Below are 115,559 nucleotides of genomic sequence, written 5' to 3' on the forward strand. Positions count from 1 at the left end.
TCTGGCAAAACCGAGCCATTGACAGAACCACGTTAAACCTATTTTAAAGATATCTTTACATTGTAACAGGGAAAAAAAATACTTAAGATGGTAATTTTAAAATCTCCTTGGACAAGTCTTGTAGCTGGTTTGTAAATGGCTTTACTAAGAGCTGTCCATCCCCCTTTCTGCCAGTTCTTACTCACCAACATCAGGAGGGCATGATGCAGTACCTAGCAGCTAATGTCCCCATTAATTCTCATCATGACAAAGGATAACGGGTTTCATAGGATTTAAGGTTTATCTTTGCAATATAATCCTGTACAAAACCAAACCTCACCCATTTCAGGATTCTGAGTTCAGAAGTTTTAATAAACTGTTCTCTACTTGTGAACAGTGAGGGTGTGAGTTATCACTGAACATTTACACCAATTCAACGGTGTGCTGATTTCCTACCTCCTATTATGTGCTTAAAATCTCTTGAGGAAAAAGTAATGATGAGTTATTTAGCTTACCCGTTAAGCCCTATTCAGGCATGTGCCACAACTGGAGACGCGTTCAAAGTCAAACAAAGCAAACAAGGCAGTAACACCAGGATAGTTTTTATTTGCTCCCTGAATTAAATATTGGCAGATACAGAAAATTCAGATACCAACCATCTCCCCAACATTTACAAGACTGAGTTTGCAATGTCAGAAAACAAGCACATTTATGCACAATCCTGGCAACTGGTAGTGTGAGTGCACAAGATCGCCCTGCCTGAACTTCAGTTTTTAAGAGGCAGTATCCCTGGTCTCCAGCATCCAATGCTGTCCCCTCACTGACAATTGTGGCACCACGGAACGGCCAAGTAAATATCCTGAGTGGGCAGCTCCAGTGCATTTCCCCCCCCGCAAAGGATCTATTCCACGCTCCTCCTGAAGGGGCAGAGGCAAGGTCAGCACATCCAACAAATAACCCACCTATGAACACGAGCCGATTCTGGCTGTGCCTTTTTTGCTCTGTTCTTTGAAAGCAGGGAAGAACACAGCACCATGACACTTCCAAGAAAGCTGTTCTTAAAGGCCTTATTGGCCTTATTGCTGCCACACGCAGTCTGTGCTGGCAACAAAGTGCCAGAGGCACACTTGTTCCCTGCTGCATGCAGAGTTGCTCTGCGGCTGCCGAATTTTACAGTGGGTTCACAGCAGTTTCCCTGCTGTCTGAGGGAAGTTTTCAAATAAATAAAAGGACATGAAGTAAGCAAGCTTGTATAACTGAAATCATGTGGAAACACAAAAGACATGCTGTTGAAGGAAATACCATTTGCTCCTTTTCACACTGGAACTTGCATCCTCCTTAAAGCAGCTGGTGTGGTCAGTGCTCCCAGAGCAAAAACACAAGTGTAGTCGGTGCAGCAGGAGGAGCCAGGCACCTCTGCTCCCTTTTTATAATGAAATAAAGAAACAGACACTTTTTTAAAACATGTCTGCTAAACTGGGGACACACAGAAGACAGATCACATCTAAGATTTCACAGCATTTCACTGGCCAGTGCATTCACCATTAGCCAACCCCCGCAGGGGGAACTGAGCATGAATTATCCCCCGTACTACAGAAGGGGGCAACACATGGTTTTACCAACTCTACTGTGCAACCTTGTGTTAGATCCTAGCACGGCAGATGGCAAGAGATTTTCCCTTTTCGAAAGATCACAGAAGTGCCTTCTAGGCTGCAAAATGCCTTGGGCATCCTCAGACAACTGCATCTTCTCCAGGCACAGGAACTCCTGATTCCCAGTCCTGCGCTCCACGTCCTAATCTACATGCTCCTACTCACCAACCTTGCCAGTGTCTCTTCAGCGGGAGTTCTCTTAGCTCCAAAAGCACCAGTGACTCCAAATAACTTCGCTGTATGACCATTCTTCCACAGCCCTGATGGTTAGATTTATAAGGGCGTTGTATGCATCTGCATCTATTTGCTCCCTTTCTATTAGTAACAATGGCCTATCCCAAAAGATAGCTTATAGTTATCACCACCTCCTTTTCCCTTACAGTTTTTACACTGGGCTGCAACTATCCAACATAAGGCTCCATTGGGCAAGTGAGGGAGGGAGGGAAGTGGCAAAGTTGGGAACACACAACTCAATTAATGATGGGATTGTCAGTCACTTTGATGTCAGGCCCCACATCTACACACCATGCACCGGCATTGATCTTGCTCTGCCCACTCGGCCCAGAAAGGCAGTGAGAGTGCCTCTACTCATGCCGAGCCACCATGTCAGTCTTGGTCGCCATCAGACGACTCTTCCTCTGCCTCCTCCAGCCACTGGATAAATTTCTGGAGCTGCAGAGAGAATGAAACGTAATTGGGTAATAAGTGACACCAAACAGATGCTGGGAACGCTCAACAACTACACCGTGTTGGTGAGCACCACTATCATCCACAAGAAAGAGAAAGAGTGTTTCTTAGGTGACATGGAAACAAAGGCAGACTGAGGGAAAGAGAGACAAAAGTTTAGATGAAAAACAACTGGGATGCCATGGACAAACTCAGACTGACTACATTCCTGAGGGAGATTCCTCCAGTCAGACAATCCCTGCAATGCTCAACAAAAAGATGAGTTTGAGAGTTTTTCAGAGCTTGAGGGAGAAGAGACGACAGCTGCACCTTAGCTAAGACATGTTAAGAAAACTCTGCTGGGAAAACACTACTCCCTGAGAAATTGCTATAAAGAAGGCAGGTCATTTTACCTTTTAACTGGGCTCAAATAAGCAGCTGAAAGCACTGCTGACCTATACTAAGAGCTGACTTTGCAAAGGTTTTAAACAAAGTTGGAGTTCTTCAGAGATGGCTTTTTTTTCCCCTGCTCCTCTTGCAGATCCAGGGAGGAGGACTGGAACAGGGCTCAGGCAAACTGCAGCACAAAGTTCTGCCTGATGGAGAGGGGAAGTTTATATGCTCCTTGCAACACAAGCCAAATGAAACCACTCGGTACAGCAAATACTTAGAAATATATGCAAAGGGACTGGTGAGCCAGGAATGAAAGCTTCAAAGGAATTGCATGGGGCCAGCACACAGGGCATTGGCCTAAAGCCCATTTCAAATGGGTGTTGGCTTAGAGAAGCCGTGCTGCTACTCCAGAAAGCACTGGCCCCATGCTACACAGAGCCCACTAAAAACAATCTCCCTCTCCTACTACCTCCATTCCTCATCCTAACAGGATGATTATGGCAGACCGCGCAGAAATGCCTATTCTGGAGAACAAAGTTGTGCTGCTTAGTGTTCAATGCACTGGTGCATTACTGGCCTACCATGTAATGGCAGCTGCTCCACAGAAGGCAACAGTGGCACCAAACTCCACTCACAAGTTTCTTTTAGCAGCTGTTGTCTCTTTCTCTCTCTCCTCCCCCACCCGCTTTAAACACCTCTGGGACTTACCCGCTGGTTTTTACGAAGCTGCTTTCCCTTGTCAGACGTGTCCCGCAAAGAGAACCAATTGAGAATTACATCTTCTTCCAGAATTTCCAGCTGGTAAAATGTCATCAACACCTGCATCGATTAGAAAAGAGCAACAGGGCTCTCTATAGATCTTTTGGGGCTAGCTCACATCCAAGCACGAAGTTTGCACATAATCTGTGTCTCCCAGCTCCATCTTCAACAGAATGCACTCAGTCTGCTTCATTTTGCTTTTATTGTTAAAAATAACTGCGCTTCTCCTACCAAGCCTTATGTTCCTGACAGTTAGATCCTATGACACATAATGAGTCAAAGTTCAAGCCCCATCAGCTTCAGCTCTGTGGATGTAGGGTATGACTGAGAGCTGTGGGCAACAAAGGAAGTCAGTTCAAGACATTACTTAAGTTCTCTTTTTAAAGCATCCCAAAACCCCATCCCCAAAGCAGATCTAACAAGCAACTCTTATGCAGCCCCACATATGCACAACGGTGACATGTGCAGAGAAGAGCATGAATCTACCCAGCTCTGCCACAGGCTCCCTCCTCCTGCCAGTTCTCTCTTAAAAGTGCCTTATGGCAGGTGTCAAAGCAATTGGTCATTCATCAGCTCAAACTCCTGCCCAGTGCAGCGAGGGCAAGATGCAATCGTGTTTTCTCAGGGTGCCTTTGTGCTCAGGCAGAGCAGGCACTTTGCAGTTGGTCTCCTTGCGGCACAGGACTGACAAAGCTGGCTGCCAACTCCAAATATAAAGTGTCACTTCAATTCCCAGCCTCCAGGGAAACCCAGGCCCCTAGAACAATGGACACATGCCAAACAATTGCTGTAATTCAAGGACATTTTGGCTCACCAAACTGAAGGCTTTTGGCTCCAGTCCTAAGTGTTTTGCCATTAGCCAGAAGCACTGGTAGCAAAAGTTAGAATTACTCTTTCTTGAGGAACCAAGAGTTAAGCAGGCTCTAGGAGAGCTCTTCCAAAACAGACAGGGGCTTCCTGAGACACTGCTAAAGGAAAGACTAGCTATCCGAGTCAAATGCTCTCAATGTGACAGGGCAGAATGAATGCAGGGGAAAAATATTTGTGAAGGAGGGTGAGGAGGAATATACTGAAAACTCTCAGAAGCGGGGAGGTAGGTAATAAGCCACACGTCAGCTCCCCTTTATTCCCAGTTTCATAACTAGCTCTGCCTGAACAAAAAATCCCACCCTTATTACCAGCATTGCTTGTTTTGCACTCTAAAGTAGGATAAACCATTTGGCAGTTAGATCCCAGGGACCATGGAGAGACAAATGAAATAAAGCTCTTCCTAAAGCAAGTCTCTTGTCCTCGCCTCTTCCAGCATCACACAACAAGGGCATCTAGGTTAGAAGCTGCAAAATAACAGCTCCCTTCAGGCTGCATGCTGGTAATTAATACTCAGCCTCAGCTGTGCTCCCTCAAAGGCACGGGCAGACATAGATTTTTTTTTTTTAAACAATAGTTATAGATGGATTTTCTATACATACTCTCCACTGAGACCCCCAAAATTTTCTCCTCTAAAGCAGACAAGCCAACGATGCAGACAGGATGCTTTTTACCATGGATCTAGCACAAACAGGTCCTCAGAGTTGGGAGTGGATACTCACTTTAGCTATTGATGTGCAGAGACTGTCATGTTCCAGGAAGAATTCCTCAATGGCAAATAAGGCATTCAAGTGATCTGACGCCCGTTTTATGTAGTTCTTAAACAACGGGGTCCAGTTCTTCAACAGCTGCAGGGGAAAAACACAGAAGAGTTCCTGAGCTATGAGATGGATGTGTGCACTCGGCCCTCTTTCTCAGCTGTGTTGCACTAAGAAACCAACCCAGGGAAGCATTTTAAGAAACCACTCAGCTGACCACTTAATATATTTGCCCCACTCTGCCCATGAAATAGATGCTATTAAGCCTCACGTGCAGATAGGACCTGATCTTACTAAGCAGCTTTGAGGATATCCATTAGCTTTCTTGCTTTTGCCTCTCTGGATGGAACACTAGATTATCACAATAAATGCGTTTAATGGAGCCTGGTACTCAAAGAAAATCACTTCACAGCAGACCAATAAGGAGAGGTACATACATGTTGCTCAAGCCTTCCCCCACAGAGCAGCTGACATTTCAGTGGAACTTCCCTTCAAAGCAGAAGAGCAAATAAGAAAAAAGAGAAAAAAGACAGTGCCAGGATAATTACCAGCTCAGTAGAAGTGGACGGCGCAAAATAGCCACCCCTAAAGCAAGAACGCAGTGGAGCAGCCCCTAAGTGCACGTCACATGTTAGCTGTGTGCCTAACAGTCTTCTTTGGATCCTGCTGCAGCAAGTGGGTGGGAAGGATGAAGCGCAAGAAGTTGTTACACTATTAACTGAGCTCAGTTCTCTCCGCCAAGGCTTATTTTTTTTCCCCAAGTCTTTAGTTTAATGATTTTGGTGCTGCCTCTTCAAACAGCATTTCTATCCGAGTCCCCAACAGCTCTTTCACTTGTTGTACATATCTGGAAAGCGAGCAGCAGGGAAAGCTCTGCAAAGCAGCACAGAGTGACCTGAATGTGGGACAGGAGGTAATAAAGATACTTGGACCTCTGTCCATAACAATTTTAAAAGGTATCAGAACTAGGATAAGATACAAAAATTCCTCATTGGCCACATCATGGCCAGACCATCCTACAAAAACGTTAGAGGTAATTAAATCAGAGTTCCACAAATGAATTAATCCAACAGCAGGCATTCCTGCAACTACATCCCTGGCATGCCTGTACAGATACACTGTTTTGCTGTGCCTTCAACAGTGTCTCCTACAGAACACATCTGGCCTGTTTTGAAGGGAAACAGGTAACTCACAGGGGCTTGGGGTGTGATGAAGAAGCTCTGAGTCCCCTACATTCAGGGTTAATCAGAATTATTCTGACCAGGACAATTGTTAATAGACAGTAGCCCGGCCAGAGGGAGAGCTCCAAGACGCATAGCAGAGCTAGAACCCAGGCTAGCATCGACTACCAAAGGTAGCCTGTACTAGGAAACAGTGCTCAACTACTCCATAGTACTACACTCCATCACCTCTTCAGACACATTTGCTATGCAACCATGCTGGAATTTGCATGCCTCAAGCAGAAACAAAGAAGGGGATTAGTACAAACAAACTGATCTGTATAGTATAACATCAACTGGCTCAAGGAACAACAGTAGCAGCACAGAATGATCCTAATCATCATGCTATCACAACAAAAAACCCTGAGGGTTGCACGGTGTATTTCCAGGAAGTATTTTAGCCTTTAGCAAAATGCTTAATCCTAAACACTCTTTCCTCCTCTACGACCACATCCTGCATTTTTATTATCCTTTGGAATTCTTCACCTCAAATGTAGTAAAGCTACTAGCAAGTTCCTTCTAGGCTAAGAAATATTTTGTAATACCTTTCTGTTAATGCCTTTAAATCATAAGCAGGCACAATTCTAACCAGAAGCTATTGAATTTCTGAAAGCAAGTTATTTATAAAGAAAGCAGAGCTATAAACACTCACAACCCCAGGACTCAATCCAGTGTGCCTATTGCTGGAAAAGGGAAAGAAGAAAAAAAATATACCATCTCAGGTCAAGAACATGCACTTCACTGTAACTGGTGCTAACAGGGAAACTAGGGCTCAGCCCCACAGAGCCCCTAGCAAAACCACACCTATGAGCCTATATGACCAGAGAGGCTGCTTTGGACGTTTCATGACAATCTGACCTGGGGAATTAAAAGCTTGCAATTATTTTAGATTGAATTGAAGACCGAAAAACATGAAGAGATACCTGACAGAGATCCCTACTGACAATATTATAACTCTCCAGGCTTTGACTCTACCTGGGTAACTCCCCAAAACAACCTACAGCCTAGAGAAAGTAATCAAATTCTTCTGACAGGTTGATTCATTTTTCATCAGATCTGGTCAGTGATGCTATATCAACTTTGAAGAGGTTTGCGATCCACTTTTCTTTTGTCAGAAGGACAGTCTTGACACCAGACCTATTTTATCCCTACCTCCAGCACACAGCACAAAGTACATGCAAAGCACAAGGGACAAAGCTATAATTCCAACCTGTTACACCATAACAGCATCTGTGCTGATCAGCATAAATTGCTTCAGTGAAAGCAGAGATCCATTTGGTCCCCGAATAAGCAATTCCATGTTGTGTTCATTTGCATGACATTACAAGAGTAAGGCTCTCTAACAGAAACCTGAAGAAATGCACCACACACGCTAGCTGATGGGCAGCAGTGCAGATGCTGGCCTGCTCAGCAAACTGAACTGCTATATTGCCTCCCCCAGCTCCCTTTTGGCATCCTCACCTACATAACCTTCGTTTCATGCTGCTTCAGTAACAACAGAAGCACAGCCTCCTGTTTATCAGCTGCTTCACCCACGTTTGTTTAAATCATGTCTACAGTTCTAGGAAAGGTCTGGTTTTCTGTACCATCTTTGCTTTACAACTTCTACATGAGCCAAACAAGATGCCTGACATGCATTGAACTGGATAAATTTCTCAAGCCTCCATGTTTCATCTGAAAAATACCCAAGGGCATATCCTTTACCGGATGCTTGTTTCCTAAAATTGCTGCAACACTTAAGAGCTTCATGCTCAGGGACCAGCACTTCAGAGCACATACTGTGGTTTCAAGTCAAACCAGACATCATAACTATGGCATTTCCACAATTTCCCCTCCTGAGCTGTCTGGGACCACTCTTACACAAGCAACTCATCTTCCTTCAGCATCCAGGAGTACCGTGTCCAGCTCTGGAGTCTTCAGCAAAGAAAAGACATGGACCTGTGGGAGCAAGTCCAGACAAGAGCCACAAAAACGATCAGAGGGATGGAACACCTCTCTGATAAAGACAGGCTGAGAGAGTTGTGGTTGTTCAGCCTGGAGACGAGAAGGCTCCACACAGACCTTATAGTGACCTTTCAGTACTTAAAGGGAGCTTATAAGAAAGATGGGGACAAACTTTTTATCAGGACCTGTTGTGGTAGGACAAGGGGTAATGATTTTAAAACCGAAAGGGTAGATTTAAACTAGATACAAGGAAGACATTCTCTACAATGATCGTGGTGAAACACTGGCACAGGCCGCCCAGAGAGGTGGTCGATGCCTCATCCCTGGAAACATTCAACGGGTTGGACAGTGCTCTGAGCGACCTGATCTAGTTGAAAATGTCCCTCCTCATTGCAGCGGGGTTGGACTAGATGGCCTTTAAAAGTCCCTTCCAACCCAAACTATTCAACGATTTTATGATCTCTTAGAGTTGAGCTACAAACAGAGTGAGAAACATAACACAGTTCTGTAAAGCAGGCTTCTGATATTCACTACTCTCAGAATGCAAGTATCCCCATTTCATACAAAATAACTTTTTCCCATATGCAAACCATCATAAGCCTAATACCGCTATAGACTGAGGCAGGTTTAGGTTTAGCTTCATAGCTACACTTCAGCTACGTGCTTTCATTATGTTCTAACCTATACCAAACTAGTGCTTGGGATTCTCAGGTTGTAAGTATTAGCAAATTAATGAAGTGTACTTTTTACTAACTAGGGAATCATTTAGTTGCGGAAAAGCCACTGTTTCAGATGCTGTACAAACATGTATGTTCTGCCCAAAGAACTGTCCTCTTCTCTTCAGAGCACTGTTGGTAAATACACAAAGCTGCTGCCCAGGAAGACCATCGATGTCTGTTTAATAAGCCTTTGAAGGCTGATTCTCTACCTCCATTAGAGCCACATCTCAACCCAAATATATTGGGTCATTGTAACGGTGACTAATGTCACATGTGCAACTGAACGTTAACAGTATACCTCTCCAGGATACTGCCTTCCTGCTGATTTCAGCACAGAAAGCCAGCACAACAGTTCTGCACACAGTAAAGACTCCGAGGCACAAAACTGTCCCAGAGAAGGATTTTCTTAAGAAACTTCTTGGCTCTTTACAAAGGAGCATCTGAAGAAACTGGCTGCTGTGATGGTCAATTGGTTTGACATCTAGTTCTCTTTGATAAATCCAAGAATAATTTGTGTTTCGTAAATGCACATGCCGTGCAGTTCCCTGCCTAGAGAAATTCCTCTTGTCCATGACATGTGGCATGGTCATCCTGAACATTACATTTAGAATATTATCATTTCTCACAAAAGGTGAGTTGATTTGCTGTCTCTGCTATTAAAACAGAGCATCAGCTTTCCTATGATGAAATATACATGGACAAAGCTACCCAGAGGTACAACCTTCATGTACTTCCATTGTCTTTAGCTTCTAAGGGGTTTTGGGCAATTACACAAAACATTATGCATTTATATAGCATCCTTTATCCCAGACTAGAACCTCTTCTGACTGGGTCCTGCAGTGAAGTTCTCCTGTCCTACTCATGCTAGACTAGGAGTCCAATCTGGGAGACAGAAAGAGATGCCGTGTCGTAACTGGAAAAAAGCCCCACATCCTACACAGCTACCAACTCCACACAGCCTGTTGTCCAGATGTACTGCTTTCCACCTAGAGTCTAACATCTGCTCTAATGTTCTCTTCAGTCCTCCTCCTTCAACTCTCTTTTTCCAGGACAAGACCTGCTATTCAAGAAACAGTCTGGAGAAATGAACAAAAGCGAGCAGAATGTAAACACAGTGAACAGCAAAATGTCACTAAGCCATCTGATGATCAGTTCACATGGATGTTTCCTACAGAAGGCATCTCCACACATCCAGGAGATAAATTAAGTGCCATGCTTACACCTACAGAAAGAAGAATTAGTTTTTCATCCTTCCCCATCAAGAAAGCACATACTTCTTCAGAGAAAGGATTATGAAGGACGTCTAGTGTTCCTCTTTAGCTCCATCTCCTAAAAATATTGAACTACTCCTTCCCAAACACATTCTGAAAGAGTACCTTCGTAACCTGTAGAATTTGCAAACTCAAGTACATAAATGGGCTATAGCAGAGAGACAAAAGTACTACAATGCCTTCAGCTTGGATCAACAAAACCGCTAAGATAAGAATGCTTGCTTTTTAAAGCAGATCCTATCTATTTTGTCTCCCTGAAGTCAGGAAACAAAAATCACTTTCACCCAATTATACAACCTGTCTCTTTAGAGACACAACAGAACTCTGTATCTTCACCCAAAGATAACAATATTGTGCCTTTGCATTTGGCTAGGAAAAAAATGGCACCAATTACAGCACACAGACAAGTAAGACCTTGGAAAGGATCCCACTGGGAGAGGAGCACTCCCTCCTGCCCCATGGACAGGGCTTATGATGGATTGGAACCAGGTTCCTGGAATGCAAGTCTGTAAAGACACCTCTAACAGTGCCTCTCTTTTCTCTTCTACAATGGATGCACTTCTACTACCACATACAGGAAACAGAAACAACCATAGGTGCTGAAGTAGAGCTCCTCACACTGACAGTCTCAGCTGAGATCTGTCAAGCAGGTACGATAGTTTCAGTTCACTTTTACTTCTATAGAAGACAAAGAGGCTCATGAACTCAAGGAGTTCAAGTAGCTTCAGGCTTAACCAAAAAGACTTCTTAGCCAGGAACTACCTGGGGCATCCAGACAGACTCTGACACGCTAGGAGACAAGCCCAAAGAAGAGTCAAATGGAGCAGGACTCACGGGAAGCAACGCTGAGAAATAGTTCTGGGAGTCCAGGTTTGCATCCAGCTGCTGCAGTGGGAACTCCAAGATCACTTTACTGAGCACCTGCATCATCTCCTTCAGGCCAATGTTATATGCATACCTGTGAGGAAAAAAGCAAAAAAAAACCCAACATTTCACACTATCTGATCTCTGCAGACTGTGGCTCTTCACAGAGATACAGCAGAAAAATTTATTTTCATCTTCCAGGATGGTTTTTTATCTGTTTGTTTGTTTGTCTTCCAAATATTCAGGCAATAAAACCACCTTGCATTGAATCAGGTCCTGCATGAGGTCACAAGTCCTGAAAATCTGCTATCACAGCAGAACAAGCTGCTGCAGGGACAGCACCCTCACATTTACTAGAGTGCCACAGGAATACTGTTGCGCAAAAGAAGGGAAACAGGTTTGTATTTGAGAAATACTAGGTAAAAGGTGCTCTGATTATGTGTTCTAGACTTGCTGCTGTAAAAACAGAGTGGACGAGCCACACCACAGTGCAGCCCCAGCTGCAAACAGCTGGTTGAATGTTGCAATGCACAGAGCAGCAGCCCCTGCGTGAACTTACAGGCAGTCTGTGCCAAGAACTGGCTTGCTCTCTTCAGTCCACAGTTAATTAACAGCAATTCAATCTCTTGTTACAGAATCGGGGCAGGAAAAGCCTAACCACTGAGGATGCTACAGATGCAGCTGGTGCTCTCCATCAACTCCTGTCGTCATTCAGTCATGATCTCTAATCTGCATTTCTCATGCTCTATACTGATAAAATTGTTTAATGATCAAACGTGGGTATTCACATGATTTCTCCTCTTCTTTCTAGATCTGCTGTCAAACCCAACTGTTCAGCATAAGGGACAGCATCCCTACGGGAACACTCACTTGAGGGAGTTGATTTCCAGGACCAGGTTGTCACAGGAAATGTTTTCTTCTTCGCCCCTCTGTAACGTGCCCAGAACCTCATTCTGGAAAACTAATGAAAGAAAGGATAGGTAGTTAGACACAAGAGGGAAAAGCACAGATTCTTCAAACTGTTCGTTACTGAAGAAACTATGCCCTTAACAAAGGAAGCATTCTGACACAAATGTCTATTTGTTCTCTGTAAGCTGGCACAAACCCACATCAATTATACTTATAAATAGTGGAACATAATTCAAATAAAGGAGAAGACCTACTAGGAATCATTGATCTAGCCACACAAACCAGTACAAAGGTATTTACCGCTGCAACCTTTTAGAGCAGAGTTTCTTCCACAATCTAGCCTTTCCTATTCAGACAAACGTCATCTGCCCCTAACTAAAGATGTGAATACAAACAAAAATTTATTGGTTTAATTTCCTTTGGGGAGATATTTTAATGGGAAAAAGACTTTTTTTTTTTCTCCAATTTGACTTGAACCACTTCCAAATCCAGGGAAGCTTAACACAACAAAACAGAAAACCAAAAACATATCTGCCAAAGGAGGCAGCTCCTACATGGACAATTAATTCTCCAGCATGATTAAAGCAGTAAGCTGTCCACACAGGCAAACTCTGCTGGACCTTCGCACAATCTCCGAGTTTAGACAACGACACTGCCATTTAAACAGACAATTCAGGGAGGTCACTTTCATGAAGACCCAGTCATCAGGAGTGAGAAAGATGGAGGATATCTGTCTAGCTTCTCATCCTTGGCTGCCTTGGGTTAACACAACAACAAAACAAGGAATATCAAAGAACTCTGTAGAAAATGCAGGAAGTAAGGTCCGGAAACAAACATATTATAGACATCCACAAATTTTTCCAACATACCTAGAGAAAGCAGCACAAATCTCACACTCACTGCATTATCTTCAGACTCACCATACTTCTCAACAGCCCATCTCTCACCTTTGATGTCATCTAGCTGAGGGGACGCTGCCCGACTGTCTGGCTCCTCAGAGCCCATGCTCAGGTCACTGTCTGACTCGCTCTCTTCCTCTGAATACATAGCTGGGCCTGAGGAAGAAGAGAAGACACAGCATTCAACACTCGAAAGTTGCAGCTATCATATGCATGAGGAACCAGCTGTCCCAGGGACTTCCCAACCAAGTCAGCAACTATCTGTCCTTGCAAGGAAGCTTGTACTTATGGGTCCAGATGATCAGATTTGCTGCAGAGGGAATGATACAGCTGGCACTAGGATAACGGGACTTTTTTTAAGAGTCTGCAGGCAGACAACAAAGGACCGGGATAGAAGCAAATGCATTTTGTGCAGACTGCTGACTCATGGTGGAGCAATGTCAGCAGATGCTGTCACTAGCAGGAAGAAAGCCAGCAGTACCCAGAACAGCCAAAGCATATTTCCTCTAGGGAATAAGGTATCCCATAGTGCGCCATTCACAGCACAGATAGCTCTGTGTGTTAGCACAAGTCAAAGTTATAATAAACATCTTCCACAGAGCACAGGAAGAGGGAGAATCTGGTCCATCACCTGCTTTCACCTCTCACCTTGCCTCCACACACATATGTTACCTGGAGCCACTCTGCTTCATAAAGCCCAAGTCTTACTCTAGACACAGTTACCAGCGTCCCAGTTTCCCCGACGCAGATCTGTCTGTCCATCCCCAGGTGATTACACTAAACTTTTCCTCACCCCATAGGCTTTGTCTCTGCTCTTCTTCATCCTCTTCATTCTTGTCATCTGCTTTCCAGAGATAGCCTCTGCCTTCTGAGCCTACATCCTTTTTATTGTAACCTGAAAAAGAAACAGCAAGAGGCAGATGTACTGGATAAGGCTTACAGGCAAACCTGAAATATTCTACCAATAAAGTGGTATAACCTGCATATTATTGCCCCTAAATATCCCTTATCAATAGGGAGCTGGGATTTCTGCAGATGCATATGGATTTCAGCTTCTATCTTCTCACTTGCCTTGACAAGTGACCGACTTACTCCTCCCTACAGCAGCAACATTCAGCTGACCATGTTTAGAACCCTCAACAATCCCAGACTGGTAAAAACAGTATTTCATAAAGACAAAGTCCTTGGACACAGTCCAGGTACGAGGACATAGATCTTGCAACCCGCCTTGAAGTGAACATCTCTTCCAACTTCAGCTTATTGTCTCCTACAAGACTCCTACTCTAAGAAAAATGGAAAACAGCTGAGTCTTCAAAGATTTTCATACCGGGGTACTGAGGTACACGTCACTGTCCAACTTAAGCCAAATATCCTTGCTTGCCCTACTGAAAACACAGCTGAGCATAGCACTAAGCTCCAGCCTGGCACTTCAGAGTCTAGAATGGGGGAGGCAAAGACCCCAAAAGATCATGGAAGGCAAATCCCTCTGTATAGCCTGAATGCATGGAGCCAGAGACTCTCATACCTTTCAGTTTCACTTTGCTTTCTTCCTTGTTCACGCCAGAATCGTCACTGAACTGGTCATCATCCTCTTCCTCCTCATCTGGTGGGTGCAGAGAGATCACTGTGCCCTCAGAAAGAGTGATGCCAGGACCTACTACTACCTGCAAACGTGTGCGACATGTCTTAATGAAGAAACACCCTGATTGCCCCCTTGTAGCTCCACCAGCAAGGACAACAGCTGCTCCAGACAAGCCATAAGCTAACAAGTATAACCAAAGACATCAGCACTGCTAGACCACATACCATACCACCCTAGCCAAACAAAAGGAAGAAAAAGGTGGGAGCAGTAACATATTCCCCACCTCTGCAAAAAGGCTTGGAGCAGCCCTGCGTTCTGGTATGATTTGGTATAAGTCAAGTAACTTGCCAAGAAAGGCAGAAAGCAGAACAGACATAAATACAGCTCACCTGAGAAGAAAGGACGCAGTGGGGCTTTAGCTTTACTTTCTCCTTCACTTCAGCTTCATCGCAGATAACAGAATGGCAGATCTCCACGTTATCTGCTATGCGTACTTTGTCCCAGAGAAAAGCTCCGTCCAAAATGACTTTATCACCTGTTATACATCACCAAGCACAAATATGTTGAGCAAGGCAGTTTGCTGCTCTCCTATACTGCTGAGTCCCTAAGAAAGCATGTTACTGAATCCCAATGCTCTTGATACATGACAGATGTTAGATGAAAGGTAAAATTTGCCTTAGAGGCATACGGTCACTTCTTACACAAAGCTAAAAGACAACTTTGCTCTCTACTCAGACTTAACAAGTTGACAGTAACAACTGGCACCTTGGTTTTACACAAATACAGAGAAATCAAAAAAACATTCCAGCCAAGACTAGGAAGAAGGAGTACCAGGCAGCTCACAAAACCAGGGACAGACGTCTCTCATTTGCAGGATGTTGGTGGGTGATAACCCTAGATCAGTTAGGCATTCTCTACTGCTGAAACAACATATTTGCATGAAGTACCTTCCACCTTTCAGCATCAGTATGGTACCCTGAAAACTTTAATCTATTTCCTCTGTTGGATGACCAAACTTCTTCCCAATAGAAGTCAATCAGTACCCACTTATCATCCTCTCTCAGATCCAAATGCACTTTAAAAACTAAATCCCAACAATCTGTGACCTTGCATGGCATGGCCTGCATGTCCCCCATTCTTGTACTCACCTATCCTACACTTCTGCCCAATAACGCTGTTTCTTATGGAGCAGTTGCTGCCGATGACCGTTCCCTGCCCAATGAGTACATTCTCTTCCAGCACGCTGCCGTGGCCAAGGCTAACATCCACACCTCGGTAAATGTTGTGTTTAGAATGGGTGTAACTCTGATTCTTGTCATCGGTGAAGTTCATCTCTGGAGTCAAAGGATAAACCCAGCGCCGGATGATGTCAGAGCACACAGCTTCATACATTAGCAGGTTGCATATATGGGCACCGTACTCTTCTGTTGTTACATGCATATGGATCTGGTTCCCCAGTACCTGGGAGACAGGCAGGAGCATGTCAGAAGATTCTCTAATGCAAGGTAATAGGATCTCCCTTGTAAAAACCCACTCTGTACCTCTTCATTCACCAAAAGACCACGCACAAAGTCATCTCGTGTCTGGTAGTCAAAATTGTCTGTGAACAACTCAGCCACCTGTCAGGAATAAAATATAAGGAAATCATATAGTTAGCAGAAAATGTTGCCAAGAAGCCAGATAATTAATGGCTGTTCAGTGGTTCTCAGAGAGCCGAGTTATTCAGTATAGGAAAGTGATGCTCTTGCCTTGAATAAAGCTTTGATTCCTTCCGCTAGGAGTGTTGACCTTCCCATCTCCTCCTCCTAACGGAGACTATGAACAGATTCTGGTTTTCAGAAGGGGCAAAACATTGCTTTAGCGTTTCCAAGCAATCCGCCCAGCCTCACTTTGTAGCTTCACTCCCAAAGGAAGGCTGTAGACCAGCTTTTTCAGATGTGGAAGAGATGTTAGTGAGCCTAGGCCGGAATAACCCTGAATGTTACTCTAATATGGTATCAGCTTGCAAGTACTGACAATTTTCCATAGCATAGCCATCACCTCCAATACACAGATGTTACTATACTCAAAGTGAAATCGCTTATTTTCCGGAATAGTTTCATCCTGTGCCAAATCAGCCAGTCTACTGATGCATTGTCTATTTCTGCCTGGGCTCGAGTAGTTGATATCAGATATAGACTGAGCACCCATACAGTCTGCAGAGCAGCATCACATGATCACTCAGGCTCTCAGCTGTCACCGAGCACAACTGTGAGTTCCAGTTTCCAAACCTAGTACACTCAGGCCACATGCACCCCCTGCACACCAGCAGGACAAAGGGATCAATGCAGTTGAATTTTGGACCCTCAGAAGGGCAGAGCTCACCTGCGGAGAGCAGATGCTGATATGACAATCCAGCAAGTCATGGCGCACCTCAATGTTCTCAATAGAGTTCTGAAACAGACTCTGAAAGAGGAAAATATTCAAATGATCTGAGTGCCTCACGCAGTACCAAACCCCAAAAGCCTTCTATAAGCAAGGGCAGTATTGACTGAATTATTAAACTATCTGAAGTTCTGAAGATCAGAGAAATCTACAATCTACAATGAGACACAAGCTTAGCAGGCACAGCCTGGTCACACACAGAGCTGCATGTCAGTCAGCAGACGCTGCCCTCGTCCTTACAACTGCAGCTCTCCAAGAAACAGCTTGTACTTCAAAGAATCACTTTTCCTCCAGGAGGCTCCTTACCTTAGTTGCTAGGAGCTACAAATGTACAAAGAACATTAATAAATCAAAATGCAATACCCATAGCTTCCACACCCCCTGTGGATTTTTGCAGCTGTGGGTTGGGGGGTTTTGTTTGCTTTGTTTTTTCCTTTTTGGTTTTGTACAGTGATTTGTGCTTTCATTTGAAGGTAAAAAATAATCTACTGATTAATGATTTGGGGATGAAAATGCCATATAATCACAGTCTTAGTTCCGAGTTGAAAAAAGAAAAAGGTCCACCTGTCTCACTGGAGAAAGTGCCTCCACAGACATTTACAGAGCATTTGCTACATGATTAGGTGAACAGTATAGGCAGAGGTAATCAGAGGTACTACACCTTGCACCTGCTGTTATTCCACCTCCCGTGCCAGGCTCAGCGTTGCTTCTCAATGGTTTGTGTACAATAGTGGTATATGCATCCCAATTTGGGAACCCCTGCAACAGCACATATCATCCACCTCCCTTGTTTCACATGGAGAAAAGGAATCAAATAAATGCAAAAACTGAATTGTGAGGAATACGTCTGCCCCATTTCAAACTCTAAAATGAGTGCCAAGCATTTTTGTCCCAGCACAATTTCACCAAGCCTCAAATAAAGGTTAAAGGAAAAAAAAGCCACTTTACCAAGAGCTACTTTCTATCATCTGCTCCTCCAAAAGAAGCAGCAAGCACAGTTCCCCAGCCCTCACTCAAGGAGAACTTCCTCCTTGAGGAGGAGGCTTCACTACTGCAACCCTTTTCCACCTGTCAGGTTCCAGACGCACCATAGGAAAGCGGAAGCGTTTCAGCCCCTGGGTTCTCTGGTAATGAAGGACACGGTTTGTGGCACTGTCCATGGCAATAACAATGTCATCCTCTTTGCATCTGGCATGGTGACCAGGTGAGGACTCCTTGAATATCATCGTCATCACAGAAACATTCTTTTCGATCTTACGACGCAACCTGAAAAAGACGCAACCTTTAAAATCACTCTTCGGAGAGTTAGAGCCCAGAGTCTAAGCACGCCACGCAAGTGTCCACTCCTTCAACACCTACTTGTGCTCTTCTAGGGCTTTGGATATATTGAAATTGGACACCACATCTCCAGTGACAAGAATGAAGTCAGAACGAACAAGGGACTTGGCATCAACGTCTCGTAGCACATCACCGAGGGAGCGGTACAGGTCAGAAGTCACAAAGCGCACTGTGTTGGGAGAGGTGTGGCGGCACCACTTGGATTTTCTGGAAGGAGAAAAATGCAGCAGGAAAGCATAAAGAGGATATTCCTATAGAGAACGCACTAGGATCCAGTGCATGCCACATATGTAAGTGGATGGAATGAGAAACCTATTATAATGAGCCAACTATCGGTAGGCTTAACTATGCTCATTTGCACACAGCAGATGAACTGAAGAGGGTTAGACTTTGAGACTGTAGCTTATGGAAACTCAGGAAACCCAACTCCACTGCCAAGTTTTGGCAACGGAAAAGGAAAAGTTACACACAACCCAAACTTTTTTTTCTTGTTAAGCAGTACCTCAGGCACAGAAAAGACTGCATGCATCTTTTTAGCTTGCCAACATGCAGCACGCAGAGGCAAAGGTGCACAACATACCAAGACAGGGCATAATGCAGAGGGTGGTACTCTAATTTACACAGCTACCCAGAAACCCCTGATTTTAGACAAGAAAAAAGTTAAATGCCAATACAAATGCAGTCCCAAAAGATTCAACCCTTTTAATACACTGCACAACCACACTCCTTCACAGGAGGAATGGTCTTTTTTGTGATGTGTTAGGAGACTTCTCTTGAAAGGGAATCTCTAGCACATCGTTTTCATCAGAAGGATCAGTGAGACCTTTGAGGCTTGCTGGAGGATAGAAGAATGCTTTCCATGATAAAGATAAAAGGAAGAGATTCTTACTGTAAATGCTCTTTTATCTCAGCTGACTTCCAACAGCAGAAAACAAAGGTTTCTTCCACTCCAGTTGCTGTTAGGAACTCCAAGGTATAGTCAATCATAGCCACGTTTGCCATAGGTAAAAGAGCCTAAAAATAAAAAAAGACACACAGATAGCTGAACAAACACTCTGTACCTCAACATCAGCAACAGCACCTTCCAACTTGAGGACATATCATCAGTGATGCTAGAAAAATAACACAAATAACTGCTCTATCTCCTTTTATCAAAACTTTTCAAAGTTGATCTAAACAGTAAGAGCTGGTTTCTGATTTTCTATCAGGGCAGATCATAACTTCAGAGAAGAAAGTGTAAAACAAGTGAAGTTATCACACATTAAACTCTTCAAGATAACTAAATTAGCGAGAGAGACTGAAAAAAAAAATAATCCCAGAGCACTGATTCCCTGACTCGGGCTTTAAATGCTACTGGAAAAACCTGACAGACGTGAATGATGAAGCCACAGGAATATGAGTGTCCAGAATTAAAGAAGGGGAAAAAAACCCCAACAATCTAAAGTGAGGTGATTATTCTCTTGAGATTCAAGCCACGCTTTTAAACCAAGTTACTGATTCACAACTGAGTGATCTCATACTATTCTTAAATTAATTTTTGGTGATGCTTTTTTCTCAGGCCTGAGCTCGCGTGTATAATTATGACCATCACAAACATTTAATCAGCAAATGAAGTAAGGCAATTCTCCAGATCTAAAGCCTCCAGAAGTGCTCCCTCCTTTAGCATACAGCCTTCTGAACTGGATAATTAAAGTGCTTTCCCCATCCATTTTTTTTGGCCATATTCTTTTAGCCATTACTGCTGGCAAGGACAAAGATTTTGCTTCTTTCCTCTATCAGAAACAAGCCTGCCCAAACCCGCTGCCGCTCCTGCATCAGCGACAGACGAAAAGCAAACAGCACAGTCTGCCCTGCCATATGGAAAAGCAAACAGCACCGACGCAGCAATTACATCCTCGCTGCCTCTCCAGCGGGGGATATAAACTCTTACAAACGAGGAAAACTGGTCGGAGGTTTCCACAGCGTGGAGAAAGGCGGGAAAAGCCGCGGCGGCGGGGGCTGCCCGAGCCCCGGGTGGAGCCTGGGGCCCGGGAGCACCCCAGAACCTGCCGGCAGCGGCCGAGGGGGCCTCGCCTTCTCCCGGCCCGGCCCGAGGCTCTCACGGCGGGGCACGCCGCGACGGCGGGCCCGACCATCGCTACCGGCGAGCACTCCGCCTTTCGTCAGAGGCCTACCCGCTCCGGCCCCGCCAGGGACGGGGGAGACCGGGACGGGCGGCCCCGGAGGAACCGGCCCGGGGGAGGCGGCAGCAGGCAATGGGGGATTTCTCACCCGCGGCCGGTCCTTGGAGATAGGGAAGAAGCGGCGGTTGAAGCTGTCGGCGACCAGCACGGCCTGGAGCGGCGGCGGCGGCTCCTCCTGCGGGTCGGGCCCGCGGGCCGCCCCCGCACCAGTCCCCCGCCTCGCCGTGCCGCGGGCCGCCATCTCCTCACGCTGCTTCAGCTCCCTCCTTCCGCTTCCGGGTCCGCGCCGGAAGCGGCGACGGGAGCTCGGCAGGGACAGGAGAGCGCGGGGCGCGTTCGCGGGCTGGCAGTGGCCCCGGTGCCGGGTTCGCCGGTTCAGCGGAGCCTAGCCCCGGAGAGCGGGGTAGGCCCTGCCGGCGCCCCGCTCCCTCTGCATGAGCCTAGCAGAACGCAGCGCCCTTCCGCACTCACACCTCCCATCCAGGAGTGACCCCCAAACCCCACAGGCCCTGAGGGACCTCTGGGAGACCACCCAGAGACGCTTCCAGAGGGGAGGGGAAGAAAAAAGACGTGGTTTCTTGGGGGGGTGGGCATTTGTCTTCCCCCCAGCTTGGCGAAGCAGCCCCAGTTTGGGTGCTGCAGGTGATGGTGTCCACCTGTGCCCTCTGCTGTGTCATCTTCGGGCATCCCCGTTTTCCCAGGTAGGTCTGGTGGTCTCTCTAACGTGCTTCAACATCGGCCTGGCCCTCAGAAGGGGATCGGCCGCCTACAAGTCCTCAGCACAGGATGTGTGCCCTCGGCTGGATCCCTCCTCTGCTGCCAGTGGCAGTGCTGCAGTCCCTCTTGCCTGGCGCAGCTCACGCAGTCTGAAACGAGAGAAAACTGCGTGCTAAGCCCTGCATTCACAACCAGGAGAACAGGCGGAGGTGTTCCCCCAGGGAGCTCCGGGCGGGCTGGCAGCAGGAGGGCTGCGGAGAGCCCCGAGCCTGGTGGCAGGTGGGCCCTTACCAGCGCTGGGTGCTGCAGGACATGGTGCTGACTGCCCTGCCCGGTTGTTACGCTTCTGCCCCTCTCCACGGGGAACAGGCATTCACTGCCCCAACTCTGTCTCCTCGCCAGCCTCTCTTGGACAAACTGCCCTGCTGTGACACCTTGCTCTGCTCCTTGCTGCTCTCATCTGCTAGCAGCTCTGCACCTACCCACTGACTGACCAGCCAGAGGCTCAAGGAGCTGATCCACAGTTCAGCTGCGAACCGAGAAAGAAACTCAGGGCACTCTCACACCCACCTCCGAGGTGGGCCCTTCCCCAGGGTGGAAGGTTGCACGCACTTATCAGCCCAAGGCACACAGTATGGCCTTTCCATCCTGGTGATGGGGAAAATTAAGGGAGGCACAACTCCATCGTAGACCTACAGTACTGTCCCAGTGTTGCAGGCAGCCTGTACAGCCCCCGTGGCAGTGCTGAAGGGTCTTTGCTAGGTTGTGAGTGGGAGAAGAGTGCAATATGCAACATGCAGCATCTCTTTTCATTGGCCGAATTGCAGGTTCAGGACTGACTTGGTAGAAAACAACTCTCTTCTGTCTCCTGAAAGACTCTGCAGCACTGGGTATTCCCTGAAATTTCCCTTACCAGTTAAAATGTTCAGGCATCGCTTATGTGGTGCCATCTGCAGCCAGTAACTTGTGACTGAGCCCTTGCTGTGCTGCACCTTGTGGCTGAGTTGCTTGACCTTAGCTAGTGGTTTGGAAAACAGCAGCAAGTATGGACATAGTGACAAAATAGAAATGAGCTGCCCTAGGGAAATAAATCATCCCCATCCTTTTCAAAAATAGGCATCCGCATACCCTTGGGAATCCTGTTGCCTAGGCAAAGAAGCTAACCCCGGAACAAAAGCTCCCAGATGGTTTCAGCCCAGGGGTTACAGCTTGAGGAATGATCCAAGAAGTAGATTTGTCATTGCCTGAGGGCAGGACAGCATTTTCCTTCCTGCCTATGTAGCACTAAGTGCATAAACAGCACCAGATATCAGGTCTGATCCAGCCTGCACAGCCACTGCCCGTGTTGAGACTGGGCACACAGAGCTTGACAGGAGAATCAGCAGATTATCTGGCTAATTACATCCTGTTCTCTCCAAATGAGGTGAGTTTCCAAGACGGTGCCCTGGTAAATTGGCAGGAGCAGGGGAAGACAAATCAAGGTAATTGCTAATGAACTGAACTCAAAATCAGCCTGATAAATATTCCTCAGGCTTTGCAGACACATTTCCCTTCGGTTTCACTGGGGACTTGCAGGCCAGTAGCACCCAGGCCAAACATTTTCTGGAAGCAATATAATTCCAGGGGAGCTTTTAAAATTGAAATTAGCTCACTGAACTTGAAATGAGGCTGGACTGGGTTAGACTAGAGGTCCACCAAGCCCAATATCTGACAGGGGTCGGAAGACCCATAGACTGTGCGTCTTTTTTCCCCCTCATCTTTGGATACCTCTGGACACAGCATCATGCGGCAGCATCCACCAGCTCTGGGAATGATGAGTGTGGTGGGGATGCTCTGCTTTCTGAGGCATCTTCCCAGTCCCTGTTCCTACATTTTTAACCCTTCTCTCTTTTCTGTTTGTTGTCCTCCCTGAGCATTTGGTTGCTCCCTGGCTTTTTCTGCTACAATGGCCCATAAAGCATCTCTGAGCCTTGGCAGACAGCTCCAGATGTGGTGCTATTTTAGATGGCTTTGGGGCTCCACTTTCATCAGGGCTGAGTGGGACCTGTGTCAGGGGGTCCCTAAGGTGATAAGACTAGCAAAGAGGAGGATCACAGGAGGTCTGCATGGAGGATCCATGTACCTAGCATGAGGCTGAATTCCCCTCACATGTCCTGCCTGGTGACCAGCAGCTCTGATGTCCTTGAAGCATCCTTGGGTGCCTCAGCAGAGCTATGGGGTGTGTGTCATCTCAGCTCTAGGTCAGGGATGCAAATAGTGCCTAAACTCAGCTCTTCCTGGCCCATGCCATGGTGGCAGGGAGCCTGGTTTATTTTGGACTATCCCCACACAGTGTCAGAGGTGACAGAGGCTGGCCATGAACCCTGGTAGAGGGGTGTCTGGGATCAGGGGGCTGTCTTGAGCCTACCCAGGATGGCTGATGCTCACTTGCCAGGTGTAGAGAGGGGTCTGTCTGCTACAAGCACCCTTGGAGGAGCTCTTGCCCCTGGGAGAAGGGATAGGCAACAGCCAGGACATGCTCAGGTTGTCCAGCCCTCCGGCATGCCTGAATGGCTCTGTGCCTGACACAAGATTTACCTGAGCACCAAACCAAGGCCTGCAGGTGAAAAGAAAACTGCAGACCACAAGTAAGTCACCAAACAAGAAAGCCAGACGGACTCTGCATCCCGACCCTTTTGCCTCACACCTCCCTCCCTCGCCGTGGGCTCTGGCGAAGCTGACAGCAGGGACACTGACTCACAGGCTATTCCTCCGCTCTTTGCTCATTTGGGCCTCTTCTGTGCTTCTCAGCAGAGGGTTTCTGCCAGATGAACTGCTGGGCTTCCTCTGTTCTCGGAACCCTCCTGCTCCTGGGTTGGCAGCCTGGAGAAGGGGAGGCAAAGACACAAGGCCGCCTTGTCTGCAATCTTCTCGGTTTCCACCTGCCCTGGGGTGCCACTCACAGAACTCCCTGGTGGCCCCTTTCCACCAGCAAGATGTTGAGCACAGCATCATTCACCCTCTAACAGGGAGAATGCGTTACTGCTGCCTGAGATCTGGGCTGTTGCAGCTCTCCATAGCTCAGCTGCCCATGTTCCGTGTTGCCCCCGTACCAGATGGGATGTGCAATGAGACAGGCGGCTGCTGCACCAGCACCTCCCCAGCTGCCAGAATATGGAGATGGGTCTGGGGGAGGTCACATTGCAAGGAGCAGAGCATTCACGGTGAGCAGAGTGCAGCAGGGGGGCGATGCTGGTGGATGCTCAAGCCATGCCGCTGGGTACCATGCAGCTATGCCAAGCTGAGCAGGTTCCCCATGGGTGGCACAGGTCTCCTTGAGGGAACAGGAGACAGCAGAAGTGCCCCACTGCTTAGAGAAGGGACATCCATGTGGACAGTCTGTCTGCCGCTGACCTGTCCTGCCTGGAGCTCAGGAACATGAAATGAGAGGAGAGGCAGCAAAAGCACAGCTAAATCCCAGAGTAAAGTTCTCTCTAATTTACTTCTTCCCCGGAGCTTTTCCTGGTCCCAGGCTCTCCCCTCACAGGCACAGTCTGGGCTGTAGGCTGTATTGCCCTGGATATTTTAGTTCAGTTTCCAGCCCTTTACAAGCTTTGCTCCAGTTTCTCCCCCATGCAATGGTTTTGCTCTCTCCCCATGGCTTCAGCAAACAACAGCTACTTCCAGACTCCTTAGATAGCTCTTGAGTGAAGTCTGTGTGATGGGATGCATCTTTGAGGACACTGCTTCCATCATCCCTCACCAGCTGCTCTTCTGAGGAGAAACACCAGCCCCAGAGCAACGGTGCTCATGTCCAGCTAACAGACATGGTCTCGCCCAGGTAACCATGGTGTAGATGTGGGGGCATGGGTGTGCTATCATGCTTCTGCTATCACTGCTCACGCTCTGGCTCCATCCTTTGCTGATTCATCTCTGGCCACAGAGACTGATGAGGCTTTAAGCATGGCAGGCGCAGGCTCCTCAGCGAGGACACCCTGCCCGGGGGTGGGAAATGAGTCAGCGGCCATCTGGGCTTGGCATGTGCTCCGGCCCAGGGGACAGGCAGCCCCTGGAGGCAGCCACCCCGCATGACCCCAGAAGCCACTCAAGTCTGAAGAGCGAAACACATTTCCCATCGGGGACAGTGCTGGACCAGTCACCGGAACCAGCACTCCCAGTCACATGGGGGAGTGCCTGAGCATAAACACCCAGGAGATCACTTTCTCCCTGAGCAAGGCTCGTCAGTCTGCAGACTAATACTTCCCCTGCCCTTTCTATGTTCCTTATTCACATACAACTTTGCACCACTGCTACACTGGTAACACCTCCCTCCCTGGGGTCCCTGGCCTTCAGAGCCTGTGTTAGTCCAGGGTTTACCCTCACCTTTGCGCTCCTGTTTGGCTCTGCACTGAGCCACGTGAAATGAGACGGCAGCCCGCAAGCAGATCAGATCCTTTTTCCCAGTTCAGCGGTGCACAAGGCAGGGAGGTGCCAGGGCTGCTTCCTTTTTTCCCAGCTAACCCTTTTCCAGCTCTGATCCATGTGGATTCCTGTAGCAGGAGAAGCTGGTAACAGTCCATCCCAAGCAGGTATGTGAGGCTCATGCTGCAGTAATAAACAGGGTCTGCTAGGAAGGGATCCGTGGGCTGAGCCAGACAGAAAAAGACGTCTCCTTTGGAAAGACAAAGGGCTGAGCAAGATGTGGTCTGGGTAACCGCAACCTTGGGACTGGGGAAATGTGGGCAGGGGAATGCCATGTGGCAGAGGGTTACAGGGACAGGACCTGGTGTCCCCTGCATCACGAGAAGGGAACCCACTGGTGCCAAGTCAGGGCTGCCAGCATCGAGGAGGGAATTCCCTGGCTCTAAACAGCCAGGGAAAATACCTGGGAGAAGGATGGCTGGCCACTCTCTGACCCAGGGCTTCATTTCGAGAGCTCCCTAGCTGGCTCCAGCCCATCCATCCGCTCCGTCCCACCCGGGGGCCTTATGCCAAGGACACAGAGCAGCCGTCAGCAGGAATGGTTCTGTTCCCGCTCCCTTGGCCCGAGATGGGGCTGCTCCCCTCTTCTGTGCAAAGGCAGGGTTATTCCTCATCCCTCATCTTGTCCAGGGGAGGAGAAGGGCTCTTGCAGCATCCCCTCCCGGAGCAGTCCCAGCCCTGCCTGGAGGAGATTCTGAAGGAGGAGTTGTCCATCCCTCTGCCTTCTCCCTGCTGCCGACACCAGATGCATCATTTCAGGAAGGAGGCAGCCCTGCTTCCCACCGCCTGATCTGCCAGAAGCAGAGGGGGAGCTTTGATCAAGGTACAGCTATCACTGCTCTGATCATTGCCTTTCCTGCAAGGGCCCTGTTCAGAGGAGAGGGCACATTTCCTTTAACCCTTTCTTCCCTGTGAGCCTGGAGTGCCGCAGGAAAGGCACTTTATCAGAGCTCTTAGCCCAAAGGGCTTCACGTTTCCATGGCTGGGAACTGAGTGATATTCAGTAGCTCTGCCATTTCAAGGATCCATTCAGTTCCTCATGCTGGGTGCATGAGTTTTGTTTTAGAAAAGTTTTGTGTTGGGGCTGCCTTAAAATGTAATTAATAAAGAGAAAGAAGGGGAACTTTCTAAGGGGAACTCAGCAGCCCCCTTCCATCACATCAAAGCTGGTGAGAGATCACGTTATCTTGACAGATGTTTTGCACTACGGATCTGGTTACTGAACTTATGTTTCCCATGGACTCTTTCCAACACTTCTTTTAATTTGTCAGGGATATATTTCAAACTGGAATATGCACATGGTTGCAGAAAAGTAGAAGGAAGTAGCTGATTAATGACCTTTTTCCTGGTAGCGTAGATCTGCTGGTTCCAGCTGCAGTAGATACCAAAGAAAAGGTAGTATACTGGAAACCAGAAAAAAAATGAATCTTGGATTAGAGGTTCCTTCTTCTGTTTCTTCCAAGTCAAACCAATTAATAATGTTATAATGCAAAGTACTAAGCCATGTGATTAGAGTCTATACCTAAGATATGCTGAGGAATTAATCACAGTGCTCCCACCACTTTTCTGTCACATCAGTGGGTGCATTAGGCACAAGCAGTTGAGATGCCTTGTCTCTGGGAGCAGCTTCCCAGTCTCTACTTGTCTGCAGCACTCTTCTTCGAGTGCTGGCTTGGGTGCCCGAAACAGATGTATTATTTCCACTTCTTTTCATCCTTTTGCAGTCAACCACAGTCTGAAGCACTGGTGACACCACCAATCACAAGGTTTGATACCTGCCACCTTGTAGTTATCAAACTTGTTTCTTGCTTGATACAGTCACCTGAGATGAAATGAAATTATTAGCTCCGCGGGGCAGGAATATGCCCCCTCCTCAGAACTCAGACAGCTCCTGATCCAGCCAGGCTTGATGCACGCTGTCAGAGCTGGGCTGGAGTGCCACTGGGGCTGTCTGTCCCCATCACAGGGGCACTACTTCCCAAGGGGGGCTCCAGGCATGGCTGCAGTGCTAATACTATATATGGGAATAAACACTCTTAGCAGGATCGTAATACTCAGCTTTGATCCTTGGCCCTTAGAGATAACCTGACAGCTCTGATTCCCACAGTGCAGCTACGCAAACAGCCTCTTGGGTGTAAAGACCTGGCTTGGACTTTGCAGGGGTGTCCACAATGACGTGAAGTGCAAAACAGGGCAAAGGTAAGCCCAAAGACACTGTGGCTGTAGTAACTCGGCTCTGATGCAAGAAGAGAGTCCAGAGCATGCAGCACTAAATGCACAGGCAGGGATCAACTCTCCCCGACACAGCTGGATGGCTGAGGGAACATCCCTGAACAGAGACATCACCAAGACATATTCTTACCTATAGCTGACGCAGGTGTTCAGCTAGAAACTTGATGTAAATTGTATCTCTGCCTGCAATCACAGGACATCAGGGTGTGATCTGATAAACGCCTGCAGTAAAATGTGTTTTAAACTATCTCTGTGCATTCCTTTGTGCAAACCATGGCAAACACACTGAGGAAACAGAAAAGTGACAAACCAACATTGAAAGTTGGACTTAATTCGTATCAGACTGTAGCTGTAGTAAGTGCACTGCAGAAAGCAGGCCCTGGCATTTTTAAAGACAGAGGAGGCAGCAATAGGATTCACAAAGGCTGTGCAATGCTTGAGCTCATTTTTCCCACCCACATGAAGAGCTGCTGTGTTTTCAAAGCAGGAGCAGCTGGTGATTGATGCTTACATGTGCCTTGCTTTGACAAGGAGCTGGGTCTGAACAGGGTATTTTCCATTAGTTCAAACTGGTTCAATCTTCTGTCTTTAAGAGGAAGCCAGATGCTGCTCACAGATGGGGAGGATCTTTTGCACAGCAGTGGTTTGAGACCTTGCTCTGCTTTTCATACAGCGACTCTCCTTTGCCTCTGTCACACAGTTTCCAGCAGTCATGCATTTTTTAGGAGGAGGAACTGAGCCACGAGTGGGAGATGTGACACAGTTGTGGTCACAGAACAAGCTGGTGACCACCCCAGGAAATGAGCACGGTCACCCTGCTCCTATCCTGTAACCACATGCTGGAGGTCCTGATGCTTCTGGACCCACATCTCCCACGTGCTGCATGCCCAGTCCTGGGGAGAGGGCATGGGGGGTCTGGAGGTTGGGCCATTCTTTGTTATCAGTATTAGGCTGGGTTTGTTATTCTAAGCGCTGTGGGGCTGTGATTTGTGTTAACCAGGCTTCAGATCCTAGAGCTGCTTCCCACTCCTCGAGCACTGGCCTCATCTCTGCAGCCATGGCTGGGAAGATTCCTGTCATTCCCCATTGCGATGAAGAGCAGCATGCAGCAGCCAGAGAGCTTTGTTTCCAGTTGACCAGACTAAGTCACAATTACACACCAGGCTTTTCCTGTTAGTGGCTCAGGAACAGCTGGAGGACTTCCCCCAGTCTGCAGAGCATGGGACAGGCACGTGACATGGCAAAGCAAACCCGCTCCAGATATATGCTTTCCTGTTCGGGGATTTCTGTAGCCTTAACAAACAGCCTCAAGGTTTCAGACTGATCAGTATTTCGTTTTGGGGCACATCTTCACTGCTGGTTAGCCTTAGCTAACCAGGCTGTTCCCTAGGCTTTGTCCCAAACTTTTTGGTGTCCCACAATGGCGGTCTCTGTGATCCCACCGGTTGATGCAATGAGAGGAGATATGAACGACTGCCACAGCCACCCAGACCGAGACCCATCCTCCTTGCACTGTGGCTCTAGTCCATCACCTGGGGGCCATGAGTCCCCCAGGACACATGTGCTTACCCGCCATTAACTGTGCCAGTCCCACAGAGAGCCCAGGGAGGTTGGGGGGTGTTAGCAATGCATGGAGGGGAGTGCAGGGCTCCCGAGGACACGGGCACCTGGGTGTTGTGGTGGTGTTGCAGCATAGCTGCTGGTGCTCAGGCAGAGCTTCCCCAGGAAGCAAAAGCAATTAGCTCAGCAAAACAAGATGCACAAGATGCTGTCTCAGAAGCCCCCAGGAAACCAGTCCTGCTCTTCCCTGGGGGAGAAAACAGGAGACAACGGTCTCTGCTGCTTTGTCCCCTAGCAACAGAGCAGAGCAAGTCTCCCCAAGCCCTCCTAATTACTCACTGCTGCCTTGAGTTCCCATCCCCTTGCTGTCTGGACACACAGCTGATGCCTTCCCCTGTGACCCCAAGGAGGAGTCTCCAAAAAACAGCTCCTGGCCCCCATCACCCCTGTGTGCAGCAGGACCGACCCCTGGGACTGGCCACCCCGGGACCCAGGACAGCCCCAGCCCCAGCTGCAGTGACAAGGACAGAGCTGTGTTTGACTTGCAGCTTCCCCTTTTTCCCAGTTTTCAGCTGCACAGTGACAATCCCAGAGGCCCAACACTCTCTGACCTTGGCTGTCCTCATTTGCTTCTAAAACTGGCTGATCACACTGGCGAGCTCCAAAACTGGCATCCCAGACAGCCTTTTCTCCGCCACATGGGATTCCAGGCACCGCCAGGGGCTCCCAGCATTTTTAATTATTTTTCTCCTTTTTTTGAAGCCCTTTTTGTTCATGCTGCTTGTGGTGTTTCTAATGGGACAGAAAGCTCCTCTCCCCACAGGCTGCTTGCTGTGTGCTCACTGGGGCTGGGTCATCCTCCCCATGTACCTCAGAGGGATGCTCAGGAGCACCAGGGTAAATGGAGGCTGGCGGTTCCCCGGTAGCATGTGCTAGGTTGGAGGGCAGAGGATGCATTGTGGAAAAGCCCAAGGGCTTGAGAACACGTGGGGAAATAGAGACCTTGACTCCAGTGATAGTGGCAGTCTCTGAAGCGTTGCCTTTCTGATGGACCCACTGCCAGGCACCGGGGAAACATCCCATCTTCCCAGGAGCGTGGCTGGCACAGATGTGAAGTACGTAATGACCAGTGAGCTATTGTCAACAGGCATCTCCAGAGAGGATGAGAGCAGGTGGTGAGAGAGCTAATGGCACCCATGAACCTTGTCCCAGGGGAGGAGAGAGCAGCAGAAGAAGGTGTCGGATGTCACTGCTACGCAGCATCACCAAGACCTTTTGTGGATGATGGCAGGGTCACTTCACAACGGATGTAGGAAATGGGGAGGATTTGAGGGAACGGGAGGGAAGACATGGCTAATGGCAAGTCCATCATCTGATGGAAGATCGAAGTGGTGCTTGCCCGTGCCTGATATGCACCTTGTGCACCAGGAGCTGCTTGGGAGAGCGGCAGCATTGTGGGTGCTGGCAGGGAGAGCAGCAGGAGGGAGCTCTTTGCACGGTTAACACAGGGTTGTCACGGCTGCATCCACACGTCGTTTTTCCACGGCACTTCCTGATGGTCCCCATCAAGTGGGCCCTGCACAGCCACTGTAAGAAAGCAGTTGGCTGTAAGAAAACCACATCCCAACAGAGGCCAGCCGAGAAACCTCACTGCTGCATCCGTCTCTGCTGTTTCCACACAGCTGGCAGCAGTGACACCCTCATCTCAGCGAGTCCACAGCTTTCGCAGAGGCAGGAGAGAAGGGGACAGAGCGTGCCTTGCCCTGGCAGCGGGCTGTGACCGTGTCCCTGGGAGCCGATGGGAAGGTCATGCTGCGTCATGCCCTGGCCAGCGCCTCCGGGTTTTGTGAGGTTTAAACCAGTTCCCTCGCCGCAGCCTGCGTCCAGTGCAGCTCCGGCCACGGCTGCTTGGCCAGCCCTGACCAGCTCCTGAAAAACAGCCTGAGCTGAACACACCACTCTGAGGTGGCCGTTGTCCTCTCCAAGCTCCCTTCCCCAAGCTCTGGCTCAGGGACAATCCTGGACTGCTCTCAGGGAGGTGGTAGAGGAGTTTCTCCCCACATTTTTAGTGCTGCAGACTAACCAAAGCCACTACTCCACATCTGCTGACTATGGGGAATAGCTACAAGGAGGTAACTCCCAAAGGCAGAGTGGTATAGCTGGGATGCATCCCAGCTCATTAACACTCATCCAGACACACCTCCAGCTTTTTTATTGAAGCACTGTTTGGCCTTTCCACTAACTTCATGAAATAACCGCCCTTACAACACAGCCAAGCCTGGGGTCTGCTGTGCCAATGAGAGCAGGCAGCCTCCAGCTCGACCCCTGCTGCAGATTGGTACTGATCACTCATTAACCATGGGTGTGGTGCAAGCTGTGCACAGGTCTGCACCCGCGCCTGGTCTCTGGGCAGTGCTTTGCCCTTGAATTGATCTTGTCGTCTGAATCATCGGGTTTATAGAACAAAGATCAAACCATCATTCTAGAGATGTACTGCGTTGAACTTGTTTTCTGCGCTGGATTGCACTTTAAATGCTGCAACACCTTTGAGAGCTTCTGGCTTTTCCCAGTAAGAAAAAAACAGTTTTGACTTAGTTGCTGATAATTGTGTTGGAGGGTGTTACTTGTATCCCACTCTCCCAAAGCCCAAAGAAAGCAGCATACGGACAAGATGGTGCGCTTTTTCCATGCTCACTCCTCCCAACCTGAATGATGAATTACAAACCAAATTTAATTTGTGTGGTACAGCGCAGTATTGCACCTTTTACTTCTGCGCGCTGACAAGCATAAATGCTGCAGAAATAGGGCAGGATGATCAAAACCTAAAAAAAGTATAAAATAGCACTGAAAGGCATGTGTTACAAAAGCATGGCTATTTGTGGAAGCTTTTGAGAATGAGAGTAAAATGCCGTTAGCTTGGCTAGGAAGGTTCACCCTCCCACATGAACTGAAGGGATGGTGATGGTGGTACTGCTGTATTCTGGAGCAGTACCTCTGCCTGGATCAGACTAGGAGCCTTATCCTCTGAAACACGATCACCGTGAACGCCCACACTGCTAACTGTTTTGCACAAACATCAAGCAAGCGCAGTCCGTTTCCAGGAAAGCCGAATGCACAGGTGTATTAAGATATTAATGAACTCCTGCCTAAAACAGGCCAGGAGGAAAGGGAAAGAGTCATCTTTTCTCTAGGTCCACCACATCCTTTTTCTGTATTTTCCCAGGGGAAGGGTGAGGAAATCACCGCTCCCCGCTGCGTTGTGTGAGCCGGCCTCCACTCCCCCCAGTTTCTGATCTGCCACACAGATTGTTCAGCGCTGAAGCAACATAAAGCGCATGGACTTGAATGTCTGAATGAGTCATTTGCAGAGCTGCAAGCACAATGAGACTGCAGCAATGAAAAGGTCGGAGCTCGGAGAGGGTCCATGGTACAAAGCGAGGGGTCCCTGGGGTGTTGCTTAGGTCTTGAGCATCCCACAAGGTCCCGTGCTCCATGTGCCTTGAAAATCAGAGTAGCCACATGGAAAGTGCTGAGTTCCATGAGATGGTTGGCTCATGGCACCAAGTCTTTCACATTCTGACCCTGCTAATCACTTTCTGTGCAGCTGTGACTGGGATGGAGAGAAGGTTTTGGTACCCAGTTCACATGGGGAGGTTTTTAGCCCCATGCTGCGGGTTTGGATGGACCCAGGTAGGCACAAAGCTCGTATGGTGGTGTGTGCATAGTCTTGTGGACAAGCACCTGTGGTCCAGCAGGCAGAGAGACGCTTGGTGCGGCATGGACAGGCACGTCTAACCTGGTGTTGCTGCAGGCAGTTCGGAGGGCTGCTGTCACAAGCCTCCCCAGACCCCACACATAGCAGCAGGATTTTTAGGAAGACTCGGGCATTAGCAGCACTAAATATGTCCAGGGAATATTTGTGATTCTTCTTATTCTTCACTACAAGCCATGACCAAATCTATTAGATACCATAACTTCTCGTAAACTAAAAGCAACCATACCCATTTCTTGCTATAACAAGTAATGAGCTATTATGCAACAACGTTATTGCTGATCATTAACATCTTCGTTTGGAGGAAACTGGACTGTGGTTTTCACGTGACAAATCCAGCCCACCGATGCCCCGAAATAGTTTGTATGCTAGTGAGATTTAAGAGGGGAATGGCTGAGGAAGGCACAGCAGTCCCTGACAGCCCTGCTACAAGTAGCACATTGGCTCCTGCCCTCCTCCCCATCTCCTCAATGGGATGTTAACTCTGGAGCTTAAGGATGATGGACTAAGAATGACTGTCCTCAGTGATCTTCTTGTTGATGCTTTTGCCACAAATATTTTCCTCTTCCTCTTAAACTGTGAAGGTGGATATAAGATACAAAGGAAAATAAGTAGTGATATCTCTCCGTTCTCCATTTTAGACAACCTGTACCTACCTGAGGCTTGTTTCAGTCTGCCAAGCTGCCCACATGTGTTGGCGGTTTGTAGGAAAGACAAATATGACCCAGCTGAGGCTAAATTATTGCTTTCCAGAAAAGTGATTTGCAGTAGCTGTACTGCAATAGGAAATCTTTCGGTCTGCTCTGAGATCTCAAAGTCCTGAACTAATAGGCTGTGTGTGGGAGGGAGACCTGGAAATGATGGACAATAAAAGATCGTTCACTGCACAGGGATAGAGAATCAGGAACAAGCTGATGAATGCAGTCTCTCCAGACCTCCCTATTTCTGGACTTGTTACGGTTTGCAGTGCTGCAGGCTAAATTTGAGGTCATGGGACTTTTACTTGAGCTGTCCAATTAATTTCTGAGTTCTGCACTTCATGGCTGAGAGCTCTGATCAACGAGAGAGTAAAAAAGCACCAGCATGCATAACAACTGTCAGCATGCTCATCAGGAGGGACCGAACCCAGGAAGATCGTGCCGAAAATGCAAGCCTCAGCAGCCAGGACCAAGCATCCCAGCGGGGAAGGGTAAGAAGGGTAAGATGTCCTCTGCGTAGGAGGTACGTAGGAAAGGAGATTTGGGGAGAGAGGGAAGAACAGCTCTCCACAGGGGTGTCTGGATACGTGTCAAAGGAAGATGCCTCCTCAAGCACCATCCACTGACTGAAGCACGTTGTGTTCCACAGGCAGTCTTGCAGAGCCCACAAATCTGGAAGGAGGTGCTGGGTGGTGGCAAGCCTGAAGTCACAGCTCTCCACTCCTGTTGGCCCAAGGCACCTCCTGGTATTCCACATGTCTCCACGGACATCAGACCAATCACATCTTGCTGCTTCTTTGGGGGATATCTTTTCCTTCAGGGCAAAGAGAAAAGCTGTTTCGTTCTAGTGCCTCATTGCAATTATTTGCCAGCAGTAAAATGGTGACTGCACCACCCCATTGCTCCCCCACCCCACCTGTGCAGCCAGCATCTTCTGGGCTTGCCAGGCATTTGGATCCCATCGGCACACAAGTAACTTTGCTTCGCAGTCATATGTGTAACAGGGTTTTGTGTGGCTGAGATTCTGGTCTTAATCACAGTGCTGTGAACCCAAACTAGCGCTGCAATGCTCCTGAAGCTCAGAAGATCTCCTGAAAGGACATCTCTTTGTTTCTGTCCAAGATTCAGATCAGTTAAGTCACCTGGGCATCATGTGCTCCATATTCCCCAGGAGGCAGAAGCAGGTCCTCAGATCCTACGGGGAAAGCCATGGTAGGAGAGTTGGATAAATAAAGACTATCACTCCCACAAACTGAGCCTTGGTTTTCCTGGCCATGATCCACCACCAGATTCAATGGCTCAAGTCAGTTTGCTTCAAGCATTGCTTGAAATTTGTTGCTGATGTTTGTTTTGGGGTCTGTGGGAGCAGATGCTGTACACCTCTAAGAAAACTAATTGTCAGGTGTTGCTTCCTCACCCACATGGCTGCAGGCCTGGGCTTTGAAGCTGCCGCTGGCTCTTTGGTCTGGCCGTGCTTTTCTTGCTGCAGTCAGGGCTGATTACGGCAAATCCCAGATCTTGAATCAGGGCAAGTTTTAACACTGCACAGGCCTTCTTTATGTAAGAGCTGTCATCCCGTAGGGATGAATCCAGGACTTGCAGCACTAAAAGCATTAGCTGCTGCCATTGGAGCTAAAGACAGAACTCCTCTGGTTGGTAGCACCCGTACATTTATATCCTTTAGAACAAATGCTGGAGGAGACTTGTGACACACTTAAAAGTGGGTTATGCCTACATAAGCATTTTCCTCCCACCATCATCCTGAGGGAGTACATACACACACAGGACCACAGGTGTGAAAACACTGCTTCTGCTGCTGCCGGCCCATTGCCCAGAGCTAGGCTGAGTGTACACATCATTATTTACCAGCATAGTTTTCTACTAGCACTCATGCTGTCCCTTTTACTCTCAGATCTTCTCCAGCACTGGAGAAATAGAGGACAGAACAAGTGTGGGCAGAGTCCTGGCTCCCTTCGCTTAAACAACACTCTCTGCTCATCTTCCCTAAAATTTTTCAACCACTTTGGCATAATGGAGGTTCATGTTCTCCTTCCCCTCTAGGCACATGATGCAGAGGTTTTGGGCTTCAGCATGTCTTCAGCCCCAAACCAGCCAGCTCCCTCTGAAAAGCAGCTCTGGTTGCCTTCACAGCCCAGGGGCCAAAGACACGCTCACAGTCAGAACAATTTCAGGTCTACACCCTGAAATACCATAAAAGTGATTCACCTTGAAGCTTTAACACAGTTTAATACTCTCCATCATTTACACTTTGTCCTTTCTGGTTATACTGTTTGAATGCCTTGCTCAGTAACTGCACATCTATTTACCCCTACACTCCAGTGTTTGGTGCAGACAAAGGTCTGCTTAATACGTGCTCAGAAACTTACTCTGAATTGCTTCCTGGCTTCTGTCTTCAAATACACTTTTTGCTGGGAAACAGCATTTATAAAGCACGAAGTGCACCGTGCAGCTCCTTTCCCAACACAATCTCAGCCAAACCAATCTGAAATTGCCTGATTGTGAATCCTGGGGAACTGCCTGCAGAAAAACCCAGCAGCCACGCGTGCTCTCAGCTGCCGTACTGTGGGAAGGGCTCTGCTTCTGCGCGTCAGTCTGTCAGCTCTCCTGTCCCCAAATGTCACAGCACCTGCAATGGAGCCGATTCTTATTTTTGCCAGAAATGGAGCTGGAGTGCCGCAGGATGTGTCAGGGAGCTCTGAAAGGATTCTCTGGCACCTTAAGTGTGTCCTTGAACTGTTGCTTGCATGGTGACATGTTTTACCTGTACTGCTGGCCTGTGGGCTTTGAAGGAATATTCTGGGTCCAGTTTTACTTCCAGATTCCCATCTCCCATATTTACCTGAGTTTATTTCAGCTTTCCTATCAAATTGACTCTCACAAACATTCCTGACAGGAGAGCAGGGACTGTGGTGCAAACAGGCACTTCTTATATAAACCACTTAAATGATACATCAGCCAAATTTGGCTGGTGGAAAGATGTCACACGAGGACAGGGTATTTAAACACAGCGGGGAGAAGATACAGCTCAGGGTTTCTCAAGGATATTTATAGCCCTTTGTGAGAGGAAACGCAGCTGTGTCCGTCTCCTCCTTCACTCACTTCCCCGCGGCTGGATCTCCTGTGTCGGGCTGCACCGGGGGGAGCGGGGCCATCGCTGCCCCTCCACCACCGCCGCACAGGGACACGCAGCCGCCGCTTCCCTCCCGCCTGCTCCGTCCCTTTCGCTAGGCACAGCTTGACCGGCAAAGCCCTTGGGCCAAGTTCACAGTCCCTTTGGCCGCTCCGAATCCCTTCAGAGGGGGACAGCAGGGGCTTCCCTCGCCCCCCCGTGTCCCACTCCGGGGCCGGCTTATGGCAAAGAGCACGGCGGGCCTGTGGCCGAGGGGTGACACAGCCGCCTTGGACTAACCCCAGCTGCGGTGAAGGTTAAGCCCCAGATAAGGGCACAGCCGCACTTTCCCCGGCCGAGAGGCTGTAAATAACCGGCGGCAAGTGACCGCCCGGTGCGCGTCCCCGCCGGCTGGGCGGGCGGGTGCGACCGAGGACCCGCCGCTCCTCCTGCTCCGGCCGCCAGCCCCGACCGCCGCAGTGAACCGGCAGCGTCCCGTGGCACCTCCCGCTGCCGGGACCCGCCACAGGGCGGGACGGGACCGGACACACCGAGACGCCGCTCGTCCCCGCCCCCCGCCTCCCCCAGCCCGGCTGTGCGTGCTGCCGTCCGAGCAGGGAGCGGTGTCCTCCTCCTCGCCCCCTCCTCCCCGCGCTGCACCGCCTCCCGTTGCGATACGTTGCGACACACGTTGCAGCCGCACTGCATTGGCATTGCGCGCGCTGCCCGGTACGGCACGGCACGGCACAGCACGGCACGGCACGGCACGGCACTGCTGCCCCGCGGCGCGCGCCGAACGGCGGCGAACGTTCCAGACCCCCCACGCTGCGGCAGGAGCGGCGGGAAGGGACTGGGCGGAGCACGGCGGGGAGAGGGAGGGGTGGCCAAACGGCCGTGCCCCGCGCGGGGCCTCCTGGGAAACGTAGTTCCTGTGCCCGCAGCCAGTGGGAGGCCCGCTCGGAGGTTTGGACTACATTTCCCGTGGGGCACCGAGAGGGAACGGCCGCTGCAGTCCCCGCCCTCCTCCGCCCCGCGCAGGCGCAGTGGGGAGGCCGGAGCCGCTATAAGGGATGTTGTTTGGCTTCGCGGCCGCTGAGTGGAGAAGCTGCAGCGGGGCTAGTCGCCGGGTGGAGGTGAGCGGGGGCGGGGGCGGGGGCGGGGGGCGGGGGGCGTCCCGCCCGTTTACCGGGGGCGGGTGCTGAGGTAGGGGAGTGGGAAGCGACGCGACCCTTTGTGGGAGTGAGGGGGCCGCTGTGCGGCTGAGGAGGCGGCTTTGCCGCCCCCGCATCCCCTTCCCCCCCCCCCCCCCCCCCCCCCCCCCGCCCTTTTCTGTGAGGAGGCCGGTCGAGCAGCCCCCACCCCCGAAGAGGGCTGCGCTGTGTCCCCTCCCGCCGACAGCTCAGGGCCGTGGCTGTCTGTCCCACTCCGCCTGGAGCCGGGGGATCTGTCCCTGGGTGGGGAGGGTTTCTCTTGTTTACTCTGGTGCGGCGGAGCCACGGGAAGGCGGAGGGAAATAGGGGCAGTGGGGAGACCCCGTCGCCCCCCGCCCCCCGGGGTTGCTAGTGGGGTGGCAGGTCGGGGGGGGCTGGCTGGCATCCCTGTTGCAGGAGGGGCGCAGAGCCAGCAGGGTGCAGCAGCCCCGGGGCATGCTGCTGGTCTGCAGCATCCCCGCCCGGCGCTGACACATGCGGCCCCGGGGGGGGCGGCCGGTGAGCTGGGGCTGGAGGGGGCTTGTGCCCGCCGGTGGGGGAGGGAGGCCGGTGCTGCAGGCGGCAGAGAGGCGGCAGCCCAGTGCACCAAGCCAGAGCTGCTGATGCAGATCCTAAGTAATGTAACTTAATCAGGTTTCTGCCGTCGTGTTAGTTTAAGGCAAATGATGGAATGCGAGAAAGTGGAGTTATAAAACAAAGTCTTGCAGTGGGAGGTGATTTTCTTTTCGGGACTCTGGTTCTCCTTCTGACCTTACAGTGCAGTTTGGTAGGTTGAGGGAAAACCTGCAGTGTTGAAGGTATGATTCCTTCCTCTGTGTGTTCATACTTAATGATAACTCAAGCCTATGGAGTAAGTGAACAATGGTATAGAGAATGAATGTATTTTTCTGTAGAGCGTGTGTGGAATGACTAATTTTGTCATGTGATACCTCTAGAGAGATCAGTTCTGCAAAACTTTGTACTGGTGAGTTGTTGGGTATGTGCAGCTTTAAACACTAACAAAAGATTTCAGGGTTTTGATCTACCAAGTCAAGTTTCTCAAGGTTTCAACTAAACACCATAGGTATTACTTTAATCTGTCAAATTGTATCTCGGGGTTTTGAGGAAAGAAATATGACACTACTCTGGTGCATTGAGAATCATTGGAACCTCAGGGTATGTTTAAACTAGTTCAGAAGAAGTTAGTCTTGCATGGGTTTCCAAAGTCACATTATTAAAGTCCTGTCGCAATAAAACTTCTGCAATTGCTTTCTGATTTTTTAATTCAAAAATAAACTTAAAAAAATAGTTGACTGGAAGTAACTGGTGTGTTGGGCATAGCATATAATGAAGTGAAATTTAATTATTTTTCAGATATCCGAGGTGAAAATACACGTGTAAGCCCTGGCGTTTACAGAAGATGAAAGACATCGACATAGGAAAAGAGTACATTATACCCAGTCCTGGGTATAGAAGTGTGAGGGAGAGAGCCAATTCTGTGCAACATGAAGAGCAGGAAGGGTCCAAATTTCAGCATGCTAAACATAAGGTCAGTTTATTTTTTCATTGCTTGTGTTGCAGTATGTACTTAAGTCACGCTCCGCAGCAGCCCTTTTGCTGTGCCAGCTCTATATAGATTCGCTGCATTGAAGGTCAATAATGAATATTCCCTTCTGTTTGAAGAGGTCATTCCAAGGGGTACTATAGTTATCTTAGTAACAAGTCTGAGCACTTAGTAAGTATTTTTTGCTTTTAAATGTGACTTTAGTAACATTTGAATGAAATAGACTTTTTTCTAGTATTCAGATATCAGTGTGAATCCAGGAAATATTTTAAGCTTTTGTACTTAAGAGAATCATTACAACCAAATAAGAACAGTGAAGAGCTCAGCACAAATCATGCACCATTCAGTGTAGGCAGCTGAAAAAACTCTTAATCATGCCATGTTTTTCTCAAGGATTAATTTTCTAAAGCAGATGTCTAGCTTGTTCTAGTATCAAGACTTTTACTTTTTTCCCTCAGAAGTAATTTGTATTGAATACTGTTTCTTGTGCATCTGTGTATTTAACATGGTGAGGTACAATCATAATTGCCTCTAGTTTAATTTGAGAGCTGTGTCTTGAAGTAACCACTGGCTTAGAGATTGCATGTCATTGTTCTGAGCTTCCGTTTTTTTTAGAGCTTGTTTTCACTGAAAAGAGTGCATATACCAAGTGCTATAGGGCAAAAGTGTTCAGATAAATGGAAACACCCACACTGGTGAGAGATATGGTCTGAAACTAATAACCTGTGCCAGTTGAAGATTAAAAATACTAGCTGCTCTGAATACTAACACTGAAATATTTTTTTTACCTGTCCTTAACCTTTCCTAAAACGCTAATGTAGAACGTTCTGAAGCCAAACAAATGAGGTTAATATTGCCTATGTCTGAGTTTTTTTTTGTTTTTTTTTAATGACAAGGTGTTTGCAAATGTGGTGCTGGGTGTGCTATGTAGATTACCTGTGCCAGGCCTGGTGCAAGAAGGTTGGAAATGGGGGAACTCGCTGTATTTGTATGGAAGAATTGTGAAGACTGCTTTTTAAAAGGCTTAAGTTTTGCTGTATTATACTGGACACTGAGATACTGTGTACTTCAGATAAGGCTTACCTTGTTTCACTGGGCCTTAAAGGGTTTTCCCAGGTGTTTTTATGTGGGCTAACAGTGCTGCACTGCTGTTTTTTGAGATTGGAGTGATGTGCTGTGCCGCAGGCTGAGTGCGGCTTGCACTTGCGGGCCCTGCAGCTCCCATTGTCCCTACAGGCTCTATGACTCAGCAGACTATTGCTGACGGTGCTCAGAGGAAGGTAAAGTGTCTGATTGCATTAGAGCAGGCACTGATGCAGAACTAAGAGCCCTCTGGAGTCGCCGTGTAGCTTCTTAACGGTATTTATTATGTTGATGTCATGGGCTTGCCATCCGGTGTACACCATCCAGTAGCAAATCTGCTCTGTCAGATTACTAGTGATGACAGTGATGCCATTGGTGGACAGCTTTGTTTCCTGACCACTGGCAGTGGAGTTAAGCAGTAATCATAGCATGTTATCTCTGCCTGTTGGTCTGCATCGTCTCATCATGTTGATGCCTGGTTTAACTGTGAGGACAAAATCCTTATTTTACCTCTAAACCTTTTAAATGAATGAAATCAATCAAACCAGCATTTTGTTTCAACAAAATCAAACAAAAAACCTATTTGTTTTTCCTGAAGGCTGAAAGTAAGCTAAGTCCTGCATGTCTGTACAGTGTGGCATTAAAATCTTTCATTTTGAGGCAGCTTCAGGTCAGCTTAACTCTGTTGCTATAGTCTTGTTTACTCTTCTGCCTCTACCGTTTGATTTGCTGCCTATGACTACAGGGTAGTAGACCCAGATAACTGATTGCAAAACAGGGATTCTGTAGAATTTGTGACTACTGATGCAAGAAAGTGGTGTGCCATGGTTCTTACCTAGAACTTTATCTGGTTTGGTTGCTTTGAGTAGAGGAATGAACCTAATTTATCTTGCTAATGGAGTTGGCTAGTTCTGACAGGTTACCTGTTTTACTTGTTAGTTACCTTATTCAGTATGCCAGGAGTGAGTTGATTTCTATCTCAAACATTGGTACCCTTTTAGTTTTGCTGGCCTTATAGCTTGGATGTATACAATCCATAAACACAAACAACTCTGAACTTACTGCTGCATGTCAGTGAGATTGAATCCTGCTTACTTGCAAAATACTGAGGTTAGGTAAAAGGAGCTGTATTCATAATACCTTATCTAAGTTACACGTTCATGTACCAAGCTTATTCCTTTTTAGTTGAAACAAGCTCTGGTTTCAGCAGCATTCTTGGCCTTATCGCTTGTTGGGATGCTTTATACTTTTGGTAGTAGGGATAAGCAAAGACTTCCCTTTCATAAGGCTGAGCTTTGCCTTTTTGGTCAAGCACTTCCCCTCTACCTACAACAAAAAGGTAGAAGCTGTAGCTCAGCTGTTAAGAAAACAGTGTTTTAATGGGAGAGAAGGGACTGTGTCCTTCACTACTTTATCCTTTTAGGAAACCTGGGATTGGGTCAGATGCCTAAGCAGGTTTATTGGGCACATGTTGGCACAGCTGGTGACAGAACACAATGGAGGGCTGATGTGAGGAAGAAGCGTAGGACCACAACAGTTCAAATAGAGGGGTTAAGCTGTAGTGGAACTCTGGCATTTGGACAATAGTGTCCAGTGTGCCATCAATAGAGGTTGTGGGACTCTCAAATTTTGTGTTGAAAACCTAGCTCAAGATTTGAACTAGCTTGACCAGAAAATGACAAAGCTGTAAGCACGATCTGTATTGCAATTAACAAGCTGCAAGCAGATTAAGGCTATTATTTCACCACTAACTTCAGGTCTTTGTGGAATGCGGGTTTGGGACACTTGCAGCAGACTTATACTGCATAAGGTAGACTTCTTGCTAACATGTTGCATAGGTACCTCATACCTTCTACAGTGAAGTAGAACTGTGTAATTCCCTCTGAGGAAGCTACAGGAACACGCTGCCTCTGGTAGTCAAGGACCACCGGTTAATGGCCAGTGGTGGTGACCACTTCTGGCAGGGCTAGAGGTACACTTGGCTGATCAATAACATGACTCATTGGATTCTGTTGCCTGTATTGCTGCATTTTTATACATCCTTCTTAACTTGAAGTGGACAAGTCTTGTGGTTTAGGACAACAAGACTAGTTGATTGCCTCATCAAGATCTTAATAGGCGAAAAACCTATTTTACTACTTAGCTAAGGTCCCTGAGCCTTTTTGTATGTCTCTTCTTTGCCTTGCATAAAGGTTGTATTGAACTTTGCTCTTTCTGTCATGAAACCTCCATACTGGTGTTCGGGTTTCCTGCTGAAAGGATGTTGTAATGGGTGTTCATGACAATGAAAAAGAACTTGCAATTCTTTCCTTAGAAGCTTAAATGCTGTTTCGTCACAGCCTGAAAGATCACTTCTATGAAAGACAGGAGCTTTTCAAATAGGCTTCCTGGAATCATAATTGAAGTCATGCTGCAATATAAGTAGGTCTAATCCACCACTTCCTGGTGCTTAATGGGAGTGTTGCTATAGAAATTTGGACCTCTGAAATAGGCACTCTGGGACTGAAATTCAAGAAACAATTTTTATTCAGCTTGTGAATGCATATATTCACCTTATGAATAAGTTTCTGCAGTGTGTTCTTATAACAATTGATTTTTAAGTCTTTGGAGATCTTAATGTAGCTTACAAAATAGGGTGTTAACTACATGTTCCCAATGCATAATACCATACTAATTGGGCTTATTGTATGTGGGAGCATGGCTCTTCAGAATGAAGATGACTTCTAAGTGCACTTGCTGCCTAGCAATATCGTCAGTTTTCATCTGTGAGAAGCTGTTACATTAACAGTGAATAAAAACTAAAGGATGTTTTGAAATACTGATTTATACTTACACCTTTAGAACTCTTTGTTCTTGGAATGTTTGTGTGCCCTTCAAGTGGTATCTGAAGTAATTGTATTTAGTTTTCCTTATGGAAGCAGTGTGTCCTGAGGAGGAGGGTGGATCCCACTGTGTCCATGAAATATACTATAAAATGACAGATGAGAAAGAGAAATAATTTGTTCTCAAACTGGTTTTGGAATAGGCTCTTCTCAAATGTAGACTTCATGTTTATTTGATGGAACAGCAGGTGAGTGAGTATTTTGCTTCACTACCCCATTATGTTCCCAACAACAGCAGAGGATGTAGAAGCAGCTTGTTCTCATGATACACAATGCTTGTGAGAACTCAATGGTCGCAATTTGAGTCCCTAAGTTAACAGTGCTAGGGCACAAACTTACAAATTGTACTCCAAGCTGTAATTGGTTCTGACTGGAAGTAGTGTTTGGGATCAGGTCAGTGCTGCTGAAGCATAATGACTGCATCTACAGCATCTGTGATAAAAGCAGCAATATGCACTTGAGGCTTCAAGGCACTGGGCAGTGTGGAAATGTAGTGATTGCTTTAAACATGCAGGAGAAATGTGTTGCCAACTTTAGCTATCAGAGACTCTACTAATACTCTTGTGCTCACCCTGCTCTCTTATTTTTCAGGTTTGTCTCTGACAGCTTTTGCCAAAGAGCAGAGAATGTGGTCAGAACTTGTTGGAGTTGATGTAAATCCTTCAAGCACTGATAGATTTGAAGTGATTTATTGCTGTCTGTTCAATAATCAGATCAACTCTGCCACTCAAACTCTTTGGAGCATCTGAAGTGTCTGAACCAACTGTGCTGAACAACATGTTCAAAAATAGGAATGTGAATGTAGCCTGGGTACCAGTGCCTTGGCACTCCATGCTCAGAGCAGGTCTTCTACACAGCTGAAGTATAACTACAAGCTTTTAGTTGTAGCTGAAGCTGCTGGATGTATCTGCACTTTTTCCAGAAGATTCCATATTTTCATAACCCCTTAAACACAAACTTTAGTAATCACAGCCCAAGTAGGCTCTTAAGGGCTATAGGTGTTCTGAATTGGTATCTACACAGAAACATACTGCTATATGGCTGGCTCAGATCACAGCTAGAAGCTGCAGTAGTTTGAGCTGATGCCAGTGCTCACTGCATGAGAAGGTGAAACTGCCGTTGACTACTCAATCAAGATAACAGGCAAAGTGCTAGATTCATTTTAATTGCCACCCAGCTGAGCATCTTACTGGTGTTTGGCTGTGCTAGGAGATAGGTGCAAGAGTAGGGGAAATCTGGATGTGTATATGTATATTTCTGAAACTTCTAACTACTGCCATTGTGCTCTATATGGCTACACTTAGCAGCTTGAGGATTTCTTGTTTGTTAATAACAGACTGTGCAACTTCAGTCTTAGATACCTTATTCTCAAATCATATCTGCATAGAATGTGAGAGAGTACTTAGTTTAGGTGGTGTTGCCATAAAACATATAAAACTGACACAGGTGCATGTATATAACAAGAAATGTGAATTCTTACAGTAATTTCAACCTAGAACTAGAATTTCAGATTTTGCAGTGTAATGAGTTTGTGTATTCTGCTGTGGAGTCTGATGGCAAGGAGATATTTATTTTCTGGGGCTCTTAGATCAAATTGGAAGCTAATGCTATTAACTCTTTGCATTGTCACTTGACTCTTCTATGAAGCAGGAAAGAAAACAGTGTTTGTCCAGTGATCTTTGGAAGCCTTGTATAAAAGGCTGTGCTTGGTGAGGCATGCTCTATGGATCCTGCTTTGGTGTGTTCTTCCCCTGCTGTGAACAAACTGCTGCAGTGTAAGGGCGTTGCTGCAGGGAGTAGGTATGATATGTTCCAAAGTGAACCAATTCCTACTGACTAACAGGCAGTTGGTCAGATCTGTTATACCATCTGTAATGTCAGCTGAAAATCTAATGCTGTAGTTGAGCAGCTGAAGTAGCAGGGAATTTAGGTGGCTTGATGACTAGACCAATTCTGCAGACAGTGCCCATAAGAGGTTCTGCATAACCTTATTCTCTTAGTTGGTAAAGTTTTAACTCAACAGTGTATGGTATATGCTGTCATAGGACCAAAGCATAATGTAGAGTCTACAACTCTTACACAACTTGTGTGGTGTCTGAACACGTGCAGTGTGGTGGATAGAAATCTATTGTGCTAATAAACCTCTAAAATTGGCTGGGGAATTTCTGCTTCAGAGCAATGGTTTTCCTATAGCTAATTATTCTAGAGCATTTCTAATGAGTGAGCATTGGCAAGCTGAAGTGCCTGTAGGCTGGAACCCTTAGACAAAGAGAAGCCACTGCTGGAACAGGCAGGAGACTTCTGGGGGAAAAAGCAGCCCCATAATGTGTTGTGCTGAGAGGAGGGAGATGTCAGGAAGGAGAGGGTAAATGGAGCCAAGGTCTTAAATATAAAGGAAGATTAGAAATTGGGAACACATAAGCCACCATGTTGAAGAAGGCTAAGGTGAGCAATGCATGAAACTGGGGGATAGCATCCTTCAAACCTGGTTTCAGTGACTTAACTGCCCTGACAGTGCCTGGAATATCTGTGAATATACCCTTGTTAAAAGCTGCAGAGAATTTTCCTGATGTAAACTTGATGGTACTTGACCTTTCTAACCATTGCATAGGAAGGAAGATGGAAACTCTTTTGCCTTCCTTTGGTGCTTCTACTTTGGTTTACTATTGTGTCATGTACAGATGTTTAAGGGATGAATAGGCAGTGCAGCTCTGTCAGGAGCATGTAAAATGCTCTCAAATTAAATTTTGAGTTATTGTTCTGCTGATTCTTTCAGAAACATGTTTGAATATCCTCAATGTGATGAACAGAGCTGAAACTTCAGGAGAAGTTTATGTAATGAACTTAAGAAGGCAAATCTAGACAAGTGAAGTGCCTATACACTGAAGGCATATTTTTCTCTAAATGTTAACTATTTTTACTTCAAGTCTAATGAAAGGAAAACTTTGAAATGTTTTGTTAGTAGTTCTGTTATCTTGGAAAACTTTGAACACAATTGGACTGTGCAGAAGCAAACATTCATGTTATTTTCTAAAGGGGCGTTAATTCCATGATATCCACAAAGAACTGAATGTATTACCTTGGTTCAAATAATGTTCTGTCAAGTTGTTCTCCTGTTGAACTTCTGCTACTAAAGTACTCACTAACTTGATACAAGAGCCTTGACTTGGTTGTTGGTGAATGTTTTGTGATGGTTCTCAAACCACCCTGAAGAATCTGCCTTGTCTTCCATGGATATATGTACATATTACCAGCTGAGAAAGGAGCATATCCATCAGCCAGTTATATATCTATCAAAAGCTTACCTTAAACCTGGAGGGAGCTTAACTGTATCTGAGGAGTCTTACGCTTAGTAGTAGGAGGAAAAAAAAAAAAAGGCAAAATCCTTCACTGGGCAGAGACACTCTCTAGAGGAACACTGGTGTTCTGGCTAATTCATGGCTTCCATTGAAACTCAGCTGTCTTAGTGCACTAACCATCTTTTGTCTAAGTCTTAGCCATATGATAAAACCTCACATCTGGACACTTGCCAGTATTGTCTTTGACCACTGTTGGTTGCTGTTCCTTTGTTCAAAGCAGACTTGTAAATCAGCCTGCTTGTTAATCCGCTCCTTACACACTTAGGGTAACCATTAGTGAAGGAAAGCTTGCAGTAACTTTTCCATTGCAGTGTTCCATATTACTGCTGGAGACATTCTGCCCTATGGCTGTCTCAAAACCTCAGTGTACAGTTGTAAGAGTTGCCAGAAGGATTTAATGGATCTTTCCCAAACTACTGGAGAACTTAACTTGAAATGAGTCAAAACTCACTTATATGCAGGGAGTTCTGATACCCTGAGAAACAGATAGTTACTAGTTTTTGAATGTTCATATCCTAGTGGTAAGGAGTAGTCAGTTGTAGTCTGAACTGCATACTGTGAACAGGCTGTTCCACAAACAACCTGTATTTTAGTCCTTTTTGAGGACTAAGGTTAAAGAATTTCAAAATCAACATGTTTGGAGCCCTGAGCTGTTTACTTTGAGTTTACTGGTTCATTTGCCACTTGAGTAGGGTGCATGGAGTTTTGGAAGTATGCGTTGGTACAGGAAGGTGAATTGACTAAAAGGCTGTTGTATTAGGCTTGGTAAATACTGTGGTGCCAAGGCTTCTGCTGTCATTTGTGGGTGGTTCCACTCTGTGGAAGCTTGAGTTTAAAGACTCTATGTGTACTCCTGAGGTACTAAACTGACCTGTGTAGCTTCTGTTGTGACCTAGTTTAGGCATGAGCTGAGTAAAGGATACTGCTGGAAGAACACCTCCAGCACATGGCAGGCTGTCTGCATGTGGTTCAGGATAGCAGAGCTTACCTGAGCAAGCCAGGAGCCAAATCCTAAGCCTGTGCTGTGCAACTTTGATCTGCTTAGTAAGGGGTTAGTTTCCCAGCTTTGTGGTCAGAGCACATGTGGGGTGCTAATTCCATAGGGCAACTTATATTTAAGGCTGATCGTTATTTCTGCTGTTACTGTGCTGTCAGCATCCATGAACTATGTGTCTCCAGTGCGGGATGATCAACCTCAGCTCTGAATGAATCCTGTATCCTTTGATTACAAGATCATGAATACTAGTTTTAATGTAAAACAAAAGACATGGATTCATGTATACCAGAAGCCTAAGCAGGTGCACAGCTGCTAATCAGATGCATATATAGCAGCTACTGCTGCAAAATTGTAAAATGAACACTACATGCTCAACTCTGCATTTCTTGGATTGCAGAAATAAGTGGACTTGCCAGGGAAGGGTTTAGAACACTTCACCTCAATGCTATTGCTTGCTAGAATTCAAGAGCAAGGTCAAATCAGCAATGTTCCTAGAAGAAACTGATACACCTGTCCTCAGCAAGGGCTCTATGTGCATCAAATAAAAATGCTTAATATACGTGACTAAAATATTCAGGCTTATCATAAATGTACATACCCTGATCTTGTTCAGCTACAGAGCCCTGATATCGGTGCCAAGCACTACTAGGGGACTTCTGTTCTAATCTGAGGATGCATAAACTCCAGCTAGCTTTGAAACCATGACTCAAATGCTAATTCAACTTCTGCTAATCCTAGCCTGGGAAAGCAACTGCAGATGTCTTGTGTAACAAAGTCACATGTAACACTGCATTAGAGTCAATGACTGGACTTCAAGCTGTTGAATCTCCGAATTCATGTGGCAAGTCAGAACGTGCTCCTGAACAGCTAATTCTGTTTTCACTTAAGAGAAATATGGCACAGCTGCACTTAGGCCTGCATTTTGATATATGGTTGGTGCTGTTAAGAGCTGTTCTTCCCTGTAGCAGAAGCTGGGAAGTCAGTGAAGACTTGAGCTTTCATTTATACCTCACTATTTGGAGGTAGAAGAAAATGGAGGCCCTGGCTGCTTGATGTGGTTCATTGCAGCAGTCCTGGAAGCTGTAACCATAATTCCTAGGCATCTAAAGCTACCTGGTGGTCTCATCTTGGTACTGTGTGATTCTGTTGTGCTGTCTGTACTTTGCAATCAGTGTATGCAGGTATCTAAAGTGTCCAAAAAAAAAAAAAAAAAAGCCCAGTGCCTGCTCCCTGCTGCATCTCCTTCAGGGAGACAGCTGGTATGGGTGGATGATACATCAAATTAGTCTTAAATAGGCCCATGTTTTAATCAGGCAGAGTATTATAAAGCATTCTAGCTACAGAGCAGACTGGGAGTCTAATGCTACAAAACCCCTCTATTATACTCTTGAAGACTGTGCATCAAATCCAGTGAAAGGAGAAGAGTCAATTGCCTTAGTGGAATATAAAGTTCATAGAACACTTGCTACCTCACCGAACAACAGCAGATTTGACAATACTTGGACCTGCAAGTCTACTTAATTTTTAGATGCTCCTGGGTTTGGTGACTTCCAGAAGCCTGGAACACAGTGCTTTAGGTGTTGCCTGTCTACCTGCAAAAGCAGTGTATAAAACCACTAATGACTTTCAGGTGGGGTTATGCTTGGAAAGGCTCAGAGGTATTTCTGGGGAGAAGGATGTAATTACAAATTCAAAGTATCTCTTCCCAGACTCTTGTTTTAATTTGGTTTTGTCATGTTTAAGCAAACTGGAACAGTTGATCCTATTCTTCCCCAGCCTATACAAACTAATAACTAAGCTTGTTTTGAAACACCAGTCCTTTAATGAAAGCTCTTAACTATTTTATAATTTCTGTTAATCCCGGAGCTGGAATATGAAGAATGCTTTAAGCACTGAGCAGAACTGGTGATCATATAATTCTCCTCCTCCCCATATGCCTGTCCAGTCCTGAGCTCTGTTGTGCTGTTCTGTTAGCTTCCCATTTGCCTCTCCTTACTGGGAACTTGAACAAAGGAGTGAAGGGCCTGCTGAGCTCTGCCTTCTAAATGCAAGAGCTGGGAGTTCCTGTTCTGCACCACTGCCAACTCAGATTTCTTTACTGTTTAAATAAAACAATTTTAACTTTATGTAATAGTAAATCAACCATAGTAGCTTTTGTATTCTGTATCAGCTGCAAGGATTAAAAAAGTAGTCTTTATAGGTCTGCTCTAGTTTTCAGTCTGGTAGCAGTAGGACCAGAAGAGATGCAGCTTCTTCCCTGCGGTGATCTGAGCCCTGGAAGACGTTCTTCCTTATGGAAGAGGAGACAATAGTTGTTTGGTGGGTGGGGTTTGGCTTGTATGTTGACTGCATACACATCAAACTCTTTCTCTGCAAGATGAGTAAGGGATGGAAAAATCTGTTTTGCTTGGCCTCCAGGCTTATCTGGTCTTGCTGTTATCATCTGATGTTACAGTTGTCAAACCAATAAATTGCTGCCTTCTCTATTAAATATGAGATTGCCTGTATGACAGGCTAGGGTCTCACTGGGTTTTTTGTTTTTCCTTCTTGTATACAACACACCTGCCTCCTTTCTTTTCACCTGCTCCACATCCTCAGAGACAAATGCCCATGTTGGCTACTTAGCAGATTTTCAGAAGTGTCCTATTTCACGTATTTGAGTTTGCTTGCCTTCCTGCATAATATTCCTGATGCCCCTCTTCCTTCCTACAGAACTTCAGTCTTGCTTACCTCTGACATTGTGGATATTTGACAGCTTTGTAGCTTGGCTCCAATATTTTCTGTATTTTCATGGCCTTCTTGCATGACCTTGACATGTGGATTGTGCATTTGGTACTGCTGCATCTAATTTAAGGAGCAAATCTTTTTCCTTGCCCTTAAACAACTTGTTTTCCTCACCTCAACCACACTTACTGTTGTGACACATCTTGAGGCAACTGTGTTACATTTCTGGCTCTGACATTACCTTATGTGCTTAGCATTGCAATGACCAATTTGTTGGACAAAGAAATCATGACAACAGGTGCTGGTAGGGTTTTGTTTCTCTCAAGTTGCAGAAAGTCAAAGGGGGCAAGTGTGCTCTGTGGTAGTAGCACCAGCCATGGTTCTCTTTCTCTGCCTGTTTGTGAGCTGGCTGTGGAGGTGAAAGAACAAGATCATGAGTGGAGTGATGCCTCCTCAGTATTCTCCATATTCTCAGGGATTGCATGGAGGATTACAAGTTTAGCTGTTTTTTTCATCTGTTACTTTTTTCCAGTCATCTGTTGAATCCTGTCACCCTGCACCCAGGTGTGCCACTGCTTTGTGAAATGTAGAGTGTAGAACCATTGTCCTCTGGGAGCTGCCCATGGCTTCAGAAAGTTGTTTGGAATCCACCAGCTGTTAATAAAATGCTGGGTAAATGATTGCTGTTGCCCTCTGTCATGCATTTAATAAGCCATGATGTGCTTATCCTATGCGAGTTTAATTCTCCTGTTTTTAGTCCATTTATGCATTTGAACTTCACAGCATCCTATGACAGAGAATTCTAAATATAAATATGCCTTGTGTGAAAAAAGTTAATTTCGCTGAGTGTCCCCAATTCTTTTGTTATAAGAACAGTTGAAAAGTCTTGAACTTATGCTTGTGTGGAAGCTGTTCCAATCCCAACTGCTCTCATTACTCACAGAAAATAATTTTAAGTATAATACCCTTTTTGAAGGGAAGTGACAGGAGACTGACTCTGGTGTTCAAAAAGAAGACAACCCCTAGTTTTTTTAAGTGGTATGGTAATGTTTCCTACTTTATTCTTTGTGTCTTTTGTAACAATTCTTTATTGTCTTTTTGCCTTTTTGATGATGCTGAATAGCAGCTGTGTTTTTCAATAAATGTCTGAATGATTCCACCCTTCTGGTTACTGATAGCCGGTTTAGGCTTGTTTTGTTTCTGTGAGCATTTCTTTACAGTTATCAACACCATGTTGTATCACCTGGTTCATTGCTTGTATTGGTATATTAATAAGTTGCTGAACTAGAAAAAGTGCTATCTGATTTCTGCTTGATAGTGCAGCCATGATTTATTAGACGCTTCTTTCAAGAGCAGTGCTGGAGCCTGTTATACAACATTACTAATGACTTCAAGGTTTTAGTTTCCAAGAAAACTGTATGTGTGTGCAGGCAATCAGGATACCGCCAATTGATGAACACCTGAAGAAATAATTGGGATTCAGAAACCTAAATTAACAGTGTTGAGGTTGTTGCTAGTTTTTGTGCTTCAGTCTTTTGCTCTAGAAATGCATTGTAGAACTGCTTATGAGTCTTCGTTCTTCATGATAACCTCTGTACTTTGAAGGTTTTCTAATGTGACACAGAACTGTATGGTCTTTCACAGAATCTTAATTGTACAGTAGCGTGCTGCATTTGCTTCCTGATACTCGTACATGTGAGATTTTGACAGCCTTGCCGAGATGGAGATGAGTAATGTTCTCAACTAGGGGTTTGCGCTTATACTTGCCTATATGGCAAGAGGTTATCAAGGCCTTTCAAAGGCAATGCCCCAGTCTCTTAGCAATGCATCTTTTCCACCTTTGCTGAGAGAATTCTGTTGAGCAGCTCTGGAGAGTTGATTTTCACAGTGAGAGTTAAAGAACATTATCTCTGGGCTGTCTAAAAATACAATACCTTGCAGTTGTGCTTTCGTATTAAAAAACTATTCTTGTCTCTAAGTGGTGAAAAACTTCTTTTATGCTGACAAATACAGTGTATTTTGGTTTTGGGAGACTTTTTTTAACTTACAGGCACTTTTTGTGTGCTCTGAAAAACAACGATTCTGCAAATAGCCTGTGGCATCACCTACAAGCAAGCGTGTTATCAGCAACAGAGTGTTTGGGAAGATCGGCCTGGGGCTCTCGCACAGGGTAACACAGCAAACTAGTTACAAATTCCTTTGCTGTAACTGGAAAAGCAGCGAGGAAAGGAAAACTTTTCCCCACTACTGCATCATTTGAGATGTCTGTGGCAGGTCCTGTATTAACGCTGATTTGGGTAGATTTAGTGAGGTGGTTTTGCCCTTAGTGAGTCAGTAATTTAATATAAATTTAGTGAGGAGTCTTTCAATTCAGATTTCAAGCGCTGCATTTTTTTTGAGTCAGTCCATGTGTCATAATGTTGTAATTTTCCTTTGTTTTCTTACTACTTTGCCATCTTCTTTTGTAATCATAGCTTTAGGTGTAGAGCGAGTGAGTTTTTTGAGGTCAGGATCATGGATTGTTGACAACATGCTTAGGTACTATTTAAGCACTTTGGTTAAATAAATGAAGGACAGATTTACATTATTATAAATTTCCTGTTCTTGTCCTTGACGTGAGTGGAAGCTAGGTGTATTAATGTGCTATATGCTTACATGTTAATATAGTACAGACTAAGTCTCTGACCCATGGTGGCATTTCTGACAAAAATTATGTGATGCAAAGTTAAGAACCAAGTGCTTGCTATTGATATGCATTTAGTGCTTTGCAGTTACTATGTTTTTCGAGGCTGTAAGGCACTTACAGTTGCTGTTTTCAAAGAAATAAAATAACTTTGCTCTGGTAAGGCAACCGATAAGGGTAAACCTATTATCTTTGTCTGTGAGACAGCCAGGAAGACTTTTATCTCCGAACTGATTCCCCCCCCCCCCCCCCCCTCACCCCTCCAAAGTAGCTTCATTTAAAAAAACCAAACTAGAATACAAACAGGTAATGTGGCCCTGCAGTAAACGGTCCGTTATGTTAGCAGAACAAGTAGTGAGCCCTTTGCAAGCATAGATAGCAAGCTAATCTCCTCAGATAGTTTTGCCACATCTAGTTTCTGATCCAAATGTTTGTTTGAACTCTGGAACATTTTGACTACTCCATATCTTTGCTGTTTCCTTTCTCCTCTTAGATTAGCATTTAGGTCTGCCTATCACTAGGGCTGTGGAAAAAATATCCTGAGATAAGGTTTGCCTTTTCAGTGGTTGTTAATAAAGTTGCCGAGCCATTGAGAAGTGCAGCTGGGAGCAGAGAAAATTGTCATCTTTGGTCCCTTTAGTTTAGGGAAAAAGAGAAAAAGCAGGAAACGTGATAAAAGAAAGTACAATTCTGCTTAATGCATGTTAGTTTTTTTTTTTTAATCTAATCCAAGGTATTTTTGAAGAAGGGAGTTTAGTAGTATTCTGAAAATAATTTGAATTTTCTGTGGATAAGAGTATCTAAATTACAGTAAGAGTGTGTAAATTCATCAAGAACGTATGTTGTAATTTCACTGCATAATCCAGTCATTGATTTCCTGAACTGATGTCATAGGTACTTGATTTTGTAATTTTCCTCCATTGTATTTCCTGTGGCAGATTAGTCTGGTATATCCGCTTATCCTTTGAATGCACAGGCACAATATTGGTGTTAATTTGTTTTACAAATGCGTTGATCTAATGCAGATCGAGGATGTGTGCCTTCCATGTCTTTGCTGCCAGGCTGAAGCCTGTCCTCTAATATATTTAAATTGCAAAATAATTTACAGAAGAAAGAGGTGCAAAGTTGCTGGAGTCAGCAGTCTTGGACTTTAAACATAGTTTTGAAGCCTGACTCTGCTGTCTGTCTTGTGAAAGCAGATTGAATGCCAGGATGCCTTGGAAGCAGCTGCTCGGGCAGAGGGCCTGCCATTGGACACCTCCGTGCATTCCCAGCTGAGAATGCTGGACGAAGAGCATCACAAGGGCAAATACCACCATGGCCTGAATGCACTGAAACCCATACGGACTACTTCCAAGTAAGTCATAGTCTACAAAAGAATTGCTATAACATTTGCCTTTCAAACCAGTCACAAAGCAGGATGGCAGCTGTAGGTCTGCTGACTGATACTGAAAACATTAGAATTTGTTTAGTGAATATGAGTGGCATGGGCCATTTGGTACTCTGCGTACTTTCAGTGAGAGGAGGCTTTGTTTTTTTCTCAGGGATTTACAGTTCTGTTTCCTTTTTCATTTGTTTGTGATTTTTTTTTTTTTTTTTTCTTTTAGACACCAGCACCCTGTTGATAATGCTGGGCTTTTTTCCTGCATGACCTTCTCCTGGCTCACTCCTTTGGCCCACAGAGCGTACAAGAAAGGGGAATTGTTTATGGATGATGTATGGTCTTTATCAAGGCATGAGTCTTCAGATGTCAATTGTAGAAGGTAGAGACATCTTGTTCCTTACTATTTTCTTGTTTCCTCTTTTTTATACATTAATTCATAGACCATGATAGAGTATTGCCCTAGAAAAGCAGCACTGATATTTTGTTCTGCCTTTCTCAGAGTAGTGGAATTACTTTAATTTTATCCTTCATTGATGACTTCCTCCTGCCGCACTGTTTCTGTACTCTTGCTGATTTCAGTGAACTTAGAGGGTTCTGTCTCCAGGAGTGTTTTGCAATTGTTTATCTGTTTTTGCATGTCTTTAAACTATTTTTTATTAAAACACAGTTATTTCTCAAGGCTACACTGAAAAAAAATCTGTACTAAAACAATGAAAAGTAATGCTGACAGTAGCAAGGTGATTTGAATATGGGTCAGATCTTGCAATCAGGTTAACCTTTTATAGCCAATGAGAATTTTTCAGGTTTTGACTTCACAAGTCTTCTGTCAGATCAGCAAGGAAAGACTGTGATAAGTCAGTGTATTAAGATTGCCAAGGGGACTCCAGGCAAAGCAAAAAGCATTTTGTTTTTCATCCCTCTCTTCCATAGAAGTAACACAGCATAGATATTTCAAGATGTAGATATTTCTCTTTACTTCCTAGAATGTAGCATGTATTTATTTCTCTTGATATCTAGTAATTTTTGTTGCTTTGAGCTAGGAAATGCTTAGACTTTTCACAAAGAGGAACCTATGAGCTTGTACCTTCTGTCATGGTGAAAAACTTATAAGAGGAGGCTTATGTTTTTATTAGGCTGGAGCGATTGTGGCAGGAAGAACTGAAAGAAAGTGGGCCTGATGATGCTTCTCTCCGGAGGGTTGTGTGGATTTTCTGCCGCACCAGGCTCATCATTTCCATAGTGTGTTTGATGATCACGCAGCTCGCGGGTTTTAGTGGACCAGTAAGTAATATCCATCCTTTTTTTAACAACCCCAGAGGGCTCCATCTTATGGCCAACTGTAAAATCTTAAGGTTTCTTTGCAGAATCACTGAAATGTTTTGACTAGCTAGAAATTTTGGGGCAAGATAGGTTTCCTACAGCTGGTGGATCAGTTGCTGAATACCAAGGCCAAGTTCTTGGAGAAAGGAGGGGGAGCTTAGATATCTTGGAGGAAATGCACATTTGTTTTTTCTCTTTGATTTTGAGTATAGTTTAAAGTTCTCCCTTAACTGGTATGTGGTCTTTTTGCATAAAATTCTTATGTGCAGGTCCTTTAATTGTTTTCTTTTTTCTTTTTGCAATTCTGTAAATGTATCTTGGAATAAAATTCAGTCTGATAAAACACTAATCTTAGATTATTGGCATTAATAGCACAGTCTTCAAGAAGTGGAACGAAACAATTTTATTAGAGCACTACTTAGCAACTAATGTGAGCAGGTCTCAAGAAGTCTGTGGGTGTAGTCTTTACTGATCCTACAGAGAATGGTCAGACAGGTTTCATGTAGAAGTGTTAGAGTATGTTATTGCCTCTAGGAACTGCTGCTGTTTGTTGCTATGGGTCGTAATGAAGATAACAACTTATGGGACTTGACATTCACACCATTTTTTGTCACCTGTTTGTTGCACGTGCTGTGCAGATTTACAGTTGAAATTTTGACTAAATTTATTCTCTACACATTTCCCTTGAGGAGTAGGAGCAGTATTACTGCTAGTAGTACACGTTTCAGTGTGCTGGTAAGCTGAAGGTTCATTTCTTGGGTAAGTACACTTGGGTGCACTGTTAGGTGAAATGTCTTTTTAAAATGTTTTCCTGCTTTTAAATGTCTTATCAAAACGATGTTCTGCTTGTTAAGCCTTTTTAAAGTTTGCCTTGCTTCATGTAGTATGAATAACAATAAATGTTTCTGTGGTATTGTTTTCTTGGTAATTATTTATAGTAACTTGTATTATAAAATATATGAACATACTTTGGTAATTAACAATAAATTGTGATTAAGGTTTTAACAGCACTAGCTTTCCCCAAGAAGAGCTTCTGTCATTGTTTCACTACAGGGCTTTGGTAGATGCTTTTATCTTTAGCAAAGAACTTGCAGCAGGGTTGCCACTAATTTCTGCAGTGTAATTTTCTCAATTTGTCTCAGCCAAACTGCTGAATGAGAGAGAGCGGGAGGGGAAGGAGAAAAACAAACCAACTTGACGAGGCTGGGGGCTACCGCTGCAATTGATGCTCGATTTGGGTAATTTAAAATTATCTATAGACATTTGGCCATTTACAAGCAACCTTATTCATTTCTCTGAATAAGGAACAGTTCCTTTTTGGTTCCATCATTTGGCATGAAAAATAAGTCTTTACCATCCCTCCTCCCTCTTTTTAAAAATGGCATGCCTCATAGATATGCCTATGCTGTCTCCTCAGAAGTATCAGTGCTTTCTTGTGTTGTTACACACTTTCAGTCACCTGAATGTGAAAAAGGGGATCAGGAAAAGCACTTGACTTGACCTCATGTATTGGTGAAAATTATAAAAACGGAGTTAAACACTATGTTAAATTCAAAAATTTTAGTTGAATGTCTAGACCTTGAAATGCCAGCCAACAGCTGTGGCTTTGCTAATGATCATTGTGATGGTTATAACTAGAAAGGATTGGTTGCAGACTTCCTGCGTGGGTTTTTTTTTTTTTTTTTTTTTGATATATCGGATCCTTCAAGGGTCTTTCTTTTTTAAATTTTGGTAAATTCTGCATCTGGCACTGTATCGAAACCCGTAACCTGGTGAGACAGCTGCATGTGTCAGACTGTCTTGTAATAACCATCAGAATGTACTAGTATAGGTGAGATACTATTTATCTCCAGTGAATATTTGCTGCCATTTGATCAGCTACCAAAACTTTCAAGTTCAGGTTGAGGAGCAAAGAATTTTTTTGATTACTAAAGATGATCAGTTTAACTCCAGGTCTGAACAATGTACCTGTTTGCAACTGTTCAGAGCTATTCTTCCTGTTTGGGAGATGGGGAAACTTGCTATCTTAGTGGAGTACAGCTTGACAGTTTGGTCAGTTATTGGAGGGGGGAGTGGTAAGCTGTTGGAGGTAAGTTTCCCAATTTCCCAGTTGGCTCCAGTTGCAGCCTGCCCCGTGCTGTTGCATGCTGGCTGCAGCAGGGATGCCGGCACTGCAGTGGGACCAGTGACAGAAGCTGTTCTTTAGAATTTTCAGGATGGCTGTTTTCTGCGTCAGAATGAGACAGTCCTGCTGGGCAGAGCCAACGCCAAGAGCAAAGGTAAGGTAATGTTTATTCAATGGGAATGCTTAAGACAGCCAAGCAGCTAGTACCGACTGCTACGGTAATAGTCACAGGAGTTCCTTTTTCCCTATTAGCTTGAGTTTTAGTTTTTGTAACTTGTTTTGTAAATAACTGTAAGCTGGATCCTTGTCATTAAACTAGTTTGAATTCAAATAGTATGTGTTCAGATGTAAATGTTAATTCTGTGTGACTTTTTTCCCCTCCCTTTTCAAAATTCTTTAATCTGCTGTTTCCTCTTTTCTTTCTTCCGGAAAAAAAAAAATTAATGGGGTTATAATGTAAGCTGGTCCCTTATTTCATCACAAGAGATGCTGAATCTATAAAATAGTGCTGAAAATTTGCACTAAAAAAGTTTTGGGAGGAATGAGACCCCAGGAAACATCCGCTATCTTTATACATCCTTTCTTGGAGACTTTCAGCAATGCTGTGGTGTGCGAGAAAATGCTTGCAGTCTGCGACCATGCTGAGTTACAGCTCGTGAGGAAAAAGGGGGATTTTCACCCCCAATGCTCAGTGACTCGGTTGCATATGTTGGATTGAATACTGGAAAAAGAAGTCAGTAATCTCCTTAGTAACTGCAAACCAACTGTATGCAGTTGTGGTCCAAACAGTCGATATAAAACTAAATCCAAGTAAGGAGAAAGCTGGAATGCAATAGATCTGTGAATGTGAGCTCCTCACATTTGTTCAGGGATCGGTATGTAAATTTTCTCAGTGGCCATTCTAGAACCTGATGGACATCTGGCTTTAATTCACACCTGTGAAAAAGAAAGAGCAAAATTATTTACAGCATGTTTCCTTGGTTCTGACATGCAGAATTATTTTCCTCAGAACAGATGAATTTGATCTCCTCTTTTTTTTTTTTCTGTTATTTGGTGCTGGGCTATAGCTATCAATACCTTTGCTGGAGTAGTGGGGTTTTGTTTTTTAACTCTCTCTTCAAACTATACAGAACTCTTATTTGCGAAACCTGTTTAGCCAAGAGGACTTCAACGGACTATGATGTGAAAGGCTTCTCAAATATTTTTCTTTGGTTTTACATTTTTTTGTTGCTTTTTGCTTGTGGGCAAAGGTAATTCTCTGCTCTGTACTAGCAAATCAAAAGCACCAGTATCCTAAATCATCATTTGTTGAAAAGCTCTCTAGGAAATCTTTTGCTGTCTGTGAAGCCTTACTGTAAGATACTTTTTAAACCAGATTTCAGAATTTGTGCAGCCTCAGAAGCCTCCTTTGTTGGCACCTGCAAGTTTGACTTCTTTTGGACTTCATGAACAAATACTGTTTTGTTTTTGTATCTTTATAATTTTGTGTGTAGTTTCAAATCTAGTTTATGTTAGAGGCTAAGAATGACTGTTAGATATTAGCCCTTATAATTATCCTGTATGTGCAGATTGTATGTTTACACAATGCTCTACCTGTTGTACAGTGTTTTTGAGATGTTACCATTTAAGATGGCACTTTATTTGAAATAAAAGCCTGTTGTTTCTCAGTCAATAGTATTTAATATTGCTGGTGATTGTGAGTTGTATGATGTTATATTGTGCCGTTGGACCACAAAAAGCTGGAGGTGGGAATTGGTGGTTCTGGGGGCTGTCTTCTTTCTGCAGGTGATGTTTGAAATGTAATTCCTGAGGTAAAGTGCTTATGTTTTTTGGGGGGGAGGGCATGGGGAGGGATTGACTGGTTAATTTTTTGTCTTTTTTTTTTTTTTCTCCCTTGTCCCCAATGATTTGTGGTATTGCGTACCTTGTGCTTTCTGCTTGTTTTTTTCTTTACTATTAAACTGCTGATGTTTATTTCCAGGAATGTTTTGCAAATGTCCTTCTCACTCTTCCCCTCTACAACTGTAGGTACATTGTTCCTTTTTATCAAATAAGCACGTTTGAAGCAAACCAAAGATAAAATAAGAAAAGGTCTTAATGTCACGTAAAGGAATGTTTCTTAATGTGCGCAGATGTATAAGTAGTGACTATATTTTAAAACTCTTCTATATGATAATGCATTGCTTTCAGCTAACTGACAGATTTATGTTAAGTTAGAAGACGCGGAGGATTAGAAGCGTGCTGCGAGGAATATCGTTCCAAATTAAACTCTATTTACTTACAAAATTTGACTCAGTGCTTGGCTCTCAGCAGGGCTTTGTGTTACAGTACTCCTTGTATTGACACCTTTTACTTCTAGAACGAAGATGCTTTCTATTTCAAACGGCTCTTTTAAAAGCAAAGTAGCCTACTTATTTCTAACTTAACATAAAGTTGTTGCATGGTCCTCTGGGATGATGGGGTGTTCACGCAAGCTTGCATTTCTTCCTGTAGGCGTTTGTTGTGAAACATCTTTTGGAGTATACCCAACAGAGTGAGTCCAACCTGCAGTACAGCTTGTTTTTAGTTTTTGGCATCTTTATGACGGAAATAGTGCGATCTTGGTCCCTTGCACTAACCTGGGCTTTGAACTACCGCACGGGGGTTAGACTGCGTGGAGCTATCTTGACAATGGCATTTAAGAAAATTCTTAAGCTGAAGAACATCAAGGAGAAGTCTCTTGGAGAGGTAAGATGCAGCATCATTTTGACAATTGCAGAGTTAAAAGGGGCATGCAGTATGTTCTATGAGAATGAGCTGTGCCTTAAATCTGAATAATCTGGTATGTATATTTTTCAGCTCATAAATGTATGTTCCAATGATGGTCTAAGGATGTTTGAAGCTGCAGCGGTTGGCAGTTTGTTGGCTGGGGGCCCTATTGTGGCCATCTTGGGAATGGTTTATAACGTGATTATTCTGGGCCCAACAGGCTTCTTGGGCTCAGCTGTCTTCATCCTTTTCTACCCAGCAATGGTGAGTTGGAAAGACTTCCTTCATTTTAATTAGGTCAGACATACATGTAGTTCTGAATAAAAGGTGTTGAAATGTACTAGATTTAGCCTGTTTATGGTGCTGCATGTTATTGAAAGTGTTTCTAAAGGTGGTGTATGAAGCAGAAATTTGGAAACAGGAAGCTCAAAATTACAAAGAAAACTAGCAAATGGAAATAGGAAAGCTGATAGATCTGACTGAGATAAATATGCATAGTTAAATTGAACTGCAGATTGTTCAGTTGCTTGTGGTTGAGGTTCGAAAGGCACAGGGCCTCCAGCTCATGTAGAGGAGCTCAGTGTTGCATGAGCGCGCACTGCTCTTGGTTTCAACAAAAGATGTTGAAAAGCACCACATCTGGGAGAGGGGAGTTAATGCTGCTTCTACTTCTGCTGAGCTAGTTCAAGCCAAAATCTTCTTGCCTTTAAAATGCCCTGTAAGACTGCTGAAGACTTGTCACTGTATTTATAACACAAATTTTGAAAAGCATGGGGGCTGAATACTGTGAGGGCCAGTTTGGTCCAATTTATCTGACCAACAGTAAGGATTAAAATAATGGGAATTATATTTTAGAGGGGAATGAGGAGTGGAGTTTCATCATCTTTTCCAGTTCTTTTCAGCAGTCCTTCTCTGTTGGCGGGGAGTCAAAAAGAGATTGCAGGAGTATGAAGAAGGGCAAAGAGCTGAAAACTTCCTATAGTGGTGTGGTGTTTTTGAATTTCAGACCAGGAATGGGATGAATGTAAGAGTAGCAGATACTTAGAAACATGTGAACAACTACTTATTTTCAGATTGGTTTAGTAAAAATGTTAAAACTGCTTTTCCATCTTCATAACACTATGGTAGAAATTGATCTGGCTGTGCAAAGTCCAGCTTGCTCTTTTGCTTTATGGGACCAGGTTAAAAGGTTGGCTAAAATGGATCCTACTGTTCATTTGCCTTTATGTAATGGCTTTAAATTGGAAGAGAGTAGGTTTAGAATAGATAACAGGAAAAAAATTTTCACTATGAGGGTGGTGAGGCACTGGAACAAATTGCCCAGGGAAGTTGTGGATGCCCCATCCCTAGAAGTGTTCAAGGCCAGGTTGGATGGGGCTTTGAGCCACCTGGTCTAGTGGGAGGTGTCCCTGCCCATGGCAGGGGGGTTGGAACTGGGTGATCTTTAAGGACGCTTCCAACCCAAACCATTCTATGATTCTATTCAACGTTGGTAAAAGTGCACACCTCTTTTTTTCACAAATTCTTATTTTTATTGAAACTTGCTATCATGAGTCTAGTGCTCAGTGCAGATGGGGTGGGAGGACATGAATAGTGTTTCCAGCCTGACTTTTATGTTAGAACAAGTCGCCTTCCCCCATCCTTGAATCCCTTTTTCAGATTCAGCATTGGCTTTCTCTGGTAGTCAGAGGAGTTGAATGTACTTTCTTAGTTGCCGTTAATATTAGATGGTGTTGCCTTTTGTTTCAGATGTTTGTATCACGGCTCACAGCTTATTTCAGAAGAAAATGTGTATCGACAACAGATGAGCGTGTGCAAAAGATGAATGAAGTTCTTAATTACATTAAGTTCATTAAAATGTATGCCTGGGTCAAACCATTTTCTCAGAATGTTCAAAGTGAGTTCACACAATCTGTAAATGTTTCCTTTTGTGCAGGTGCCCCATTGCTTAGTGCCCTGCTGCATCCTCATGGCTTAGTACCATAGATGATGTACATGCAGTGTAATAACACTTTCATCCTTCAGGCTTCCTATTTGTTATGCATGATGGGTTGGAAAAACAGACCTGCTTCTAAAGTTTCACCTTCTGGCATAATGATGTTTGTGGCTTGGCACTAATCTTAAATTTTTAAATTTTATTCCATTTTTTATCATTTGATAAATGTGCTGGTTGCTCCATTTTTAAATAAAGTAAAAAGACCTGTATTCATATGGATATTTATGGACCATTATAGCTTGCTCCTCTGTAGCTGTGATCCTTATAAGAAAGTATATAATGTGATAAATGCTAAAGCGTGGAGTTAGGCCTCTCTTACTTGGTGTTTATAGTGCTATGGTAGTGTCTATTGTTTATATAGACCTGAATCATACTTCAGTTTATATTTCTAGAAATCCGTGAGGAAGAACGTAAAATCTTGGAGCGTGCTGGCTACTTCCAGAGCATCACTGTGGGCGTGGCTCCCATAGTTGTAGTCATTGCCAGTGTGGTGACCTTTTCTGTCCATATGATTCTTGGCTACGATCTTACAGCAGCTCAGGTAACTTACTGCAGTGTTGAAAATATTCTTTATGATGTTGGTACAGTAGTTTTTTCTGCTAAGCATATTTATTGCTTTGTGGCTGTGCCTGTGTTGCCAGGCTGTAGCCTTGCTCACAGAAGTGAGCACCTGATGGGTGTGACAGCAGCAGATGTAGTCCTATATTTTGCACAAAAAGCTCTCAAGTGCTGTTTCAGTCCTGACCTTTCCCAAAACAGGTTTTGAGCTGAATGTAAACCAGTATTCCTGTTTGCTATTCAGATAGGACATTGGGATTACTGGATGCTTTTTTTTTACAATGTACTTGGATGCAAACAGCACAAATCTGTCTTAAAACAGGGTTTGAACATGGGTCTTCACAAGCAGTAAGCTAATGCAAAGTTTGCTAGCTGCTGCCTTTGTTAGACCTACAAACACTGCAGATGTCTGTCTTGGTCTGTTACAGAGCACCGGAGAGTTGGGTAGATCTGCCGTTTTCTGCTGTTCGAGAATTTGTTGAATATTTAAATGGTTATTCTTGGACTCTGGGCCTCTTCTGTGGCTTTGAATTGCTGCTGTGTCAATTCAGCTTTTAGAAGGTTGGAGTTGTTAGTGTGTTGCATCCAAATGTAATTCTCTTTCTTGTCTCGTTTTTAGGCATTCACAGTGGTTACTGTCTTTAATTCAATGACTTTTGCTTTAAAAGTAACACCTTTCTCAGTGAAGTCTCTATCTGAGGCATCTGTTTCTGTTGACAGATTTAAGGTAAGCAGTCATTTGGCCTTGCAGTTTTAACTGTAGGTGTGGAGTGTTGTATGTGTATAATAGGTGCTAAGGGAACACTTGGAAGGTAGTGTTGTTTTAATGACTCAAGAAGTTCTTTTTGTTTACACTTATCAGTCCAGATTATTGGATTCTGCAAAAGAGATACAAATCTAATGAAGGAGTACTATAAGTTTAAGATAATACCTGTGTGGGAAGCAAAATATTCTTATTTAATGATTTTAGGATTTTGATGTTGGCCACTGTAAGAGAATACAGTACTAGATGGCTCACAGTATTATAATTCTTAAACTCCCTTTTAAGACCATCTGCATGAAAAGACAGTGAAACATGCCTGCAATGAAATTTCATGTTTTGCTAATGACACTCTTTTTGGAAATGCCACGTATTATGTAGGCAGCTTTGCACAAACTGGTAGAGTTTTGTTTGTAGTTATGGAAAACTGAGGTTTTGTATCTGCAGACCAGATTAAGTGACTGAAACTCCACTACATGAATAAAACGCAGCTGTGATCTCATGAAACAAAATCTGTGGCAGGAAATTACAACAGTCAGTCCTATCTCATCCTTCAATCCCTGTGAAGTGAATACGCTGTGTGTACTTTAGTATGAACTCAGAGGACAGGCCTTTATTTTGTTTCTCTCTTGAAGACAATAGTGCATTGCACACTGCAGAAATTTCCAAATAGGATTCCACAAAGATTGACAGAGATAGGGATTCTGTGTAATGCATTCATGAAACAAATCTGGGTGTGAGAAGAATGGGTTCTGCAGAATGGTTTTGAGACCCCATTGCTTTTGAGCATTTTTGTTTCATCTTCTGCGTCACCCCAAATAAAGCTTTCTTAAATCCAAACGCACTGGAGGGAGTTTTGGCAGGGAAGAGGAGGAGAGAGGAAAATTGTAATATCTCCCAGTTTGACTGTAAACAGTATAATCTGTGCAGGGAGTGTAACACAAGGTGGGGATACTCTAAACATGACAGTAAAATTGTAACTGACTTTTTGGCTCTGTAAATGAGTATGAGCTTTCTTATGAATGTATGATTTGGGCAAGAGTAAATAAGGCTGAGAACTGAGAAGTCTTTAATTGCATAAGGCTTCTTAGTTCAAAATGTAAATTATGTAAGTGGAAAACATTTTATTTTGTAATTAAACTGTGTGAAAAATCTCTTCCTAATCTGTGTTGATTGTAAGTACTGATGGATGTGGTGGAAAACATGATACAGTGGACTTAATGACTTACTTCTTATTGTCAAGAAGCCCAAGACAGGTCAGTTAAATTTGTGAGATGACTTTTTCCCAGCAGAAAAGTTGAAGGGTAAAGGCTGAAGGTAAGTCATTCCAACTCCTTCCATAATGAGTTGGTATGCAGGACAAGTCAGTCACTTACCTCCATAGTAACATCTCCTTTCCAACCCATGTGTTCTACTCACGTGTTTTAAATCTGGAAATTTAGAGCTGCATTTGCAGTGTTAAAAGAATAAGCCCCTCATATTGCATCCAAAGTATTGCAGTTCTGTAAAAGTCTTGCTGTATCTAAGTGCTTCCACCACATCCAGGAATGCCCCAGCCACTTAGCAGGCCTGGAGTTAGTTTACACTAATGAGCTACCTTTTGCTCTTCAGCTTCCTCCTACTATATAGCCTGATGTGTTTTGCTGCGTGAGTGTGCCATAAGCTTGTCTCCCAGTCTTGATCAGGTGTCTCATCTTTACACCTCTCTCACAACTCCTATCAGAGTTTATTTCTAATGGAAGAGGTTCATATGATAAAGAAAAAACCAGCCAATCCTCACACCGCGATAGAGGTGAAAAATGCTACCTTGGCTTGGGACTTCTCCCACGCCAGCGTCCAGAGCTCACCAAAGTTGACCCCCAAAGTGAAAAAAGACAAGAAAGTCACCAAGGGCAAGAAAGAGAAAATGAAGCTGCAGAATGAGGGACAGCAAGCTGTGCTGGCAGAGCAGAAGGGCCATCTTCTAGTGGACAATGATGACCATCCTAGCCCCGAAGAGGAGAACAAAATCATCCACCTGGTTAACCTTCGGCTTCAGAGGACTCTCTACAACATTGACTTTGAGATAGAAAAGGTAAGAGAAGAAAGGAGGAAATCTGAGCTTTCAAAAGGCCTCATTTTTTAGCTGTCCCTTGGAAAAGAGCGCTGTGTATTTTTGCATGAAATGGAGCATCTTGCTTTTGTGCACTCTTGTAATATCCATGGCAACTGCAGTATTCAGGATGCAATGTCTGATTTTGATGTAAACAGCTGTGCCCTTTCAGCAAACTAGATCTTTGCAAACAGCCTGTGAAACAACTGCAGGTTGTATGGCTTTCACATGTAACTGATGATTTTGCTGTTTGTAGCTTTCAATACAGTATATGAGCTGTTGACCTTAAAAAATCAGCGGGGCAACAGGGGTATTAGTGGATGGTGTATTCCTGTAGCCGTTTGATAATTTTGCTGGGTTACAGCTAAATTCTGGGTGAACATTCTATTCTAGGTGGTTAGGTGTTCTGATGGAGCGTAACAGTGCTTTTCATTGAAGAATATGCAATTTTCTTACCTGAAAATTTTGGTGCAGTAGAAGGACACAGATGTTTTCAAGAAGTTAAAGCACTTGGAGTCCTCGTTCTAGGATGGGTAAAAACATGTAACATGTCAAAGAAAAAGCCTTGAACTTAATCCGTGACATCTTCTACAAATAAAAAAGTTTTGCAGTCTGGTATTTGGATGCTGTAGTAATGGCATCCATGCATTTCTAAGGATATTTATGGTTAAATTGTCTCCTGTAGTCATGTAAGTAGAGCGATGGTTGAAACTATTTTAAACCATAAAAACGCTGTATTTTAAACTTTTGAGAAGGTTGCATATAGTTTAAAAAATAGATTTGAAAAAAGAGTACACAGTTACTTGAAAATGTAAAGGCCAGTTTACTATCAGAAGTTTGTAAATGAGAGAAAACCAGCAATGGGTTACACAAGTGGCTATATACCTTTTTTGTCCACTTTACCTTTTTTTACAAAAGGAACAAAAGTAGTTTCGAATTAATTGTTTAATGTCGGTATCAACCCATCTATTTTATTGCAGAGAAATGCTTTAAAGTGTCTGGATTCTAGCTTTTCTTGGTATGCGTTCCTTAGCAAACTGCATCTCATAAGCCATGAGTTTTACTCGACATGCATATCCCTAATTCTGTTTTTCTTTCAGTTTTTCCCTCTTTATATATTTCCTTATCACTCTCAAAAGCACCTTGGTGCATTCAGTTCAGGCAGGCCTTGGTGCTTTTGGCGGAGGGCAGCATTCTCTGGGTCTGTAGCAGGCCCAGACAAAGGGAAGCTGATCTTAAAATACATTCATTTTCACCTGTGGAGTTGATTCAGTTTTAGTCCACTGTGGGATAGTATTCACTCTTTATTATTTGAGAGTTAAAATACAGACCGTTTCGCTTTTTGTTGTCTGTTACATCTCTTTTCAGCTGTCATTAGTACCTCAGAGGGAACAGCTGGGCATTAAAGGTAGTCCAAATTCTGAAAGGGATGGAGAATATAAGAAATGAGTACCATATTTTTTTTTTTTCTGTCTAGGGAAAACTTGTTGGAATTTGTGGCAGTGTGGGGAGCGGAAAAACTTCACTTATCTCAGCAATTTTAGGACAGGTGAGAAATTCTGTTTTGACTACTACTGCTCTTTTTCCTATCTCCTATTTCACTTATACTCTGTAGAAGAAAGTCTGGTCTAAACACAGAATAGCATAATTTTACAGTTTGATCTTTAATTTCAGATGACCCTGTTGGAGGGTAGCATTGCAGTAAACGGAACATTTGCATATGTGGCCCAGCAGGCCTGGATCCTCAATGCTACACTTCGGGACAACATTCTTTTTGGCAAGGAATATGATGAAGAAAGGTTTGTCAGAACTGTGTGCTAATTTTTGTGAAAGCTTAGTAATTCTTGGCCCAAGTGTGGGAAAACATAATGCAGAGTGCAGTGCAGCTGAAGCCTACGGATCCTTTTGGAGTCTGCCTTTAAGACGCCTTTAAGTCTCACTTTAGACCCTTCCTCTCTTGCCTGCGCTCACTGTGGCTGATGGCTGTTGGTGCCTCAGTCATTGCTTATTCACAGTGAGGGCTGTACCCTGTGCTGGAGTACTGTCTGACCTCTGGTTTTAGCAGCTGCTGTGGAGCAGCAATTTGCTCCTGCCGTCCTTGCCTTGCCCTCTTTAAACACAACGACTGCTGTTTGCAGTGTACTGGCATCTGCCATGGCACTCCCCCTGTGGGGCCTTCCCTGTGGCCTGTGCTAGCTATCCCTGGAAAAAAATGCCTCCTTTCCTTCACAGTGCTTCAGAAGTAGGTGATTAATTATTATCCCCAGTTTCCTCCTGGGAATGCAAGGCAGATCATTTATTTTAGGCCACTGAAATGTCTGCTGTTAATGTAGAAAGTGAGATAATGCTGTAGTGGCTAGATACTTGGGGGAAGAAAACCCGGTGTTCTTACTACTTATCTAATTGTTCTTTAGATACAATACGGTGTTGAATGGTTGCTGTCTAAGGCCTGACCTAGCCATCCTTCCAAATGGGGACCTGACAGAGGTATAAATTTTGCTTATAGTAAACAAATTTGTAGATGAAGAACAGTATAGTTTTAGTGGACTGGACTGGAGTGAGGGGAACATCAGTCTGGTGTGCATGTAAGCCAAGCTGGTGAACGTGCCTTCTTGAGTTTATCAATGTAGGCCCTGGGCTACTGAGAGTTGTGCCATGTTTTTGAATCAGATGTTGACAATTTGGGAGTTTTTAATTGTGTTGTAAATTTAGCTGCCTTAACAGGACCTATTTGAACTTGTTTTAAAATAGCTAAGAAAAAAGCTTGTCTATGTTAATACAAAAAAAGTAAAATAAGCAAGATTACTGCCACATTTCAAGTGTATTAACCTTGAGTTTGAACATATAACACATTTCACAAAGTAATGGACACCTAAACTATAGAGTATATATGTATTAATATATAATATTGTGTGTGTGTATATATATAAAAAAATAAAAACGTTGTGGTCTGCTTCATTCCAGTCACATCTAGAGCTCTGAGTATGTGTTGCATGGTGCTGTACAAATACAATAATGTATGTGTCTGTACAGATTGGTGAACGAGGGGCTAACCTGAGTGGAGGACAGCGTCAGAGAATCAGTCTGGCTCGAGCCCTGTACAGTGACAGGAGCATTTACATCCTTGATGATCCCCTCAGTGCCTTAGATGCTCATGTTGGAAATCACATTTTTAACAGTGCAATAAGGAAGCACCTGAAGTCAAAGACTGTCCTTTTCATCACTCATCAGCTTCAGGTACTACACCTCTTGTAGTTTCTTTTTTGGACTTTCTTGAAATGCTGTTTAGTCGGTTGCCTTCATACCGGAAATTTCTATGCCCTGACCTGTTACAACACAACACTGTCTGTCTATAGGATGCACGGTTTACATTTACAAACTAGGTTTGCTCTGAGCACAGTCTGTTTGTTTGATACCAGTGCTGCTTGGTGTCTGATCAGTACTGGTAACACTTGGCTAAAGAAAATTTACCAGAGAAGCAAGTACCTTGTTAAAAAATACTTTTGCCAACTTGCTTTAAAGCTAGTTCATCACATTGGAAAACACTTAGATTTGATGTCAGTAAATCAGAATTGATGTATTTTTGAATTTTTTTTGCTATCTTCTGTGCATAGAAATTGGTTAGTATATCAGTATTTGCAGTGTTTAAGTATCTTGAATTGTGTCTTCCATAACAGACTGTTTTTGATAGAACATAAAAAATTTTTATTTGTGTAGAGTGAGAGTAATCATGGTGCTATTGTCCATGCAGGACCTTTAAAAATCAGATGTCTGTTTTGTGGGAAGAGGTGTGTTGTGTGTAAATATCTATAAATTACTGAAAAGGATTGTGTAGGAGTGTGTGTGATTATCAGCCATAAAGAGAGACTTGTTCTTACTGCCATTTTCTCCAGTATCTTGTTGACTGTGATGAAGTGATCTTCATGAAAGAAGGCTGCATTACTGAGCGAGGAAGTCATGAGGAACTGATGAATTTAAATGGGGACTATGCAACTATTTTTAATAACCTGCAGCTGGGAGAAACACCACATATTGAGGTACTTATTTGTTTATTTTAAAGTGCTCTGAATGTTGACTTTTCTGATGAGATGAACCAAATGACATAGTTGGAAGACTGTAAAATGGCTTCATATGTTCATGTGTTGATCTGACCGATGGATTTCCTGTAGAATAATTGGTGCTTCATGGGCTCTTTGTATTTGTAGTCACAGTTTGTATTTAGGGAATGCGTAATAGAGAGGACTGCCAATGAGCTCATGAGTTGAACATGAAAGTAATGTATCGTCTCTGCTGGTGATACTCAGAGCAGGAAGCTTGTTGTCTCTCATTGTACACCTCACTTCTTAATTTACTTTGTAATCTCCACTGTACACATCACTTCTTAATAATCAAATTAGCACCAAATTCTTACTGGTTTGTCTTACTGTTTTTTCACATAGGGTGGGACTGAGGCACAGCGAAAGTGATACAACTTGTTGAATGTTAGATGCTCCCGTATTTTGGAAATGTAACTGAAAATGCTTTGTTTTGGTGGGTTTTGAGGGAAAAAAAATATTGTTGCTTGGCACTGCTTCTGTTATGAAACAATCGCTGTAAATGCAAAATTGGATCTGTGCTCTGGTATTTTAATCAGTGGAAAAAAATGTAAATCTAGAAAAGAACAATAACCATTCAGTAGGACATGCATTTAAATTTTCAGCAATTTAGTTTTTCCCACCTTCCTCTGGTTTGTTTCCTGAAATTATTCTTTGGAGTCAAGCAACTTTGCTGCTTTTCATTTGATGATGATTTACTTCAAGTTTTGTGTGCCTTTTCTCTTAGAAGAGATTAAAAAGCACATCAGCAGTTTATTAACGAGGCTCCTTATTCACAAGTTGCAGACACCAAAAAAGTTGCCGAAAAGGTAGCATTCTGTGATATACACAGATATAGAAGGTGCTTGGTGAAATTTTCTTGTGGGAGATGTTAGTGAAAGAAGCAAAAGAATATAATGGCATTACTCTGCATATCCTTTCTGAGGCATGAAGATTGTAGTTCTGCCATTTTAAGATTAATGTAATGACAGTTAACATGAGATTATCCAGCCAGCATGCTTGGCTGACCTTCACTGTCTCTCTGTAAACACTAGCTCATGGAAGGAACAGTAATTTGCATTCCCTGTGGGATAAGAAGAAATGGATGGTAAAGTTAGATTCTCTCTGGTTTGACATGTATGAGATGTCACTTCTCACTTAAAGTGTGGGAAAATCACCCTGAAGATGGTGTATAGGGGGTTTCATTTAATGTAGGCTGTCTCTGAACAGGTAGTAACTTCAATTTGTGGGAAGGTGGCTGGGTTTAGAACAGTAATTGTGTGTGCAATTTAGTGTTTGGACATTTGCTTTCTGGAAGGCCAAGTTAACAAGACTTCATCCTTAGAGACATTTCATGAGAGCTTTCCTAAGTGAAGTACTAAGGTGTTTGGGGAAAAGAAGCCTCTTAATTAAATTGTGAGTTATTTTTACAAGGCACAGGGGGATTGTATCTTTTTCTCAGTAGTAGACATGTCATTCCTCTACCATGTACGCTCATAGTGTCACTGATTCTGGAAATCAGCCTTGCACACTCCCAGTACAGATTGGTAGCAGTTCAGATTAATAAAGGAGGAGAATTTAATCCCCCAGAGTTGGCAGTAATCTGTAATAGCAGTGAAGTTAATATCCTCCTTGATATGAATGCTAAGCTATTGAAAGCCTTTGTCCTTAGCAGGCATCTTAAAAAGTTTGGGTTCAGATATGAAAATGTCAAAGCAAATTACTCTGGTATGTTTAGTGTGATTGTTTTCCTGCAGATTAATATCAAGAAGAACACAAACAGTTCACTGAAAAGACCCCAGGATAAAAGTACCAAAACAGGGTCTGTGAAGAAGGAGAAAGTTGTAAAGAAGGAAGAGGGTAACTATGTAATCAGATTTCTGGCTCTAATTATTTTATCTACCAATAAGCTCAAAACATCTGCTTTCAAAGTGTATTATGAATGTACCTCTCAGGTTTTGAAAGCTGTCTCGAGTCCTGATCACTCAGCGTGGTTGATAGGACACAGGAATTAATGAATGTCCTTTTCATACTGCATTAAATGTGGGTGTCAGCACAATGTTTTCAAGTTCAATTATGCTGCTGCTGGTCAGATGCCATCGGCACAAAGGAGCTTGAAGTACCCCGTCTCCCACACCACCCCTCAGCCCTATGCTAAGAGGGCAATGTGTACACTTTGGTACTCGCAGAGTCCTAGGCAGGACATAGCATTTATGTATGAAGAATTGGAAGATCTGACCTCTGTTTTGTGGTTCTCTCTGTTTAATGTTAACTTTGCTTTTTAAACCCTGCTGAAGTTCAATAGTGAGGCTGATATCAGCCTAGTATTTAAGTCTGTGCTGATAATGCTTTTTCAGACATACCATGACGTGAGTGATTCTGCAGAGGAAATGTGACTTTTTGCAAAACTCTTTGAACCATTGAGTTCTACATATTAAGTAATGTCTGTGTTTCTGAAACTACTCTATACAGTTTGAAAATGACTGTAGTTTCACTTATGTTCACAAACTTACAAAAGTTTCATGGAACAGCTTTTCCTCACTCCCTCCTCCTCTTTTGTTTCACAGGCCAGTTGGTCCAGTTGGAAGAGAAAGGCAAAGGCTCTGTCCCCTGGTCTGTTTATGGTATCTACATTCAGGCAGCTGGAGGACCCTGTGCATTCCTCGTGATCATGGCACTGTTTGTGCTGAACGTGGGCAGTACAGCATTTAGCAACTGGTGGCTGAGTTTCTGGATCAAGCAAGGCAGTGGAGTAAGATAAATAGCTTTTCTACTCGTGTTTGTAATGGGCAGGGGGGATTGCTTTCCTAGACTGATCCCAAGCAGTCCTATGAGACTAAATAAAGCTTCCTAGTATAAGCAAGTTCCCCAGGAGGTGATCTCACTAGAGAGTTCATCTCCAAGAATAAGGATGCTCCACTAATAAGAAAGATGTAATAGCTCATGTGGTTTTATACTACCCTCTTGTCCTTGTCTTGGTTAGTCTAAGAAAAGGAAGTAAAAATGTGAAAGGGGCCAACAAGCTGCAGGAGGAATTGCTAATCTTAGCGCCGTTTTTTGTTTGAACATGTCCTTTCATCTAACAGGATAATCTTGTCAAGGTATATGGCTTTAAGTCAAATGACTTCTGGGAGTTGCTTTGAAGACTGATGACATGGGATGGTTTGGGACTTTTCCCATTCTAGGGGCTTTGACTGCAAGTCCTGTTGCATTTAAAGGTTCAAATATAACTGCAAGATTTTTTTGGGGGGGTGAGGGAGCAGACTACTAACCTCAGAGGGGAAATAATGAAGTGCAGATGGCCAACAATATTAAAATAAGCAATATTTTAACATACTTAAAGAATGAAAAAAAATTAAAAAGAGAATAAGAATGTACAACAGTGTGACAGTAAAGAAATGACTGCATACTGGCAGAAAATATCAACTGTGTTTGGTAAGACAACGTACAACCTATACAAGGTGAATATTGCTGTGTAATGTGAGTGGTGGTATCTGGTGTTGTTCAGAAGAACACAAGAAAAGATAATAATGAAATGAGCTATTAGGAACCAAATGAAGTAGGTACTGTTGTAGTATTTTCAAAGATATTGTAGGAAAAAGGCCAGGGGCTACACATCTGCACGTCCAGTATCTCTGCTAGGGAAAACTTTATGAAGTATTCAAAGATTACTGTAGTACTTTAAATAAAGAAGAAATATCAAATATGGTGGGAGGGAAAGGAGGACAGTTAAATTCTATCACATATAATGTGTCGACGCTTAATCCTTGTCTTAACTAACTATTCACTGAAACTTTTCATTTTCTGCAGAACACCACTGTGACTTTGGGAAATGATACTGTCATAAGCAACAGTATGAAAGATAACCCTCACATGCATTACTATGCTGGCATCTATGCTCTGTCTATGGCAGTTATGTTGATCTTGAAAGCTGTTCGTGGCGTTGTCTTTGTAAAGGTATGTGTGGATGCTATTGTTTTTTCTTATACCCCCCCCCCCCCCCTTCTGCATATTGCTGTCACTGTGGTTCTTTTGGTCACCTCTAAAGAGAGACTTTGAACCAGAGGAAGTCAGATCACAGATTGTGAGGTTTCCGTAAGTCATCTCTTGGGGCTGCACCATGCTTTCTGTTAAACTTCTTGCTGAATTAATGGCTTCCTCCCACTGGTTGGAAGCACAGAATGCAAGAAGAAAAAAAAAAATCAGAGAGAAAATGAGCAGAATGTTTTGGTGCCTCAGGGGAGGAGCAGTGGCAGGAGGGCAAACATCCTTTCATAATGCTGCAATGTTTTCTGCATTGTCAGGGAACTCTCAGAGCATCCTCAAGGCTCCATGATGAGCTCTTCCGAAGGATTCTGCGCAGCCCCATGAAGTTCTTTGACACTACACCTACTGGACGGATTCTCAACAGGTTTTCCAAAGACATGGATGAAGGTATATCACTGTATGCTCTGTAGATCCCATGTTCAGACCTTCCAATTAACTCCTTAATACTCTCCAGTCTCTTGCTGTTGGGGTGATCATACCCTATATCCATTGCCAAATGTGTAATTGTAATACACAAAGCAGGAATTGAGATGTACCTGGGTTGTGATTCTAGAAGGCAGCTGATATCTCAAGTTTGTCTGCTCACTTATAAAGAAGAACATGTGCAGCTGCTTTTGTACCTGCAGGCTGCACGTGGACTTTTAGCAGTCAATGCAGGGGAAACCTAGAGTATCAGGGTGAAGCTGAGGTACAGCAAAGGTGGTAATTAAGTCAAAGTTGCATCAGTGCTATTTCTGCAAATGGGAATACTTGGAAAGACTACTAGCATCTCAGAAGATGAAAGCACCCCTAATGAAAATGTACATTTTTAACTTGAATAAGCCGTGAGAAATCACCATCCTTGTCCATGGTGATGTACAGCTGGACTGAATTGTTTTATATAGATTGTATTAACTTTCTGTACTCAAGATCTTCATCTTTTCCTTCCGTCTTTTTCAGTTGATGTTCGCTTGCCTTTTCAAGCAGAAATGTTCATCCAGAATGTCATCCTTGTGTTCTTCTGTGTGGGGGTGATTTCTGGGGTTTTCCCCTGGTTCCTGGTGGCAGTGGGGCCCCTCATTGTCCTGTTCACGGTTCTGCATGTTGTGTCTAGGTAAGTGTATCAGCTGCTCTAACTAAGAGTAGAGATACTTTGACCAGTTGTTGAGGACATAGGGTTCTTCAAGTATACGTGCATCAACGTAGTGGTTGGATACGGTGGTTGTACATGTCACTTAAAGTTCTTCTTTCCTTCCAGAGTCTTTATTCGAGAGCTCAAGCGTCTGGATAACATCACACAGTCTCCATTCCTGTCTCATATTACATCTAGCATACAGGGTCTCTCCACAATCCACGCCTACCACAAAGGACAGGAATTTCTGCACAGGTCAGTCTAGATATCTATCTGAGAACAGTGGAGCACAAAGCAGGGTGTGACAGATTTACATTCAGAAAGATTTATTAATGGGGTCTACAGCTGATGGGTACATAGACTCTAAGAGTGAACGTTACTTTTGGGGGGGGTGGGTAATGAGGGGGAAATGAGGGGGAACAGGAAGAAGTGAAAACTCCCCAGAAGCCAAAGGGGAAGAACACTGATGGGATCCCAGGTGAATGTCCTCCTCTGAAGTTCTCTGCAGTGCAGCAGGTGGCGATGGTAATGGTGAGGGCAATGTTTTGGCTATACTTTTTCCCTAGTTGTATATACTTTTTATCAGGTCCTGCTTATATTTTTTATTGGTTGTTTCTCCTTGTAATGGCATTAGCATTGGTTAGAGCATGCTAGCAAAACCTCAGTGTGTATATTGATAAGCTGTTAGTCTCTGTGCACATGTACAATTGGATAGCAATTTATCAAGTGTTTAAGTGATCGTTAGCCACTTTGTTGTGCACAATGCTTGGTTTTCTCTAGTATGAACTAAAATCTGCAAAACAAATGTTACTGAGGGAAAGTGAAACACTTCTCACGTGAGTGGTAGTTGCTTCCCAGGAGAACCTGCCATAACAACATCAGGGTGTTGCAGGTGCAAGGTCATGAGACAAACAGCATGGGAGCACAGGGAAAATTGCTAGAGAAGCTCTGTAAAGACACTGCTACACCAGCTTAGATGTAAGGTTGCAGAGGTGCAAATAGCAGTCTTGTAGCATTGCTGGTGCTAGAAGACTAAGGCACTGCACACACTGTGCAACAGTGATTGGTGTAAAACCGAGTTGCACGATCAGGAAATTTAGTTAGTGGCTTTGTGAATCTCAAGTGTCTCCCCTTAAATATACTTTCTCAGCTTCGCAGTGTCAGGATTGTAAGTTAGATTGTTATTGATGTGTTTTAATTAGTGTCACCAGTCCTGTCAAAACTTAGTGTAACTTTACTTTTACACTTGTGTATAAAATAGCACATATTTTGTTCATATTCTGAAGCATTGCTGCTGTTACCTGTGGAGTAATTTGTAGCCATCAAGCATCCTCTGGGAGGTCTTGCGTAGGTGAAGTTGTGGTGAAAGTGTGTGTAATGTCCCTGAATTTTTATTCACTCCTTGTATAATTCACTGTTGTACACAGTAACTTGGTAATTTGACTTTCGAGTGTTTGAGCTAAGTAGATATCTGACATTATTCAGGAAAGTTTGTAAACCCTGCTTTCATGGCCTTGTTTGAGGCTTTGGCAATGATGTACTAGTTTTCCCACCCTGAATTCTGATACTGGAACAGGTGTTTAAGTGGCTCTGCTATTTGTAGAACATCAGGCTCATGGGGGTCTACTAACCTTTCCTGTATTTGTTTCAGGTATCAGGAGCTCCTAGATGACAATCAGGCACCATTTTACCTGTTCAGCTGTGCAATGCGCTGGCTAGCTGTACGGCTGGATGTTATCAGCATTGCTCTTATCACAACCACTGGCCTTATGATTGTCTTAATGCATGGCCAGATTCCTCCCGCCTATGCTGGACTGGCTATCTCATATGCTGTGCAGGTGAGTATGTCCACATACTGTAATGTTTAATTTCTCATTTAAGGTAGTTATTGCTAGTAAGTAAAAGTAACACACCACTGAAAACTGTGCTTAATGCAATAGAATGGAAAAAGATACTGTTACCCCTTTTGATAATGGAGGAAAAGCAATTCAGAGTCAGGACCTTTTGCTAGTAGCCAAATTGCAAATTATGAGGAGCTACATGCTTAAAGCTATTTCTTGGGGAGCTGCCTCTTTTTTCAGTGATTAAATAGAAATAGTATGAGGCTCTTTGTGTGCTGCATATTGCATTTTTCCTAGATATTTTCAGAAATTAGGTTGATGATATATCAGACATCTGCCAAACTGATGTCTTAATGTATTGCCTGCAGTATGTTTTCACAGCAAACAGCATCCAGTGTTGCAGCTGTGAGGGTTAGACAGACTTGAGGGCTCAAAATACTTGCTATTAGAGCTGTTGTTTGGCCTTTTCTGCCTCCTGGTGGTAGTGAGGTGAAATTACAAAACTTAGACGGCTAATACTTAAAGTTGTTGCTTGTGGGAAACCTTTCTAAACTGCTGGCTTTCCAAGTGATTAATAAATCATGGTTATTTAAAAATTAACTTTCTTTGGGCACCTTAGCTATATGGTGCCCAATGCCAAGTGTACTTGTATCACATCATAGAATCGTTTAGGTTAGAAAAGACCTTTAAGATCGAGTCTAACCGTTAACCTAACACTGCCAAGTCCACCACTAAACCCTGTCCCTAAGCATCACATCTACATGTCTTTCAAACACCTCCAGGGATGGTGACTCAACCACTTCCCTGGGCATCCTGTTTCAATGCTTGTCAACCCTTTTGGTGAAGGAATTTTTGCTAATATCCAATCTAGACCTCCCCGGTGCAATTTGAGGCTGTTTCCTCTTGTCCTGTTGCTTGTTACTTGGGAGAAGAGACTGACCCCCACCTTGGTACAACCTCCTTTCAGGTAGTTGTAAACAGTGATAAAGTCTCCCCTGAGCCTCCTTTTCTGCAGGCTAAACATCTCTAGTACCCTCAGTCACTCCTCGCAGGACTCATGCTCTAGACCCTTCACCAGCTTAGCTGCTCTTCTTTGGATGTGCTCCAGCACCTCAATGTCTTTTGTGTAGTGAGGGGTCCGGGTCCAAAACTGGACACAATATTCGAGGTACGGCCTCACCAGTGTCAAGTACAGGGGGACAATCACTTCCCTAGTCCTTCTGGCCACACTATCCATTAGATTCGTCTCTTAACTCAATAATAAATCACAGCTCTCTAAATTTGTCTTTTTGTCCCATCACTCCAGTTAACAGGGTTATTCCAGTTTACAGTCAGACTTGCTTCAGAGACAGAAGCTCGCTTCACCTCAGTGGAGAGAATTGATCACTATATCAAGGTAGGACAATAATACGTTCAACTGCTTGTTGTAAAATTTCTTGTTGTTTATTATGTTGCTGGCATAAGAGAAGAGAAAGTCAGCAATAGTCTGCCTTAGTACAGAATGTACGGTTCTGATCTTGTAAACACATTGATGCATGTACTGTAATACTGCAGAGTGAATTTGTTTTATGAAGCATGTATATAAGCAGGATGAATGGCACAAGAGCTGGTAGGTAACTAAGCTTACAGGCATCACTTGCCTGGCAACACTGAAGGTACATAAAGATATTGAACGTTTGCTGATGTTCTCAGTAAAGAATGGAGTGTGTGAAAGGGGTAACTGGGATTTCAGTACAATATTTTACAGGAAAAGGATGATGTTCTGGCATCCTTCATTCCAAACTTAATGGAGCTCCTTCATTTAAACACAGATAACTGTTTGTTACTTTATCTACATGTAATTCTGCTTCATCTTAATAAGTCTGCTTCTTTTTCCTTAGCTAGCTTATGTGACATATTTCTATATGCTTAAAGAGTCAAGGAATTGCTCTTATTGCAAACATGACAAATGTGCTAGGCTAAACATGAGAAATGTGCTAGGCTAAATGTTTAGCAAGCTGCTCTGATTGCTCTGATTATCTGTAACCCTTTCTTCATAACTAGGACTTGTGTATGCAGAATTGGGTGTAGGTCAATGGGGAAAGTATAGCCAGGAGAAAGCCTTCTCCTGGATCTGGTCTTTGAGGTGAAAGGCTTTTTACTTAATGCATAATAAACATTCCCTCTCAATTTTGGAGGGAGATATATATATATATATATATTTGGTAAACCTGGGCTATGTAGTAGTTGATATTGGTAACACTTCTTTAAGCCTGTGGATTCAATACTGAAGATAAAAAAAAAAAAAAAAAGCCCACTTCCCCAGTCCTCTTGTGACATCTAAGTAGAGAATTTCTGTGTATGGAAGACTTGGTGACCACAGAAGCTGAGAACTGTGTGCCAGATACTGCCTGGTATCTCTCACTGGGCTGAGGTGGGTTTACCACTGTCAGGCCTTCAGTGACAAAACCTATAGTTGTTGTTTTGGATTTTTTTTTTTTTAAGTTACTGTTATGGTTGTGTTGTTGGTTGGGTTTTTTTGTTTGTTTTAAGTTACTGCCTATCATTTTATATCACTATTAAGCAACACTTTGTGTGATTTTTCTTATTTGGATCTCTAGACAGCCATTTTATTATGAAACTGTAAAATTAGTTTGAATCTAAAGTGAAGGGGTGGGTGAGCAGTGAAACACCACGGAGGTTCTGTGTCTTACCAATTCCCAAGCTTGGCTTCTTTCAGTGCAGGCTCTGAGGTGGCTGTTACAAGCAGAAGCTCAAAGAACTGGAAGAAGGATTATTGTAGAAGATTGCTGTTTTTCTCAAACCCTTGGGGTACAATTAATCTGGCTCTAACTAGATGTTGCAGATGTCCACAATTGACATAGTCCCTGTGGGATCTCTCTATAGTCAGTGTAGGAAATAGCTATCTCCAGAGGCAATTTATTGCCTATTCTAAGTGTTTATATTAGAATGAGAAAAATCACACTTCAGAAACGCTAGCTTCTTTGTAGTGACTATAAAGGAGTTGACGGGGCCTGGTTCAGTTGGAGATTCTTACTTTGTACGTGTTTAAAGTTACACCAGATAAATCCCACAACAGGATTTCTGCCATTCTCTGAGGCTACTTGTGCCAAATATGGGAAAGTGACCTTGGCTTCATTCTAAACATGCTGTAAAACCCAATGTTTGGCTTTCAGAGATTCTGCTTTTCTGTTTAATCTGTGAACCGATTAATGTGGGACCTATTAAGGGGCAGAGTAAAATACCAAAAGTGAGCAAGCTGGAAGGGACCTGACTGACTCGGTGATTTAATAGAACAGGGGAGAATGAGGAAGAGAAGGAGGAGGGTAGCATTTGTACAATGTGTCCCATGGATGTTCTCTTCTGTGTTAGAACCAGCAGAGGTGACCTTGGCATGGCATAGCAAATGAGACATAGAAACACATCATACTTTGCATCCAGAAGCATCCAGTCTTTGGAGTGCCGTAGAACTCAACAGAATTGTGCTCATGAATAGGCCTAAAATATATTTTGAATTCCATTGATGAAAAACATTGTTGTGTAGAAGGACCAATGTCATTATTGAGGCAACAGGAGGGGGATAGCAGTGTGGTCAGTGTAACACAGCAAACTTCTGAACCACTGGGCTTGTATCCAGCCACACAGCTCATCATAAAACTGCCGTAAACTGATATGGGCCGGGTCTGCAGGGAAGAACTCCTGCTGAAAGCTGCAACTGATAATTTTCCTTTCTAGTGTGTTGTTTAGTGGAAACTGAACTTCTGGTTTTGTTTTAAAGACACTTTCCCTGGAAGCTCCTGCTCGAATTAAGAATAAAACTCCTCCTCTGGACTGGCCACAGGAAGGTGAAGTTGTTTTTGAAAATGCAGAGATGCGGTACCGAGAGAACCTCCCTCTAGTACTTAAAAAAGTGTCCTTTACTATCAAACCGAAGGAAAAGATTGGCATTGTGGGAAGGACAGGCTCAGGTAAGCAAAAACACTAAGTAGAGTTAAATTACTATTTCTACAGAACGGGGATGGAATAGAGTGGGACAGTCATATTGGTTCTCCTCTCTCTTCTCTGTTTGAATAAACTGTTAATTTCAAAGGAGTGGTCCAGCAGTTTGTCAGTGATGGATGCTGTTCATATGCATACATAAGTAGGATCTCTGTAAACAATAATGAAAACAGGTTTTCATTTGAAACAGGGGGATATTGTACTATGCCTGAGCCATTACGCTTGTAATGTTTAACACCCTAAGCCACTTACCAGCACAGAATGCTACCTACAACATGCTCATTGCAGTTTATTTTACTCTCTTCAAAGTTTTCTGTACTGATGCTGCAGCCAGGCTTGGATCTAAGCTATCTCAGAAATCTGTAATATGAAGAATCAAACTGCGTGTTTGTGAGATGACTTAAACCAGCTCCAAAATGTAGTTTCTAAACAAGCGATTAATATTGCTGTATTTGGTTTACATGGCAAGGTTTTGGTAGCAGGGGCAGGGTGCTACTGCAGGGGTGGCTTCTGTGAGAAGAGATTAGGAGCTGTCCCTAAAATTGCTTAGAAATTTAAATACTGAACCCCAACATTTACCAGTATTGTTTGCGAGGACTTTATGGTATTTCAAAACACTTTTCTTACACATGGACAGCTTTTAAAATGCTTTCTGATCTCAAAGCTGCTATGACTGTAGAAACGCTAGTATTGTTTTTCCTGTCTCGTTTTTAGGGAAGTCTTCGCTTGGAATGGCACTCTTTCGTCTGGTTGAACTGTCTGGAGGCTGCATTAAAATAGATGGTGTGAAAATAAATGACATTGGTTTGGCAGATCTTCGCAGCAAACTCTCAATCATTCCTCAGGAACCTGTGCTGTTCAGTGGCACTGTGAGGTTAGTCAGACTATAAGAAGGCAAGAAGGAAAAAGAGGGCTACCAGCTTATACTTGAACTCAAATAGGTGCCTGGTGAGACTTTAGTTCCCAGGCGTTCCAGCCTATGTTCTCTGTTTTTGAAACAAACAAAAAAAGCTAAATAATTTCAGCTAGCCCAATGCAGAACTGGATGTGATCATCCTCTATGAAAGTCTTGCTTTCTGTTTAGTTTTTGTATCTGTCTTCCAGCTCTACTCTTTTTGTTCTTTGGGTACTCTAACCCTAGTGTGCTGGGAGCATCTGATTTCCTTGGCAAGGGAATTCTGCAGTGGAAGGCTGGATGGAATCATCCATCCGGATGAATTAGCACACTGCTGTTTTGCCATTCATTGCTGAATAAAATTTCTAGTTATGTTTTCTGCTTCCCCCTCCAGATCAAACTTGGATCCTTTCAATCAGTACAGTGAGGAGCAAATCTGGGATGCTTTGGAAAGGACTCACATGAAGGACTGTGTAAGTAATATGTGCCCTATGAAAGATAAATGTTTGTGGTTTAGCTCTCAAACCTACATGTTCTGTTAGTAGCTTTAGATAAAGCTTTTACTTTGGAAATTTTTTCCCTTATTGGTTATGCTTTATTTCTAGTAATGAGACTGAAGTTTCAGAGAACATGCCATATTTGGGATGTTTACTTTTTTTAGTATATAGCATAGCAGCGTGTTGCTTCATCACAGGGATTCCTAGGGTGTTGCAATATCTCATGTGATATTTTCCTATATATGCCTTAGGTGTGCATTCTGCATTTACATTTGTGAGTGTAAATGTCACATATGCACATTTATACTGAACTTAAAATCTGCCCCTTGCGAGGCTATCTGCAGCCAGTCTAACTACCGTGACATTTCCAGTTCTTCTTTATGCATGGCTATAGTATGTATGCTGCAGTAATTCCTGCAGGGGCTAGGTTCACTCTTTTCTCTTGGTGAGAAAGTTTGTCAGGAGATCCATATTCATGGTGGTATGATTTTATACATGGTATGCTTTTTTTTCTAGAAATCAAATGTTTTGTACTTAAGTCATTCTAAAGTTGCTTACTGAGAAGATATAGTTCTTCTAGCTTAACAGCTAGTAGTGTTCTCAGGAGCTGTCACTGAGTCACGAGCATTTCAACTGGACTAAGCAGGTCTGATGTCATATTGTTGTTTTAGCATTAGTTGCTTGTTACTAATTTCCCCAAGGAGGGAGAGATGGTCAGCAAAGTGTGACAGATATTTTGGAACATGGGCAAAATCAGATTTGTAGGAGGAGCAACTGTTTGTCTCATGCCATAGAGATATAAAAATCTGTGCAATGCCCTAAGACTTTTGCCTCTTCTTTCCTACCCAGGTTGCCCAGCTGCCTATGAAACTTGACTCAGAAGTGATAGAAAATGGGGAAAACTTTTCAGTTGGAGAGAGACAGTTACTGTGCATAGCTAGAGCTCTACTGCGTCGTTGCAAGGTGAGCATAGTGATGAGAGAAATAGCCGGAGACAGCAAACTGGTAGCACTGAGAAAACCTTTTTTGTGCCAGGTTCATTATATCTGTCAGAAGAATCACACCCACTGTAACCCACAGATGGTGCGGGGTTAGAACAACTAGAAAGGCATCCGTAGCCAGCTGCAGAAAGGTATTGCTTGCTAGTGTTAATAATAGTGTGTCAGACTGGCCTAATAATTTATTCAGAGTGTCCTGTTACTGGTGAGCATCAGATTCTTTCCTTCTTCCACCTTTTTGTAAATGTCAGCCAAGTACTTTCCTTCTACATGGTGTTCCACTAAAATGTAGTCTCCAAGTAGAATTTGGGACCATGCTGTGCCAGTGAAGTTAAGGGGTTTGCAGGAATGGAAGATAAATAATAATTACAGTGAGAAAGGACATTTGGATTGAGGTTGACCAGGATTCTGATTTTAACATCCTTTTTTCTTAAACACTACACACCATATTTTAAGGTTCTCTTTGCATCTGTTTCAAAGCCAAGACCACTCAGCAGAAGTTACTGCTCTCTCTGCAGTACCTGCACAAACCAAGTCTAGTTTAGCTTTGACAAGACACCGCTCCAAATCAGTTTACGTTTGAGTCTGAGAGGAAGGGTGGTACTTCTTTCCAGCATAAGAAAGATAGTCAACCTAGTCACTATTGAATCATTCCAGAAAGAATTCTTGCCACCAAGGATGTGCCGGATTAGTTTACCAATAAAATTTGTATTTGAGATTTAGCTGCTGAATGTAAAACTGAAAGTAGTGGAAACTTGAGGTCAGAAGCCAAACATCTTGTGGCTGTAGGATGTGACCGTAAAATGCAAGTGTGATCCATAGGGTAATGTCGTTGAAGGCAATTACATAAAAAGAACTGAAAGGGTGCTTGTGGAAAGTACCTTTGTGACCACAGCTCCGTAGTGATTGACAGTTGTGACAACTCTTGGTCATGGTAATTTTGCCCACTCTGCATATTTTTATGTTCAGAGAGGGGAAGGGTTACTATGGGTAACAGCCAGGATTATCTGCTGCTTTCAGATTTTGATACTGGATGAAGCAACAGCTGCTATGGACACAGAGACAGACTTACTGATTCAGGAGACTATCAGAGAGGCATTTGCAGACTGCACTATGTTAACAATTGCTCATCGCCTGCACACGGTACTGGGCTGTGATCGGATCATGGTGCTAACACAAGGACAGGTAAGCAGAAAGACTTTTGTGGCTGCAGTTCCTGTTGCAGTGTGGTGGTGCCATACGTGCAGGCTGAAATGAAGGAACAGCTAGTATTGCAGGGCAGGAAATCCTCTGTGTACAGTCACATCCTTAGTAATAATACTCCAATAGAATTGGTTATTGCCTGACTGACAAGATCAAAGAGGGCAAAATTTCTTTTACATTCCAAGAAAGTACTATAGAGTAAGTCTCTCTTTTGTTAAAATTCCCTTTGCAGGTTAATTCTGAGATGGGTAATAAAGTAAGCATCTCTCCCGGCGCTCAGTGGCAGTTTTCCATTATTTTCCTGAAGCCCTGTGCTATCTAACAGGCATATGAGAGATACTTTACCCACTTTTCAGGCTTCCATGTGGGAGCCATAAACAGTTAAATCAAATGTAACAACATTTGGCAAGGCTCTTAAAGGTAGAGAAGGCAAAAACCCATAGCATCTGCCTCTGCTTGCCAGAGCCACCAGAGGGTTGCTTCCAGATGGGCAATTCCAGTGTTTGTCTGAGCAAGTTTGAAGAATCCCAGGTTACAGCATTTATGCATAAATGCACGTACTTTCACTGCCTGTTGTCTCATCTAAAGATTACTGCCATGTTTTGGCTTCTTCACTGCTATGTCAGAAGTCCGAGGGGTGGGAATCCATTTTCTGCTGGATTTTACTGACATACTTTACCTGCCTTATTTGCTTTTAGGTAGTGGAATTCGACACGCCGTCAGCCCTTCTGGCCAATGAGAACTCGCGCTTCTATGCTATGTTTGCTGCTGCGGAGAACAAGGTTGCTGTCAAGGGCTAAAATTCAGGGCAAAGTCACTTTAATTTTGGAGAGCTACACTCTCTGCCTGTGGCAGGCCAGCTCTTCTCCTTCCTCCTCCTTCAAGCAGATTATTGCCTTTTCATCTTTTACTTTTTAGCACAATGTGTCAAGCCAGAGAGATTTTTAAAACTGTCAGAAGAATTCTTCATGTTTTTATTATTGTATTTATTCCATAATCATATTACTAATTTTTTTGTTATTAAATGCACTCTACAAATGGCTCAGGGAGCCATAGTTATAAATGTATCAGAGGCCTATAATGAAGCTTTATACATGTAGCTATATCTATACATAATTCTGTATATAGCCTATATTTACAGTGGAAATGTAAGCTGTTTATTTTATATTAAAATAAGCACTGTATTAATAACAGTGCATATTCTTTTCTATCATTTTTGTACAGTTTACAGTACCAGAGATCTGGCTTTGTTACCGCACTGTATCAGGCACCATTTTGTCTTTTACAGTTGGTCTTTTCCTAGTGCCGGATTTTCTGCGTGTCTGAGTGGAAGTGAAGCTTTGCAATAGTGTCCTTTATTGTCACATCTTTGTTGTCTAGCGCAGGGGAGAAGAGCTCTGTGGTGTACCTCTATTGCATTGTAATTTATCAAAGCTATTTGGAGCATCGCTAATGTTCACGGCAGCGGCTGCTGCTTCCCATGATGCTTTCCCAAAGCAGGGTTTTTAGTGATCTCCTGAGTGGAGAACCACTTCTGGGTCACAATGAGGCCTCATATTTTCTCAGTGTCCTGATACGGTGTTTCTTACTGTATCAGCAGGGTTTACTTTAATGCAAGCAAGCCCAAGCTCTTCCTGCTTCGCTGATCTAACACAACCAAAATCTAACTGTTCATGGAATGATCTCTAACGAATTAATCATAAGGTTCAAATCATACCCTGTATGCTAGCAGGAAAGCCTTTTCAGAGTTGCTCCAGCTGACTGACTCCTTTATTTTGAAGCTGCTAACACTCCTCAATGGCTTTCATTGGTATGGGTCACACTAACTCTTTGTTCTGCTCACTTATACTAAGGTTAAACAACATCGATATTTCCTGTTTCTTTATTGCACACTTGTTAAGGAAACAGTCCCCCACCCCACATCTTCTGGAACGTTAAACAGGTTCCTGTTGATCAGGATGTAACACTGGTGTAGGACATCGTTTTCTTACTGTAAAGAGACCTACCTCAGGTTACTAGGTCCTGCATAGTATGTTGCCATGATCACTGTACACCATCCCTGTTTTACGGGACCTGTGGCCCGGGTGGGCACAGTCGCTCCTATAATAGCCGTGACTTACTGAATGGTCAGCGTTGCATGTCTTTGTCAACTCAGACATTTTGTAGCCTTAGCATGTTTGCAAAATGTCTCATGGAGGCAGAAATCTGAAAAGTAAATAAAACTATTTTGGGTTTTGTAAATTTTATTGGCTTAAGTGGTTTGTTTTGGGCACATAAATTACTTCTCGCCTTTTTGAGCCCTGGGGGATGGCTTTTGCAGGCTCTTTTTTTTTAGTTTTTTTTTTTTCTTTTCTGGGCACCATGGTCTGATCTTTCTTCCTTCAGAGTGGAAGTGTTTCTTTAAAAGTGTAGTGGGTAATTTTTGTGCCCTCCAGCCATGGGGTGGCTTGCGATATGTGTATGTTTGCGTTGAGTGGTATAGGAAGTAATAATTTATAGTGCAAGTATTCAAGCCAAGTAGCAAGGGGGGAGGTCAGACAGAATACAGAAGATCCTTCTTAGGCTCAGATTTTTCTGCTTTCTCTACCTGGAAGTGTTACTGTTTATTATGTGACATGACTGCAAAGTCACAGCAACGAGCGTTTCTACCTGCCAATACCACAGGCAATTCACAGCACTATCAGACCATATCTTGGAGGTAGCAGCATCATTTGTCATAGTTGCTCTTTAGTAAGTTCTTTCCAAAGCAAGCATTGACTAGCACGGATCTTGCCCTGCTCACAGGCCTGGACCCAAGCTCGCTCTGTGTCAGGGACTGGTTGCCATTTAGCTCAGCATTACTCAGTTTGAGGAGCAGAGCGACTGTATGTTGTGGTTAGAAAAGGGAGAAGCAAAAGGCCTCTCTGCAAAGAACACCCAGCTGAGTGCAGGGTTCTTTTTTGATCAGAAACTTGAGGACAAAAAGAAGCTAAGTAATGAATGCCCTTCTTCCTCCCGAGGAGTAGAGCTGGGCAGAACGTGGAGGCTGAATGCCTTGAGGGGGAGAGGGAGAGAATGTGAAATGCGTCTGCCTAAGACTGAGGTTAAAACAGTTCAGTCAGTTGTCATGTGCAACTCTGTCAAGGACAGGATTGTCTTGGGCCCTGCAGAACTGAGTTTACCCCACAAATTTCAGTATTGCCCTTGAAGAAAAAGGGCTAGTTTACCTAGTTCTCAAGTGCCACCGGGGTCAGAGCGTGGCTTCATTTTGCAGCTAGGGCTAAGCTAATGGCAGTCTGGGCAAAAAGGGAGACGTCCTGATCTTGTCCTCCTTCTTCTTCCAGGCTGGGAGTTCCTTCTACTTTCCCGATGCCAGCACTGGCTCTTGCCTGGTCCAGCAATGACCCAGTTCAGAAAGCTAACTTGCAGAGAGTTCACCCTCCAAAAGCAGGAATGCTGTACAAAGAAGGAGACAGGAAGGTACACCTGGAAGGGAGGCGGAGCGGGCCTGCTCTTTTCAGTAGGTGCTAACTGTAACACTAGCGTAGGTATGCAAGGAAACTGTGCTCGGGATTCACTGCACCCAACTGCTGCTTCCCAGTTATGCTCTCCTAAAAAGGTGCTGCTTCTGCGAGCTGAGATAGCTTAACAAGGTGTCAAACAAGGGTGAACAGTCACCTGTGGACAGCAGGGATTAGCTCACCCTTTGTGTTAAACCTTAGCTCCAACATTGTTACTTTGGAATTAAGGAGATAAACTGCCAGAGGGAAACGTTCTTTCTGCTGTAATCGTTTTTCTGCTTCGTTTGGCAGTTGTCTCACAGACAGTACAGGAGTATTGCTTCTCACATGGGTGGCAGTAATTTTGTTACTGGCTTTTGTCCTGAGCCACAGAAGCAAGCTGAGGCCTGGCCTAGGGCCCTGCCACTGAAGTGGAAGGAAGAAACATCAATAGTTATAAATGAGGCCGAAATATCTGTATCTTTGAAGCATTCTACAAGAGGCTGCTGATGGTGGGGATTTTCAGGAATTGGATCCTGCTTTAGAATTTAGTGTGATATCCCAGAGAAGACTTAATCCTGCGAGGAGTAGAATAAGACTGTGGGACTGGTACAGAGGCTTTCCTTAAAAAGATCCTACCCAAAATAGCGTGGAGATAACACATCCTCCTTAGTACATAGCAAAGGCTGTGGCCCAAGAACAATGGGTGTGCAACTTGAGAGAGGTTTGCCTGAGATAACTGGTTTTCTGTGTTACCCTCAGGAATTTCTGTTGCATCAGTTTTTGCTTATTCTGTCCAAATGCAGAGAGTGCAGCCGATCCCAATTTCTTATCATGAGCTTATAGACTCTTAAAGAGAACGTGTTCCTGCTCATCTCATCTACCTGATGAGTGGAAACGTTGTGCTTGCTTGGGCCTTCGATCAAAACGCAGGTAGGATTCTTCTAAAGTTACCCAATGGAGTTAACGTGCAGTTAGATTGGTGTAATTAAGTCCAAAGCCAGGCCCTGAAGTTGTGCTGAGGAGATTTCACCGTTCCCTGTGGTGAAGATCATACAGGGTCAGATCCTGAGGTTGCTGGGGCTGTGTTCTACGTGTTACGCTGAGAGGAGAGCCAGAGGGATGTCAAGCAGTCTTAGCACATTGCTGGGGACAAAGTTTGAGAAAGCACAGTTATTTCAAAAGACAAATGGTATGAGGGAGAGAAGGTATCAGAAGGAAAGGACAAATGCAGAAAATCTGATTTGTAAGAGGAGGATGTGGAAAGAAACAGTGGCAGGACAAAAAGTTTCTCTTAGTTAGAAGGGGAGTGGGCCAAGACAAAATTTCTTCTTGAAGGTGCTTCAAAAGAACATGCTGGGAAGATGCAGGGTGGCTGTAACGTCCTCATCAACCAAAGAGCTTCCCTGAATGCTGCCTTGTTACTTTTTACTGCAACTGTAGTGTGTGTTTTACTACATATAAGCAATCACACAAAGGTTTTCTTTATAGTCCCAGCTTCAGGTCGGTCTAGGGTAATACTGTGGCTTGTTCCACCCTTGGTTCAGCTGGAGGCAGCACCCACGTTGTGCTGGGGCTACAGTTTCTGCCTCGAGTACGACGGTACAGTGGAAACTCAATTGGAACTTGGTGCAGATGCTGCTGTGGCTGGTGTCAGGCTTGGGAGGCTTTTAGAATGTACTGCTCTGGGTTACCCACAACCACGTAATAAACGTTCCTGTGTCATCCAAAAGACATGCCTTGGAGACTTATTGGGTGGCTGAGGTAGGCAAAGCCCGAGGGCGAAAATAAGTTACAGAAGCGCGGCTACCCAGGGCAGAGAGGTACCCCACTGGGCTGCCTGGGGTTCATATCACAGTGACTTCCAGCATCCTCCTTCCCTCCAGCCGGCGGCTTCCTGCCCCCACCAGGCAGAGAAACAAGCGTTTGAGCGAAGGTGATAATTTCGTGGTTTCTATCCTTTCCGATTCAGGAAGGCGGAAGCGGGCGGTGTGTGTGACGGGCTGCTTCGAGGGCTGGGGAAGAGCAGAGCACGTCAGGGTTGAGCCGGGGTCTGGGGGCGCTTTGAAGGCAGGGCCGGAGGCGGCCGAGGTGGGAGAGGTCGAAGCCGGGGGTGCGGGGTCAGGCCGGGAGCGGGACGGAGGGAGCCAAAGCCGGTACCGGTGGGGTGAGGGGGAGCCGCGCCGCGGAAGGCTTTGGCGTCGTTTCCCTGGGAGCTGGGGAAGGGGAGGGGAGAATGAAGCTGACCGGCGGCGAACCCGGTGGGGCGCGGGGGCCGTGCGCGGAGCGGCGTGGCGGGGGTGTGGGGAGGCGGACAGCGCTCCGTGTGAACGTGTGTGGGGTGATGGTGGTGTCCGCCCAAGAGAGGCTCCCGCGCGCGTTACTGCCGCCGGTGGGCGCGCGCCGTGCGGAACCGGGTGTGTGTGTGTGTGTGGGGGGGTGTGTACGGGAAGCACGCGACAGCCCCCCCCTCCCGGCTGCGCGCGCATCCGCTGGTGGGGCGTGGCTGCCCTCAAGCGCTCCCCGCCGCCCCGCGCGGCGCCCCCTGGCGGCCGTGCCAGCCGCCGGCTGTTCCGGGCCCGGGCCTTGCGCTCCCTCGGCCGGTGCCGCGCGGGGCCTGCGCGGCCCTTTTCTTCACCCCCTCCCCCCCCCCCCCCCCTTCCCCGCCCCGGTCGCTGCGGCCGCCGGGGCCTCCCTCCCCTCCCCGCCCGCCCATGGATTTCACATAGCAGCCGCCGCCGCCTCCGCCTCCTCCGCTCCATGGCGGCTCCGGCTCCGCGGCCGCCCGGCCTGTGCTGCTGCCGTAAGGGATCCGCGGCCGGGCCGGAGGCGCCGCCGGCTCCGCCGCCTCCTCCCGAGCCGCCGCCGCCGCCGGACGTAGCGTCGGCCTCCAGCTCGCAGCTCTTCAGCCTCCGCCACCTGCACCTGGGGCTGGAGCTGCGGCCCGAGGCGCGGGCGCTGGCGGGCTGCCTGGTGCTGGAGCTCTGCGCCCTGCGGCCGCAGCCCCGCGCCCTGGTGCTGGACGTCCACCCGGCCCTCCACGTCCTCTCGGCCTCCTACCGCTGCGCTGCGGCGGGGGAAGCGCCCTGCTCCTTCGCCTTCTCGCCCGCCGAGCCCGCCGCCGCCCCGGCCCCGCTGCCCCCGCCGCCCTGCCCGCTGCCGCCGCCGCCCTGCGCGCCGCCCTGCGCCGCCAGCCCGCCCTCCACCGCCACCTTCCTCTCGGCGCCCTGCATCGCCGCCGGACCGCTGCCCTCCGCCGCCGCTCCCCCGGGGGAGCCGCCCGCCAGCCCCCCGCCCGCCGCCGAACCGCCGCCGCCGCTGCCCCTCTTCGCCCAGCCGCCCTGCGCCGCCTGCCCGCTGGGCTTCAGGGTGGACCCCTTCACCGACTACGGCTCGTCCCTCACCGTCTCCCTGCCCGCCGCCCTCCAGCCGCACCAGCCCTTCCAGATCATCGTCCGCTACACCACGGCCGACGGCCCCGCCGTGAGTACCGGGGGGTGGTGGGGGTGGGCACAGACCGGGAGATAGAGAAGGAAACCGAGCCCCGGGGCGGCCGGCGGTGCCCTCCGTGCCACCCGCGCCTTCCTCACATTTTTCCTCCGGCTGGAATTGACCGCTGGGGAAGCGCCGTGGCCCCGCAGCAAAGGCGGCGGGTGGTATTTCACTGTCAGCCCCCCCTTTTATGTCCCCTCCTCGCCTGCTTGCTTGTCAGCAGCAACTGTCCCCTGCCCGTCCCCTGCCCGCTGCCACCGAGCCCTGCGCTGTCCCCACGCCGCCCTGGGCGGTGATGCTCCTGCCGACCCGTCCCCCCTTCTCCCTCCTGTCCCCGATCGCGACAGTCATTGTAAAGTTTTTCGTCCTTTAAGGGCGTTGCAGTGGTTGGCGAGGAGCGTGGACGTTTGAAAACTCCTGCCTCGACCGAATTCTTCGGGACAAGTTACACAATCCGCAAATACAGGAGTTTCCCTGGGGGTTTTGCCAGGCGCTTACAACATCAGGCCTTGCGCACCTAGGTTGACGTTCCAACGAGTCGTGGTCAGGAGCTTTGAGAAGAGCAGGGGGAGATATTCCTCCAAGTTATCTGCTGGGAAAAAGGATGAGGAACAGCCCAAAACACTCCATTTCGATGTCGCCAAGGGAGGGGCTTCCTTGTCTGCGTGGATTAGTCTTCTTGGGTAGTGAGATGCTTTGTAAATTCTGTCACTTAATTTCAACCCCTGGTATTTAGAAGCGCTTTGCTCCTGACCTAGAGGTGCTGTCTGGCAGATCTTGTGTTAAGAATACAAAGTTATCACTGGAACGTCAGTTCTTTTTGTTACTGTATAGTCTGTTCAGGTTGGGCATTAAACTAACATGATTTTCATCATGTGGTTCATGAATCTGTTTGCAAAAGGAATGTTTCTTGAGAGTCTTGCAACTTTGATGCCTCTGTCTTGCCTGGAGGAATTGACTCCCAGCCTGCTGGTTTGGTATTGCTATTGCGCTGGTCAAAACCAATACACGTGTGGATCTATTTTACTATTACAGCTTATTTGACAAGAACAGGATTTGAACATAGTGATTTCATGCAAAGTAACCGAATAGCAACTATATACTATGCCTTTCCTTACGTAAGTGTTGCTGAATAGAATAAGTTTGCTGCATCTTTTTCTGTCTAATTTTAATACTGCACTGAAGGTCACAAAAATAACTTCATCCTCAGAATGATCTAGATAGTCTTAATACATTGGCTCACTTGGAATAGCGAGTTCCACATGAAGATTTGTATTGACAGAAGTTTTCTTTTGTGAGATGATGACCTTTTAACATGCTGGTCCTTCCCTAAACATGCAAAACTGAGGTAAAATTCTGTCACTTGTAAAATTCAGATCCACTTGTAAGTGAGGGTATTGTTCCTTGTCACCTCTGGAACTCCTGATTTAAATATTTCCTTGTACAATACTCTGCTGTAGTTTTTCTGCACTGAAGAGATACGTGGGAGATGTCTTTTAGGGCCAGTGTTCAGAAGATTCTGTTCTTCGTTTTTTTTCCCCCAAGATTTTATGAAGAAGCCTATTTCTTTTGTCCACACTATGCCTTGTTTATGGTGGGAAGGCTTTAAAGCTAATTTGGTGTTGCTGTGTGCTCTATAATTGCTCTCAGTCTTGTTGAGCCATTCCTCCTGAAGTACATGATAACATACTTTCATCCTGTTGAGCAAATTGCTTTATTGTAGACTAGCCTGTGCTTTCTCCTGGGTTTTGCCAGCCCTGTTGCCAAAGGGGCAGACTCTCCTGCTGTGTCGGTGGAGAAATGATCTCGGATGTAATGGAATACCCGTCTGAGGCTCGGCTTTAGAAACGGTCTGAGAACCGCTGGGAGGTACAGGGCACGGACTGACGTGATGCTTGTTTACTCTCACCTTGCATTAACATGTTGCCTCCTTGGCCCTGCGCACACCACAGCGTGCATGTTACATGTTTGAGGATGCTGGGACTAGGGTGTTTTTTCCATTCCCTCTGTTATTTGTCATGTTTCCCCTGGATCAGACGTGAGCTAGCTATTCTTCATCCTGTCTTTTCAACTCTTTTTTGTACCTTCAGTAGCATGTACTGCTGCAGCTGAAATGAAGCTACAAGCACTAGTGTCAAAAGATTATTGATGGCTACAGTGTCAGGGGCACGCACTGCCCTTTTCAAGTGATACTGAAAAGTAGAAGCAGGCGTGCTCACTGACATAAATCGTACCACGTTTCCTCGCTCACTATTGTAGATTTTGGCTGGCAAAGTATTTGTCCTCGAGTAGCACCTGTTCCAGCCCTTCATGTTCAGCACACTGAACTATTTTTTTTGGATCCAAAGTAATTTCATGCTATTGTAGTGCTATCTGTCATTGCTGTTTTTCAGCCTAGCGTTGCATTTTAGTAGGGATGAGTGACCCATGTGTGTATAAGGGTGAACTGGTTTATACTTGTGTCTAGTATGTTTACTCACAGTCCCTTTTCTCTGCATAAGTGAAGCAACTTTACAGCGTTAGACCTCTGTCTTCTAAAAGATATATTTTCTTTGGCCTTTCTCTGAATATAATCTTTTTTAGTCAGGGTTTATTTTCTATGGGACACTTGGCATATTTGTGGGACCTATAAAACAGTAAATTCATGTTACAGTGCAGCACAAATGTCTTGGCAGTAAAATCAGCAGTGAAGATAGTTGTCTGTTTAAAATTGGAAACCTATTGCCTTGATATACTTGGTTTGAGCCATCTGGGTATGTTATTCGACTGTCCCATTATTTCTCATGTGGAGGAAGGAGCCAAGATCTTCGGTTGTTTGATGGACATTGAGAGACAGCTGAGAGATTAAATCTGCCTTTCACAGACCATTCCAGCTCCCTGTGCTGTTAGGAAACCATATGCTCAGTACATCACCAATTCACTTCAGAAGCAGGACTGTCACAAACATTGTGTGTGTCTCATGGTGTGGGCTGAAGGCATGCACCCATCAGGTGTGTCAGTGACAGTTGTCCTGCTCTTCCTCCCCTTCTTTTCCCTCACCCTTTACTTCTTGGCCCTACAAATACTCTTTCATAAAACTTTTTTTTTTTTCCTCCTTCCCTAGGGAGAGAAATCTGTATGTGTCTCTTACCCACTATGTCACACCTCTGATTTGGCAGAGCATTTGTTAACACCAGTGCTATTTTCTTTCCATGACAACCTTAAATGCAAACCCTGCTCTGTGTTCTGGTATAAAAAATAACATTTCCTCATCTTCAGGATTTAGCAAAAATGACAGCCCTTTTTGCCGTGCTGGTAACTTCCCCGTTGTTCTGTTAGATATGTGTCAATTCCTTAGTCCTCCTAGAGTGACTTGCTGTCCAGATGTGCCTCACTCCTGTCACATCCTCCACGTCTCAGGTGTGCAGTTTACTTTGCCATCAGATGGAGCGGCCTGTTGTTTGTCTAGAACAAGCTCTGGCGTTGCAGCTCTTCTCGGGAGCTTCATCAATAGTGCAGGTAGAAACATAGAGATTTAAAATGGAAAGCTAATTGTCTTTGCTGTTTGCCGGATTTGGGTAAAAGATTATAATCTAAGTCAATAAAAATTATATTCTTGGCAGGTGCCTTGTAAAGTGTGAGCTTCTCCCCTGTATGTGGGCAGGGGGAAACCCGAACTGCCCAAAGCATCTCTTCAGCAGAGGAACGAAGCAGCAGGGTTTTTTACTTGAAATGCATCATAGAACAGCTTTAATGTGTGAAACAGCTCTCCTGTATACATGAATAAAAATAGATAAAAATTATGAGCATTATGATGACAACATGTATATTTCCAAAGGGGAGCACAGGAGGGATTTGGATGCAGAGCAGATTATTTGGCCCCAAATCCTGCTCTGTCCCTGTGTACTGCTCCAGCTCTGCCCCTAGCAGTATCCTGCTCCTTGCGCTCCTTTCTGGGACGCTGCTTATACTCATTTTCCCCAGTCCATAGTCCTGCCTCTGTCCGGCAGCATAGCCTGGTCTATTTATATTCCAGATCTATTTATATTGTTTCAGGATAACTTTCATCATTGTTCCAAGTGCATCTGGAAAGAGAGACGGAGGCTTGCCATGTAGCTGCAGACATTAGGAAACAGGGGAAAAAAATACTTCATCCTCTGCAAATGTGTTTTCCCTCTTGGCTCGTGGGGCTAGTGCTTCATTTAACTTCAACCAAATGTCAAATAAAGGAGGACTGGTTGAAAAGAAATTGTCCTTAATTTATGGAGTTTCTTGTAAACAAGAATCAACTTCTCAGTTCCCCTTTGCTTCCTGCTTATGTTTTCTTCCTGCGCTGGTCAGGGAGAACTTCCCCTTATCTCTCTGCTCTAAAGACATCGTCTGTCAGCCCTTTTTCCTTCCTACCCCAGTGTTGAAACTTAGGCCTGGTGGTGTCTTCTCTCTCTGTTTTCTTTGTTAGCCTTTTCTGTCTCTCAGAAAGCAAAGGAAGCGGAACCTTTTGCAGGTGAGTCTCTTCGAGCAAGGTCAATGATACAGATTGTAAGTCAGACTTTTTGTGATACAAGCACAAAGCCACTGATCAGAAGAGTGTTTTTAAGTTGGCATTGGAACAGGTCTTAAAAAAAATTAATTTCTGAGCCGCCTTCCTGGATCATTGGAAAACTACTACCCCAGAGTAAAACATAGCACTGGCATTTTTATGTCAATGTATGTTCTGGGGGGAAGCTATTATTTTCAAACTTTGCGTTTTAATGAGACGTGTCCCCAGATGCCTTCTGGAATAGTTGTCTCCAGTTCCACAATGTCGCATTGCAGCAAAAATATTCATTGCCATGAAATGCAGGTATCCATGGAGTGGAAATCTATAGCTACATAGCGCATCTCAGCTGTGACCTGGGGATTTGGCTAGTGATACGCTGAAATGCAGCATGTGGGTTTGAATAGTCTCATAGCCTTAGCCCGCCTGGTGTAAGTGAGGCAAGGTTTGTCAGAAGTCATGCTTTAAGTCTGTTTCTGGCCCAACAGGCTTGAAACAGAAGAGGGTAGTCTTAAAACAAATTTCAAGATGAGAATGCTGCTCTGAGATAACTTTACTTCTAGATAAAGGGTTTTCATTTTGTAATGCCTCCCACCTAAAAAAAAACCCACTTGCCAGTGTAAGTGTGAACCGCTATATGAATAACTGAAAGCTGCTGACAGTATGTTTCCTTTCCTTACCTTTCACTGATCCCCAGGGGTGCTGCTGAAGTGGATGAGTTGGGAGAGGAGAACATTAGTGTCTGAGGAGAAGGGTCTAAAGGCAAGGGAAGAAGATAACAAAGAATAACCTTATGGGACGGAGGGAGAGACAGAAAACTTTGACTTCCAGAACACAGAGAGGTTAACTAGGTGACAGAATTGTAGTATGTCGTTAAAACCAGACCAGACATAGTACCCAGCATTCTCTTCTGTAAGTATTTCATTGCTTTCTCTTGAGGACCAGAACTAAACTAGTGTCTGCACTAACTGCTATTCCCTGAATTCAGATTTATTGGTTGCTTTGATCTAAGAATTCAGCAGACTCAGAAGTTTTATTCCCTGTGCTTGACTGTTCCCAAGACTTCCAGTGGTTCCAACTTTACTGCAAGTTTCACAATATTAGATATTTTCCATAAAAGTTCAGCTCCAGAGTTCTAGGATTACAAGAAAATCCTTATTTAAAATTGTTCCTTCACTTCAAAGTTGGAGGCAGGGAGCATGTGGAAGCATAAACATTACATTTGAAACAGAAAAACCAAAAAGGCAAGTAACTGCACTCTTTCATATTATTCTTAATCTATTCTAATTATTTGCTGAGGGTCTGACTCGTGATTTATTTGCTGTTTGGTACTGAATATTGACATGCTCAGTGGTGTTTTTTGTTGGGTTTTTTTTTGGTGACCACCCAGAATCTCCTTATCCGCTCTGTAAAAAGAGGCCTCCAGTGTCACTGACCAGATGTTTCTTACATATTCTGACTTTTTTTTGCATAGTGTCAAAATGTTTGATGCTTCAGCCAGCAGGGCAGCGTCAAGGTCAGAGATAATGTTGTGTACATTGCTCAGCCTCGGGGTTTTTTGGTTTGTCTATTTTATTTTTTTTTTTTGGGGCAGCTTGCGCTACCTGACCCTTGCTGCTCCTGTTCATGTTGAATTAAAAACATAAAAATATTCAAAGTATTCCCTCTGAGAAGAAGGTTGTCTGGATATTTGGTAGGGACTTGGTATTAACCAAGCAAATTGATAGAACAGAATAGCAAGTGGCTGGAAGACACTATGTTGTGTGGCACCACTCGGTGTTCAGACAGTGAGAAATTATCCAAGTAGTTATGGCAAATAAACAGGAGTAGAAAGATGTATTGTTAGAAATGGAAATGTGCCCTGTGCCAGGTATTCATCCAGGGAGCCAAACAGCTGGGGTGTTTCTTCTCCCCCACAATCCACTTGATTTTGAGTTTTGTTTTCTTCGCAGTTCATCCTTGTGATTTTTATCCCTTTCCCTCACCTCTTCTTCACATCATAGAGTCATAGAATGGTTGAGGTTGGAAGGGACATTGAAGATCATCTAGTTCCAGCCCCCCTGCCATGGGCAGGGACACCTCCCACCCGTCCAGGTTGCTCCAAGCCCCATTCAGCCTGGCCTTGAACACCTCCAGGGATGGGGCAGCCACAACTTCTCTGGACAAGCTGTTCCAGTGCCTCACCACCCTCATGTTTCAACAGATCTGGTGGCTGGATCCAGAACTGACGTATGGCAATGCCAAGCCATTTGTCTTCACGCAGGGCCACTCAGTGTGTAACCGGTCTTTCTTCCCCTGCTTTGACACACCAGCAGTGAAATGTACCTATTCAGCTACCGTCAAAGTAAGTGACTGAATGGCTATAAATGGTTCATGGAGCACTTAGCTGCTGTTAACTTGTGAAAGCATAGTTACATTGTGTGTGTATGTATGATATAAAATATTCATTGTGACATTTAGTGTTATAAAAAATACTGGCTTTTTCTAGATTCCGTTCTGGTTCTTGGGCCAGAATCAGGGCACTGCCACAAAGGCAACTCTTGCCTATTGTGCTTGGCTCTTGCCTTCCCCGTACTCAGTGCTGAAAGAGTAACGATAAAATGGATAATATGAAAGAGAGAATTTAGCTGGTCACTTCCAGTAGTGGTTATTGATGATAATATTCAACCATATTTTTTCACTTCTTGAAAGAAGCACCCCCAAATTTTTATGAAAGCAGCATCAAATAATGTTGCATTTTGTGTAGGTGAAATAATTTGATATGTGGGCGTTATCGGTGGGGAGCTAGTGTAAGAACCCATGCAGTGTAGGAGGAGTAATATTTTTGATTGGTATGTTTTCACAGACTGGGTAGATTGTGGTATAGAAACCCCACAGAAATCTTATGTTTTATGTTATCTAAATCATTGTTTTTAATGTACATCCAGGCATAGATGAAAAAAAAAAAAAGGAGATATCTGTGGTGTAGTCATTCAGCTGTGTTCATCTAGTGAGTTGATGTGTATGATGTTGGTCTTCCAGGCTCCAGCAGGCATACAGGTGTTGATGAGTGCCACCCAAAGTACCTACTTAGAAGAGGAAGGTGTATATCAATTTTACATGGAATATCCAGTTCCTGCCTATCTAGTGGCCCTGGTGGCAGGAGACCTTATACATGCAGACATAGGTCCAAGGTAAGATTTGCAGTGGTAAGATTCTCCTTCTTGTGTCTCTACAGTGCTTCAGGTTATAAGCAGTAAATACTTTTGAGTCATTGACAAGGGAACAGTTGGGACCATGGGCTGTGAGCGTTCAGAGAGTTTGAGGTTTAGTTGGGTGTAAAGAACTGCATCGCACTGCACTGGTAAAGATATTTCCCTCTTTCATAAATGTTGCTTGTTGTCCCCTGTAATCATTACAGCTACTTGCCTTGTTGCCTTAAAGCGATTTCAGGGATCTTTGATTATTTCTTGTCATGTATCCATTGAGTGTTAGCCTAAAGAAGGCCCGAGTCTGGTGCGAGACCTCTTAGCGCTATTACCGTACATGGAAGTGTGGTCAGGCTATTTTTTCTATGAGATAATTCAGTTTGCTGAAGTATCACCTGATGTTTTCTGTTTTCTGACAGGAGCAGAGTATGGGCAGAGCCTTGCCTGCTGCCAACAGCAATCAGCAAGCTTTCTGGCATGGTTGAGCGCTGGTTGACTGCTGCAGAGAGTCTGTATGGCCCATATATATGGGGAAGGTGAGTTCAGTAAGTCTCCCAGGAATATGTACCGGGGACAAAATAAAACATTCTTGAGAAATGATTGTGCTTTCTCCCTGTGCTAGCAATAGCAGGACAAATGAGCCTCTCAACCGGCAGCACTGTAGTATGGGAAACAAACTCTGGAATTTTGTCTCTGCAAGTGACAGAGAGGACCATGGAGGCATAGTGGTGTTTTGCCTGGTATGGTGGGAGGTTTCTAAACAGTGGATCTTCCCTGAGGAGTGAAGGTTTTCTGTACTATAGTGTTTTGTGATGCAAGTCCAATATTGGGCTGGACACCATTTAAAATGTATGGCAGTTTTATTTATCTTATTTATTTTTACATAATGTACTTAACATGTGATACAAGTATGCCTGAGGGTGCTTGAAAACCCGACTCGGTACAGACTCATTGAGAGTCTTAGTCCCCAAAACCAACAGTAATAGTTTCTGAAGTTAAGCTTGACTATGTAGTAAAAGAGAATGGTTTTGAGAGAATGTTTTCATTCTTTGGATGGAAGAAAATGTTTGCAAAGGCTTCCTATATTTGCTAAACGTAAGCAGGAAGAACGTGGTGGTGTTAACTTACAAAGTGTTGCTTGAAATGGTCTGAGAACAAGGCCCAGTGTGCCAGTGCTGATCATTGATGGAGAAATTTAGAAAACAAAACAAATAGTATTGTTACATTCTGAAGCAGACAGACTAGAGTTGTTTTGCAGACACTGTGGGTACACCAAATTAATTAATTCATTTGATAACTTCCCAGCCTCTCTCTTTCCTGGAAGCCTCTGGGGACTTGACACTGTGTATGTGGGTAGCGTATGTAAACTTAGTGTTTCTGGCTCTCAAATATACAACTTGTGATGAGTTTGCATGTTTGAAGGGAACAGGATGCTTCTGGGAAGTGCTGGACATGCTGCACATGAAAAGACTGTCTAGTCTTACATCCAAACGTGAGCAGGTCCTTGGCCAACAGAATAAACTCTGTGATCCCCTGATCAGAAGAATTAAGCACCACTGATCTAGAAAGTTTGTTTCTGAAGTCACAAAAAGCTCCCAGAAGAGCCTTCCCTAAGGAAAAAATAAAAAGTTTCTGTGTATGTCTTTTGAAGTAGATGTAATTTACCTATTTATTCTCTCCTCCCTCCTTTCTTCTCTCTCCCTAATTTTAGATATGACATTGTTTTTCTTCCTCCATCCTTCCCTATTGTTGCCATGGAAAACCCATGCCTGACCTTTATCATCTCTTCCATTCTGGAGAGTGATGAGTTTTTGATCATTGACGTCATTCATGAAGTTGCCCACAGCTGGTTTGGAAACGCAGTCACCAATGCTACATGGGAGGAGATGTGGCTGAGCGAGGGGCTAGCCACATATGCACAGCGCCGGATCACCACTGAGACCTATGGTATAGCTGCAGAAATGTTACTCCTTATGATGTGTTTAACCAATAATTGACAGTTGGCTGCATAGCATGTTTGCCTCGGAAGCTCAAGAGTCTGTAGGGAGCTGGTTTTCTTTTTGTGTTTCTGGAGCATGTATGTCCCCAAACTTTGCATTGAACAACTGGATACTTAGAGTCTGATGTTGTCTTGGCTTTGGGTGGAATCAGTACCTGATATGGCAATAGGGTCTTTGAACAAGGTGTGTTAGCACAGGCATTGTAAGGATGTTTGTAGGAACTTTGGAACTACTTTTGGGTACCAGGCAGGTTTTCATATGTCAGAGCAAGGTGAGTAGAGGATGTTTCAGAGGAAGCTGTAAGAAGTCTTATGGTTACATCGTGAAATAATTATCCTCTGAACAAGTGTCTTTCTAATCCTGATCATTTAGTAGCTACGTGCTGTTGGAAAGAATGATGGCAATAGCCCTTATTAAAAAAAAAAAAAGTACACATCTACGTAGCTGTCTGTTTATCTGTTTGAGGTTTCCTGTAGAACTGTACAGCCCTGCCTTTGACTGCTTGTATCAGTGAATTTCACAGATCAGTTGTATGGTACTGTCTTAGAATATATAAGTAGTAAATCATTCCTATTGCTTCTCAGTTTAATTGGATTGTTATTGAAGTGAATAATAGGAACATACATTTCTCTAGTTTGTCCTGTTATGTTCTTAAAAGCCTGTACCATGTGTATTCTCACATGTGCACTCTAAACAATCTTGGAAAAATTCCTGGAAATCTTGGCAGCGGGAGTGTTTAGAAGGATGCCTTTGTTTTTATTAATTTATATTGGTTTTGGAGATGAGCTGATGATAATGAAGCTCAGGGAAAGAAGTGTTCTGAGTGTATATGGAGATATATGTATATTATATGTCTCTGTAAGCTGTTTTATGTTGAGTAATTCTGAGCGGTTAGAACTGTTCTTATAAGGCACATTACATTGCATACATTGCAATAAGATGTATAGTCCTGAAGATACTGACCTCTTGTTTATCCCATCTTAGTCTGTTCCTCTGACATAGGGCAAGATCCTTGCCGATTTTGGTCTATTCTATTGAAATTTAGAACTGATTATTTCAAGAAGCAGTTGTTCAGGAAACTAAGAAATGCCCTTCCCTGTTCATTCATAAGATCTTTTTGCATTCTATTTTGTTTCTAGGACAAACCTCTGATCTAAGTCTTGCCATTTCTGACCTAATTTCTGGAGTATCTAATGCTGTTAATAAAAAGGCATCTTTGTAATGACATTGTTTACAAAAATTGGAGTCACGTGACCACCACACCTCTTGGATCTTGCTTAATCCTCCTCCCTGTTTGTAGCTTGAAGTAATTGCCCTTAACACTGGCTATCCTGGATCTTGCTTTCCCGTGTGAAGCACGTTTGCCCCTTTCTCTACCAGTACAGTTTCTTCTATCTTCCAAATATATCCTGGTTCTTAATTCACATTTTGCTTATATCAGATTCCTCTGTAGGTACATTGAGACTCTAAAATTGTATCTATGTAACAAGCCTTATTGTTGAAGACTTAGCAAAGAAAGCTAAAGTGTTAATATTGCTGGATTTTAAGTATCTTCCGAATCTGAGAATCCATTTTCCACAGCTTTTTACATCTGCAAGGGCATAGTTCTTAGGTCTCTTGACTTGCCGGTGTAATATAGCTAGTTTGGCTTGGAAGAGAAAGAGTAGCCTACCCAATTGCAGCTGTAAAAGAAGTCCTAATGAGTGGAAGGTGAAAATCGTATGATACAATGTGGGTAAGATGCTAGATAAAGCTTAGGAAAGATCCACAGGATCTGTAATATACCAACTAAATCTAATCCTTTTCTGTTTTCACCCCAAGAGGTGACATTCTCTTAGTAATATCCTTGGCACTGAATATGGAATGGTGTGTCTACTATTCTACCAGTGACATTACTTTTTTGTAGCATTTGATTGATCCTTGAAAGGTACCTGTACAATACTTTTTCCAATGCTGCTCTGCTTATCATGTAAGACCTGATAAGATGATGTCAGGGATGCAAACTTTAGCATAGTTTACAGGCTGCTTTGTTTTTCAGTTGATCCTGCTGCATAATCAGAATGCATAAATGCACTGTTTTAGGTTCTGACTTCCATTACGAATTGCAAGGATTTTTTTACACTTTAAGTTTCTCTGCCATTATATTACTGTGATTCTGTCTCACTATTGTGTCTTTTACACTTTCAATAGCTTTTATTTTGTACTTGTGCTAGTTCTGCACAGGTCAGGATTCGCTAGTCATTTTCCCACAACTAATATATTTCTTTCTGGGTAGGAGCTGCCTTCACATGTTTGGAGACTGCATTCCGCCTTGATGCTCTCCACAGACAGATGAAGCTTCTTGGAGAAGACAACCCGGTCAGCAAGCTTCAGGTTAAACTGGAGCCAGGTATTGCTTTTGGCTGAAGCTGCTGTACACAAAACTTTTGTATATCGATGCTGGAATATAGAGAAAAAAGATTATTTTTTACATATCCTTTATAAAAGAAAGAAAAAAGAAATACTGGTTTGTAAACTAGTCAAAGTAAATAAGGAAACTTGCCTTGATGTTTTCTTCAAAGTTGACTAATTCACATTTATAAATATTGTTCTGTTCTGTTTAAGAACAGAACAGACTACTGGGCAGAAACAGTGTGAAAAACTGCCTTGAAAGCTGTGTGGTTTCAAGCTTCTGAATATGTAAAATAAAGTAGTTTATAATGAAGATATTTGGAAACATCAAATAAAATCCTGTGCTGTTAAATGTTCCTCTTTTTTTGTGTTCATGTAAGAACTATGTATGTATGCATAAGCATACAGGCAAACATATGTACTTGCTGTCCTGTTGACTGAGCTGTGCAGAGGCTGTTTGCTTGTCCCGAGCCAATGCACATCTGCACTCCATCGTGTAGCTTCTTCATTCATAGTTCTCGTGTTCTGTCGTCAACATTGGTGGTGTGAAGCAGTCTTCAAACTAGATGATATTTAAAACAACCTAAAATGAAAGTGGATATGATACTGGAAGTCTCAAAAAAGGAATAAGTAGTGATTATCTTACATTGATGTCTTTAAAAATTTGTGGTGTGGTGATTCCCTGAACCGAGTTTGGCACTGGAAAAAAACAAAGTATTTGTCTTCAAATTCCCAGTGTGTTTTCAAGTGACTTCTAATTTATGACTTGTTCCATAGGGAATTAATACTTATCTTACAATGACTGATTTTTTTTTTTTTTATTTTTTTTTCCCAGCCAGTGTGTTTGGACTGCTTCCATTTAATTTAGTGCAGTAAATTAAATGTACTGACAACAGGCTTGTTTTGGTTTTAAGTCACTGCATCTCGATTCAGTGATCTCTAAGGGGTCTGTATACATACAAGGGTTGGAAATGAGTGTCCTCATTACAGTGTCTTATAACATTGTTGTCTTCTTTCAGGTGTAAATCCTAGTAATTTAATGAACCTCTTTACCTATGAGAAAGGCTACTGCTTTGTTTACTACCTGTCCCAGCTCTGTGGTGACCCAAGACACTTTGACTCCTTCCTAAGAGTGAGTGTAAATAAGCATGCGTTTCTCTTGAGATCTAGAGCTGGTTTTTTTTTTTCAGGTTTTGTCACTGTGGCTAATTGATAGGGGTAAAGTTGAATACAAATGTTCCTGAGATGGAAGAATGGTGTGGGCCTGTCTGTCATCCCAAATGTTTCTTTCTATGTGTGACAGGTTTTCCTTCAGACTTCTCTGAAGTGAATGTGCTTGTGCTGTTTTTTCATCTCAGACTCTTAGGTACCAAATACAGAGGAGTAATATGTTTTTGTTACCTCTTGTTCTGTGCTCCAAATAATTAGAAAGCTGTTCCAGCATAGATTATCTGTGACTGGAATGTTGTGACTTCATTCACTACTAAACAGTAACAGCTTGTGAGTTTTTTAGCCAGGGTGACAAAGGGCATGGTTTCCTACCTTGGGGCAGGTTTGGTGTCTTGGAGCACATTTACAAAACCTATAGAAAATGGTGTCAGCTATTGGCTCGTTTTTGAAAAGTGACACAACACATTGCTTTTTCTTTTTGCTGCATGCATGTTCTTTCATCTGCTCTTCCCATCCAATCCCCATTCTATCTTTCTTTTATCTTTATGTAAGTATGACTCTAGTCCATAATCTATCAGGGAATAATACAGTGGCCAGCTGTGTTCTGACTTGCCTCTAGTGTCAAGTACAAGGAAACCTTTCTGCCCTTGATACATTAATGTATCTGTGATCTGCATTAGAACTGCCTCCCGTACTCAGCTGTCAATGTATTTGCAGCTACCCAGGTTTTTTCTTGTTATGGTGCTTTCCTCATCTAGGAAGAGGGAGAATATTTTTCTTGATACTTTTTTTTAAACTTTCCAAATACTTTTTCTCACTCTTCCATCTCTATTTTTTTTTATTGCATAAAGAGGTTCTGCATCAAAATGAAGCTGTCTTTCTCCTAACCATAATTTATCCTTTTTGCTGTTTCAGGCCTACATTGAGAAGTACAAATTTACCAGTGTTGTGGCTCAAGATCTTCTGGATTCCTTCCTGAATTTTTTTCCAGAGCTGAAAGAGCAATGTGTTGAGAGCAAAGCAGGTAGGAAATTTACTTTTAGTTAACTGTAAACACTGTAGAAAATCTAGATGATAAATTTTGTGTTTGGCTTGGAGGATGCATAAGAAAATGCTAAGGTAAACAAAATCCTTTGGCAACAGCCAGCGTTACTGGTAGAAATGATCGTCATCATCTATTGTTACTGCCTCCATGTTGGGGAATGAGAACATCTTAAATTGCTGACAATTTTGGCATTAATCAGCTGAGTGGCCTTCAGTTAACTTTCTCATGAACTTATCTTTCACACTGCAGACAGAACAATCAGTGCATGTGAGATTTACACATGCTCAAATGCAAGGAAATGGTGAACACACTTTGAAATTTCACCTATTTTAATTACAGAAAACATGCTTTGAGAACTGTAACTTTTCCCAAGGTCCTATCCATGCATATAAAATCTCTTCCATAATGCTTCACCCTCCCTTATATCCCCTATTTATTGCTGTTGGTGGATTTATGAAAGGTCTGTAATCCACCAGGTGCTTATTAGCCCACTTGCTTAAATGAGACTAATGTTGTTCTGCCATGTGTCCACACTTGCAAGTAATTATTGAACCCATGGGTCAGTTTAAACCAGACCGGCAGTGGCATACAACTCTTAAGGATACTATCTTCCTACAGGCTTTGTGGAAGCTCCCTGTGAAGAGATGTAGATGAGTGATACTACTGTAGGAAAACCTGCAGCATGAGCTCAGCAGTTATGTGCTTTATTTGGCCCATTGGTTGGCTAATGAGTTAACCACAGCACGTGCTAACTTTTGCCTGACTAGTATTCAGGGGATGCAGGAGAGAGGAGTTTTAGGGTAGACGGTGTGGAATGGGAAGTATTGCCAAGGGTTAGGAAAGTGCTGAGGTAGTAAAAGGTCAAGGGGAGGAGCTCTTTTGGAAACCAGGCTCTGCTAGCTCTGCTGCTTGTGGAGAAACTTATTTTTTGTTTTAGTTATTGATTGTATAAATAAACTGAAAATTACTTGGCGTTGCTGTGAGTAGAAGGAGTTTAGTCAGCCCTCTCACCTTCCTTTTTTTTTTTTTTTCTTAATTGTGAAGCAGGTTTTCCCTGTATTCTTCAGTCTTCCTCAAAATTCCGAGAGAGAAATGCAAAAAAATCTTGTATTAGAACATAGTTTGATCATAGATACTTGTTAGCCTGGCTCTCTTAAGAGCATGTGTGTTTCTTGTACTTCCTGTAATGTTGAGCTCTAGAAAACTCATGGTTCAGTTTGGAGAGCTGTTGCTGGCACTCTTCGAGATGTAGTGTAGACTAGCCCAATAAGACTGCTAAGACTGTTCTGTCGCTGTAACTACAGGTTGGTCTGATTTGCTGTTGTTAGAACCTCTCTTAACTGTGCTAGAAGCAGTCGAGAACCTTGAGGCAGCCAAGCCACCTGCAGAGACTCCTGCTCGACATTTTTGGTGCTCCTCATTCCAGGACTGGAGTTTGAACGTTGGCTCAATGCTACAGGACCTCCGTTAGCTGAGCCAGACTTATCTCAGGGATCCAGTCTGACCAGACCAGTGGAGACGCTCTTCAAACTCTGGACCACAGAGCCTCTGGACTCTGCTGCTGCTGCCAGCAGTGTTGACCTCACTAAATGGAGAACGTTCCAAACTGTGCTTTTCTTGGACAGATTGCTGGATGGGTCACCACTGCCACATGGTGAGTACTCCTATCAGGATAGTAGAAAGTATTCTTGGAATAATTAATTGAATTCTAAAGAGCCCTACCCCTTGTTGATGTTACCATTCGTGTAAAGTCAGGTTGGATGGGACTTTGAGCAACCTGATCTAGTGAAAGATATCCCTGCCCCCATGGCAGGGGGGTTGAACTAGAGGATCTTCAAAAGTCCTTTCCACCCAAGACCATTCTTTGATTCTGTGGTTTTACAATTCGTTATTCTCTGATGACCCTCAAACTTCACAAAATAGTTCATAGTTCTTTCTCTGTGTATGTGGTCTCTTCAGAGGTGATAAAAAAGCTTTCGGAATGTTACTCCTCTCAGCTGGACTCCATGAATGCAGAAATCCGCATCCGCTGGTTGCAGATTGTAGTCCGAAATGACTATTATCCAGACCTTTACAAAGTCCGTCGCTTCTTGGAAAACCAGGTACTAACTGCTGGATTAAAATCACTGCACCTCTCAGTGCATGAGACATGTGCATGAGACATGCGACGTGAAAGACCCTGGAACTTCTGCTTCCTGGCCAAGTGTAGACCAGGTGTGTTGCGAAGGGGCTGAGCATGGCTCACCTGCTAGCGGGTGGGGAGGAATGGGCAGATGTAATTTGAAATACCTACAGATAATCTCTGCTTTTCTAGCCTAACTCAATACCCTTGTCCCACCTCTGCCCAGTGCACTTTTTGTGTTGCTTTTTAGAAGGCCCTGACTTTTCCAGACCAGAAATTTTCACGCTACTAAATCATGCAATTATTTGAATATTTACACTTCAAGCAAGGCTAGGGATCATCAAATTCCTTTCAGTAGTTTTTATTGTGCAGGAGCAAAAGGTTAATGCATATGTTCACTGTGGCTTGTTCTTGGCCTTTTAAAAATAGTTCTGTTATTTGGGGAAGTAGCTCAGTCTTAGAGAGCAAATGTTTTTTTAATTATAATTCATAAAAATCTTTGCATTAAACTTATTTAGAATACACTTGACTGTTGATGAAATGTGTTGCTTTTCTCCAGTCTGAAGTCATTCAGGGAGTGTAGCTGAACCTCTTGACTTTTACTGAAATGATACTATCCAGTTTTCCTTTTTTGCAGATGTCTCGGATGTACACAATTCCACTTTATGAGGACCTTTGCACTGGCACCCTCAAGTCTTTTGCCTTAGAAATTTTTTACCAGACCCAAAATCAGCTGCACCCCAATTTGCGAAAAACCATCCAACAGATCTTATCACAGGGCTTGAATCCGCTTCCTGCCATAGACACTACAGCAGTCACTACAGACACACCAGCGATGGTGCTTGAGGACAAAGTCTCAGAGGCCACAAACGGTGCCATTTCACTCAGGGATGTTAATGTGTCTGCTTAGATCACCAGCTCATGTCAGCCATGAAGCTTGAAAATGGGGACAGGAACAGAAGAAAGATACCAAGTGTCTCCTCCTTTCCCTCAGCCCTGCAGCTGCAGTGTGTTGTAACTGGATTTCTCTCCCAAAACACAAAGCAAATGTGCCTTCAAGTATCCAGCTTGTGACACTGCCAGGTTTCAGAGATCTCCTTCATCTGTGGAATGGATATTTTGATTCAGTTTATACTGGGCAGGGACTCCAGGGCAGTTGCTTCTCCATGGAAAGTGGATAGTTCCCTTTCCTGAGGCTCTTCTGGATGGTTTGTCCAAATTTGTTGGTTGGTGGTTTGTTTTTTTTTTTTTTCTAATTCTTTTTTCTTTTTTTGTCTGAGGCCACTGAGGCATGTCCTACTTGCTGTGTGTATGTTGCTGGGGAGTGTATATGTGTCAAGCTGCCATTATCCTGATGTTTGGGCTGAAGTTCTGCAAAGGAGAGACTCAGGAATTGTCAGTGGCAGCAAACACGTTTTCATGTTATGCTCCTTACTGTGACAGAGGTATTGTGATTTGGGAGGTAGGGGACTAATGCTTAAATAATTAAGAAACTAATTTTCAATAGCTCCTGTTCCCCCCTGCTCCCAGGTAGCTAAATAATAATAATGCTTTTTATATATATATATATATATATAAAAGAACAGGGAAACCTTATGATGGATTTGAAATCCTTCTGTAGTTAACCCTACCCTCAGTTTTCCCTTTGCACTCAATGGGACAAGCAATAAAGAAATGTGTAGGCTCGAATTTTCAAAAAGTTAAGTTTAGGTGCCCAAATGCCATCAATTCTGGTACTAGCTGGATGCCTAAATCTTTTTAACTGTTTTGACAAGTCTAGCTGCAACCTTTGTTAGTGTGTTAGGATGTATAGCATGTACGTTCGTCAGATGCACTGTGTCTTCTATTCTGTCCTTTTGGAAGATTTAACAGGACCTTTAATTTAATTTTGTTAAACACCCCTAGCATATGTTGGGCCTGTAAGTCAACCATGGAGATATCCATGCTAAAATTTTACTGCCTTGAATAATGTTTGCCCGAATAACAGTAGCCCTGTCATATGATAGTCTGAGGGAAGCACCCTCTTGACATGAAACTTTTAAGCCCTGCTTTACCCAAGTCTGTTTTCTGACTTACGGTGGTGGGAAGATGCCATTTCATTTACACAGCATGCTATTTCTCTTGATCACTGGCCAGGTATGCAAGATGGGGAGATGCTGTCTTCCATCTGTGCTGTTTGGTCTCAGGAAGCTGAGGGCAAAGCATTGTTGGGTATTACAGAGTACAGGTGATGGTTTTTAGACTCTGTGCCACATTTTTTTAACGTGTGGGTACCTGTGTGCCTCTTGGTGAGCTCCCACAAAGCCTCTCTGAGCTGATGTATCACCAGGATAGAGGACTAGTTTGAATAAAAAGTGAAACACTTGGAAGAGGCTCAGCTAAAGGAGATGAGAGAAACTGTTATATACTTTAGGGCAAATTTTAGCCCTTCTATGGGGATCTACATAGCACAGGAAGAGGGGAAATTTGGGAGATTTGGTTTTTTTTTCACCAAAAGTATCTGTTTACACCCATGTGTGGATGGGGATTTAGGTGCTGTTACTGGATCTGCATTTTCTGACTTTAAATTAATTTGGACTTCACCGTAGCCTTAGCCTGGGCTGAACTGGGATAAAGCAATAATAAACTCAGGCCTCTGTAGTGCTTCATTCGTTTTCAAAATGGGCCATCAGTGTTGTTGGGCTTCAGAACTCCAAGCTCTTCTCTTTGCTCCTTGAATGAGACTATCTTTTTCATTCTGTTTTGTTTTCCCAGAAAGGATGGAGAATGATGTTTTCTGTACAAATCTCTTTCCTTTTTATTTGTTGGTCTATCAAAAGAGATTTGTGCAAGCTGACTTTCCACTTCCTGAGTTGCTGCTGTTGGTGCTGCGTCTCCCGGACCTCACTGCCGGCAGCGGCAGCCTGGCCAAGACCAGTAACCACTAGCATCTTTTGGAATCCCAGGCCTCTGTTTTAACATGTTTTATTTTGTGGGAGAATGTATGTGACCCTGGTGGGAATTTTTAATTTACATGGATGCCTTATGATGATTGTCAAATTAAACTAAGCTTTGTGACAAGTTTAGCCTTTTGGGCAGTTTTTCAGCGTCCCTGCTATAGATGTGTGGAAGAGCTAACTTGGTACATTGTCTTTGCTTTGTCCTTTCCTAGAGTGCAGCATAGAGGGAGTATGGAAGCTATTTCAAAGCTGCACAACAAGAAGTTGAAGAAGTGGCAAAAGCAAATAATCAAAAGTAAATATTGTCTATTGTTACTACAACTGACTGAAATATATCAGATCAGCTGTGTGTTTGCATATAGGTGCATCAGAGCAGGGAAATGCTGTCTGAACCTCACAGGCTGTTTCCTGATTAAAGAACATGAGATCTAAGTGTTTCTGCTCTTATCTCTGTGAGATCCCATCAAATGGCTATTTTCATAAGATTTGTTCTCTGAAACACAGAAGCAGAGCAAGTTTGTTGGAAGTATTCCATGCGTCCTTCTTAGGTACTTTTGCATCTCCTGTGAGCAAGGCGTGCATCTTTATTTTAAGACAGAAAATTGGCAGCAAGTTTGTGGAGATAAGCTTCCCTTTTGTTGACACAAAATAATGCTTCAGGCTACTTTCTGTCTTGATTTGTCGTAGGCTTCACATTGACAGGCAAATTAGACTGAGATTAAATAGAAGCTGTTTATTTGCCTTATCTTTAGTCTGTTCATTTATGATCTGTTAAAGTAAGATTAGGACAGCAAGTCAGTTTTATTTAAGCAGATTCCAAGAGATAGGGTTATCTTCTTTATTTTGAAAATGAAAGTTCTATTTTATTTCATTGCAGCCTTGACCAGGGCAACATGGGATCTAGAAATAGCACTTGTGGAAAAACTCTGAAGAACCAAACCCTTTAATAAAATGGAATATTACTAACTTAATTTTTTAGCATTTCATACCCACATTGGTTAATACATTAAGTATAATTCTTGTTAAATACATGCATTACTCTGTTAAGCTTTTATTAGTAATTTTGCTGTCATGATACATTGCAATATCCTAACCACGCACTCCATTAACCAAGAACAATTCTAGCAAGCATCCCAAACATTTTGATTTAACCAAAATTTCCTCATGTTCTCGCACTGCAGTGACCTTGGCCATTGCCTTTTTCAGATAACACAGGGACTTCTGTACATCTATACTAAACACGCTTACTGCACAATTCACTTAGGTCAAGTACACTTCAGTCTGTATTCCCTGTTTGTGTTTGTCCGAAGATAAAACAACGCAATACAGTCAACACTTATAAGTCACATGATACTTGTTTTCACACTTTTTACTATAGATTGATAAAAGCTTAAAGTCATTATGACCACAATATCAGACTTTGTGTATAAAAGAAACTGCAGTGGAAATCACCATGTGAGATTTATCAAGCCACTATCCCCTGAGACACAGAATTATTTTTCTGTTGGGAGGACCCAATTTAAATGACACTGAATTTGTTGAAGCCCCAGGTAAGTTGTTTTAGCTTTTGATTACATGCATTCATAGAACTGCATATCTAATTTCTAGTTTAGATCTGTCTAGTTTCAGCTTCTAGCTCTGGAAGCTACTGCTTTGTTTGCAAAACATAAACTGCTTACTATTACTAACAACTTTCCCATGTAAGTACCTCTTAATTCTTAAAGAAAACAGATCGAGTTGTTGGATCCCTTGCTGCAAGGTGTGTCTTCCACACTTCATGTATTGCTTTAGCTCTGGGGTGGAGCATGATCTTTCACAATCCTTTTAAAGTGGAAATTGCACACTGTTTCTCAAAAACTACCTCAAATGCTGCTGTGTTCCACACCAACTTAAAAAGAATTTTTTATTAATATTGTGCATTTATCCTGTTTTTTCTTTAATTACAGTAGTAATTTGGGCACCAGTTAGAGCTTGTCTCACATGGACGTGGGAGCCTTTTCTTTTATAGATAAAGGAGTGTAGAGAAAAGCTATTCCACACTCTGGAGGTGACTTTTCACTCTATAGAGGGAGACTGGCTGGTTGCATTAAATGATTGAGCCTGTGTGAACACTTCCCCTCACTCCTTCTCTACGTACATGCACCTTCTGCACTGGAAAACTCAAGTCTTGTATCTCTAATTTCTTGTCAGAAGAATTGGGATTATGTTGAACATAGCATGCTCTGTGCCCCACCAGGAAGATGTTCTAATATACTAGAGACAAGTCTCTCTTTAAAATTTAAGAAATGGTTCTGCAGAGCATTGGACCCTTTTCCAAAAGCATACTTACCGAGATGCAGGGTCTTAAGGAAGAGTGGCAGATGATAAGAAAGGGTGGAAAATAGGATATTCTTCATTCTCCTGTGATTTGGTGGAAAGTGTCACAGGGATTAAGTCATAATAACTGGTTGACATTCCAAGTGTATGACCTAGGGAAGCATCAGCTTTGTGCATTGTTTTAATTTTAGCAAAGTCCTTTTGTCTTAAAATATTCTCTTCAAGACTTACTGTCTAAATAGACCTATGTTTCTTTCTTCAGGAATAGTTAAATCCAGCAGGATTTCCAAGAGGCAACAGAGGAAATTCTCTGCTGCTTTTGTTCCAAAGAGTTTGGGGGCTAATAAAAAAAACAAAAAACAAAACAAACAACCCATCGCCAGCTGCATAATGGCTGAATTTGCCTGTTTCCAACTTTGTAGGGGGGCAAGGAAGGCACGCCAGGTATCTTGGAGACCAAGATAATGTCCACCTCTTTCTTCTAACAGCATTATAAATAAACAAATGGTTACGTGTTTAACTAGTTCAGTGTTCCAGGTCAATCGACTATATTTACAGTTAGAGCTCAACATTCATACTGCTTTCTAGAATCTGTCCTTCAATGGAATTTATGCATTTGTGATCTGTGATCGCTGTTTCCTAAGAAAGCAGCAAGGGTGAAATCACACAGATGACAGCCTCACTGTTCCTGATACAGAGGCCTTTTTTTTTTTTTTTTTTTTTTTTTTTTTTTTTTCCCCCCCCTTTCGCTCCCCAACAGAGCCAACAGAGCTCTCCTGTGTCAGCTCACTTGCAGCCCGTGCAGCTGCAGCTCTCTCGCATGAACCATAGACAAGAGGGGTCCTTATTCTTACTGACGGCAATGTTTCCTTTGCTCCTGAAAAAACTCGAACATGAAAAGTCTTGTTTATTGATTAAATTTGCTCTATGCAGGGGACAAGATTTGTGTCTGTGCAACGGGAATAAGCAAGGGGCAGAGAACGTGTTTCTGGATCAGTCAGTGGTCAGATAGCTACTGCAGTTACCTGTGAGTATTTCCATTCTGCGAAGGCGGAGGTTTGAGAAGAGGATTTCTCGAATCAGACCAGTGTTTCCTGTGTGTGCCTCTTATTAAGAACCTCTCTGTCCAAGGACCAGCTGATGTAACCTTTAGACTCAAACCCACCATTACAGGCGAGTGTGAGAAACAGTGCTTTTGGTAAACATCATGTCTTCTCACCCTGGCTCAGCAGCCTATTTGCTCAACCACACTCTTTAACTTCTTGAGAAACCCTAACATAAAAGGTCCAAATATGAAAAAGAAAGCATCCTTCTTCAGTATGCATTGACCTGGCCCCGAAACTTTTCAACTAGCAGTGGTTTAGTCAAGGGTGGCCCACAAGGGGGCTTGTATTTCTGCATTTCTTTCCCTTGTTGTTGTTCTTCATTTATGGCAAGTTGGTATTTTTTAATGTATTTTCTTTTCATCTATTTCACTAGGCAGTAGTAGCTGTTGAAGTACTTCCTTTGTCAGTTCAGCCTTGGACAATTATTTAGTGATAAATTATCACAAAATGCGATCTTTGCCATTACCTCGGGAAACCACTTTGTGAGGCTCAACTCTTTCTCTGACAGTTTCTGTCATAACCTTCATGAAAACGTAAGTTTTCTTTTTCCTCCTCCAGCTCTGATAAAGAGAATTTCCAGGTATTCCTGAGGACGGAATAGCGCCTGGACGTCCCCCCCCCGCCGTGGCTCCCATCACTGCGGGGCACTCCGCCACCCCCCCGCAGGCC

The 115,559-nt window shown here is 44.0% G+C and overlaps 2 protein-coding genes across 4 annotated transcripts; one reads left to right on the forward strand and one right to left on the reverse strand.

Annotated features, from left to right (window-relative positions):
- Positions 1–568: 568 nt before the first annotated feature.
- EIF2B5 (eukaryotic translation initiation factor 2B subunit epsilon) lies at positions 569–20,671 on the reverse strand. Its single transcript, XM_082487276.1, has 16 exons — positions 20,516–20,671; positions 19,134–19,258; positions 18,266–18,451; positions 17,995–18,172; positions 16,847–16,927; positions 16,024–16,101; positions 15,631–15,943; positions 14,872–15,017; positions 14,426–14,564; positions 13,694–13,795; positions 12,949–13,056; positions 11,963–12,053; positions 11,063–11,186; positions 5,039–5,164; positions 3,399–3,509; positions 569–2,303 (listed from the first exon to the last, which is right to left on the reverse strand). Exons 1-16 carry the CDS (start codon positions 20,666–20,668, stop codon positions 2,238–2,240), a joined length of 2,127 nt encoding a protein of 708 aa, XP_082343402.1. The 5' UTR covers positions 20,669–20,671; the 3' UTR covers positions 569–2,237.
- Positions 20,672–38,097: 17,426 nt separating this feature from the next.
- Positions 38,098–111,894, forward strand: ABCC5 (ATP binding cassette subfamily C member 5). 3 transcript variants are annotated; one of them, XM_082486959.1, is made up of 40 exons: positions 38,098–38,130; positions 39,562–39,736; positions 54,679–54,836; positions 55,087–55,242; positions 55,997–56,144; positions 60,802–61,035; positions 61,147–61,320; positions 62,806–62,953; positions 63,445–63,593; positions 64,230–64,337; positions 66,094–66,444; positions 67,940–68,011; positions 68,137–68,261; positions 68,877–68,949; positions 69,496–69,699; positions 70,356–70,499; positions 72,293–72,395; positions 73,103–73,287; positions 74,346–74,492; positions 74,840–74,969; positions 75,522–75,675; positions 75,820–75,948; positions 77,345–77,531; positions 78,841–78,930; positions 81,313–81,502; positions 82,248–82,407; positions 82,823–82,901; positions 83,775–83,888; positions 84,944–85,108; positions 85,825–85,908; positions 98,817–98,957; positions 99,635–99,786; positions 100,221–100,337; positions 101,513–101,748; positions 104,077–104,190; positions 105,212–105,324; positions 106,278–106,386; positions 107,834–108,061; positions 108,367–108,509; positions 109,167–111,894. In XM_082486959.1, exons 2-40 carry the CDS (start codon positions 39,608–39,610, stop codon positions 109,437–109,439), a joined length of 5,916 nt encoding a protein of 1,971 aa, XP_082343085.1. In that variant the 5' UTR covers positions 38,098–38,130; positions 39,562–39,607; the 3' UTR covers positions 109,440–111,894. The 3 variants fall into 3 exon arrangements, 2 of the variants coding, with proteins under 2 accessions (XP_082343085.1, XP_082343084.1); XM_082486958.1 differs by lacking the exons at positions 98,817–98,957; positions 99,635–99,786; positions 100,221–100,337; ... (5 more) ...; positions 108,367–108,509; positions 109,167–111,894 and adding an exon at positions 88,450–88,778; XR_014269426.1 differs by lacking the exons at positions 74,346–74,492; positions 74,840–74,969; positions 75,522–75,675; ... (17 more) ...; positions 108,367–108,509; positions 109,167–111,894 and adding an exon at positions 72,893–72,973 and having other exon boundaries at positions 73,103–73,120.
- Positions 111,895–115,559: the final 3,665 nt, after the last annotated feature.

The sequence above is a fragment of the Vanellus vanellus genome (genome assembly GCF_965231255.1).
Source record: "Vanellus vanellus genome assembly, chromosome: 8".
NCBI classification, from domain to species: Eukaryota; Metazoa; Chordata; class Aves; order Charadriiformes; family Charadriidae; genus Vanellus; species Vanellus vanellus.

Excerpts from the sequence above, each read along its gene's own strand:
- EIF2B5 (XM_082487276.1), bottom strand. The coding sequence starts at position 20,668 with ATGGCGGCCCGCGGCACGGCGAGGCGGGGGACTGGTGCGGGGGCGGCC. Across the intron at positions 16,928-17,994 it reads AACGCTTCCGCTTTCCTATG|AGTCTGTTTCAGAACTCTAT; the intron begins GTGCGTCTGGAA and ends TTCCTCTTTCAG. Across the intron at positions 2,304-3,398 it reads AGCTTCGTAAAAACCAGCGG|CTCCAGAAATTTATCCAGTG; the intron begins GTAAGTCCCAGA and ends TTCTCTCTGCAG.
- ABCC5 (XM_082486959.1), top strand. The coding sequence starts at position 39,608 with ATGAAAGACATCGACATAGGAAAAGAGTACATTATACCCAGTCCTGGG. Across the intron at positions 68,012-68,136 it reads TCTCAGCAATTTTAGGACAG|ATGACCCTGTTGGAGGGTAG; the intron begins GTGAGAAATTCT and ends CTTTAATTTCAG. Across the intron at positions 85,109-85,824 it reads TGGTGCTAACACAAGGACAG|GTAGTGGAATTCGACACGCC; the intron begins GTAAGCAGAAAG and ends ATTTGCTTTTAG.